The following is a 120000-nucleotide window of genomic DNA, read 5'->3' as shown; positions in this document are numbered from 1 at the left end:
CCTCACACGTCTAAAGAACCAATCTCATCAACGTGTGGGTGGGACTCTCCAGCTTCAGGTGAGTAGTGAAGGAGTGGGTGGAGTTAGGGGCGGAGACTAATATCTGTGTGATATTAGTCTGAAGGCTTATGAACGTGAAGAGTTACATCTAACACAGTTTAAAGGCATTAGGGGACATTCATCTGTAAACAACCTGCACCTCTGTGAGAACAGAGAGGGGTTTAAGGGCGAACTGATGACAGGAGGGGGACTTTAACAGCGCACAATACAAAAGAAAACATCGCGATACTCTCATGATACCGTTGCTATGACGTCCGCGCCTCCTCGTCTGATATGAATAATTTTAGTGTGTTTTTAAATGTAATGTGACCAAAGTCCGTATGAGGTGTGGTACAGAATAATGTAGCTTTAACCCTTTAAGATTTTAATATAACTTTACGAAGGGGGGAATATCACAAAACGACAAATGTAATCAAGGTCTGACAGGATTTTAACCGCCAAAACACAACGATTAAAGTGGTGCTCTGCTCAAATCTTCCGTTCCACCTTAAAAGCAGCAGCCAGCGAATTACAAGCAATGTCCCACTACCATAAAGATAAAGGTGGACTGGAAAATTGAAAAGCAGATATTTAGCAGCTAACGGAACCGACATTAGCAAGTTATTAAACCGCGCTGTGGCGCTGCTGTTAGACACTACCCTCAGTAAAAGTGTTGAGAGTTATATTTAGGAGGCATCTGACATTAGACCGTTACCGAGGCTCCGGCCCGTTACCTGCAGTGTTGACGTTGTCATTTCATCTCCCGTTCCCGTTGTTTCGCTCCAGTTTCGGGGTGGCCGGTGTCGTCCTCCGCTTTAACGCGTCTCTTCTGTGTCTGAGCTGAGAAACCGAGCCGTTTTTGTATGAAAAATAAACGTATAGAATTTAGAATTCGCAGACCCAAACAGATCAGCGTTGTGGTCCTGAAGAATCGATTCTTTGACTCAGAGTTGCTCGAGAGTCAGTGTCGACTCTCGGGCGTCAGCCATACCGTTAAAGACACCTCCAGCGCTGAGAATGATCCACCACCACATCTCACCCGCTCTGTGGGGGTCCTGAGAAATGAAGAACAGGGGCTAACAAAAATGTTGTGGCTGATTGGTCTACAGTGAAATAAAACTCAAGAACTAACCTTCAATGCATTAGTTATATATAAATTAGAGTCAAGGCGTCGACTCTTTTAAATTCAGCGGCAGGAATTATGACTCGGAGTCGACTCCAAAGAGCCCGGAGTCGTGCATCATAGATCAGCGAGCAGCGCCCACCATAGACTCCCTTAGGGATTACAAAGCGGTGCTGCCCCCAGCGGCCCGACTGTTAAAATACAACAGGTTAGTTTACATTACGGTGGCCGAGCGGGTCCAAACTAAACAGCAGTTGGGAAGCAGGCACATGACAAAATAAACAAAGAGTTTATAGAATATTCCAGTTTCTCCATTTTGAAGCACTCCGCTATAAACAGGATTCACCAAAGGGTAAGTCTCTGCAGAAGAGAGGGGGTGTGGTCTCCACTCAGAGGGGGCGTGGTCACAATTTTGGGTCAAATTTAGTGAGATATTTAGCTTGGCTTTATATGCCTTGACCTACCAGTTAAAGATGAGCCCATGGGTTGTTTTTAAACCAAAATGATCTATGTCTCTCCTTAATATTCACTGACCTCAGGAGGGAATGGTGTCTGTGGTCAGTGAACCATTCACCACACCAGTGTGGTGTGTTCTCTTTGTGTCTGCGTGGGTTTCCTCCGGGTGACTGTCTGTGAGGAGTGTGGTGTGTTCTCTCTGTGTCTGCGTGGGTTTCCTTCGGGTGACTGTCTGTGAGGAGTGTGGTGTGTTCTCTCTGTGTCTGCGTGGGTTTCCTCCGGGTGACTGTCTGTGAGGAGTGTGGTGTGTTCTCTCTGTGTCTGCGTGGGTTTCCTCCGGGTGACTGTCTGTGAGGAGTGTGGTGTGTTCTCTCTGTGTCTGCGTGGGTTTCCTCCGGGTGACTGTCTGTGAGGAGTGTGGTGTGTTCTCTCTGTGTCTGCGTGGGTTTCCTCCGGGTGACTGTCTGTGAGGAGTGTGGTGTGTTCTCCCTGTATCTGCGTGGGTTCCCTCCAGGTGCTCTGGTTTCTTCCCATGCTCTTAAAACACACGTTGGTAGGTGGATTGGAGACTTAAAAGCATCCGTAGGTGTGAGTGTGTGAGTGAGTTGCCCTGTGAAGGACTGGCGCCCCCTCCAGGGTGTGTTCCTGCCTTGATTAAAATGATTCCGGGTCGACTCCGGACTCACCACTGCACTGAACTGGATAAGGGTTACAGACAATGAATGAATGAATAATAATTGTAGTTTGTACCACTTCAAAACCGTTACCATAGAATAACAGAATGTTTGAAGTTTGAATTACAGTTATGTTACACAGAAACCTGACGTACGGATGGCCACCGAAAACACATCACAGAACAGAATCAGAGTCAGAGAATCCATAAATGTGATGATAAATGTTTTTATTGATAAGCTGAATATTCGTATATTACAGAGTTGTCTTAGCAGAGCCGAGTGTTGCATATTTTAAAGAGTGCAGGCTTCGAGGATTAGCATACTCCATAGAAACAGTCTTCAGCAGCACTTTATTATGATTATTATTAACAATAATAACAGTTATCATGCCTACGTCATTATTCTATGATTGTGTGAACGCGAGCTGCCACAGTTACAAAACTTTGGTGCAAGAAAAAACTTTTCCTAAAAAAAAACTAATTTAGCTAATAAACTAAAACGTATATAACATTAAACATAGTGAACCTCAGTCTCTTGGTCTCGAGGGGGTTGCGTTTACATTCATAGTTCCGGAGTGTGTGAGGGGTTCACACTCCACCTTTAAACACTAATGTGTGACTGATGTAGTGGGGCGGTGAGTTACAGAGTTTACAGAACCCAGAGAACGATAGATTTAATGAAGTAAAGGAAAAGAGAGCCGTCAGATTCATCTTTGACTTTTGATCTTAAAATAGCAATGATCTATAAAACACAGTGAGAATGTCTCAGTTTCAAGAATGCAGGCCATGATTTTACCATCGCTGATTACTTTAAGATCAAAAAGTCAAACAAGTCAGAGTTAAACATGGACTTACTGCGGCTAGAAAAGCAGAAGTGTGCAGATGAAAGTTTTGCGTTCCTAGAAACAAGAACAAAAATGTCATTTTTTGATGTGCATCAGTGAATAGCACCCCCTTGTGGCGCAGTTCCTAAATGTGCGTATGTTTGTGACTGAGTGAGTAAAAAGACTGAAGCATCTAAAAAGTTATTGCTGTGAGAAAATCCTGTTACTCACACCTGCCATTTCACAGCCCCACCACCAGAGGGCCCACCCATACACAACACATGCAGAAAGTTCTTAAAAGCACTTATTGGAGTTGATATGCTCTTAATTCTCCTTAGCGTACAGGAGAAATGTGTAAGGCCACAGAAACAGCAAAACAGGGACAGATGTTTTTCAGGAAATTGAGTTACTCTGGTCCTATGGCTCATGGGTAAAGGCTGCTAATCTAAAAATAGCATGCTAGCAAGAAGTTAGCAGCCAGCATCTGTGTTTGTGCGTGAAGGTTTCTTTAACTTATTGGAATGTTTCAGAGCCGTGATGAAAGCTTTGTGTGTTGTTATCAGAATCACAAACTCTCCAGGCCTCAGGGGGGCAGTGTTTAAACTGTAAAAACAATAACTTGCCTTTTCCTGTTATGCTCATCTACGGACAAGCTGTTTCCATAGATATTCCTATATATGAGTTCAGAGATCGAAATTACAACATGATTACATTCAACTTTTGGTCATAAGAACAACTGAGAAATATAATTAAAAAGAAATAGGTTGAGAACTGAAATCTGTAATGTGATTGGCTAGAGAGATTGACTGACAGGTTTACTTCCTATTAACCCTTTGGCAAATGCAGCTTGTTTACATTATGTAACAACTCTAGTTATGGCCCTGTGAAGGACTGGCGCCCCCTCCAGGGTGTATTCCCGCCTTGCGCCCAATGATTCCAGGTAGGCTCTGGACCCACTGCGACCCTGAACTGGATAAGAGTTACAGATAATGAATGAATGAACAATTCTAGTTACTGACACCCAGTGGCCTGAATGTGTCAGAGATTCTGCGGTAAACCTGTGGTAAACATAGCCGTCCACATTTTGGGGACCCACTCTATGGAGCATAAACTGCTACATTGAGGGACTCATGAGTTTAAGTTTTAAAATAATAAATAATCACTTTAATAAACATGGCTTGGGGTTATTTGGTGGTAAAAATAACTGCTAATTGAACCAAGGGGCTAGCACGTAGCTGTATAGCAGATAAGCTACCTAGCGCAATAGCTAACACAGCTGAAGGTTTATTAAGTTACAGGTCACGTTCCTTTAAAATGTATCAAAGTTTCAGCTAACAGACCTGCTCAGTAACTGATGATTTGAATGTTGTGTTGTCTGGAAAAGTCTATCATGATTACGTTGTGTCTTTCTCTGATGTTGTGAAATAAATATTTTGGACCGCAGCTACTAGCTATATTTCGTCTCCTAGCGCAGACCCTCCAGAAACCCTGTATCCGCTTGTTCAGTCGTGACGTATCGACCTTGAAGCGCCAAGTCCCGGTCCAAATCACTGCTCACTGTGGACAACTTAGTGATTTTGCTGCTAGATTTACTGCCTTTTCAGACCATCTACTAATTTAAAAAAAAAAACAGACAAACTCTGACCACGGTTTATAACACAACAGCTTTCATCACATCACGGCTCACAGGGGAATGTCTGAAAACTACTCCCTCAGCATCAGGAATGATATTAAATGGAATCACTTTGTGAATGTTATGTTATTTCTGGCTAAGGGGGGTCACTTGGCGTCAAAGGGTCAGGGCCAGGTGCAGCTGTGTGCAAAAGTTTGGACACACCCTGGTCCAATAACATGAAGAAAGATGTCAGTAATTCTCCAGAGAACACACTCCTGCACAAACACTATCGGGTTTAAACAAGGCCAGTGAGAACATTTGTTCCTTTCTAAACGTGTATAAGATGTTTTAAATGCACCTCAGACAGTTTAAATCATTCATTAAAACAAATTAAAATGAAATTAGTTTAGAAAATAATGTTTCAAACCGTGTAGCTGCTGCTCACACGTGTTAATGAAAAGTCATTTGCGGAGGCTAAAGCAGCTAGTAGTTTCCACGGCTTTTGCACGCTTGAGTAATGCTAACGTATTTATGCGATGTGTCGGGGTGCCCACAACGATGACCACAAACCCCCCACTAGGGCCATATCAACTGAGACACTGCCTGAGGTGCCTATAATTCACCATATACGAGTTTAAAAACACAGATGTGAACAAAGTAGTGAAAAGAATCTCCCTTTAAACCTTAAAAGTTTTTACACATTTACTGACTTTAAAATATTGAGAAAAATAAAGTAATATATAAAATGTTTTGTTTGCTTTTTGCAAAGATCATACACTACGTGTTATACTTTAATGGGTTAAATTCAGCAAATACACTGTTTGTTTGGAAAAGAACAGAAGTGTGTTCTGTGGAAGTGTGTTTTTTACAGAAATCAATAAACTGTGATTTACCCAGGAGCCCCTCCACATTTCCACACAGTCGCATCTGTCCAACAACACACACTCAGTCTTCATCATGCAGGACACACACATTTACACACAACACGAAAGCTGACTGCAGCCACACACACACACACACAGTTATGAATATTAAAGTAATACTACAGTTTCGCGTATTTACCAAAGCTTTCCTACAACGCCTTTCACAAAATACAAAAGAGAAACGTGTGGTCCGTATGAAAAAGGCACGTGCGGTGTATTAAAACAGTAACCTGGAGACGTGTGTGTGTGTGTGTGTTCATGTTTTGGAATCACACATATATTTGTGTGAAAAAGTTTGTGAACCCTTTATGGACCGTTTAATCCAAACACTGACCATCACCGTCCTCTTAATGACTGTTTACAGCAGTGGAGCAGGTTCTTGTGGCTTTTCTGAGCAGATGCTGTTGGTGCGAATGTTTTCAGAAATATCCAGATGTTCATGGATGCAGATACTTAACAGCGCCCCTCAGTGGCTTGTGGTTTTATTTCAGGTCTGAGATAAGTGTATCTCAGTCCTTCAGCGCCCCTCACACTTTATCATTTAATCCACTGCCGCTTCTCGTCCAGAAAAAAGGCGCCACTTTCACACCGGCCTCTGCTTTGTGTTTTTTAACTGCTGTTGGACACACTCTTAACAACTCGCCAGTTTAAATTTGTGTCAAATCTATGTCAACTTTTAGATCCAGAGCTGCTGCATACCTTACGCCACACCCTAGACTGTCACCTGACACACACCCTCAAAGAAATGTAACGACACGGTCCACAACTGTGATTAGTCCACTGTGCGACGAGGGACACAACAGCATCTTCACCGCCAGAGATTTCCGTTTGGACGTCATAGAACGAATAAATAGGTGGAAGAACATGGGGGAAAAACAGAGATGCCTCGCTGAAGAGCCAGAACCAGGCGAGGGAAAAATGCCTGCACTGTATTTTTTTCTTTCCTGGTGCTGCATGTAAACTACGCTCTGTTCCCTACACAGTGCACCTCACAGACTTCAAAGCTAATACTACTACATCACTACATTGCGCACTACATAGGGTGGAGGATATTTGTGATTCAGCTCTAGTGCATAAATTAGCCTTAACACTGCTCACGCCAACCTCTCTCTCTCTCTCTCTCTTTCGTGAGAGAGTGAGACTCTTGGAATGATCAAATCATCAAATGGCACACACTGGTCTTGGTCCAGATCTAAATGCAGATTACTACAGAGCGAGAAAAACCCCTCACAAGGCGTTAGTCAGTTAGTCTGCAAACCTGCAGTTTACCAGCTGTGGAATATGGTCTGATTACGCCCTGTGTTTAGTGACAGTGATGCTACAGTGTTGATCAACGCCTTCGTCGTTTCCCGTATCGACTATTGTAACTCCCTCTTTTATGGTCCACCAGTTAAACTGATCAGTAAATCCAGGATTCAGCGGCCAGGGCTCTTACTTTCCCCCAGAGCTCACCTCACTCCTGTGCTTCAGCAACTGCACTGGCTTCCTGCTGAGTCTAGGACTAAATACATTCATTATTAAATGATACACGGTCTGGCTCCTGCACATCTCTCTGATCTTATTTCTTCTCATCGTTCCTCTCAGTGTCTTAGATCTTCTAACTCTGGACTTCTCTGAGCGGTACGTCTTTCAGCAGCGCTGCCACAGACTCTGGACCTCTCCTCCTCCTGTCCATCTCCACTGTTCGACCCGCTCTCGAAACTTCCCCCTCGAAAATTCCCCCCTGTGATTGTGAAGTGTCCCTGGGTGTGTGACGGGCTCTGTATAAGACGATGTAATTATTATTATAATTTATTATTAAAGTGTGTATGTTTTCCACTATATCCCTTTTGTTTCTAGGGCTCTCGTCCAATCAGGGACCTTGTAAAACATCTTCCGAGGCAACAATGTCATCGCTCAGCAGTGGTTAGGATGTCGAACTGTGCTCGTCTAAAGCTGCTCAGCAAAAGGAAGGTAACATCAGGTCCTGGAACTAAAATAACCTCCTCAGAGCTGCTCTGTGGAAGGAAAAGGACAGTGGACAGTGGAAAGCACTATTTTCAAGAGGAATGGACTGAAGATTTGGATTCTGGGGAAATCTGTTAAAACACAGTGTGGTTCTGCTCAGTAAAGACCTCTGACCAGTAAAGACCCCTGCTCAGTAAAGACCCCTGCTCAGTAAAGACCCCTGCTCAGTAAAGACCTCTGACCAGTAAAGACCCCTGACCAGTAAAGACCCCTGCTCAGTAAAGACCTCTGACCAGTAAAGACCCCTGCTCAGTAAAGACCCCTGCTCAGTAAAGACCTCTGCTCAGTAAAGACCTCTGCGACCTCTGCTCAGTAAAGACCTCTGACCAGTAAAGACCTCTGCGACCTCTGCTCAGAAAAGACCCCTGCTCAGTAAAGACCTCTGACCAGTAAAGACACCTGCTCAGTAAAGACCCCTGCTCAGTAAAGACCCCTGCGATCTCTGCTCAGTAAAGACCTCTGCGACCTCTGGTCAGAAAAGACCGCTGCTCAGTAAAGACCCCTGCTCAGTAAACACCTCTGCTCAGTAAAGACCCCTGTGACCTCTGCTCAGTAAAGACCTCTGACCAGTAAAGACCCCTGCTCAGTAAAGACCTCTGACCAGTAAAGACCCCTGCTCAGTAAAAACCTCTGCGACCTCTGCTCAGAAAAGACCCCTGCTCAGTAAAGACCTCTGACCAGTAAAGACACCTGCTCAGTAAAGACCTCTGCGACCTCTGCTCAGTAAAGACCTCTGCTCAGAAAAGACCTCTGTGACCTCTGCTCAGTAAAGACCTCTGTGACCTCTGCTCAGAAAAGACCTCTGCTCAGTAAAGACCTCTGCTCAGTAAACACCCCTGCTCAGTAAACACCCCTGCTCAGTAAAGACCTCTGCGACCTCTGACCAGTAAAGACCCCTGCTCAGTAAAGACCTCTGCTCAGTAAAGACCCCTGCTCAGTAAAGACCTCTGACCAGTAAAGACCTCTGCGACCTCTGACCAGTAAAGACCCCTGCTCAGTAAAGACCTCTGCGACCTCTGCTCAGTAAAGACCTCTGCGACCTCTGACCAGTAAAGACCCCTGCTCAGTAAAGACCTCTGCGACCCCTGCTCAGTAAAGACCTCTGCTCAGTAAAGACCTCTGCGACCTCTGACCAGTAAAGACCTCTGCGACCACTGACCAGTAAAGACCTCTGCTCATTAAATACCCCTGCTCAGTAAACACCCCTGCTCAGTAAACACCCCTGCTCAGTAAAGACCTCTGCGACCCCTGCTCAGTAAAGACCTCTGCTCAGTAAAGACCTCTGCGACCTCTGACCAGTAAAGACCTCTGCTCAGTAAATACCCCTGCTCAGTAAAGACCTTTGCGACCTCTGCTCAGTAAAGACCTCTGCGACCTCTGCTCAGTAAAGACCTCTGCGACCTCTGCTCAGTAAAGACCTCTGCGACCTCTGACCAGTAAAGACCTCTGCGACCTCTGACCAGTACAGACCCCTGCTCAGTAAAGACTTCTGCGACCTCTGACCAGTAAAGACCCCTGCTCAGTAAAGACCTCTGCGACTTCTGACCAATAAAGACCCCTGCTCAGTAAAGACCTCACACTGTGATTGAATGTGAGTGTTTGGTCCGAGTGCATATTTCTCAAGGGTTCACAAAATTTCTCACAGCTACAAGAGCACACACTTGTGTTTACACACGTCCACAGAGACACAGTGGTAACAATGGTCTGTGTAAATAGAACAGAAGCGAATCCTTTAAAATATTCCAATAAAATATTCCATTATATGGAAGGCTGAGTTATACGAGTGTAAAGAGGGAATATTTCACTGAAACCGGACGCCTCTCCTCATCCCCACTGCTCTCTCACGTCAGCAGGCCCATCCGCGTGAGCTTCGCCGAGAGAAACGAGTGCAGAACAAACACCACGGGCTTGGGACTGGAGTGAAGATCAAATACCTGCAACACACACACACACACACAATTAAACATTAATTACTGATTAAATAAAGCATTGTCAGTAAATGTTCCCCAGATTTAATATCAAACTAAATGTTTAACCGGAGAACAACGTTCTACCACAAAACTCAGGTCTGGAAAGAGCTTTATTTGATGTGAAGCACTAAACAGCCCCCTCTAGTGGACCAGGACCTAAATGTGAGCGAGTTCGTGGTGAAATTCCTGTGTGTCTGTGAGTGAAAACGTCTAAGAGCTGCATGAAGAGGGCAAGTTTAAACACAAACAAGACGCACTTTTCAAAAGCACTGAATGTCTAGCGTCGTACGTGAAAGAAGACCACTGCTCTGCGTCTGTGAAACCAGCCACAGTTCTCCTCGCTGTCCGGACTCCCCTCTGAACAGAGCAGCTGCTCACAGACGAGAGGAACCAGGTTTACAGCAGTGGTCGGGAAGGAGAAGGGAAATGATGTGTGTTGTTTTTTGGGGAAAGTAAGATCAGATCTCGTCTGCCACTTGGGAGGAGTCTAAACAGAACCTGGCTCAAGTTTATCCAGATACAATCTGGATATCCCACACACACACACACACACATTAATGCGAGGTGTAGGACCAGGAACCTCGCCCTCGGTATCAGTGTTTAGTCGAGTACTGGACAACGATGGAGTCCAGAGAAAATGAGAAAGAAAGATGTGAAGAAGAATAAAGAAATTAAATAAAACAAAAAAAAGGAGGCGGCAAGAAGGAACGAGAGAAAGAAATGTTACAAGTTTGCCAGGTTTATAATCAACAATAAAGAAATATATAAACAAACTAATAAGATTAAAAACAGGATAATCGTAGAGTTACATTTAATGATACGATTTAATGAGTGAGTGAGTGAATGAATGTACGAATGACACACTGATGTCTACAAAGACAGGCTGAAGTACAGAAACACTCATTTAATCAGCAGCGTTGGTGTTAGTAAATCAGCGAATACATTATAAATCTGATGCTACCAGACAGTAATAGACAGTAAAGCTCTAATTGAACGAGGTTAGTCTTCCCTGTGGGACGTGGGTGTAAAGTAATTACCGGAGTGTCTCAGCAATTTTAATCCCGTCCGAATACTCCATCTCAGTCATTTTCCTGGAGTGCACGTTCCCGTTTCAGGAAAGACTCCTGAGCCCTTTACCTACTGTAAAACGAGCAGTAAAAACGACCCCTGTTTGAATTGAAATGTGGGGGAATAACACGTCATATTCCGGGTTAAAGTAGTTTTTCACCGCTTTTCTCGAGAGCGGAGGAGGAGCTGAAGGAGGTGTTTAGTGAAATATAGGTTTAAGTAAAAGTTTAGCGGCTGAAGGACACACTGCGATTAAATCCACAAACGACCTGTAGATGTTCTGTCCACACTAGAAACCTCCACACGTGTTTTGAGCGCGTGTCGTTACCATTAACCGGTTTATAATAGCGGTTGTAATAACTGTGTGAAGAATTAGTAAAGTTTTTACAAACTTCTCGCCCGTTATCTGTGGTGAAGGACTAGAAAATAAAGTCGAGGGCTGTATGTTTTTGGTGTGAGGGCTGATATCAGAACAGTTGGGACAGTCTAAAAACTCCAGTAGCTCTGCTGTGTCTGATCCACACCGTGTGACGGCAGTGCGTGAATCGCGTAGCCCCTCCCATCATCACCGTGATAACTTATCCACTGGGACTCCACCATAAACTCTACTGACCCCAGCTCCCCTCGGAATACTAATCCCGTCCGAACAAGGCTTAATAGAGTGATTGATTTTATCAGCAGTACCAGCTCTCCCTCCGGACCCCCGAAATCCAGGTACAGGTTCCGGACTCCATCGTCCGCAGACATCTTCAGCTTCTCAAAGGGGTAGTGGAAGAGCAGAGCGCCTCCCGCAGGCTCGCCGCTGTCTCGCAGCACTGTGAATCCCCGGTCGTAGTGCAGCACTAACCGCACGTCCTGCCTGTTCAACACACAGCCTACACACACACACACACACAGTTATATTAAAGCAGCCCACAACCATTAACTTACACCAATCAGCCATAACATTAAAACCAGCAGCCCTGAGTGACGTCCAAAGAGCTCGGACTTTGTGGCCTGGGTGTGTGTGTGTGTGTGACACACTGGTCAGAGGAACATTTCCAGTCGTTTTTGTGCCAGTATTGTCCGATGCGGTGGAGAGGAAAAACGAAACTGACCCTGTTCCTCTTCCAGCAGCTTCTGACTCAGTGTATTTCTCCTCTCGGCTCCGACAGAACTCCAAGCCAGATTCATAAAGATTTTATTACACACTTAGTACTCTTCTTATTACACTCCACACACCAAAGTGTGTCATATTATTAACCCTTTCCCCAAGAACTCAGTCAACACACTACAGTAAGCGCTACAACATATTTCACAGGGGACCTTTCTAAACTCGTATCGGGCGAATTATAAGCACCGCAGATTTAATATCAGTCACTTTAATATTCTGTTAAAACATATTCAAATAAACCACACACTCATTCCCAGTGGACGCTATTACATCGATATCATTGATATCACTCACACTGTCCTTGTCCCAACATCTTCTCTCTGACTGTTAATGAAAAGGCACTTGCGGAGGCTAAAGCACTGAGCTGGGACATGTTCCTTTAACTCACTCACACACCACGATAGACTTCAGTCACGAGTTCATTTGGTTACGCACTACACCTCCGTCCAATCACAGATCATTTCTTTTCTTTTGTTGTACACAGTTCTTCATCACGTTTTCATTTTTTTCGAGGGTCGACGGGAGTGGGACGTGTTCCTCTTTTGAGTTCCTCTCAGTGGTTCTCCATTATTCCACACAGCTCTCAGTTATCAATCAGTTAATAATCTCTTACACAGACTCTGGAGCACACATTTCAGACATGGCTTATGTTTTAGTGCCGTCATGGGACTTCAGAAGACTGAGGAATGATAGGAAAATGTATTTGCATTTAATCAAATATGAATCGTTTCATTTCATTTTCACGTGAATCAAATGTGAATTTATGAATCGTTTGTGTCTAACATTTCCAAATATCTAAATAAATCACTCATTTGTACAGATCCATATTTACACATGCAGCTGGTTCCAGTGTGTGGTTCTGGTTTTAAATCAGACGTAAATGTGTGTCAGAGACTAACAGCGGCAGCATTCCTCCTCAGAGCAGCACCCACCGGACCCACACTCACCTATGGAGACCTCTTTGATGATTTCGGCAGCGGCGTGACACCCCTGCACCAGCGCCCGGGTCCAGGACGACAGATCCCAGTGCGTCTCCACCCGGAAAACATGACTCTCCACTCCGCGACTGGTCCCTGAACGAGTACAAAACAGGAGATCTGCCCCCGAAGATGGAGCGGTGCCACTGCTGCCGGAGTGAACCAGCCTTCAGAGGAACAGAGAAACGTACGCCGTCATTCATTATTCTCCTCGTGATTAGGATTGTGTTTATGCTCAGGTTCACACTACGTTCTCCAGTCACAGAGAAGCCCTCGGCTCTGACTCAGTCGCTGGGTGTGAACCTCTGAAAGACACGGTTCTGATCCGAGAGCTCGCCGAGTGATCACCGATTCTGCAAGTGAAATATCGGACCCGTCTGTGACTCTAACTCCGGGAGTGTGAAAGGTGTTGAGCCCGACACTGAGACCAGTTACAGCCAATCAGAACGCGAGAAAGGACTTAGACCTAGACCTACACCCTCTGTGCTGTGTCTGCTCCTGTTCTGTGTTTATTTATTAAGTCCTTAGTGATTACTGCTGTATACTGTACTCTCAGAACCTGGGTTGAATGTTGCCCCCTGGCCCTGAACTGGTTTATAACTGAAGGGAACGGTAACGCAGTACACACTAAGGGAAGGCATTGACTGTAGTGTGGAAGACAGAAACACAGGACATGGGACTGGAGAGACTCGAAGCTTTTAGCTGGTTGTGTTTCTGCTCCAACAGCTCCCCCACCAAATGGAGCATGTGTCGTCTCAAAACTCTCCAACAGGAACGTTCGCTGGAACGTTACTAAAGCTGCTGCTGAGAGTCGGATAAAAACTAATGTGAACGGTGCTGTAACTTCAGAGATTTTACAAGCGGTGAGTTTGTGCTGGAGCTCAGTGTTTCCCGGTGATTGACAGGTCTCTGGCCAATCAGAGCTCTGCAGGGTTTACACCTCGACTCGAATAGAACCGTAAGAGAACAGTGACTGAACAAGGACCAGATTTGGGCGGTGGAAAAGCAAAAGAGTAAAAGTTGAGAAGTGCGAAAGGTGCAGAGAAGGTAGTGTGAACCTGGTAATAATACATCACAGTGTGTGTGTGTGTGTGTGTGTGTGTACCTGGTTGCTAACAGAGGGTGTGTGATCAGGGGTGTGCTCCAGGCCTCTCGTGTCCACGGCACTGAATCGAAGAGCAGGATGTCCTTCTCCGTTACGGCCACGACAATGGGTCTGAACTGGTGACGTCCTGCGTCCAGAGGAATCTAAACATACATTTACTTCATCATCATCATCATCATCAGCAGCAGCAGCAGTGCACACGTAAACACAGCAGGCTCTGTTTACAGATAAAAGCCCTTAATAATGTCCAAAACACGCGATCAGTGACGCCAAGAACCAGCAGAGCCCTAGAGCCCTGGGGACAGTAATAGAGTAACAGCAAGGGAGTAATACAAGGAGCTAGTGAGCATCACTTTAAATCTGAGAAACGGGACACTATACACCCTCTAGGACAATCAGTTGTGGACGGCAGCACAGGGTTTATAGTATGTGTGTGTGTGTGTGTGTGTGTGTGTACTGGGACCACAGGAAACAGTTAACACAAAGCCAGTTTCCTTTGTTCCCACTTTGTAAGTATTTCCTGCCTCCACCCCTTTATGCTGCCCACTTCAAAATATTTACACACTCTGCACCAACACACCACTATCACCACTGCTGCGCCGTCCTACGCTCCAGTCCATTTACTCCAGGCCTGGTTTTATGTGATATATACACACAGCAGTGTGAGTTACGTGAAAGACACGGTGCATGAAGGTGCTACTTGAGGTTAATTTAGTCATCACCAGTCCCTGAGAGTGTAGAAGCAATTATTCCACAACTTACAAAGTGAACTATGAAGGGAATAGGGACTTACACGACATTTATCAAAAAACTGCCTTCTTCAGTGCATGAATCTGGGGGCCACCAACCCACACACTGTGAAACAAGACCCCAGTCAGAAAACATGGTGCAAGTTCAGAGATTTTAGAACCCGGAGAAGAAAGAGAACAGAGTGAAAATGGCTAAAAACCAGAGCTTCTGCTCCTCGCTCCTCACTGCTGTGCGCTCGGGGTCGGGGTGAACAGAGAGCGGCTCATTATCATTTAAAGGAACAGGTGCTGAAAGCGGGCGTTCTGAACAGGGGCTGTTTACACAGGGGGAGAACACTGCTGTGGGGCTCGTGGGGTTGGGACCAAAGCAAGCTGTGTGTGTGTGTGTGTGTGTGTGTGTGTTTACCTGTTCTGCCAGCCAGCCAATGTGCTTGAGCTGAGTGTGTGTGCTGGAGCTGGCGGAGTTGAGAAAGCTGTTGATGTGTGTGAGTGTGTGTGGCAGAAGAGCGGCGATGTTGGTGTGAACGGCTGTGAACCAGGAGTGAGCGCTGGCTCCATCTTTACAGCGCAAGACCACAGCGTGCTGTCCGTCAGGAGAGTGTAGCTCCAACAACCTGCACACACACACACACACACCACATCAGGTAAAATTGGCCATGCAACGCAGACGACCAGCACCAACTCTCCATCTGTAAAATCTCCAGCTGCAGCAGAGATCACGTTTGTTTTTATCCGACTCACGACGGCAGCTCGTAAAATGACGCCGTGGTCTTTTGAAGAGGTTCAAACGCTAGTAGATCAAAGACCAATAGAGTCCAGTAGAGTCCAGTAGAACACAGTAGAGTCCAGTAGAGACCAGTAGAACAAACACAGTAGAGTCCAGTAGAACACAGTAGAGACCAGTAGAGTGCAGCAGAACACAGTAGAAACCAGTAGAACACAGTAGAGTCCAGTAGAACACAGTAAAGTCCAGTAGAACACAGTAGAACACAGTAGAGTCCAGTAGAACACAGTAGAGACCAGTAGAGTGCAGCAGAACACAGTAGAATCCAGTAGAGATCAGTAGAGTCCAGTAGAACACAGTAGAGTCCAATAGAGATCAGTAGAACACAGTAGAGGCCAGCAGAACACAGTAGAAACCAGTAGAACACAGTAGAGTCCAGTAGAACACAGTAAAGTCCAGTAGAACACAGTAGAACACAGTAGAGTCCAGTAGAACACAGTAGAGACCAGTAGAGTGCAGCAGAACACAGTAGAATCCAGTAGAGATCAGTAGAGTCCAGTAGAACACAGTAGAGTCCAATAGAGATCAGTAGAACACAGTAGAGGCCAGTAGAACACAGTAGAATCCAGCAGAGTCCGGTAAAACACAGTAGATCAAAGACCAGTAGAGACCAGTAGAACACAGTAGAGTACAGTAGAGATCAGTAGAACACAGTAGATCAGTAGAGTCCGGTAGAGTCTAGTAGAACACAGTAGAGTCCAGTAAAGTCCAGTAGAACACAGTAGAGTCCAGTGGAACACAATAGAGTCCAGTAGAACACATTAGAACACAGTAAAGTCCAGTAGAACACAGTAGAGTCCGGTAGAGTACAGTAGAACACAGTAGAGTCCAGTAGAACACAGTACAGTTCAGTAAAGTCCAGTAGAACACAGTAGAGTCCGGTAGAGTCTAGTAAAGTCCAGTAGAAGACAGTAGAGTCCGGTAGAGTCCAGTAGAACACAGTAGAGTCCAGTAGTGTAGGTGGCATGCAGTGGAAAAGTGCCATTAGTTTCTAAACGTGCTGCTTACCTGTTCTCCAGGTCGGGCATTGTGAGGTTTCTGCAAATGAAGCTCATTTTGAGGGGAATGACCTTCCTGTCCTTGCCCCCACTGTGCTTTGGGGACTCCTCAGTGCTGTAGGACGTAGACCACGGGCCGTCCCAGGGCAGCTCCGCCAGTATGGAGGGCTTTTTAAACAGGGGGGACACCTCCCGGATATACTTCACTGTGGAAACACACATTTACATTTGGTTACTACGTATATTCAGGTCCAATCCAACAGACTCATATTAGACCAGTCACTCAAATAAACCAAGGGTAAAGGTCCCAAAGAGTGGTACTAGACCCGTCAGAGACAGCTGGACACCGAGCTCTGGACATGATCACAACCACAACTGACCACACTCAGCGCTCGGAGTTATAGCTGGGTCTTACTGGTCTTGGTTAGAAACACAGACCTGGTTCTTTACTTATAAGAAATGATCATAATTTAAAATCACAACATTGATCAGAATCACTGCCATCACAGACTCTCCCTGCATCGGTCAGCATTAACCCATTCATCTCCAGCAGCTGGACAACTGCAGTCTCCTTACTGGACTCCCCCAGTCCACAGTTCAATTCAAAACACTGCGGCTTCAATTCAAAACACTGTTCCCCTGTGCCTTTGAAATCGAAGAGTTCTAATCGACATACCCTTGTCTATATCAATTGTATCAAGGTTCTTTTTAATTCTGTTATGCCCCTGCTGTGTGTTCAGGTACTCTCCCTTTAAAACCACACTACTGCGCTGTAGTCACGTGACTCTGCCTCGTCCAATCAGCCACACGGAGGAGAACCTAAACACGGCAGCGGACCGAGTGACTCCAGCAGCTCGTACCAAAGAAAAACACACGTTGGTAGGTGGATTGGAGACTCAAAAGTGTCCGTAGGTGTGAGTGTGTGTCACTCTGTGAAGGACTGGCGCCCCCTCCAGGGTGTGTTCCCGCCTTGCGCCCAGTGATTCCGGGTAGGCTCCGGACCCACCGCGACCCTGAACTGGATAAGGGTAACAGACAATGAATGAATGAATGAATTTAAAGCCACTGAGTACAAAAGTTGCTCTATAAATAAACTTTGCCTTGTCTTCAGTTAAAGTGTTTTGATTCTGAGATCATGATAGAGCTGCATTCTTTGTAGCATGAGCCTTTAAGACTTCAGCCTCAGGTTTCTGAAATCTTTAGGGCTTTAGCACTTTGGGGCGGTCTGTATCCAGTGAGATTAATTATTTACATAAGACCTGAGTTCAGTCGTAAGTCTGTATTCAGTGACTGTATTCAGCTCTGAACACTGCTCCTAATAACAGCTCCGGCTCTGTTTCTGTTTCTCTTTCCTCTGCTCGGTTTACTGCACAAACAGAAACCGCTGCTGGCCTTGGGGCGATGCTCTGCAGAATCAGCAGCTGGACTGACACCGGTTTGAGGAACCAATGTTCAGGACCAAGCCCAAAGCCCACTTACAGTCCAGCAGCGCCACAGAGGGAAGGGGCTGGAGTAGAGTTTACTGCTCACTGCGCTCTGCCAAACACTCACCGCAGGATAAAACAGCATCTGAATTCAAACGCTCAAGTGTTAGCAGGAAAACCAGGCGCATGTGAGTGTGTGTGTGTTTGTGTGTGTGTGTGAGTGTGTGAGAGAGTGAGAGAGAGAGAGAGATTTGAGCTATTTTTCCTTTAATGGAAAACGGATCAGTTTTTCTTTATCCAGTACTAGAGCCCCTCATCAGTGTTTAACCTCAGCACACACACACATACACACACACACACACACAACAATTTAACCTCAACACAGACTCCTCTTTGCACTCGACTTTTATTTTCAGGGCAGTTTAAGGAGAGAGAAATACAGCTCCCCAGCATCAGGCTGTGGAACTGTGGAACTGTTAGGGGGTGGTTTCCTAGCCTCATCTGAAAGGTACATAGGAGGCCATTGGCAGCAGAGTGCTGCTGGGAAACTAAAGCGTGGCCATGGATCTACAGGCTGGGCCATTTATATGGATACACCTTAATAAAATGGGAATGGTTGGTGATATTAACCAAAAACTACGGACACTGGAAGCCTGTGCTAGCATTTCTCCTGTGGATAACTCGTTTCTCCTGTAAATAACTCGTGAAAGAATAAAGTTTTTTTTTTAAAGTAAAATTACGTTAAAACCAAGCACACCATTGTTTTTCTTGTGAAATTCCCAATAAGTTTGATGTGTCACATGACCCTCTTCCCATTGAAAAAACAAAAGTTGGATCCAAAATGGGCGCCATGGTCACCACCCATCTTGAAAAGTTTTCCCCCTCCCATATGCTAATGTGCCACAAACAGGAAGTGAATATCACCAACCATTCCAATTTTATTAAGGTGAATCCATATAAATGGCCCCCCCGTACAGTCTGTCAGAGTTTAACGCTCTAACAGCGTGCGCCCCGAAAGCCTCATGAAAACCCAAAGTCATTCATTTTCAATGAGAGTCAGAGACACTTGGCTACGCTGAGAGACACGTTGAAGCTTAGCTCCGCCCACCTTTATGCAAATGAGCAGTGACATGTGGCGGCGACTACCAATAAGAAAGCAGTCTTCACGTTCCCTCAGAACCGCTCCACTCACTTTGGTTCCTACTGCAGATTTGTTCCTTTCTCAAAATGTCTGGACTTCTTTAAAGTTTCAACTGAAAGTGTAAATAAAATTTGCTGTGAATGTTTAAACAGTTACTTTTTTTTGATAAATTACATTATACCCAAATTACAGTTGACGTTTAAGTCAAAAATAAGGTTCAGTGATTGTTACATGAACAAAATAAACACGGTAGGTTTGTAATTTCAGGGTTTATTTTAATTATAAAAAGAGGCTCTGATAAATGATAAAAGTCAAGTTAAGGTTGTGATCATTTCATGAATAAATAAAGCCTGCTCTTACACTGGTCGCTCTACTTGGGGGCGCTGCTTGCTGTGTGTTGCTGGACACTGCCACCAGCGTCACATCGCCTGCTGCACGGCGACACTGAGCGATTTTATCTGTGCCCCACAGTTACACTGCGACTGGTGCCGAATGCTGTCTGAAAGAGCTCACTGTACAGGACTTTGTCACTAAATTCAAAGAACATTGTGAATAATGTCAGTGGAAGGAGGAAACCCACGCAGACACAGGGAGAACACACCACACTCCTCACAGACAGTCACCCGGAGGAAACCCACGCAGACACAGGGAGAACACACCCCACTCCTCACAGACAGTCACCCGGAGGAAACCCACGCAGACACAGGGAGAACACACCCCACTCCTCACAGAAAGTCACCCGGAGGAAACCCACACAGACACAGAGAGAACACACCACACTCCTCACAGTCACCCGGAGGAAACCCACGCAGACACAGGGAGAACACACCACACTCCTCACAGACAGTCACCCGGAGGAAACCCACGCAGACACAGGGAGAACACACCACACTCCTCACAGACAGTCACCCGGAGGAAACCCACGCAGACACAGAGAGAACACACCACACTCTTCACAGACAGTCACCCGGAGGAAACCCACGCAGACACAGAGAGAACACACTCCTCACAGACAGTCACCCGGAGCGGGACTCAAACCCACACCCTCCAGGACCCTGTGACAGAGACACTACCTGCTGCGCCACTGGGCCTCGCCCTAGAAATTAACAGTGATGAAACGAATCAGCATGATTTTAAGTAATGAATTGTTAACAGGGAAACATCAACACCACACACCGAATGTGTTCATACACAGTGCACACGAATCTCATCACGTCACATCACATCTTCACCAACAAACACAACTGTCGTACTGTTTGAAATCAGCAGCCGTCCTGTCTTTTGTGTGGAAACTACGGGACAAACGGATCATTTATTTACAATAACTTCATTATTGGGATGTTTTGTTACTTCCTTTACAGCTGAAGGAGAATTCTGCAGATCTAAACCTTCCTTCAGCCACAAAACCCCGGTCATTTGGGACTGACGAGGTACAAAACAAACCCATGTACCGACACCTGGCCTCTGTGAAAGAAATCAGACACTCAGAGAGATGAGGATGAAGTCATTGTTGGAGACAGATGAGGACTACGCTGGAAATCTACTGACTGAGGCACCCGTCAGGGTTTGTGTGTGTGTGTGTGTGTGTGTGTTGTAGGCCTGTGAATGGCTGGGGCAGGGAGTAGTGCAGTGTACGTTACAGAGGGTCTGTGTCAGTCTGTTTAGACGCGGGGAGAACACTCCTCACTGCTGTGCGCTCGGGGTCGGGGTGAACAGTGAGCGGCTCATTATCATTTAAAGGAACAGGTGCTGAAACAGGGGGAGAACACTGCTGTGGGGTTTAAAGGGGTAAAACTGTCCCTCTTTAAGGTTTTATACTCTGACTGAATTAACAAGCTCCTGAAACCTGTTGTTGTTTTTACTGTGCTTATGCCTTACGCTCTGCAGGCTGCTGCTGCTGCTGCTTTTGAGTCATTGCTGTAATTGTGGTAGCATGCAGAGGTTGAAAATCCCCCTGAAACCGCAAGCTGAAGACACATCCTGAAACTGCTAAAGCAAAGCCTGGTTTACCCTGGCAGCTTGTGTCCATTGTGGCCCTTGTTTGTGTCCAATTAAATATTGCACAATGAAACAAGAGGCTCTATTCATGCAGTGTCCTCCTGCGTGCCCCGTCCTGTCCAGCTCTGTCCTGACCTCCTCAAACTGCCGAGCACACACCGCCAGGCCGAGGAACTTTAGAGGGACACAGGGACACGACTCACGCTTATTTCATTCCGGAGTTTCAACTACACTAAGAATAAAATCCGAGTAGGTGTGACGAGGGCTGACCGATTGGAGGAGAATCTCTAATTGCGAGGTTTCTGACCCGTGTTGTGATTCTGTGCCATCTGTTCACTATTTTAATCTAAAACTCTGTGTATACATCTCTGAGTGTTTGTCCTTTCCGTGTGCTGCTCTGCAGTCGGTTTGCTCTGGAAACCGCTGTAATGCGTTTACGAAGCCCCAGTGTCTGTAAATGGGTAAAAAAACAAAGTGTCTGGGTCCGGTGCTAGGCTTTCTCTCTCTCTGCTCACGGCAGAGAAACGACATCTGGAGGTTTTTAGACAACGGAGAGACTCCAAACGCTGAAAAGCACCAACCGAGATTAGGATGTTGCTCTATTCCTGCTCCATAGGGGGGTAACACTGACTTATTTCTGCTGTTACAGTTACATTACTTAAGGTGGAACTGACTCTAAATTCAGGAGAGCGCTAACTGCATGAAAGTAAACACAGAGCGAAAGCGCTACAAAACTAAACAGCTCGAGTTACACATGAGTTTCTGTGGGAATTCAAACAGTGAATAAACACCTTACAGACAATTTACACTTCAGACACCAACAAGATACAGTCGCTTCTTACTCACACACACCGCTCCACCTTAAAAAATACAGTCGCTTTTTACTCACACACACCGCCCCACCTTAAAAGAAACAGTTGCTTCTTACTCACACACACCACTCCACATTAAAAGATACAGTGGCTTCTTACTAACACACACCGCTCCACCTTAAAAGATACAGTCGCTTCTTACTAACACACACCGCTCCACCTTAAAAGATACAGTCGCTTCTTACTAACACACACCGCTCCACCTTAAAAGATACAGTCGCTTCTTACTCACACACATCTCTCCACCTTAAAAGATACAGTCGCTTCTTACTCACACACACTGCTCCACCTTAAAAAATAGTCGCTTCTTACTCACACACACCACTCCACCTTAAAAGATACAGTCGCTTCTTACTCACACACACCGCTCCACCTTAAAATACATGGAGATTCTGAGCGTAAACCAATTGCATTAAAAACCAACCTTCCTTGTGATAAACTTGCTGTAACACACGGCCTCCTGTGGCTTATTGCTTCAGTATAAATTGGGCTTTAGTGATTTTGCCACTAGATATAGACCCTTCCAGTGAGTTATTTAAATAATAAAAAAAAAACACTGTACAACCCTTAGTTACTTCTCATAGAAGAGACCTAACACAACTCGTCAGAATTACTCCATTTCTTCTTCTTCTTCTTGTAGCGTGCTCCCATGCTTTCAGAGCGCTGAGGCGGCATCACGTCTGATTTCCACTACAGTAAAAATCACACCAGTTTTCTTCATGTGAAGAAGTCCTACTCTGTGTAAAAGGCCTCAACACGGAGGAAGCTGATGTTTCCGAGCTCCAGACCAAAGTTTCTGAGTCAGCGTCTGTTCCTTATTAGAGCCATAGACTTTAAACTCCAACCCACAGAACCCAGCCTCGCTCACTAACCCCGACTCAGCAGAACCTTCCCACAGGAACTTAGTGTGTTGTTCGTCCTATGCTCACTGTCCCCTCTCTCAGCTCCACTGTCCCTTCACTGTCCCCTCTCTCAGCTCCATTGTCCCTTCACTGTCCCCTCTCTCAGCTCCACTGTCCCCTCTCTCAGCTCCACTGTCCCTTCACTGTCCCCTCTCTCAGCTCCACTGTCCTCTCTTAGGTCCACTGTCCCCTCTCTCAGCTCCACTGTCCCTTCACTGTCCCCTCTCTCAGCTCCACTGTCCCCTCTCTCAGCTCCACTCTCCCCTCACTGTCCCCTCTCTCAGCTCCACACTCCCCTCACTGTCCCCTCTCTCAGCTCCACTGTCCCTTCACTGTCCCCTCTCTCAGCTCCACTGTCCCTTCACTGTCCCCTCTCTCAGCTCCACTGTCCCTCTCTCAGCTCCACTCTCCCCTCTCTGTCCCCTCTCTCAGTTGGGTTCGCTGTGCGGTCTCAATGCTCCTGTTCTGATTACAGAGTTTATTAAAACTGACACTCAGCTCAGCCCTCGTTTTAATTAGGCCAGCACACCAAGTCCCACATGAGTTATACACTCCAGCCTCTGTACACAGCACCGTGCAGGAGAAGGTTCACACCGTCTTTAAAAGTGATGTATTCACCCCTCTTCTCCACAGTGGAACACAGTGCTGTTTCTTAATGAAGCGTCTGTGACCCGCTTTGGTCCAAACCCCACGAGCCCCACAGCAGTGTTCTCCCCCTGTGTAAACAGCCCCTGTTCAGAACGCCCGCTTTCAGCACCTGTTCCTTTAAATGATAATGAGCCGCTCGCTGTTCACCCCGACCCCGACAGTGACAATATGAAATATACTAAACATGTAGCCTTAATGGGCGACACTGTGGCACAGTCACACAGCTCCAGGGTCCTGGAGGTTTTGGGTTCAAGTCCCAGTCTGCGTGGGTTTCCTCCGGGTGACCGTCTGTGAGGAGTGTGGTGTGTTCTCCCTGTGTCTGCGTGGGTTTCCTCTGGGTGACCGTCTGTGAGGAGTGTGGTGTGTTCTCCCTGTGTCTGCGTGGGTTTCCTCTGGGTGACCGTCTGTGAGGAGTGTGGTGTGTTCTCCCTGTGTCTGTGTGGGTTTCCTCCGGGTGACTGTCTGTGAGGAGTGTGGTGTGTTCTCCCTGTGTCTGTGTGGGTTTCCTCTGGGTGACTGTCTGTGAGGAGTGTGGTGTGTTCTCCCTGTGTCTGCATGAGTTTCCTCCGGGTGACTGTCTGTGAGGAGTGTGGTGTGTTCTCCCTGTGTCTGTGTGGGTTTCCTCCGGGTGACTGTCTGTGAGGAGTGTGGTGTGTTCTCCCTGTGTCTGCATGAGTTTCCTCCGGGTGACCGTCTGTGAGGAGTGTGGTGTGTTCTCCCTGTGTCTGCGTGGGTTTCCTCCGGGTGACTGTCTGTGAGGAGTGTGGCGTGTTCTCTCTGTGTCTGCGTGGGTTTCCTCTGGGTGAATGTCTGTGAGGAGTGTGGTGTGTTCTCCCTGTGTATGCGTGGGTTTCCTCCGGGTGACTGTCTGTGAGGAGTGTGGTGTGTTCTCTCTGTGTCTGTGTGGGTTTCCTCCGGGTGACTGTCTGTGAGGAGTGTGGTGTGTTCTCCCTGTGTCTGTGTGGGTTTCCTCCGGGTGACTGTCTGTGAGGAGTGTGGTGTGTTCTCCCTGTGTCTGTGTGGGTTTCCTCCGGGTGACCGTCTGTGAGGAGTGTAGTGTGTTCTCCCTGTGTCTGCGTGAGTTTCCTCCGGGTGACCGTCTGTGAGGAGTGTGGTGTGTTCTCTCTGTGTCTGCGTGGGTTTCCTCCGGGTGACTGTCTGTGAGGAGTGTGGCGTGTTCTCTCTGTGTCTGCGTGGGTTTCCTTTGGGTGACCGTCTGTGAGGAGTGTGGTGTGTTCTCCCTGTGTCTGCGTGGGTTTCCTCTGGGTGACCGTCTGTGAGGAGTGTGGTGTGTTCTCCCTGTGTCTGTGTGGGTTTCCTCCGGGTGACTGTCTGTGAGGAGTGTGGTGTGTTTTCCCTGTGTCTGTGTGGGTTTCCTCCGGGTGACTGTCTGTGAGGAGTGTGGTGTGTTCTCCCTGTGTCTGCATGAGTTTCCTCCGGGTGACCGTCTGTGAGGAGTGTGGTGTGTTCTCCCTGTGTCTGCGTGGGTTTCCTCCGGGTGACTGTCTGTGAGGAGTGTGGCGTGTTCTCTCTGTGTCTGCGTGGGTTTCCTCTGGGTGAATGTCTGTGAGGAGTGTGGTGTCTTCTCCCTGTGTCTGCGTGGGTTTCCTCTGGGTGAATGTCTGTGAGGAGTGTGGCGTGTTCTCTCTGTGTCTGTGTGGGTTTCCTCCGGGTGACTGTCTGTGAGGAGTGTGGTGTGTTCTCTCTGTGTCTGTGTGGGTTTCCTCCGGGTGACTGTCTGTGAGGAGTGTGGTGTGTTCTCTCTGTGTCTGTGTGGGTTTCCTCCGGGTGACTGTCTGTGAGGAGTGTGGCGTGTTCTCTCTGTGTCTGTGTGGGTTTCCTCCGGGTGACTGTCTGTGAGGAGTGTGGTGTGTTCTCTCTGTGTCTGTGTGGGTTTCCTCCGGGTGACTGTCTGTGAGGAGTGTGGTGTGTTCTCTCTGTGTCTGAATGCGATGCAAAGTGAACAGAGCTGAAACAGCGCATGCAGAAGAGAGGAGGAGGCTGTAAAAGGCTGTGAGGCTACAGCAAGATTCACTGATGTGGAACAAATATGTCACAACATTTATCTTCTTTCTCTGTAGACGAATTCACCAAGCCTGTTATTCACAGAGAAAAGTATCAGAACACCAATATCAGACGGGGAAGTCACCACAAGGATCAGAAATATAAACAACACGAGATCTAAAATGACCAGAGAGTGAATGCACCGAGCATCAAATTCCCAAACACATTGGAATTCTGGAGGAGAACTGAGAAGGTGCGGATGTGTAAACATCATTATGGCCACAGTGACTCTCTCCGTCCGCTGTGTGTGTGTTAAAGAGGCCGAGAGATAAATAAACAAACAAACACATAAACTACACGAAGGCAGAGGGACAAACGCTGAGACCCAGCTGCCACATTCCTGCACAACTTTTGAGTTCCCCTCAGCAGAAGAAGAACGTTGGAGAACCGTTCGGGGACGTGCCGCAGTGGTTCCGCGCTCCTGAAATCAGAGCAAGACGTCGGCCAAAAGTTAATGCCACACCGTGTGGAAACAAATGTTGTAGTGTTGTACACAGAACGCCACGATGAATTCATGCTGTAATCAAAGCTAACGTTGGTCCAAACAACACAGCCAAGGTGTAAATATAAAATAAAATCCATAAAATGCAATTTTGATTCGCGGGCAAACCACTTTGCTTTGACATATGTGCTGATGTATAAAACCTGACCTCTATTACGTTTCATGAGCCATTTCATGTGATCTTGACTAATGAAGTACACATGGCTTTTGCTCAGAGCCTGAAAATGACGTGAACAGGTTTAAATTACAGTAGCAAGGCTCCAATTATTCATAATATATTTACTGACAATTTAAATAACTTTTAAAATTCAGAAGATGCTGCTCTCCACTCTGTCTGTGCACTAGAAACTAGTCTGATGAGTTCACGAAGCAAAAAAAAAAACAAAGTGTCTGGGTCCGGTGCTAGGCTTTCTCTCTCTCTGCTCACGGCAGAGAAACGCCATCTGGAGACAACGGAGAGACTCCAAATCGAGATGACATCCTAACATCACTAACAGTGACTCACCTTTTACAGCCAAATACTTTAAGGACACAGTATTTCCGGAGCACTAATAATTATAATAATAATAATTATTATAGTACAGGTGTTACTGCCCTCACTTGTGTTGTTGTATGTTGGCGTCATTGAAGCAAATTAGTGTCCATTTCTCTGGGATTCGTTAGCCTTATTTTATTGCACTTACTTGTGTATTATGTCGGTCGTCCCCTGTAGGGACCAGTGTAACCCGGAGATTAATTCAGAACTCCTGGCCTTGATCCTGAATAACATGAAACTGGAGCAGAATAATTACGGCAGAGACCTTTGTGAAGAAACCGGCACAGAAATAGGATTCACCAGCTTCCACTCACCCTTCATCATCGCACTGAATAAACTAATCAATAAACTAATCTATAAACTAATCAATAAACTAATCTATAAACAGTGGAGCAGCAGGTGGTGTCTCTGTCACAGCTCCAGTGTCCTGGAGGTTGTGGGTTTGAGATGTTTCCTCCTTCTGTTGAGAGTGTGTTCCTGCCTTGCACCAATGACTCTGTGTAAACTTCTTTAACTAAATACAATACTGTTTCAGGCAAGAACACACACACACTGCTATTTTACACACACCTACTACCTGAATGGTGAGCAGCACACACTCCCTATGAGACCTGAAGCCAACTACCACTCCATTTCAACACGACAACGTGTATTGCTAACACGATACTGGACAGTTCAACACGCTTGCAGGAGAACATTAATGGTGTTTTCCACTGCATGGTTCCTACTCTACTGGTCTCTACTCTCTGATTGGTCCCTGGTTGGTTTTCCACTTCCACAGCTCCCCCCTGAAATGTATCAGTGTCGTCTCTAACCCCGTCTCTAAGGGGAACAGTGGTCTTTGGAGACCACAACAACGGCGGTGGTAACGTTAAGCGGTGTTTACTCATGGTGTATCGGCGTGTTGTTGTTGTTTGGGACTGAACACAGCTCCGTCATCAGTTCAGACAGATCAGTAGAGTTTGTTCCTTCCTTATTGCAGCGTCCAGCTCTCGCTGGATTCTTTCGTCGGCCACCGATCCAAGGAGCGTTTGAACCTCTTCAAAAGACCACGGCGTCATTTTACGAGCTGCCGTCGTGAGTCGGATAAAAACAAACGTGATCTCTGCTGCAGCTGGAGATTTTACAGATGGAGAGTTGGTGCTGGTCGTCTGCGTTGCGTGGCGTAGAGTGACGACTCTCTCTGGACGATCAGCGCTCTGCAAGGTTTACACGCCACGGTTTAGTCCCTACTCGACTCGCTCTGAACCACGAGAGAACAGCCACTAAACAAGAACCCGCTTCCAGGACCAGGACCTGATTCACCTGGTGGAGGAGTGGAAAATACAAGTAGAGTCCAGTAGGGACCCTGCAGTGGAAAATGCCACTAGTTCTAGTTCTGTAACACTAAAGCACACGAGATAAATGTTCTACTTCTATAACACAAATACACACTAGATATCTCAGTGAATCTCAGTGTTCACTACAACACAAGTAAACACTACCTGTGTACACTGTTACTTTACATCACATTATGAACTCTACATTCTGCAACACAACTAAGATGAAAGTTGCCTAAAGTGTTCTAAAACAATTATTTGCCCTCGTACTGGCACAGCTCCAGAGCTAGAACAATCTAGAACCCGCTTCTGTTGCTCAGAGTGCGGACTAAGCGCTGTGAAATCTGTTATTGGAACGCAGCCCCGCAGGCCGCGCTGAGTCCGCGGTGTAGCGTAGAGCACTCACCCTCGAGCGTCACTTCCTTTCCCGCCTTCTTCAGCGCCTGCACGGCCTGGTCGTGCGTGGCTTGGCGGAGGTCGCTGCCGTTGACGGAGAGAATTGCGTCCCCGACTCGCAGAGCCCGGCTTTGGTCCGCCGCCAGACCAGGGAAGATTTTAGAGATGAGGATGGGCATGCGGTTCTCCCTGCCGCCTTTAATACTTATCCCCAGCCCGCCGGATTCCTGCTTCACTACCCGCACTCTCCGCACGCTGTCCCCGGGGCTTGGATCTCCGTCCTTGGAGCTGAAGCTGGAGCCGGGGCTGCCGTATTCCGAGCTGCCGCCGTTATCTCGGCTCTGTCTCCCCGCACACGGGCTGCCTCCGCTGCTGTAACCGGGCTTCAGCTGTCCGTGGTTCGGCTGGAGCTCCGGGCTCTGGTTCCGAAGGCGGTTCTGTTCGATGCCGAGGTCGTCTCCGTTACTCAGCCCGTTTCTGAGCTCCAGCTCGGCACTCAGGGTGAGGGAGTCCCGGGTGAGTTCGGCCGAGACCCGCACCCAGCGCTCCCGGAGCAGCAGATCCAAATCTCCGCTCTTATCCGCGCGGGTCCAGATAGCCATTATTAATAATATTGTTATTACTAATAATATTCTCGGCCACTCTCAGGCTGCGGTCATAGTTAAACACTCCAGCTCTCAGTTTGAGTGGAATCTTCTTTACTTCCACAAACTCTTCAGCCTCGACACACCCACACACACTTTCTCTAACACACTTGGTCAATTAGAGAAACTGTTCGTGTGTGTGTTTACCCACCCGTTTTCCGGACAGGCCACGCCCTCCTGCGCCTTGATTGGCTACTAATCATTCTGCCTACCACTCTAGAGAGTTTAGTGGCCAAGAAAAGTCTTTGTTTTATTGGTTAAAATACCCAACAGTTATCAACAAATCAAATCCACTGGTAATTAAAACAATAATAATATTATCTCTGGCAGCCGCAGGACTGTAAACAGCTCCCTCCAATCATTTCAATCCCTTTAAATTTATGTGTGTGTGTGTGTTCTGCAGCCTGTATTTGTATTCATTTGCACATGTGCAGGGTCCTTCACACGGCTCACAAGGAAAAATGATGCCGCCTCTTTAGTGCAGCATTTCTGGGACTCCTCCAGCTGTAGCCCGGCAGTGTGCAGTCATGTGTCCTGTGGGAGTGTCTTTAGGAGGAGGTCTAGCATACACTCAATACGTTCTACAACAGAAGAGAAGAAAAGAAGCCCTGGTGTTACCAAGACTTTGTAAATTTAAAAAAACAAACAAACAAATAAACACACTTTTCTATGTGATGGTTAAAGTATTCCCACCATGATTCTGACTATGATTCTGACATGTCGTAACACAAGCAGAAACACACTGAAGTAGCCCCTCCCCTGAAACTGAAAATGATTATTAAGTGTTCAAAGGTAGAACACATAGAAGCTTTAGCCTCTACAAGTGCCTTTTCATGAACAATAAGGAGGGAGGGGCAGGTGTACCCGAGTTATACACCACACTCTTTTAAAACTCAGTATCAGAATAATATGTACTTCAAATAAGTACGTAACGCATGGTCCATGATTAACCAGAGGCAGAGTTTGTAGAAGATAGGGGACATGGTCACCCTTTAACACATGACATTAAACTGACTGAGGTGCCTATAAAGCACACTAAACGAGTTTGGAAAGACTCAGACCTGGACAAATGTCTTTATCTGGGTTTAAATGAATTTGCTTGAACTGTTTCTTTTGGATGAAACTGATGATGAAAGAGAAGAATGAAGCTGCACAAATCTCCTCTGATTCTTACTCAGCTGCCTCTTATCTTTAAGGTGGAATGGAAAATTCAGATAAGAAGCTGATTTCAGTTTCATAATTCCTAGGCTGCTTCTGAATCTGAATTCACAGCCAATCACTGCACAGGGGGCATGTCCAAGGATTTTTTTTAATATAAAACAAAAGGATGAGATTTACACAGTCATGAGAATGTGTGTGTTATTTTACCTCTGTTCTGTGATTTGGTATTTTTTTGCTCTGAATCTGTCCCAGGAAACATGTAATTACATAGATATCCCTTAATAATAATAATAATAATAATAATAATAATAATGTTGTCACTTAGCCAGTGTTAAAGTGCCAGTGTGTGGATGGGTGTGTGTTTGTATCAGCTGTATTTATTGAGCTATAAGAGCATTATAACTGACATCCGATTGGGTTTGGGCTGGATTACAGCCCTGAAATAGCCAATAGGACATCGGTTCTCAGGGTCTCAGGGCTGTACACAGACACTCTGGCCTCAATTTGCTGCTGTGGACCGGTCAGCGCTCATTGGACACTAACATTATAACAACAGTCTGCAGCACATTCAGTCCTCCCTCACACTACAGCTCCAGCTGAGAGGAGAGCACCTGTAAAACTCATGCAGACACATTACATTCTAAGACAGGGCCACTGTACGTTCACTAACAGTACAACAGACCCGATTATAAAAGGATGAAATGCAATATTTAAATTAAACTGCATTTTCTTTCACTAAAAGACTGTGAAAATATACTGCAAACATTTTAAATTTGTGCCAAAGTATGCCCCCATTAGTCATAACATTACAACTATGTCCAAGATTCTTTATCCCCTGTCCCTCAGCGCTCAGGACCCCCACAGAGCAGGTGTGATGTGGTGGTGGGTCATTCTCAGCGCTGCAGTGACACTGACGTGGTGGTGGTGTGTTAGTGTGTGTGGTGCTGGTGTAGAGTGGATCAGACACAGCAGTGCTGCTGGAGTTTACAAACCCTGTGTCCACTCTCTGTCCACTCTGTGAGACACTCCTCCCTCGTTGGTCCACCTTGTAGATGTAGAGTCAGAGACAGTAGCTCATCTGTCGCTGCACAGTGTGTGTCCCTCGTCCTCTAGTCCTTCATCCGCTGTGACACTGAAGGGTTTTCACACATGTGGCCGCTGTGGAGGATGTGTTCTCTCAGTTTGAAGAGTTCTGTGTGGTTCAGGGACAGAGACTGTGCAGCGTGTGCAGGGAATACTCCGGGACATTAGCTGATCTGTTCACTAGGGCACTTGTGGTATAAGTCAGTGTGAAATCCAGGACAAATATTATGGGCATTGTGTTCACACGCACATCTTCTTGTGCAACGTGTGAAAGGGGTTAGAGACCACCCCATGCCCTCTGACCCAAGACAAACTCAGACACCGGAGGACATTTGTTTACACTTTGATTTATTGCAGATCTACAGCATTTATAAAACATCACAGCAGAGCGTGGGAAGAGTGTTGAGCTGCAGCTGAGGGGTGTGTGTGTGTGTGTGTATGGTGATTCCTTACAGTGGCACAACAGCATCGAAACTACGGCACGCAAAAAACAAGGTGCAGAATAATGCCCCACTTACGAGTGCAGACAGAACTGTGGAGTGTTTATCACATTCTGGCACTCACCGTCTTTCATGCTCAAATATTTAAATATTTCCTGGTTTGATATCTGTCCTCATGTTCTCAGTATTTTCAACACAGCGTTTGGTGCTTTACTTTTGACATGAGGGTGTTTTGGACATTTTAGGGACGGGCTGAATGTAAAAACAACACACTCTGCTCACCCCCAAACAGTCAACACCACCTCCCACCTCAGCCCAAACTGTTATAACAACCCTGACCCCGCCCCCAAACTCTTAACCACACCCCTGACCCCGCCCCAAACTGTTTAAACCACTCCTAACCCTAGGAATAGTCTGGTGCCTTTCCCCACTCAACGTGTCCAAGAACCACCTACTACTGCAGGAACAGACATCTGACTGACACGAAAAGGGCCAATCACAGGCTGCTATTTTGGCATGCAGCTGCAGAATCCTGACAATGAGGCCAGATTAACGCACTGAACATGTCTCGCGGAGCATCCGTGGCTGAGACCCCTAACCCTTCCCCAAAACACTGACCTGCCTCTAAACAGTCAAAACGACCCCAGGCCAGACCTCACGTGAGCACACGTTTTGCAAACGCAGAAGGAATAAAAACACAGGCAACTGAAAACACAGTCCGAGCGTATGACGAACACGCGGTTCCTTCTGCTCTCGTGAGTGTGATATTGTCATTTGGCACATGTCCACATATGCAGCTTTATTCTCCGCCATGTGTTTGTGCGTGTTGTAGTTTGGACATTGCTGTGTCGCCATAACGTCAGTTCTCTCTGCCCCTAGAACTGGCACCATATCTTTAACCCTCTCACTCCCTGATTCATTCACGCAAACGACACAGTAATGTCATATATTGAAAATACAGTAGAATCTATTCATATTTATTTAGATTTTGGAACATATTACCAACATGCAATATATTCCCTGTCCATAAGCGCCATTCTGCGGTCAAAACCGACTGCACTTTCATCACAGTTTCTGGTTCCTCAGCAGTCAGCGGTGAGTCCTGACTCCATCCTCATCCTTCAGCAAAAGTTTTGTAATGTGAATAAAGTGTTGATCAAAGTAAAAATAAAAGTACATTTTTATCACGGTGAGGAAGCACTGGGCTGCTATCGCTACCACAGATCCAGCCCCCGCGGACCCTGAAGACCTCAGACACCCGAAGGAACAGGGTGGCCTTGCTCTCAACACTGCACAACCCGAGCACACAATCGAGAGACAATTTCAAATACAAACCGAGTTGGCTCAGCAAACCCAGTTCATATTCTACCTCGGATAAGTCTCTTGAGATTTATGAGCGTTTAGATTCTGCTGTGTTCAAGGTGTCCCCACCTTAAAAGATACAGTCGCTTCTTACTCACACACACTGCTCCACCTTAAAAGATATAGTCGCTTCTTACTCACACACACCGCTCCACCTTAAAAGATACAGTCGCTTCTTACTCACACACACACCGCTCCACCTTAAAAGATACAGTCGCTTCTTACTCACACACACACTGCTCCACATTAAAAGATACAGTCGCTTCTTACTCACACACACCGCTCCACATTAAAAGATACAGTCGCTTCTTACTCACACACACCGCTCCACCTTAAAAGATACAGTCGCTTCTTACTCACACACACCGCTCCACCTTAAAAGATACAGTCGCTTCTTACTCACACACACCGCTCCACATTAAAAGATAGTGTCGCTTCTTACTCACACACACCGCTCCACCTTAAAAGATACAGTCGCTTCTTACTCACACACACCGCTCCACCTTAAAAGATACAGTTGCTTCTTACACACACACACCGCTCCACCTTAAAAGATACAGTCGCTTCTTACTCACACACACAACGCTCCACCTTAAAAGATACAGTCGCTTCTTACTCACACACACCGCGCCACATTAAAAGATACAGTCGCTTCTTACTCACACACACTGCTCCACCTTAAAAGATATAGTCGCTTCTTACTCACACACACCTCTCCACATTAAAAGATACAGTCGCTTCTTACTCACACACACCGCTCCACATTAAAAGATACAGTCGCTTCTTACTCACACACACACCGCTCCACCTTAAAAGATACAGTGGCTTCTTACTCACACACACCGCTCCACATTAAAAGATACAGTCGCTTCTTACTCACACACACCGCTCCACCTTAAAAGATACAGTTGCTTCTTACACACACCGCTCCACATTAAAAGATACAGTCGCTTCTTACTCACACACACCGCTCCACCTTAAAAAATACAGTGGCCTCTTACTCACACACACCGCTCCACCTTAAAAGATACAGTCGCTTCTTACTCACACACACCGCTCCACCTTAAAAGATACAGTCGCTTCTTACTCACACACACCGCTCCACCTTAAAAGATACAGTCGCTTCTTACTCACACACACCGCTCCACATTAAAAGATAGTGTCGCTTCTTACTCACACACACCGCTCCACCTTAAAAGATACAGTCGCTTCTTACTCACACACACCGCTCCACCTTAAAAGATACAGTTGCTTCTTACACACACACACCGCTCCACCTTAAAAGATACAGTCGCTTCTTACTCACACACACCGCTCCACCTTAAAAGATACAGTCGCTTCTTACTCACACACACCGCTCCACCTTAAAAGATACAGTGGCTTCTTACTCACACACACCGCTCCACCTTAAAAGATACAGTCGCTTCTTACTCACACACACCGCTCCACCTTAAAAGATACAGTTGCTTCTTACACACACCGCTCCACATTAAAAGATACAGTCGCTTCTTACTCACACACACCTCTCCACCTTAAAAAATACAGTGGCCTCTTACTCACACACACCGCTCCACATTAAAAGATACAGTCGCTTCTTACTCACACACACACCGCTCCACCTTAAAAGATACAGTCGCTTCTTACTCACACACACCGCGCCACATTAAAAGATACAGTCGCTTCTTACTCACACACACACTGCTCCACATTAAAAGATACAGTCGCTTCTTACTCACACACACCGCTCCACATTAAAAGATACAGTCGCTTCTTACTCACACACACAACGCTCCACCTTAAAAGATACAGTCGCTTCTTACTCACACACACCGCGCCACATTAAAAGATACAGTCGCTTCTTACTCACACACACTGCTCCACCTTAAAAGATATAGTCGCTTCTTACTCACACACACCTCTCCACATTAAAAGATACAGTCACTTCTTACTCACACACACTGCTCCACCTTAAAAGATACAGTCGCTTCTTACTCACACACACCGCTCCACATTAAAAGATACAGTCGCTTCTTACTCACACACACCGCTCCACCTTAAAAGATACAGTTGCTTCTTACACACACACACCGCTCCACCTTAAAAGATACAGTCGCTTCTTACTCACACACACCGCACCACCTTAAAAGATACAGTCGCTTCTTACTCACACACACCGCTCCACCTTAAAAGATAGTGTCGCTTCTTACTCACACACACCGCTCCACATTAAAAGATACAGTCGCTTCTTACTCACACACACACCGCTCCACCTTAAAAGATACAGTGGCTTCTTACTCACACACACCGCTCCACATTAAAAGATACAGTCGCTTCTTACTCACACACACCGCTCCACCTTAAAAGATACAGTTGCTTCTTACACACACCGCTCCACATTAAAAGATACAGTCGCTTCTTACTCACACACACCGCTCCACATTAAAAGATACAGTCGCTTCTTACTCACACACACCGCTCCACCTTAAAAGATACAGTTGCTTCTTACACACACCGCTCCACCTTAAAAGATACAGTCGCTTCTTACTCACACACACCGCTCCACATTAAAAGATACAGTCGCTTCTTACTCACACACACCGCTCCACCTTAAAAGATACAGTCGCTTCTTACTCACACACACCGCTCCACCTTAAAAAATACAGTGGCCTCTTACTCACACACACTGCTCCACCTTAAAAGATACAGTCGCTTCTTACTCACACACACCGCTCCACCTTAAAAGATACAGTCGCTTCTTACTCACACACACCGCTCCACCTTAAAAGATACAGTCGCTTCTTACTCACACACACCGCTCCACATTAAAAGATAGTGTCGCTTCTTACTCACACACACCGCTCCACCTTAAAAGATACAGTCGCTTCTTACTCACACACACCGCTCCACCTTAAAAGATACAGTTGCTTCTTACACACACACACCGCTCCACCTTAAAAGATACAGTCGCTTCTTACTCACACACACCGCACCACCTTAAAAGATACAGTCGCTTCTTACTCACACACACCGCTCCACCTTAAAAGATAGTGTCGCTTCTTACTCACACACACCGCTCCACCTTAAAAGATACAGTCGCTTCTTACTCACACACACCGCTCCACCTTAAAAGATAGTGTCGCTTCTTACTCACACGCACCGCTCCACATTAAAAGATGCAGAGCATCTGAAAGAACACAAACAGAAGCTAACTGGGAGTTTGTTTTACTGTGAGAATTGTCAGAATTGTCTACGTTCCCTTTAAGGGCATGGAATGTCCCCTCACTAGCTCCTAGTTTCAGAATTTCTGAGATCCTCAGAGACTGGGGGCTGGTTCTGTCGTAGTGAAAGCAGTTCCGTTGTTCCCTCACGACACATTTCCCTTCAACTGGACTGGAAGGACGAAAGTAGCAGCCTGAAAAAAAACAGCTTGAATACAAAATGTCTTCTAGAACTTCCAGCAGCGTCTCAGCACAGGAGCTGAAGTGTGGACCATCTTCTCTGGATCAATCTGCTCTGAAATAAAAAGCTGAAGCTCCAGAGTTAGTGATGTGACCCCATCAAAAATCAGCACCGTAACAGAACACAAGTGAAAAGAGAAAAGGAACGACGAAATCAGAACGAAGCCAAACGCAGGCTTTGAGCAGAAATAAAAGCAATAAAACCCTCAGGAAATTACAAATCCTGTCAGTATTTTACTGAAGGACATGCTGGAGTAAATCTTTGCTCTGAGCAGGAATCCTATAAATGGTTATTACCTTTGGTTTATGCCCTTCTGCTCAGGGGGAGGTGCTTGTGTAGATTGATTGACAGATTAAATATGTTACATTCAAGCCGAATAAAGGCAACAGCATCTAAACCTGAATCTCCTCAAGTCCATCATGCCTTGGTCTAGCTACAGCCCCACAGCCCACAGAAAAACGCTAAACACCATCACAATTAAATAATAAACTTTACACATCGTGCAATAGCCTGGAGCCCACCAACCCACACACTGTGAAACATGTCCCCAGTCAGTGTTCTGTGCGCTGCCTGAGTCTGAAACATGGAACAAAGCGAGCCGTTCTGATTCTGTGCCGCTTCTGACGTCAAGTGCAGAGACTTTAGAATGGCCCCGCCCCCTCATCTGAGTCTGTCCAATCACAGCGCTGGACCCATATTTATGTGAGAGCGCAAAGATGAGGTTAAACTCAACAAAACAGACACAACGAGCGCGGAGAAATAAGAGCACTGAGTAAAAACGGAGAAGAAAGAGAACAGAGTGAAAACGGCTAAAAACCAGAGCTTCTGCTCCTCGCTCCTCACTGCTGTGCGCTCGGGGTCGGGGTGAACAGCAAGCGGCTCATTATCATTTAAAGGAACACTTTAAGCATTGTGAAGATTGTTTCTGTGTTGGTTTACAGTTATAAACTGATTGGTGTGGTATTGTTTTCACTGCTGCGGTGCCAACTGCCTCATGTCACAGTGCATTCTGGGCAAGTTCTGCTTCTGAAATGGTCATCAGTGTGGTCTCATTCACTTTGAGGGCTCATTTAATGCACTTCACTTCAGTTCACACAGAAACGGAACGATCCTGTAGGCGACAAAAGGGGTTCCCCCGAGGGGAAGTGCTGAGGAGAAGTGGACGAGGGAAAGTTAAAATCAGAACTGAAACACAGGGTATTTCTTTATTTCTCCAGTGTTTCTCCTGACACTGCAGACACAGGGAGAACACACCACACTCCTCACAGACAGTCACCCAGAGGAAACCCACACAGACACAGGGAGAACACACCACACTCCTCACAGACAGTCACCCAGAGGAAACCCACACAGACACAGGGAGAACACACCACACTCCTCACAGACAGTCACCCAGAGGAAACCCACACAGACACAGGGAGAACACACCACACTCCTCACAGACAGTCACCCAGAGGAAACCCACACAGACACAGGGAGAACACACCACACTCCTCACAGACAGTCACCCAGAGGAAACCCACACAGACACAGGGAGAACACACCTCACTCCTCACAGACAGTCACCCAGAGGAAACCCACACAGACACAGGGAGAACACACCTCAGTCCTCACAGGCAGTCACCCAGAGGAAACCCACACAGACACAGGGAGAACACACCTCACTCCTCACAGACAGTTACCTGGAGGAAACCCACGCAGACACAGGGAGAACACACCACACTCCTCACAGACAGTTACCCGGAGGAAACCCACGCAGACACAGGGAGAACACACCACACTCCTCACAGACAGTCACCCGGAGGAAACCCACGCAGACACAGAGAGAACACACCTCACTCCTCACAGACAGTCACCCGGAGGAAACCCACGCAGACACAGAGAGAACACACCACACTCCTCACAGTGACTTGAGCCCCTGAGGTGCCACCGTGCTACTGGTTTCAATGTATTTTTAATCCACTGCAGCTGCATAAACGTTAGTGAGGTAGCTTAATTAACATTTTAAAAATTAAATAATGTTTTAAAACGGCTGCAATTAAACATTGTGTTTAAAGTAACACTGCTGGGGAGGTTGGTGTTGTTTAATAACATTAAAGCCATCTTCTGTTCCCTCTCTCAGCTCCACTGTCCCTTCACACAGAGCAGGTGTGATGAGGTGGTGGATCATCCTCAGTGCTGCAGTGACACTGACGTGGTGGTGGTGTGTTAGTGTGTGTTGTGCTGGTGTCACTGCAGAAACAAGGAGGTGGCTTTAATGTTATGGCTGATAGGTGTAAGACCACAGTGTTTACTAAACCTCTTTTCTTTCATTTTAAAGCAGCGATGTGTTTTAACGTGAGTGAGAGAGCACCCTCCCTGTGTCAGTCTGCAGAGCTGTAGCTAGACACTACCGACCATCCCAGCCCTGAGGGGCGGAGCTTACTGCCCAGGAGCATCCCAGGGGGCGTGGCTTAGGGGAAGCCCAGTAGATCCCCAGTCATTCTGTCCTTTACTCTGCCTCATGGTTAGTGGTGGTGGGCGTGGCGGGGGTGTGGCTTCTGTCGTGTGGGTGTGTTATTGATGATGTCAAGGCTCCGACGGCTGGAGGAAACGACATCAGCTACAAACTTGGTGCATTCAGCGCAAACGTCTCTCAGACTGCAGCCAGCCGCGTAGAGATAAGGAAACTCCTCCTCCACAGCTCTGCGAGAGAGAGAGCGCAGAGATCTGGGGAGAGAGAGAGAGAGAGAGAGGGGGAGAGAGAAAAGAGAGGGGGGGGGAGAGAAAGAGAGAGAGAGGGGGAGAGAGAGAGAGAGGGGGGGAGAGAGGGGGGGGGAGAGAAAGAGAGATAGAGGGAGAGAGAGGGGGAGAGAGAAAAGAGAGAGAGAGGGAGAAAGAGGGGGAGAGAGAAAAGAGAGAGAGAGGGAGAAAGAGGGGGAGAGAGAAAAGAGAGAGAGAGGGAGAGAGAGGGGGAGAGAGAAAGAGAGAGATAGAGGGAGAGGGAGAGAGAAAGAGAGAGAGAGGGGGAGAGAGAGAGACAGAGAGAGAGAGAGAAAGAGAGAGAGAGAGAGAGGGAGGGGGAGAGTGAGGGAGGGGGAAAGAGAGAGGGGAGGGAGAGTGAGAGAGAAAGGGAGAGAGAGAGAGAGAGAGAGGGAGGGGGAGAGAGAGAGAAAGGGAGAGAGAAGGGGAGAGAGAGAGAAAGGGAGAGAGAAGGGGAGAGAGAGAGAAAGAGGGGAGAGAGAGGGAGGGAGGGGGAGAGGGAGACAGAGAAAGGGAGAGAGATGGAGAGGGAAAGAGAGAAAGAAAGAGGGGGAGAGAGAGGGAGAGAGAGCGAGAGAGGGGTAGAGAGAGAGAGAGAGGGAGAGATAGAGAGAGAGAGGGAGAGGGAGGGAGGAAACTGTAATAAATAATATCTGTGTCCGTGAGATGGACAATGAACTGAGGACCCTGCAGCTCTGTGGAAGTGGCACCAGCTGCAGCACCACCTAGCTGCCATTATCTACATTACACACGCACATCTGACCTTTTCACAGTGGCATCGTGCACGTCTGTGTCCTGGCTCCTGGATGTTACAGTAACAACATAGACAAGCTTCAGCTGGTGAAGAACGCTGCAGTGAGACCACCTCAGTCTGAACTCATTCCTTGTAGTGAACCATCGCGCCGACTGAGATCACTTCGGCTTTGTTCACATTACACGCCTCATTCCTCAGTCCTGAGGTTTGGCTCAGAACAGATTTGGCTGATCTTCGGTTCACATTCATTACTGTAAGTGTCCTGTATCTCTCTGTAACGTGAACAATGCTGTCCCTGAAATGGCAGCATGCTCACACTGATACGTTTATAAACGTCACCTTCATCACAGACAAATACAACATCACAGAGTACCTTACTCTGTATTAACTGTGGATGTTAAAGTTGTGTTGATGTCATTCGCTCCATTTCATCTCCAGGACTTTTATTGTGTTCTTTTATTCTCCACAGTTGTATAATGAAAGATTACAGAGATCCCCCTCTCCTTCTGGAGAAGAGAATGTAATGAACCTTTAGGAACACAACTGGACTCTAACACCACTGCTGTACCTTTAAAGATACACTACACTGTCTGTGCCTTTAAAGATACACTACACTGTCTGTACCTTTAAAGATACACTACACTGTCTGTACCTTTAAAAATACACTACACTGTCTGTACCTTTAAAAATACACTACACTGTCTGTACCTTTAAAGATACATTACACTGTCTGTACCTTTAAAGATACACTACACTGTCTGTACCTTTAAAGATACACTACACTGCTGTACCTTTAAATATACACTACACTGTCTGTACCTTTAAATATACACTACACTGTCTGTACCTTTAAAAATACACTACACTGTCTGTACCTTTAAAGATACACTACACTGTCTGTACCTTTAAAGACACACTACACTGTCTGTACCTTTAAAGATACACTACACTGTCTGTACCTTTAAATATACACTACACTGTCTGTACCTTTAAATATACACTACACTGTCTGTACCTTTAAAGATACACTACACTGTCTGTGCCTTTAAAGATACACTACACTGTCTGTACCTTTAAATATACACTACACTGTCTGTACCTTTAAAAATACACTACACTGTCTGTACCTTTAAATATACACTACACTGTCTGTACCTTTAAAAATACACTACACTGTCTGTACCTTTAAATATACACTACACTGTCTGTACCTTTAAAGATACACTACACTGTCTGTACCTTTAAAGACACACTCCACTGCTTGTACCTTTAAAGATACACTACACTGTCTGTACCTTTAAAGACACACTACACTGTCTGTACCTTTAAAGACACACTCCACTGCTTGTACCTTTAAAGACACACTCCACTGCTTGTACCTTTAAAGACACACTACACTGTTTGTACCTTTAAAGATACACTACACTGTCTGTACCTTTAAAGATACACTACACTGTCTGTGCCTTTAAAGATACACTACACTGCTGTACCTTTAAATATACACTACACTGTCTGTACCTTTAAAAATACACTACACTGTCTGTACCTTTTAAGATACACTACACTGTCTGTACCTTTAAAGACACACTCCACTGCTTGTACCTTTAAAGACACACTCCACTGCTTGTACCTTTAAAGACACACTACACTGTCTGTACCTTTAAAGACACACTACACTGTTTGTACCTTTAAGGACACACTACACTGTTTGTACCTTTAAAGACACACTACACTGTTTGTACCTTTAAAGACACACTACACTGTCTGTACCTTTAAAGATACACTACACTGTCTGTGCCTTTAAAGATACACTACACTGTCTGTGCCTTTAAAGATACACTACACTGTCTGTGCCTTTAAAGATACACTACACTGTCTGTGCCTTTAAAGATACACTACACTGTCTGTACCTTTAAAGACACACTACACTGTCTGTACCTTTAAAGATACACTACACTGTTTGTACCTTTAAAGACACACTACACTGTTTGTACCTTTAAAGACACACTACACTGTTTGTACCTTTAAAGACACACTACACTGTTTGTACCTTTAAAGACACACTACACTGTTTGTACCTTTAAAGATACACTACACTGTCTGTACCTTTAAAGATACACTACACTGTCTGTACCTTTAACGATACACTACACTGTCTGTGCCTTTAAAAGATACACTACACTGTCTGTACCTTTAAAGACACACTACACTGTCTGTACCTTTAAAGATACACTACACTGTCTGTACCTTTAAAGATACACTACACTGTCTGTACCTTTAACGATACACTACACTGTCTGTGCCTTTAAAAGATACACTACACTGTCTGTGCCTTTAAAGATACACTACACTCTCTGTGCCTTTAAAGATACACTACACTCTCTGTGCCTTTAAAGATACACTACACTGTTTGTACCTTTAAAGATACACTACACTGTCTGTAGATTTAGTGACAGTAATGTTCCTGTACTGTATCTTTAATTTTGAGAGTGTATGAAAGTGAGTCAAATGTGATTTTTGTACATAATTAGAATTGGCAAGTTCACACCGCCTTGAAAAACGTCTTCCACCTGGTGATGTGAACAAAGCCTGTGTGCTGACTGATGTCTGAGCCTAGAATGATCAGATAGAATTATTACAACGTACATCTGTCTCTCTGTATCTGTTCATCTCTCTGTTTCTCTTCATCTCTCTGTTTCTGTCGATCTGATGAAACATCCTGCAGTGTTTGTGACAAAGGAGTGTTGTGTTTGTGTACATCCTCCACATGTCCTTGGTCCACTTACACCATCCATCTGTAGAACAAACCAGAGCAGTCTGGACATGCGCAGACGCAGACGCAGTCGGATCACACATTTGTGGTAATGGAGGGGTGATATTCGCACTGTCCCCTGACAGTTGTTTTTAGGAGAGGGACAGCTGTGGCCTAATGGTTAGGAGTGGGCTGGGGGCTGGAGGGTCACTGGTTCAAACATCACAAGGCTGAACTGCCCTTGAGCAAGACACCTACCCCCAGACACCAGGGTGGCGGCCTGCTGCTCCACTCTGCTATTTCTGCATCACTAGTGTGTGTGTGTGTTGCCTTTAACAGAAATGGGTTAAATATCCAAGCAACGTCTCCAGAGACAGAACTTACTGAACAGAGGGCGCACTGTCACTCCAACTGTTCTTCAGGACCCTGCAGAACCGAGTAGTCGGACACAGGCGCGTCCAGAGAACCGCAGCTCTGCGTAAGCCCTGAGTGATTCAGATGGAGGGGCATTTACATAAGAACGCTTAAGAATGGATCTGTGTGACGGAGGTTATTAGGCTCATTAAAGCTGGCCTGTCCTTCCTGCTGGGTTGCCAGGTTGTCCGTTTCTCTGCCAAACCGGGTTAGTGTGAAAATGCAGACACAGATGAAATAAGTGAAGTTTCACTGTGTAAAGATGTAAATGTGTTTTAACTGCATCATTTCTGTGTCCTATTTTTTTTATCCCCTTAAATCTAAAGGACATTAGAATACACTTATTTCTGCACTCACTGTTCACACTCTTAGCTCCACTGACCACTCAGGTCACTCTGTATTTCTACAATTATGAGTGGATCAGACACAGCAGTGCTGCTGGAGTTTTTAAACCCCTCAGTGTCTGGACTGAGAACAGTCCACCGACCAAAAACATCCAGCCGACAGCGTCCTGTGTCACTGATGAAGGACTAGAGGACGAGCGACACACACTGTGCAGCGACAGATGAGCTACTGTCTCTGACTCTACATCTACAAGGTGGACCAACGAGGGAGGAGTGTCTCACAGAGTGGACAGAGAGTGGACACAGGGTTTAAAAACTCCAGCAGCACTGCTGTGTCTGATCCACTCTACACCAGCACAACACACACTAACACACCACCACCACGTCAGTGTCACTGCAGCGCTGTAGGACGTTCAGCTCGTGTTAAACACACATAACTCACTTGTAAACTTCGCTGCGGTGGCCGTGGCTCCGGGGGCTGCTGTGGAAGCCCACTGTGTACACGGGAATATGGGCAAACTTTTTAGAGGGCATCTTCATCTGAGACAGAAGGGAGACAAACACAACCAGTAAAGCAGAGCTCCACCTCCACATGGCGACACGAGAAATACACAGTGAAATAAAAACAAACACTTAAAAAGTAAAAGTAGCAATAGTATGTTGTAAGACAGTGGCAGTATGTGTGTGTGTGTGTGTGTGTGTGTGTGTGTGTGTGTGCGCGGACAGGAGAGAGTAAAATATCTCTGAAATCATGCAATATACTAATGAACTTTAATACACAAAACTGTACTCCTTTACCAAAAGAGCCTTAGTAGATAAACTAATGAAAAAATGTTAACCTTTAGTAAATTTGGCATAAAATGTTTTTTTTTATCTTCATTCATTGTCTGTAACCCTTATCCAGTTCAGGGCGGCAGTGGGTCCAGAGTCCACCCAGAATCACTGGGCACAAGGCAGGAACACACCCTGGAGGGGGTGCCAGTCCCTCACAGGGCGACACACACTCACACATTCACTCACACCTACGGACACTTTTGAGTCTCCAATCCACCTACCAACGTGGAAACCCACGCAGACACAGGGAGAACACACCACGCTCCTCACAGACAGTCACCCGGAGGAAAGCCACGCAGACACAGGGAGAACACACCACACTCCTCACAGACGGTCACCCGGAGGAAACCCACGCAGACACCGGGAGAACACACCACACTCCTCACAGACAGTCACCCGGAGGAAACCCACGCAGACAAGGGGAGAACACACCACGCTCCTCACAGACGGTCACCCGGAGGAAACCCACGCAGACAAGGGGAGAACACACCACGCTCCTCACAGACGGTCACCCGGAGGAAACCCACGCAGACACCGGGAGAACACACCACACTCCTCACAGACAGTCACCCGGAGGAAACCCGCGCAAACACAGAGAGAACACACCACGCTCCTCACAGACGGTCACCCGGAGGAAACCCACGCAGACAAGGGGAGAACACACCACACTCCTCACAGACAGTCACCCGGAGGAAACCCGCGCAAACACAGAGAGAACACACCACGCTCCTCACAGACGGTCACCCGGAGGAAACCCACGCAGACACAGAGAGAACACACCACACTCCTCACAGACAGTCACCCGGAGCGGGACTCGAAACCACAACCTTCAGGACCCTGGAGCTGTGACAGAGACACTACCTGCTGCTCCACTGTGGTCCCCTCTAATCCATTAGTCAGATTTGATTTATATAGTGCTTTTGAGAACAACTGTGCCATCCTCTAATATAAAAGTAGTTCACAGTAGTTCTTTTAAATGAAATATTATTCTAATGTGTACGTGTACATCTTATTTACACTGTGACTACATCAGTGTCGTCAGAAAGAGGAAACAATGGCGTCAGGGAAGAAGCACATGTTAAAATCAGTTTTGGAACGAGCAGCATGTCTCATATATGGGGCCAGAGAGATCACACGGGTCAAATTATTATTATATTATTATTATATTGTGAACTTTTCTCATTAAGGAGAATGAAGGGGGAGACCATTGGCTGTTTATCAACAGCACAACAGAGATATGACTTAGAGAAGATGCAGCAAGATAAACTGAGTACCTTTGCACTGCAGGAGTCACACACAGCCCTGAGAGAGAGAGAGAGAGAGAGAGAGAGAGAGAGAGAGAGAGAGAGAGAGAGAGATGAACACAGTCAAACTGTCTTTTAAAAAGTATAAATATTATTTTTAAATAAGCATTTTTAGAGTCTCTGGTATTTTTCTGAGATTTAATACATTTTTATCCTTTTCTGTAACAATATTATAATATATTATTTTGTTAGTTTTACAAATAAGTTTTAAAGCACTCTCTGCTCTTTTGTCATTTTCCGGTGACTGTGTGTCGTATAAAAAACAATTAAAATTCTCATTTTTATTCAACAAAAAAGAACCTAAAAAAGCAGGGACAGAGAAACTCTGCTCACCTTTTACACAGCAGACAGGTGGAGGGCCATGAGAACAGAGGGAACTTTACCCGACAGCAGCAGCACATCTACAGAACACACACACACACACACACACACACACTGTACAGCAATTTGTAAGGGTTCGTAAATGTTAGCTGAGGCTCATGAGTGTGTGTGTGTGTGTGTGTAAGAGAGAGAGAGAGAGACTGACCTTGCCCTTCCTCAGGTTGTTGTACAGTTCTTTGTTCTGCAGAAATTTCTCCATCTCTGCTTTCACCAGCACACGACGAACACTGATCACCTCCTCCACCGTCAGAGCCAGACTCTCCACAGGGTGACTGAACTCCTCCTGAGAGAGAGAGAGAGAGAGAGAGAGAGAGAGAGAGAGAGAGACAGAGACAAACAGAGAGAAGAGATTAGAGGTTCAGATCAGAATCAGTGTGTGTGTGTATGTGTGTGTAGGTTTGTGCGCAGGTGTGTGATTGTGTAGGTGTGTTGAAGTGTGTGTGTGTGTGTGTGTGTGTGTGTGTGTGTCTGACCATCCACTGTCGGCTGCTGGGAGCTGGTGTGGGATCCGATGTGTCTCTGTTCTCCTCCAGAGCGCTGAGGGAAAGACGGGCTGGAGCCGGAGGAACCCCGGGGTACGAGACTGTGCAGGAAACAGAGAAAAGGCAGCGCTAGGGTTCAGACTCACAATGCGTCCCAAACCGTGCTCTACTCACTACACAGTGCCTTATTCACTACTATTTTGGGGTTCTGCCATTTTGTAGCAGTGTTCAAAAACAAAGTGAACAATTTTCTGTGCTCTCAAACAATCCCACAATGCACCACAAATAGTAGTGTACAACCCATATGCACTACCTAACACTAATGGATAGCAGATACCCATAATGCATTGCATTGTTTGGTAGGAATCCTCATGAAGTTCACTACCCTCGAGTAGGGAGCCATTTCAGTGACGTCACTGACCTCTGACCTGAGAGTGCAATGTTTACTGTTTACTCTCACTGTGTCTGAAATGGCTCCCTATTCACTATTCCCTACTTTACTCACTCGATAGTGCACTATAAATAGGGAACTGGGTTCAGGAGGGTAGTGAATGTTTTCAGACGCAACCTCATGAGGGTTTTTAGCAAACGGAGCTGTGCATTATGGGAATGCGCTATCCACTAGTGTCAGCTAGTGTACATGGGTTTAACACTATGTTCTGCAGTGCATTGTGGGACTGCTCAGAGCCAATGTTAAAGCATGAAAGGGGCATTAGGGGCAGAGAAGGAGTAAAGAAGGGAAGGAGGGAGAGAGAGAGAGAGAGAGAAATTAAAGAGAAGGAAGAAAATGTAAGAGAAGGAGAAATAAAACAGACAGAGGGGAGAGAAAGAAAGATAAAGGAAGAGAAGGAGAGAATGAGAGTGTAAGGAAGAGCAGAAAGAGAGAGATGAGAACAGACATGAATGAGAGAATGAGAAGTGAAAGAAAGACAGAAAGGACATGATGGAGGAGAGAGAGAGAGAGAGAGTGAGAGGTGGGGGGGGGGGTGAGAACAGACGAGAAGAGATGGAGAAAGCAGTTTATTTCTCAGTGACGCGATGCTGTGTTAAAACAGCAGGTCAGTTCAGTGCTGCCCCCTAGTGCTGATTCAGAGAAGCTGATGCAGGCTTTGATCGTGTGTGTGTGTGTGTGTGTGTGTGTGTGTGAGTGTGAGTGTTGGTCCTGAGTGTGTGTGTGTGTGTTGGTCCTGAGTGTGTGTGTGTGTGTGTGTGTGTTGTTCCTGAGTGTGTGTGTGTGTGTAGTGCACTAACCTCTGCATGTGTGTGTTGCTCCTGAGAGTGTGTGTGTGTGTGTGTGTGTGTGTGTGTGTAGTGCACTAACCTCTGTGTGTGTGTTGCTCCTGAGAGTGTGTGTGTGTGTGTGTAGTGCACTAACCTCTGTGTGTGTGTGTTGCTCCTGAGAGTGTGTGTGTGTAGTGCTCTAACATCTGTGTGTGTGTTGCTCCTGAGAGTGTGTGTGTGTGTAGTGCTCTAACATCTGTGTGTGTGTGTTGCTCCTGAGAGTGTGTGTGTGTGTGTGTAGTGCACTAACCTCTGTGTGTGTGTTGCTCCTGAGAGTGTGTGTGTGTGTAGTGCTCTAACATCTGTGTGTGTGTGTTGCTCCTGAGAGTGAGTGTGTGTGTGTGTGTGTGTGTGTAGTGCACTAACCTCTGTGTGTGTGTGTGTGTGTGTAGTGCACTAACCTCTATGTGTGTGTGTTGCTCCTAAGAGTGTGTGTGTGTGTAGTGCTCTAACATTTGTGTCTTTGTGTTGGTCCTAAGAGTGTGTGTAGTGCTCTAACATCTGTGTGTGTGTGTTGCTCCTGAGTGTGTGTGTGTGTGTGTGTGTGTGTAGTGCTCTAACCTCTGTGTGTGTGTGTTGCTCCTGAGAGTGTGTGTGTGTGTAGTGCTCTAAAATCTGTGTGTGTGTGTTGCTCCTGAGAGTGAGTGTGTGTGTGTGTGTGTGTAGTGCACTAACCTCTGTGTGTGTCTGTGTGTGTGTGTGTAGTGCACTAACCTCTATGTGTGTGTGTTGCTCCTAAGAGTGTGTGTGTGTGTAGTGCTCTAACATTTGTGTGTGTGTGTTGGTCCTAAGAGTGTGTGTAGTGCTCTAACATCTGTGTGTGTGTGTTGCTCCTGAGTGTGTGTGTGTGTGTGTGTGTGTGTGTGTGTGTGTGTGTGGTGCTCTAACCTCTGTGTGTGTGTGTTGCTCCTGAGAGTGTGTATGATCGTGGTCTCTCTGTCCTCAAACACACTCTCTGTTCTGGAGTCTCTCCCCTCAGCTCCGCGAGGTCGTGCTCAGAGAAGGAGCGATCACGCTTCAGAGAACTTTCCACACTCGCAAACTCCGCACCATCCGGAGAGTCTTCATCCTACACACACACACACACACACACACACACACACACACACACACACACACACAAAGAGAGAGTGAGAGAGAGAGAAAGAGAAGTCAGAGTTGGAGTTGAAGGAAGAAATGCTTAAATAAATAAAAGGTAATATATAAAAGTGTAAACAAGTGAAGTTGTGCAAAAACAGAAAACACGTGATTAAATATGATTCAAATTTGTCATGAAATGAATAGAAACAAATATTAAACCCACGCAGCAGGGGGCAAATACACAGCAGCCCTCTGCCCCAGAACTGACCCCTCTCACCTCAAACAGGTTCATCTCCTCCATCTCCGCCAGCGTGGGGGCCTTCAGCAGGACCCGAGGGCGGGACGATGGGCGGTGCCCCACCTCTGTGATTGACAGGTCGATGCAGGAGGTGGATTTGAGGTCACAGTGGCAGGCGTGAGCCAGGCAGGGCAGCGAGCCGAACGCTGAGCACACAGAGCAAGAACACAGCCGTGAACCAATAAACACACACACACACACACACACACACTCCTACAGCGTACCACAGGCCATGCCCACACAGAACATGTGATGGTTCATGCTACAGTCACTGAATCTGAAACAGAACAGGGGCGGAGACTGACAGCTGATTGGGTAAAATGGGTGATTGACTCACATCTCTTGGCGCTTTGAGGCTCCACCGGCCGCAGTTTGTGTTCCTGACGAATTTCTGCCAGAACTCGGTCGTGTAGAGACGGCTGCTGCTGCGGCGGCGGGGGGAGACTGCGCTTCGACACCTAAACACACACACACTGGTTCCACTCTACATGTTAAGAATTTCTATAGACATAATGATTACTGTAGCTAATGGTGCGTGGGCTCCACACGGTTCAACTTGATTTTTAGCTGGTCACCTTTCCACTCCCACAGCTCCCCCGTGAAATGGAGCCTCGCCTCAAAACCCTGTCTCTAAGGGGAACCGTGGGCTTTGAAAGCCACAACAGCGCGGCGGTAAAATCAGGGGCTGTTTACTCGTTGTGTGGCGTGTTGTTGTTGTTTGGACTGAACACGGCTTCCACACACACACACACACACACACACAAAAACAGAGCACTGTTTCATAAAACAGTCACACTGCTAAACTGTCTAAAGCTGAATGATCATATGGACATATGTCTGGGTTATGACATCACAAATGTGGTCCACTTCCAGATTCACTTTTGCAGCTTATTTCCTTATTCAGGCTCTGTATTAATTAAAATATTGTGTCCAGATGTCTGCTGACCATTAGTCCAGATGTTTAAAGTGTTACAGATGTTCAGTGAGGTTCATGGAGGCTGCAGTGAAGTGAAGGTGCAAAGCCGAGTGAACTCACGGGTTTCAGCGGCGGTCGCGACCTGATGAAGTCCAGAATCACTTCATGTGCATTTTGTTTGATTCGGGTCGGAATGTCACCGTCCACCTGGGGGCGCCACAGAGACAGATTTTATTGCTTTCAATACAGAGGAAATACATCAAGTGACAACAAAGAAAAGTGCCACTCATTCACACAGTCACACATTCACACAGTCACACATTCACAGATCCACTCAGTCACACATTCACACAGTCACAGATCCACTCAGTCACACGGTCACACATTCACACGGTCACACATTCACACGGTCACACATTCACAGATCCACTCAGTCACACATTCACACAGTCACACATTCACTCAGTCAAACATTCACTCAGTCAAACATTCACTCAGTCACACATTCACTCAGTCAAACATTCACACAGTCACAGATCCACTCAGTCACACATTCACTCACACAGTCACACATTCACTCACACAGTCACACATTTACAGTCACATTCACACAGTCACACATTCACTCACACAGTCACACATTTCACACAGTCGCACATTCCCTCAGTCACACATTCCCTCAGTCACACATTCCCTCAGTCACACATTCCCTCAGTCACACATTCCCCCAGTCACACATTCCCCCAGTCACACATTCCCCCAGTCACACATTCCCTCAATCACACATTCCCCCAGTCACACATTCCCCCAGTCACACATTCCCCCAGTCACACATTCCCCCAGTCACACATTCCCCCAGTCACACATTCCCCCAGTCACACATTCCCTCAGTCACACATTCCCTCAGTCACACATTCCCTCAGTCACACATTCCCTCAGTCACACATTCCCTCAGTCACACATTCCCCCAGTCACACATTCCCTCAGTCACACATTCACAGTCACAGATTCACTCAGTCACACATTCACTCAGTCATAAATCTCTGTGTTATTTATTAATGCTGATTTGCTGGTTATATATTCTCTGGATTCTCCGACAGAGCAGTGACTCCAAACTCCACCTCACTTCAGCCACACAAAACTCCAGCTCTCAGCCCCCAACAGACCACACCTGTCTACATTCATTCATTCATTCATTCATTGTCTGTAACCCTTATCCAGTTCAGGGCGGCGGTGGGTCCAGAGCCTACCCGGAATCACTGGGCACAAGGCAGGAACACACCACCTTAAAATTCCAGCTTCTAAATCACTGTGATGCTCCACTGCACTGTAACAGAGAACAGAGCCTCTGTCGCCACCCGCTCCCACCCCCTGATTTCAGGACAGTGCTGTAAAAGTGAACTACACTCTGCATCAGTAGGGGGAGTCCTTGAGCAAAAATACCAAATCTTACATAGCATTGCTTTAACTGAACTTTAACTGTTCAGAAATAGATCGATCCCTGTCTGAAAGTAAAATGCAGTTAACGCTCCTCCATTATATTACTTAAGCACAAAAGTGTATAAACTCGGTACTAATATTATGTAGTGGAGGGCACATTGGAGCAGCAGGTAATGTATCTGTCACAGCTGCAGGGTCCTGGAGGTTGTGGGTTTGAGTCCCGCTCCGAGTGACTGTCTGTGAGGAGTGTGGTGTGTTCTCCCTGTGTTTGCGTGGGTTTCCTCCGGGTGACTGTCTGTGAGGATTGTGGTTTGTTGTCCCTGTGTCTGCGTGGGTTTCCTCTGGGTGACTGTCTGTGAGGAGTGTGGTGTGTTCTCCCTGTGTCTGCGTGGGTTTCCTCCGGGTGACTGTCTGTGAGGAGTGTGGTGTGTTCTCTCTGTGTCTGTCTGTGAGGAGTGTGGTGTGTTCTCCCTGTGTCTGTGTGGGTTTCCTCCGGGTGACTGTCTGTGAGGAGTGTGGTGTGTTCTCCCTGTGTCTGCGTGGGTTTCCTCCGGGTGACTGTCTGTGAGGAGTGTGGTGTGTTCTCCCTGTGTCTGCGTGGGTTTCCTCCGGGTGACTGTCTGTGAGGAGTGTGGTGTGTTCTCTCTGTATCTGCGTGGGTTTCCTCCGGGTGACTGTCTGTGAGGAGTGTGGTGTGTTCTCCCTGTGTCTGCGTGGGTTTCCTCCGGGTGACTGTCTGTGAGGAGTGTGGTGTGTTCTCCCTGTGTCTGCGTGGGTTTCCTCCGGGTGACTGTCTGTGAGGAGTGTGGTGTGTTCTCCCTGTGTCTGCGTGGGTTTCCTCCGGGTGACTGTCTGTGAGGAGTGTGGTGTGTTCTCCCTGTGTCTGCGTGGGTTTCCTCCGGGTGACTGTCTGTGAGGAGTGTGGTGTGTTCTCCCTGTGTGGGTTTCCTCCGGGTGACTGTCTGTGAGAAGTGTGGTGTGTTCTCCCTGTGTCTGCGTGGGTTTCCAGTGGGTTGACAGGTTGCCACACGCTGGTGGGGGGACCCCAGTAAACAAGGAACGTCCCTGGACGTTCATAATAGGTCTAAACGTAGTCTGTCCATCAAGGACATATTTTAAATGTCAATGGACATCCAAGATCCATCTTAATAAGTTAGTTAAGTGGTGACCAATCGATAACGTCAGTGGACGTCCAAAATGTGTTTTATACAAGTAATTTATTTCGGGACCAATTAATAACGTAAATGGACGTCCAAAATACATCTAATAGTCGTTTTTTCAATGTCTGTGTTTGGACGTCTTTTCAACTTTATTTTCAACCTTAAGAGAACGTTGATCAGACGACAGTCATTACATTATTTCAACGTTGAATCAACGGCTAAATGTTTACTGGGAGAGGTGTGTGTGTGTGTGTGTTGTGGGGGGGCAGGGGTGGAGACTTTCCTCACCATGACTTTGCGTAGTTTGTATTTTCGGGAGCGAATGTCCTGCATCAGCATTTCAAATGGAGTCAGACTGAACTCAGTCGGCAGAGGATCGAATGGCTGCTCCTCCACCTTCTTCAACTTCACACCCTGCCTCAGCTCCTTCATCAGCTGCACCCACAGACGAGCCTGTAAAACACACACAAGTATTTCACATTATGGGTTTATTGCCAGGAAAACATTCCAAAAGGTTGTGAAGGGATCAAAGGCCTGGTAAAGTTCTGAATTGCTACAAAATATAAATCTTTATTCGGCGGCAGGTGAGTGACGTTACTGTGTTTTAAAAGAGTGTCTCAGTGAGGAAGAGTCTTCAGAGGTAAAGTTGGGGAGGGGTCACTGCTCTGTGAAAGACAGCGTACGCAAACAGTGAAAAAGTTCAAGAATAAAGATTCTCAACTGAAAACAGTAAAGAACCGGGGGACTTTTCAAATTCTAATGGAGAGCTCAGAAGCAGCTGAAATCCTGCAACAAACAAGAATCAGAGAACAGTTCACTTTTAAAACTACAGCGACTGGTCTCCTCAGTTCCCAAATGCTCACAGCGTGCTACTCAAAGAAGAGCCGATGAAACACCACACCGTCAATACTTTCAGGAGCGTGGCGAATATTTCTCAAAGAAACAATAACATTTTCAACAGTTTTCAACTCTCACTAGGCCCCGATGTCATGCTAATGATTTTAATATTGCGATGCAGGTAGAATAGAGACAGTGCACCATTTCATAATGTGTGTGTGTGTGTGTGTGTGTGTGTGTGTGTGTGTGTGTGTGTATACCCAGTCTGTGTGTTTGAGATTGTCCAGTTCAGCTGCGTATTTCTCATCCTGCGACTCCTCAGTCCCAATCTTCTTCAGCATCTGCAGGGAAATCACCATCATCATCATCATCATCATCATCACCTGACCCTGAGAACACGCCACAGCTCAGATATGAAGGAGGGGGGTGGGGTCCTGCAGATCAATAATCACTGATCAGTTCACAGTGCTGTCACCTACACTAGATCTTATCTTTAACATTATCCTGCACAAGTTCTCAGCCTCGTCTCTTCTACAGCGTCCTGAACAGACTGATTAGTTCCAAATGGACCTTAGCACCTCCTGCTCCCTCTCACACCCTCCTCTCTGATATTTCACCTTCACATCATTGTAACTCCTCATCTCTAGCAGTTCATTTCACTGCTGTGTTGTTTGATGTGTCTCCTGTGTCGACTCTGAGGTTTCTTCCTCCTGCGCTGAGGGAGATTTCCCTGCTGCTGTCGCCCCTGACTCAGAGGAGGACTGGACTCAGGTCTCTGTAAAGCTACTTTAAACAGTCATTGTGTAAAAGGTGCTTTGACTACTGTGTTTACCAAATGTATACAGTATATAATTGCTGCGTGTCAAAGACTGAGAGGAAACCCACGCAGACACAGGGAGAACACACCACACTCCTCACAGACAGTCACCTGGAGGAAACCCACGCAGACACAGAGAGAACACACCACACTCCTCACAGACAGTCACCCGGAGGAAACCCACGCAGACACAGGGAGAACACACCACACTCCTCACAGACAGTCACCCAGAGGAAACCCACGCAGACACAGAGAGAACACACCACACTCCTCACAGACAGTCACCTGGAGGAAACCCACGCAGACACAGAGAGAACACACCACACTTCTTACAGTCACCCGGAGGAAACCTACGCGGACACAGGGAGAACACACCACACTCCTCACAGACAGTCAATCGTACTCAGGCACGGTACGAGGCACCTGGGCCCAGTGTGAGTACACCCTTCCACACACTGCAGCACCTACATGACACACTGCTTCCAGACCTGAAAACGTTAACCCAAACACACCTCCATCACTTTTATATTGAATGAATAACTTAAAAAGAGCTGCTACCTCCACCCCCCTTAACTGACCCCCGCCACCTCAAGTCTCACCCACTGACCTCCTTGGCGTCTCTGATCCTGCAGAGGAAGGTCTGGAGCTCCATGGTCTCCAGGAACAATGCTCTGCACACGGCCTGGTAATGTTCTGGAGCCAGGGCCGGGTTTGGCAGCCTGCAGGCACAGAGCGCCATCACCTGGCGGAACGTACGAACAGGACGCAGACTCCCATCTTCCTCCTCCTCCTCTTCCTCTTCTTCTTCCTCCTCTGGGCCGCTGTAGCCTTCATCTCTCATGGAGTTTCTGTTGCAGCTGCCGGAGTCTCCGTCCTCCACACTGCCCACCATGCGCTCGATCAGACGCTCCAGCTGGGGACTCAGCTCCCGCTCCTCACTTTCCGACAGACCCCAGTCCAGGGCCTGATAGATGGCCACGCCCAGGGACTGGACCAGCTGAGACACACAAACACATACACACAGACCAGGACTGCTCCAGTGTAAACGCCTGGGATCTAAAGGCTTGAACATCTGAACATCTGCTTACGACTGTGTGGAGGAGGAGGAGGAGGAGGAGGAGGAGGAGGACTCACCTGACTCTCCAGGACCGGAGCAGGAGCAGGAACAGTTTCTCCATCAGCTACAGCACAGGAGAACAAAAGGAGAGTTACACAGAGTCCAGAAACACAACACACGCATACACACCACATACACACTAACACAACATACACACTAATACAATAACACATACACACACAAAACATATACACAAACACAAGACATTCACACACACACTTTACTGTCTGGCTATTGTCTCAGTACAATCTCATTACTGTCTCATTAGTCTCATTACCATCTCAGTACTCTCTTATTACAGTCCCAGTACTGTCTCATTACTGTCTCAGTAGTCTCATTACAGTCTCAGTAATGTCTCATTACAATCTCATTACTGTCTCATTACTCTCTCATTACTGTCTTATTACAGTCTCAGTACTGTCTCATTACTGTCTCAGTAGTCTCATTACAGTCTCAGTAATGTCTTGTTACAATCTCAGTACTCTCTCATTACTCTCTCATTACTGTCTTATTACAGTCTCAGTAATGTCTTGTTACAGTCTCAGTACTGACTCAGTACTGTCTCATTACTCTTTCATTACTGTCTTATTACAGTCTCAGTACTGTCTCATTACAGTCTCAGCAATGTCTTGTTACAGTCTCATTTCTGACTCAGTACTGTCTCATTAGTCTCATTACTGTCTCATTACCGTCTCAGTACTCTCTTATTACAGTCCCAGTACTGTCTCATTACTGTCTCAGTAGTCTAATTACAGTCTCAGTAATGTCTCATTACAATCTCATTACTGTCTCATTACTCTCTCATTACTGTCTTATTACACTCTCAGTACTGTCTCAGTAGTCTCATTACAGTCTCAGTAATGACTTGTTACAATCTCAGTACTGTCTCATTACTCTCTCATTACTGTCTTATTACAGACTCAGTAATGTCTTGTTACAGTCTCATTACTGACTCAGTACTGTCTCATTACTCTCTCAGTACAGTCTGATTGGGCTCATGAACGAGGGTGTAGTGAAGTATGGACAGAATAAATAAATGGAAAGTTCTGAATAAAGACTCTCCACTCTGAATAAGGATTTCTTGGGAGGGGACCCCACATTTCACAGACTGCGTGTGTGCAAAGACCCTGCAAGGACGCCTGGCCACGGCCCCTTCCTCTCTTCAGAAACGGAAAGCCAGTTTATGATGCTTTTAGTCCAAAAGGACATCAAACAAAGTGGGGAATAACTCTGATTAACAATCCAGTTTATGGCTTTGGCGCCTAAATGGCAAAACGTTATCTCTTGTGAAAATCAGCAGGGGGCAACACTGACTGAACTCGGTTTGAACTCCTGGTGAACCATCCGCACAGGACGAACAGCATGGACCAACAGCGACCCCAAGTGGACGTTTGCGAAATTGTGTTTCGCCCTACTGACTCCTAAATGCATACCGAGCGTAACGAGCGTTTATGAACATGTTTTATGCAAATCTGTATTAATGTCAACCCCTTTTATTGTCCTCAGATGAACGTCTACCAACCAATGAAGTGATGTGTATTACTGTCTCAATCATGAAAGAAAGTTTCTGTCTCTGACTAAGAAAACGAATTAGTATCTTCTAGCATAATATTGTAGTGGGATGTAATCATAAAATACCCAAGATATATATATGTAGATGTTTGATATTAATAATCCAGGACACTCATTGTGCTATGTCACAAACATGTGTAAGAATCTTATGTATAGATGAATCTTTCCTCTCTCTCTCTCTCTGAAACGTGAAACAAGTCACGTGAGCCTCAGACCCAGGATCCAATCAAAGGAAGGACACCTCCCAATTGGGCGTGACCACATTTGAAAAGAGGGTGCCGACTCATTTTCGCTCCGCTCGACTCTCTCCGATACTGCTCTGATTCTCTGACTCTGGTCTTACTCTCTGATTTCCGACCTTGGTCGCTCTGACCTACTCTCTCTAACTTCCGAACTTTCTCTAGTTTCTAACGGCTCGTACGCTCTCAACTCTCTCTCGGCCGTTTTCAAAGACCCTTTCACGTTGCGCTCACTTTCTTCAAGCGACGCTCTTCCTCTTCCTTACGTCGACGAAACAAAGACTCTAAAGGACCTCACTCAGCTCTCAAGAGACGTCTTGCGCCAGCTAGAGTGTGAAAGAAAACTACCAGTATCAGAATCAGAATCAGAAATACTTTATTGATCCCAGGGGGAAATTGCAATTATTACAGTAGCAGCCAGTTGTAAAAGAATAAACACTCTAATAAAAATTTAACACAAAAGGAATTTTTTTTACAATATGTACACATCTATAATAATAAATACGGATATACTGTATACAGCAGTATGAGTATTGCACATTTGAGTTGTTACACTCATAATTAAAAAAATTGTTCTATTGTTATTACTGTTCGTGCGAAAGGTGTCGTGCTTTAAGTGTGGAGTTATAAAGTCTGGTAGCCACTGGTAGGAATGACCACCTGTGGCGCTCTGTAGTGCATTTTTTCTGAATGAGTCTTGCACTGAACGTGCTCCTGTGTCTCATTACCATGTGATAAAGAGGGTGGGAGCCATTATCCATGATAGCCTGCAGTTTAGACAGCACCCTCCTCTCAGACACTGCCGTCAGCGAGTCCAGCTCTACACCCACAACCTCACTGGCTCTACGGATCAATTTATTAAGTCTGTTGGCATCTGCCACCCTCAACCCGCTGCCCCAACATGCAACAGCATAAAGGATGGCACTGGCCACAACTGACTCATAAAAAATCCTCAGCATAGTTCTGCAGATGTTGAAGGACCTCAGACGCCTCAGAAAATAGAGACGACTTTGGCCCTTCTTGTAAAGTGCGTCAGTGTTCTTAGCCCAGTCCAGTTTATTGTCAATGTGTACGCCCAGATATTTATAGTCCTCCACAATGTCCACATTGACCCCCCTGATGGACACAGGGGTCACCGGCGTTTTGTCCCTCCTCAGGTCCACCACCAGCTCCTTTGTCTTTGTCACGTTGAGCTGCAGATGGTTCAGCTCACACCACGCAACAAAGTCGTTCACCGTCTCCCTGTACTCATCCTCATCACCCCTGCTGATACATCCAACAAGTGCAGAGTCATCAGAAAACTTCTGGAGGTGGCAAGTCTCTGTGCAGTAGTTAAAATCAGTGGTGTAGAGGGTGAAGAGGAAGGGAGAGAGGACAGTTCCCTGTGGGGCTCCAGTATTGCTGACCACTCTGTCTGACACACAGTGCTGCAGACGTACATACTGTGGTCTGCCAGTCAGGTAGTCAACAATCCAGGACACGAGGGGGGCGTCTACCTGCATCTCGTTCACCCAGAAGAGCAGGCTGAATGGTGTTAAACGCACTGGAGAAGTCAAAAAACATGACCCTCACAGTGCCGCCTGGCTTATCCAGGTGAGCATACGCTCGGTTCAGCAGGTAGATGATGGCATCCTCAACCCCCAGACGAGGCTGGTAGGCGAACTGGAGGGGGTCTAGAAGTGGCTGGACCATGGGCCGGAGGTGATCCAGGACAAGTCTCTCCATGGTCTTCATGATGTGGGACGTCAGTGCCACCGGCCTGTAGTCCTTGATGTCACTGGGCCGCGGAGTCTTTGGCACAGGAACAATGCAGGACGTCTTCCACATCACCGGGACCCTCTGGAGACTCAGGCTCATGTTGAAGACATGTTGCAGGACTCCACAAAGTTGGGTGGCACAGGCTTTAAGCACCCTGGGGGGAACACCATCAGGGCCTGCAGCCTTGTTCGTGTGGAGTCTCTGTAGCTGTCTTCTCACCTGGTCAGCTGTGAGATTCACTGTAGAGGTCCCTGGTGGGGGAGGAGAGGAGGTGTGACGTGGACTATCACAGGAGGTGTGACGTGGACTATCACAGGAGGGGGGGAGGGGGAGTGGAGTGGGCTGTTGAGGCCCGACCTCAGAGGAGTCAGGGCTCACAGTGTGAAATCTGTTAAAAAACAAATTTAACTCGTTGGCCCTGTCCACACTGCCCTCTACTCCCCTGTTGTTGCTGGACCTTAAGCCAGAGATGGTCCTCATACCACTCCAGACCTCCCTCATGTTGTTCTGCTGGAGTTTCCACTCCAGCTTCCTCCTGTATCTTTCCTTAGCCTCCCTGATGGTGCTCTTCAGTTCCCTCTGAATCGTTCTCACCTCCTCCCGGTCTCCAGCTCTGAAAGCCCTCTTCTTCTTATTGAGGAGTGCTTTAATGTCTTTTGTTACCCACGGCTTGTTGTTTGGGTAACATTTAACAGTCCTGGTTGGGACAGTGGATTCTACACAGAAGTTGATGTAATCTGTGATGCACTCTGTGAGCCCATCAATGTCCTCTCCATGAGGCTCATAGAGTGCTGTCCAGTCTGTGGTCTCAAAGCAGTCCTGCAGTACTTCAGAAGTCTCCTCTGACCATCTCCTCACTGTCCTCATGGTCACGGGCTGACTCTTCACCTGAGGCACATACTTTGAACTAAGGTTGACCAAGTTATGGTCAGATCCACTCAGAGGGGGGAGGGGGGAGCAGCTGTATGCCTCCTTAACATTAGCATACATCAGGTCCAATGTTCTCTCCTCTCTGGTAGGACAGTCCACATACTGAGTGAAGTTTGGTAATGTCCTGGCCATAGTGACATGGTTAAAGTCACCTGATATGGCAATGAAGGCAGTCGGGTGTTGAGTTTGGAGACACGCTATGGTGGAGTGAATGACGTCACACGCCGACGTCGGGTTGGCAGAGGGGTGGGATGTACACAGCGACCACAACAACATGGGAAAATTCCCTCTGCAAATAATATTGCCTGAGTCCAACAGCCAACAGCTCAATGTCCGGACAACAGATACGCTCCTTGATGGTAATGTGACCAGGAGAGTACCAGCGGTTGTTAACCAACACAGCCAGCCCTCCCCCTTTACGCTTACCGCTCTCGGTGCGGTTCCGGTCGGCCCGAACAGTCTGAAAGCCAGCGATTGAAACATTATCATCTGGAATGTCCTGGTGTAGCCATGTCTCCGAGAAGCACATTAAACTACACTGCCGATACTCCTTCTGACTCATGGCTAACGCTGTTAGCTCGTCCATCTTATTAGCCAGCGATCTAACGTTGCCCATGACGACGGTGGGAAGACGCGGCTTATATCCCTTTTTCTCCATAAGCCTCCGTCTTTTTGCCCTCGATTTCCCCGAGCGCTGGTTCGTTCCTCCTCTACATCCCCTGTGCGTCCGTCTCCAGAGCTCGTCTGGGATGTTCGCGGCCCTGATCTCCATGCCGGCCGGCTTCAGCGCGATCAGCTGATCCCGGGTGTAAACATAGGGACCATGCTCCTGCGCCGCGGTGCACCATGAAATTAGAACTTTCACAGCGAAAAAACTGACCAAAACTCTCTCTACTAGCATGATTCGAGAGGGCAAAACTTCGCTAAGTTACCTTGTAAAAATAAATAGATATTGTTAAGATAAAACTATAATTAAAAAGAAAAAACGAATACACAAATGGGAGCTACCGTAAAGGCTGCACGCACTTTTCGCGCATGCGCACAGATGACGTCGAGGAGCTCCAAATAATCCTTTGTTCTTTTTATTGTGTTTATGTTTTATCGCCCAATCTAAGTTTAATCTCACGACTGATTAAAGTAGGTGAACTTATTCGTGGCCAGAGTAAGAAACATCGCTGAGATAGAAGAAAGTCGTAGAATAAGTATAAGCCTATTGAATCGATTTTCAGTTCTGGATCTGCATGAATTAGCGAAACTTTTCGTCCAAAACTTCCATATGTTTGGACCCTCCTGCTCAGGACAGTGAGCCAAAGAGAGAAACCTGTCGTCTGCATCACCATGCTCCGAGTACACCCGAGGCGACTCGACCGACGAGGAAATAACTCCACGCTGACCTAGCCTGAAAACTTCTGCGGAAGAACTGCGGAACTAAGCGAGACGCCATCACTTCCAGGAGTTCAAAGAGCCTCTGTACCCATCGAGTGGTGGAGAATCGACGAAAAAGTAAGCTAAACCTACGCTTTTCCAGAGCTGAAAATTGAAGTCTCTTGATAAGTTTATACGTTAATTAAATCTCAATTAGCAACACATTAGTCACAAGTCATATCGCCTAGCTTATCTTTAAATTCGAATCGGCTTCACCTGCGTTGATGCCGTGAGGTTTTAAGATCATGCTATGTTAAGTAAATATTCTTTTTCTTTTTAATAAATATTTCCATTATTTAAAATCACAGTGTGTGGAGTCTGTTCCTTAAAAGTCTAAAGATCCTGAAGAACTCACGTAGCTAGGCCAATGTTCATTCTCAAACTACTTGTTAATGTTTTAATTACTTAAGTCAATTATAAAATTTTAATTATTATCATTAGTCAAATATCAGTAATCATAAGTTTGAATAAGGTCAAACACTACAAACCAAATATATAAATATATATAATATCACGATTGTATACACAACATACACTACATACACCTTTATTATTTTTGGCGCCCAACGTGGGGCCAGGAAAATGTATTTTAATGAACAAACTGTAAACACTGATAAATAATCTCAGCTTGGGTTTATGAAATGCTTTCCGCTGTTTATGTTGCTGAATAACGATTGAGATTCTAAGCTTGATGTGGGCAATTTCGTGTTGTGTATGTTACTGTTGAAAATCTGTTCTGTGGTATATACCGTTGAAAAAATAAGCTTGGTTGTTTTTGAAGTGCATGGCTCTGCGCCATTTTGCATGCATTAAATTTAGGCCTCGGCACCCCCCCATTGCGCGTATTCCGCTTTGGGACGCTGGGGATTCCGGCAGTGAAGGACCACCGAACCGACTTCCTCCGTTCGTTTTAAAACTGCATCGCTACCAGCGTTAATAACGAGATCATGCGCTAGGCGATTGGGAGGTTATTAAAAGAAACAGCCGAAAATACGGCGTGTATAAAGAGCGGTCTGCTCTCATCAGCTCTTCCTGTTAGACTGAACGCGAATTCAGGAAAGGAACGACCCCTTTGAAGGGGCGGAGCTAAAACTAAGGAGGGAAATTCAAAATGCCCCCAACACAGAGGAAGACTAATTCCCTCTTGTGGTTAAAGTGGGTAATTGCAGGGAAATCACTTCATAACTAGCGTCTATTGAAGCGTGTCCTCCCGTGCTCCTCCTTGTGGTCAAGTGTGGTGCTACCCTTGACGTTTGATTCCCGTGCACCCTCTAGTGGTTGGGAGGTTGTCCGCCGAGGCAACCTTAAGTGTTTAGCAGCCCTCTGGTGCTTAAAAGCTGTCATTACAGATGAAATTCTTTTAAAGTACCTTAGTGTAAAATCTCTGTTCCCTTTTAAATTTTAATTTTGATAAAGTACCTGAGCGTTTAAAATCTTTATCCCATTTTAGATTTTAATTTGACAACGCCCTCTAGTGTTAAAACTTCCCGCTACAGTGGAAATTCCCATTTGTGTTACATTGTGTCTGCTCGTGCCGTGCTTATTAGAAGTTCCACCAGCACCGACTGGTGTTCATTGCTGCTATTGCATTATAAACTTGCTTGTCGCCCTCTGGTGCCCCAGTCTGGTATTACAATTTAAGTTCAACTTTAATACTGAAGCTTGCTGTCGCCATTCAGATTTACCTTCAGTACCCTCTAGTGGAGAAACTTGCTATCGCAATTGAAATTGTTGACTAGTTCGCACTAACAAGATCTGGAATTACAGATCTGGTGGCTGTCTCTAAACTCTGCATATCTGAATAATTACGATTAAAGACTTGGAAACATAGTAGGCTGATACAGCTATAGCAAACAGGGCGCAGTAATTAGAGATTGACACTTTAACTTGATACCAGATCATCAACGCAGTTAAAAGGGAAAGTCGTTTAATTTCGCTATTCTTAATAACTCTTTAATTTGGAAAATTCTTTTACTTTCATGATTCCTTAATTGGAAATTATATTTAGTTTAATAAATTTTACTTAATTTTTTTTTAATTCTTTAATTCAAATTTTTTGACAATTCTTTAATTCAAAATTTTTATAATTTTAATTATTAAAAAAAATTTTTTTTCTTTCTTTCGCTCACTTGTGGCTAGCAAGTTTCACTCTACCCTCTACTACTAACAGACTTCCTTTAGAGATTCACAAGTGAACTCCAACACCATACAGACTAGCAGTTACTCTTAGAGCACTCGGTACAGGTGAATTTAGTTTGGTTTAGTTAAAAAGGATTAACGGAATTAATCCTAACTAAATAGAAGTAAGTTACACCTCGCAGCTAGACACAGCTAAAATGGCAGAAGGGACTTCTCCCTCGGGAGTATATGTAGAAGGCTTGTGGGATGAGGCATTCTCTGTTCTGACCAGCATCACCAGTGATGTGATGCCTGGACTCGCAGAAACTGTGCAGAAAGCCTCACAGGTCAGTCGTGACCACATGGTGGCCAAGTGGATACAGAACCACTTAACTGACACCCTCAAGGGCAAGGCCCAAACTGAGGCATTAGGTCAAATAGCCATCCTCGCTGTAGTACAGCTCAGGGCCAGTGAACGTGAACTTGACGTATCACGGCGACAGCGGGCAAAGGTGGAGGCAGAGTTAAGTCAACTTTAAAGTGAAATGGCTGAAGAGAACACACTGCCCCAGGTCACTCCTGATGTGCCACCTAGTGCCGCTACAGAAAGACAAGACCAGCAGGAAGATAGTGAGGATCAGGAACCAGACTCAGGGACCGTAACCTTTAGAGCTGCTGCAGCACCTCCTCTGGTATCGACAGGTATTTCACCTTCCCCTGTGTCACCTGTCAGCCGTCCCTTACAACGCCCTGCTAGACCCAGAGCACTGCAACCCAGTGCCTGGCCCCCTCAACCTTTACCCTCTCCCGGTCCCTCATACAAGGACCTAGACAAAATCGTGTGCAATATAACACGCTTTGATCCCAAACCTGACGGTTCTAATGATATCTTTTCTTACCTGAAAGATATTGATTTCTACCTCCAACGGTTCCCCAGAAACACAATAGATGACAGACTATATGTGATTAAACTGACCTCCAACCAAGACGTCAGTAACTTCATTGAACGTCAGCCAGACTATGTAAATCCAGCCAGACTGGATTGGGAACAGATTGGACTGGCAACAGTCACAGACTGGATTGGGAACAGACTAGACTGGCAACAGTTACAGACTGGATTGGGAACAGACTGAACTGGTGACAAACTGATGACCAAGCTGTGCCCGTGCTTTTCTGCATGCATGTGAAGGAAACCTCCACCTCTGAACCTCCAGTTTCTAAACTTCAGATCATCCTGAGATAGACTGAGATCATCCAGCTGTACTCATACATGGTCCCGTGTATGTGTAAATAAACTCCAGTCAACGCCGAACTCCAGTCTCCTGACTCTTCAATGCTGAATTTCTAACAGAACGTAAAACAGCAACGCCAGGAATCCCCTCAGCAATATTATAACCGACTCAGACAGGCGTATTTCGGACCTAGAAATGACTCCGGAATGGAGGAAGAGTTGAATTTTAATCACTATTTATCCAAAACCTCCATCCCCACACCAGTCATCAGCTGGGAGTCTCAGCTTGCCCTCGCACCCTGTCTAGCAGACAGCTGCGTGATTTAGCATTCAGAGGTTTCCTAAAATCCCAACAAATTCCCAACAGACGGTCCGAAACACCCCAAGACTTTAATGTCGACTCCAACTCCCCACATTTAGAGCTGGAGGGTGCCACCCAGGCCGATCCACCAAGATCTGCCCGGGACCCTTCCCCCACTCCGTGGGCCAGTGAGGGCCCGAAACCTCCTCCGCCCTCACACCAATACAAGTGCTACCCTCCTCGCATGCCAGACAGAAATCGCGACAAAGATTTCTGGAACCCTCTGGACAGGGCTGGGTATGGTCGTGACTATTACCCTGCAGAAAACCCAGCCCATCTCCATAAGGGATATGAGCGAACAGCTCAGAACCAGCTTTCTGATTCTAGTAGAGAAAAGAAAGAAATACTGGTATCAAAATAAAGAAAATCACGCCAAAGACAAGCTTAAAGGCAAGGAATTCAGCTCTAAGGAGTTAGAGGACATCCGCCGAATGCTTACAATGATTTGTAAAGAGAAAAAGAAAAAACCTGACGTTCTTTCTATCACCTCTGTGCGATCTAACCCAGAGCCATCCTCTAACACCCCAGAAATGTTAGAGAGTTATGTAGGAGAAGTGACAAGCGAAGCTCCGTCTTCTAGCGTACCGTGCAATCTCCTCGTGACCCAAGCAAGCGCTGAGGACCAAATGATACAGGGGGGTGACTCACAAACACCCTCCAGTGCTGTCTTGGTTGTTCAGTTAGACGGTAAGGAAGGTTTAACGATAAACGACCCTTCAGTCATTGAAGGCAACACACCCGTCCAACAATTCATGGGACACTTAACTGAGAAAGGAGTTGCACGCAAATTCTATTTGTCCACCATTGTGGAGAGAAGACTAGTACATGAGGCCCTGCTGGACACTGCATCAGATGTCACCCTCATGTCCTCCGCCTTGTTCCACCAGGTTCGAGCCATTGCGCGGCGTGAAAATCGTGAGATACAGCTCCAAAACTGTTCTCTTAAAATTCAGCCGTATTCACATGCAGGCCTCACGATCCAATCTATGGCACTAATACACTTAGCCATTGGACCAATGACTTTAGTGCATCCAGTTCATGTGTCTCCTCTTGAAACAATTCCCTTCCTCATCGGCAAAGATCTCCTTAATCGCTTCGAACCACTGATCGACTTCAAAAGGTCAAAGATCTGGGCACAAGTGCGTGAGCCTTTGCCCATCTGCACCCCACACCACCGGGAAGCTCAGTGTTGCCGTCTCGAAATCCAGCCTGAATCAATAGGAGATCCACCAAGTCAGATCCCTCACTTTGAGGAAGAGGAAACTGAGCCCATGGCGGCCACACCAGAGACAGCTATCTCTTCCTGGCCCCCTAATGCCATGTTAGAACAGCGGAACACATTACTGTGCACTTTCACTAAGCCGTCCACAACAGACACTCCCGGCCTTCCCATCGTGAATGGTCTCATAATGCAGGACTATCATGTGGACAATGTAGTTCTGGCTCTGTGGACCGACAAGTCCGCCATAAGCCAAACCCTCTTTGACACCCTGCGCCTCACTCAACCAAATATTTGGTGAGCAGCCCTTGTCGCTTTCCTCTCGACCCGACATCAAAAGTAATGTCACCCACTGATGGAATCTGTGCTCTAACCATCCAGTGGAACAAAAGGGTACTCACCCATTATTTCTTGGTCGTCCCTAACTTGCCGCATGACGCTTACATTGGAAGTGACTTCTTGGTGCGCCTTGATGTCCACGTAGACACCCTCAATAGTGTGCTGTGGTCCTTGACTGATGTTTCAACGGAAACCTGGTTCTCAGATCCCAGCAACCTAGGCTCAGGACAAACTATTCCCGAGGTATGTCAGGTCACTAACCAAGGTTCACTTGTGGTACCTGCGAACACCGCAAATGTACCTATCCGCTTGGTCATGCGACCTGGCCAACACTTAGGCCACGCGCATGCACTCTTCCAACCATCACCTCAGTTCTTTGAACTAGGCCTCACCCTTGAAGCCACACCTTTGGTGGAAACACGAGCAAGATCCACCTATCTGTTCATATGAAATGAAACCACTCAACCCTTGACAATTCCTCATTCATCTCCTTTGGGTTGGTTGGTCAGTACGAAATTCCATGACTTCAAGTTGCGAATCCCGATTATAGGACCAATGCCTGAATCCCTGCTTCTTGAACATCCAGAATCAAAGATGTTCTATACTCATCCGACCCGAGCTGTTGCTCTCTTCTTGGCTCTGGACATGGGTAAAAACGCCATCTGCAGAATAGATCTCGCTGACGATGATCAAATGACGGTCATGGTTCTTTCCTTAGATTCGTCCCCGGAATCCTCCTGGAAACCATCTCTTCTTCCCGAAGCGGGAGAAGACACTTCAAATTCACGCAATTCGAAAGAACTATCTGACTCCGAATTTCGTATCCAAGTCGAACAAGTTCTAAAGGAGGCCGATTTCCTCCAAAGTGAAATAGAACGTGAGAAACTCTGTGAAGTGCTACTTAAATACCAAAAATCTTTTGCTAAAGATTCAATGGACTGTGGTCTCACTGACATTCATTCAGTGCACATTCCCACTCACATTTGTCCGCCAATACAAAATTCCATTGGCATCCTATGAACCGGTACAAGAAATCATTGATGACTTGCTGGAAAAGGGCATAATTCGACCCTGCAACAGCCCGTACTCGGCACCATTATGGCCCGTCATAAAACCCAATGGTAAATGGCTCCTGACCATCGACTATCGGAAACTAAATCAACAGGTTCCCTTGTCTCAGTGGCCGATGACACAATTAGAGCAAGAACTCCCCTCGGTCCGAAACGCTAAATACTTCTCCACTATCGATGTAGCCTCTGGCTTCTGGACCATCCCGGTGCAAGCAGAAGACCAACACAAGCTAGATTTCACCTTTGCAAACCGATAGTACACATTCACTCGGTAACCCTTTGGATATGCCAACTCGCCCGCGGAGTTCAACATATTCTTGAACAAAGCATGCCCTGATGCCTGCAAGGGGTAACAAACCTCGCAGCACCCACCAATCTTAAGGAACTCCGCAGTTTCTTAGGAGTATGCAACTACTCACGCCAGTTCATAGAAAACTATGCGGACCTAGCTCGTCCACTTTACGACCTACTAAAAAAGGATACTCCATTCACCTGGGGCGAAGTCCAGGAACAAGCCATGCAAGCACTAAAATCGAAACTGTGCATGGCCACATGCCTCGCCTACCCTGACAGTAGCAAAGAATTCTACCTAGAAGTAGGGTTCTCGGACCACTGTCTCAGCTCCGGCCTGTATCAAATACATGACAGAGACAAACGTGTCATAGCCTACGCTAGTAAAACTATGCTGGCTGCGGAAAACAAATACAGTGACTGCGAAAAAGCACTACTAGCAACAGTGTGGGCAGTCAAACATTTCTCCAACTACCTAGGTGGTCAGAAGGTGATTGTTGAAACTCATCACCAGCCAGTCACTTTCCTGAACAGCCAACGAATTCGAGAGGGTGTAGTAACTAACGCGCGAGTAGCCTCCTGGCTAATGGCTCTCGAAAGCTTTGATTTGGAGGTACGTTACGCACAAACCTACAAGAGCCACCTAGGCACAGGCCTTGCTTCCTGCAGGCGATGTGAAGGAGACATTCCTTCCCAAGAGCCACAAGCTCCAGAAACCCTCTTACCCACCGTGGCTAACCACCACTATTTCGATCCTAACACATGCAAAGACCTTGTCACTGCATATGTAGATGGCTGTTCGTTCCGCCGAGAACACACCCTGATGGCAGGGGTGGGTATTATCGGAATAAACAGGTGGCCTCATGAACCCCTAAGGTTCAAATTGGGTGCTCAGTCCTCCCAATATGCTGAAATAGCAGGAATTCTAATCACAATTCAGTCTGCGGTCCAGAAAAGCTTAAAAACGTTGGTGATCTGCACAGACTCCAACTATGCGCGCCTAAGCTTCACATGCCACTTGAAACTGTAGAAAACCAACAACTACACCACGTCAAACAAAAAGCCAGTCAAACACAAAGAGCTTTTCGCGGCATGTGAACACTTAAAAGACCTATACAGCACCAGAGCGTCCCTCCAAGTCGCCAAAGGCTTGCTTGTTCATGCCGCTGACTCCCACACTTCACCTACGTTCGTGGTTCCTCAGTGCCACAGGGGGGTGATGCTGATGCATGCCCATAACTCCCCATCTGCGGGACACAAAGGGGTCAAAGCAACACACCATGCGCTCCGGCAGGTGGCATATTGGCCCCACATGGTAAAAGATGTGGCTGATTACATTAAAGACTGTCTGGTATGTTGCCAATTTCAACCCTCAAATCCTCTTCATAGAGCCCCCTTGCAAAAGAAAGGATTATCCTTCCCTTGGTCGAACCTCCAGATAGACTGGGTTGGACCACTCACTCGAACAGTAAGAGGTAGCAAGTACTTCCTCACAGTCACATGTGCATTCACTAAATGTGTAGAATGCCTCCCCACACTGAATGACACAGTGCTAACCACTGCATACTTACTGATGAACCATGTCTTCTCACGGTTTGGCCTACCCAGCCCTGTCAACTCCGACAGAGGGACACATTTCACAGCTGAGGTCATGCAGCAGCTCTGGCAACTCTTAGGAGTAAAAGCCAGCCTTCACATTAGCTACCATCCTCAAAGCTCAGGTCAGGTAGAGCGAGCCAACCGAACTGTTGTTAGCATACTGAAAAAGTATGTAGCAGCAAACCAGCGAGACTGGGATGTCAAGCTACCCCTTGTACTGATGGCCATACGGGCGACCCCACACGATGCGGTCGGGGTCTCACCCTTTGAGTTGATGACAGGGAGACAGATGACTCTGCCTCTACATCTGTTTTATCAGCCAGGTGAAGCTAGCATAGCAGTAGCCTACACCACTCATCAGTATATGGAGGATCTGTAGAAACACCTCAAAGCCACTTTCGCCTTTGCCCAGCAGAAACTGGAAAAAAGTGCAGAAGGTCGCAAAGCGTACTATGATCACAAGGCATCCCACGACGAACTCCAAATAGGGGACAAGGTATGGTACTACATCTTTGTCCAACCTGTTTGAAGGTCGCGAAAAACAGGGGGGAATCTGGCCTGCAAATTCCTACCCCGATGGTCCGGTCCCTATAAGATCACAGACAAACTGTCCCCCATTGTTTACAGGATCAAGATAAACAAAGTTCGGGGCAGTACTGAGCTCAAGTGGGTCCACCACTACCAAATCAGACCACACACAACCCCCATGGGACTTGTAGGGGATACTAACGCTTGTGTTAGGTCATAAACAAAAGAACCAAAGGCAAGAAGGGTGTTGGTTAACAGACAACTATAACCTTCTTCTCACAACTTAGTTCTTCTATCCCTTTTTCCCATTTTCCTCTCACTCTTCAGCAGGCAACAAGCGTCTAACCAGACTGAGGACACTCGGGGTGCAAAACCCTAGTCCCTCATCGTCAATTATTGTAGTGCGCTTACCCTAGGAAACTTTTATCAAAAGGGGGGTATAGTGAAAATCTTTATAACTTGTCTAAAACGACTCGCCGTAAATACCCTAAATCTAACCATGAGCATCTCACCCGGTAGGATGGCCCCGCTGCTCATTCTCCTGATCGTCGGCTCCTTAGGAACCGCTGTGCTCCCTGAAGTGATTGAACCGGGTCCTGACTCTGGAATAATACTGAAAGACCAGCCGGGACTGCTAATCACTAACTCCATACCCAGAGAGTATTCGTACGGTTGAATCCCACCGAAGCGTGTACTGGCCGGAATGGAGTTAGATGGACTGAGGAAGCTATCAGCCATGCTGAAGCTGATGTAACTCATATGCTCCACCAGCTACAAAAGTTTACCGTAACGCAATCAGAACTAAATGGTTTTAACAAACGACCTAAACGCTTCATAGGCGGATTGCTAATGGCAGCTGCAACTGTGGGATCACTACTGAGTCTCGGAACATCCGCCGTCAATGTAGCCACTGCCCAACGTCAAGTAGGAGAATTGCAAGCTGAAATTCCAAACATTAAAACCCAATTAGACAAACAGCAGCAACACCTGCAAACAATTGGGCAAACCCTACATGGCACCGTCGTAGTGCTCAAAGCTCACAGTGTCGCTTTGAACAAAACGCTCCAGACGGTTAACTCTATGCTTTCAGCAGTGCAACTTGACCTTGCCCACATCCAGCTTGTGAATATGCTATTGTCTGATATGCTACAAAAAATCAGCTCCTCTGTGGATAGCCTAGCCATGGGAAGAATTTCTCCCTATCTGGTGCCTCTATCCTTAGTACAGGAGATTTTGTCTACAGCAACTCGAGAAGTAGTTACTGATCTCCAGGCCCACCTAACCTATACCTTAGGTAGCGCCATCCCAATTTATGTCAATCCTCAAGACAGAGAATTAGCATTCATCATTAACCTTCCCATAATGGCGCCTGAAAACATCTACCGTTTGGAATATGTTGTCAACGTTGGCTTCTGGCAAGATTCTGCCTATGTTCGTGTAAAGACAACATCTCTTGTAGCATACCAAGACGATAACCCTGACCTATATCTGGTACCCAACTTGCTTATGTGCACACTCACTAAAGACATCCACTACTTGTGCCCTAGCAAACCTTTTATTCGTGACAGCGCAAATGGGATCTATGGCCTTAAGCCTATGATGAGTAATACTCAATGTCTGGTGGTTGTCACACCCCGACGTTTGGTAACTAGTACCCAAGCTGAGATTGTTGGAAACCGTTGGTTAACACCCCCTTTAGAGAGGCCCTACTAACCTATGATCAACATGACACCTCAGAAAGGGTACTCCTTCCTAGCCAAACTTTCTGGGTAGACGTCCCTGTAAACGCAATCCTACATGTAGGTGACCTAGCCCTGTATCACCTGAACCCTGACCAATATGAGAGCGACATAGAAATCTCAGAGTTCTTCTCCAAACACACCATCGAGCTAGATACTAAAACACTAACTCGCCTAGAATATGAGGGAACCCAAGTCATTGATCTAACCCGTATTGATAACACTCTTAGAGAGTGTTCGTCTCAACCCCTATGGCCAGTTCAGTCTGTCACCTATGCATGGTCCACTCCGGACACCTTACTAGTTACACTGGTAGGATTAGGATATCTTTTGACCTTTGGTATAGCTTGGTTCTATTTCAAACGCACTCGAGCCCTCCAGAGCAGGTTAGAAACTTGGTCTAATAAAATGGTCAAATTCTTTTAGACATAAGAGAGCCCAGAGAGGTGAACCCCCAAGTTTTAGATATGAAGCCGAAGGCCATGTCGAAGAACCAGCTCTCGAGGTTGCGTTTGAACAAGACCTACCCCTAAATAATTAGAATCCCTTCAGCATGCAAACATCAACACTCCATATGCACCCATACCCTGATAGGAAGACATCAGCTCTGGAAATGTGTTTGAATATGCTTGCTGATCTCACCTTCCTCCACAGCAAAAGTTCTTTTCAGCTCCATCCTCCCTGCCGGACCATAAAACTGAAAAAGGGGGGAATGTAGTGGAGTATGGACCGAATAAAGAAATGGAAAATTCTGAATAAAGACTCTCCACTCTGAATAAGGATTTCTTGGGAGAGGACCCCACATTCCACAGACTGCGTGTGTGCAAAGACCCTGCAGTCCCCCCCCCCCCCCCCCACCAACACACACACCCTCACGCACACACATAAGGTCTGCATCAAAGGACTGACCAGGACGCCTGGCCACGGCCCCTTCCTCTCTTCAGAAACGGAAAGATAACAAGACAGTTTATGATGCTTTTAGACCAAAAGGACATCAAACAAAGTGGGGAATAACTCTGATTAACAATCCAGTTTATGGCTTTGGCACCTAAATGGCGAAATGTTATCTCTTGTGAAAATCAGCAGGGGGCAACACTGACTGAACTCGGTTTGAACTCCTGGTGAACCATCCGTACAGGACGAACAGCATGGACCAACAGCGACCCCAAGTGGACGTTTGCGAAATCGTGTTTCGCCCTACTGACTCCTAAATGCATACCGAGCGTAACTAGCGTTTATGAACATGTTTTATGCAAATCTGTATTAATGTCAACCCCTTTTATTGTCCTCAGATGAACGTCTACCAACCAATGAAGTGATGTGTTTCAATCATGAAAGAAAGTTTCTGTCTCTGATTAAGAAAACGAATTAGTATCTTCTAGCGTAATATTGTAGTGGGATGTAATCATAAAATACCCAAGATATATATATGTAAATGTTTGATATTAATAATCCAGGACACTCATTGTGCTATGTCACAAACATGTGTAAGAATCTTATGTATAGATGAATCTTTCATCTCTCTCTCTGAAACGTGAAACAAGTCATGTGAGCCTCAGACCCAGGATCCAATCAAAGGAAGGACAGCTCCCAATTGGGCATGACCACGCCACCTTTGAAAAGAGGGTACCGACTCATTTTCGCTCAGCTCGACTCTCTCCGATACTGCTCTGATTCTCTGACTCTTGCCTTACTCTCTGATTTCCGACCTTGGTCGCTCTGACCTACTCTCTCTAACTTCCGAACTTTCTCTAGTTTCTAATGGCTCGTACGCTCTCAACTCTCTCTCGGCCGTTTTCGAAGACCCTTTCACGTCGCGCTCACTTTCTTCAAGCGACGCTCTTCCTCTTCCTTACGTCGACGAAACAAAGACTCTAAAGGACCTCACTCAGCTCCCAAGAGACGTCTTGCGCCAGCTAGAGTGTGAAAGGAAACTACCAGTAACGTCGAGTAACTCCAAATAATCCTTTGTTCTTTTTATTGTGTTTATGTTTTATCGCCCAATTTAAGTTTAATCTCACGACTGATCAAAGTAGGTGAACTTATTCGTGGCCAGAGTAAGAAACACCGCCGAGATAGAAGAAAGTCGTAGAATAAGTATAAGCCTATTGAATCGATTTTCAGTTCTGGATCTGCAGGAACTAGCGAAACTTTTCGTCCAAAACTTCCATATGTTTGGACCCTCCTGCTCAGGACAGTGAGCCAAAGAGAGAAACCTGTCTTCTGCATCACCATGCTCCGAGTACACCCGAGGCGACTCGACCGACGAGGAAATAACTCCACGCTGACCTAGCCTGAAAACTTCCGCGGAAGAACTGCGGAACTAAGCGAGACGCCATCACTTCCAGGACTTCAAAGAGCCTCTGTACCCGTCGAGTGGTGGAGAATCGACGAAAAAGTAAGCTAAACCTACGCATTTCCAGAGCTGAAAATTGAATTAAGTCTCTTGATAAGTTTATACGTTAATTAAATCTCAATTAGCAACACATTAGTCACAAGTCATATCGCCTAGCTTATCTTTAAATTCAAATCGGCTTCACCTGCGTTGATGCCGTGAGGTTTTAAGATCATGCTATGTTAAGTAAATATTCTTTTACTTTTTAATAAATATTTCCATTATTTGAAATCACAGTGTGTGCAGTCTGTTCCTTAAAAGTCTGAAGATCCTGAAGAACTCATGTAGCTAGGCCATTATTCATTCTCAAACTACTTGTTAATGTTTTAATTACTTAAGTCAATTATAAAATTTTAATTATTATCATTAGTCAAATATCAGTAATCATAAGAGTTTGAATAAGGTCAAACGCTACAAACCAAATATATAAATAAATATAATATATATATATTTATATATATATCACGGTGTATACACAACATACACTACAAGGGTCTAGGTGTTATCCAGGTCATCAGTAACGCATCAGGGAATGGATTAGCCACAAAAAACAATCCTCATAAACAACACAACAACAACCAAAAACATAAACAAAGGAGGGGCCCGCAGTGCATGCTGGGAGTCCCAGTGCCTGGCCCCGCCCTGTAGACTGCGGTGTGGGTGGGGCCAAGGTGTGGTACAGTGTTCCTCTGCAATGTGCTCAAATGAGCTCAGAGGACGACGCTGGAGAGAGCTCAGGTTACTGAGTGATCCCATAACACCCCCCCGAGACCACACACACACACACAACATCAGCAAAACCAATACTCACTCTCTCACCCACAACGTCTCTCTCTCTCTCTCTGTTTCCCTCTCCCTCCTCCACCTCTCTCTGTCAGCACAAAATGAGCTCTGATACTGCTTCTCTCTCACTCCCTCCTCCTTCTCTCTCTCCCTGTATCTGTTATAGTCTCTCTCTCATTCTGTCCCTCAATCTTTCCTTCTGTCTTTGTTTCCCTCTGTCTCTCACTGTCTCGCTGTGTCTCCACATTTCACTGAACACAGTCAGCCTTCCTGACATTCCATACTCTACTCCTACTACTTGAGAGAGAGAGAGAGAGAGAGAGAGAGAGAGAGAGAGGAAGAGAGAGAGAGAGAGAGAGAGGAATAGAGAGGAAGAGAGAGAGAGAGAGAGAGAGAGAGAGAGAGAGAGAGAGAGAGAGAGAGAGGAATAGAGAGGAAGAGAGAGAGAGAGAGAGAAAATGAGAGAGAGACAAAAAGTGAAAGGATTCCTCTGCAGAACACTAACATCCAGCATGAATCCATCAGCAACACTGCAACCACAGCAAAACCCTCCAACCTAAGACACACACACACACACACACGTTCCTGAGTGTTTATTACATTATTAAGCTCCATGAAAGATGTCTTCAGCAATCTGTCAACAATAAAACTGTCAAAAGACTGATAATCAAACAAAGGTGTTGACAAAACAACTCTCTCTCTCTTTCTCTCTCTCTCTCACACACACACACACTTTTATACACACATACATCACTTGCACATGTCCATATTTCTACATGCCAGAGATTAAGTGTGTGTTTATGTGTGTATATATATATATATATATATATATATATATATATATATATATATATGTGTGTGTGTGTGTGTGTGTGTGTGTGTGTGTGTGTGTTTGACCTAAATTTCCCCACACACTGCAGCTTTGATCATCCCCATCTCCACTTCACACACGTAAGGAAATAATTCAATAAAAAAAACAATTGCATTAATTCATTCTTTCACTGGAACAGACTCAGAGCACATCAGCTTTGCCCCAAACACATCGCACCTCATTTATCTCTCCACCCTGCTCTTATTTTACAGCCTTCTTTTCCACTTGTTTTATCTCACTGTGAACTGTGGTGGTGTGTGAGAGGGGAGGAGAGTGAGTGTGTGAGTGAGTGTGTGAGTGTGTGAGTGAGTGAGTGAGTGTGAGAGGAGCTGAGTGAGTGAGTGAAGGTCTGAATGACACAGTCTCTTGCTGCAGTCAATTAAACTGATGGGAAACTTAAAGGTGCAGTACATGATTATAATCCAGGACACTTTCTAATATTCAGAGAAAGTTTCTTCACAGAGTTCTGCAGTTTGTTTGAGCTCTGGATAAAAGTGTGGTGTTTGTACACAACTCTGGTTTCGTAAATAAACAAAATGATTTGGCCCAAACACCAAAACATAATACAGTCAATCTTCCGGTTCTGATTGGGGCTCTGATCTAGAGCTGGATCTGGTTGGGGCTCTGATCTAGAGCTGGATCTGGTTGGGGCTCTGATTTGAGGCTGGTTCTGGTTGGGGCTCTGGTCTAGAGCTGGTTCTAGTTGCGGTTCTGATCTAGTGCTGGTTCTAGTTGCGCTTCTGATCTAGAGCTGGTTCTAGTTGGGGCTCCGATCTAGAGCTGGTTCTAGTTGGGGCTCTGATCTAGAGCTGGTTCTGGTTGGGGCTCTGATCTAGAGCTGGTTCTAGTTGGGGCTCTGATCTAGAGCTGGTTCTAGTTGGGGCTCTGATCTAGAGCTGGTTCTGGTTGGGGCTCTGATCTAGAGCTGGTTCTGGTTGCGCTTCCCATCTAGAGCTGGTTCTAGTTGTGGTTCCGATCTAGTGCTGGTTCTTGTTGGGGCTCTGATCTGGAGCTTGTTCTGGTTGGGGCTCTGATCTGGAGCTGGTTCTGGTTGGGGCTCTGATCTAGAGCTGGTTGTAGTTGGGTCTCTGATCTAGAGCTGGTTGTAGTTGGGGCTCTGATCTAGAGCTGGTTGTAGTTGGGGCTTTGATCTAGAGCTGGTTCTAGTTGGGGCTCTGATTTGGAGCTGGTTCTAGTTGGGGCTCTGATCTAGAGCTGGTTCTAGTTGGGGCTCTGATCTAGAGCTGGTTCTGGTTGGGGCTCTGATCTAGAGCTGGTTCTAGTTGTGCTTCCCATCTAGAGCTGGTTCTAGTTGTGGTTCCGATCTAGTGCTGGTTCTTGTTGGGGCTCTGATCTGGAGCTGGTTCTGGTTGGGTCTCTGATCTAGAGCTGATTCTAGTTGGGTCTCTGATCTAGAGCTGGTTGTAGTTGGGGCTCTGATCTAGAGCTGGTTGTAGTTGGGGCTCTGATCTAGAGCTGGTTGTAGCTGGGGCTCTGATCTAGAGCTGGTTGTAGTTGGGGCTCTGATCTAGAGCTGGTTCTAGCTGGGGCTCTGGTCTAGAGCTGGTTCTAGTTGCGGTTCTGATCTAGTGCTGGTTCTAGTTGCGGTTCTGATCTAGTGCTGGTTCTAGTTGCGGTTCTGATCTAGTGCTGGTTCTTGTTGGGGCTCTGATCTAGAGCTGGTTCTAGTTGGGGCTCTGATTTGGAGCTGGTTCTAGTTGGGGCTCTGATCTAGAGCTGGTTCTAGTTGCGCTTCCCATCTAGAGCTGGTTCTAGTTGTGGTTCCGATCTAGTGCTGGTTCTTGTTGGGGCTCTGATCTGGAGCTTGTTCTGGTTGGGGCTCTGATCTGGAGCTGGTTCTGGTTGGGTCTCTGATCTAGAGCTGGTTGTAGTTGGGGCTCTGATCTAGAGCTGGTTGTAGTTGGGGCTCTGATCTAGAGCTGGTTATAGTTGGGGCTCTGATCTAGAGCTGGTTCTAGTTGGGGCTCTGATCTAGAGCTGGATCTGGTTGGGGCTCTGATTTGGAGCTGGTTCTGGTTTCTTGCTGAGCCGAGAGTGTCCTGCTGCAGGGTTTCGGTGTCCAGCTGCACTGTATGAATTATTGATGGGTTTGAGGATCACTGAGGACTGGACACAACCCAACACACACACACACACACACACACACACACACACACACACACACACACACACATACACATACACACCTGGACCAAAAATGAATAAACACACGTGAATCGACACCTGTTTATCAGTTAAATATAATAATGTTCTACTTATTAGTAGGTGTGTGACAGATGTTGGAGACAGGTGTGTGACAGGTGACAGATGTTAGACAGGTGTGTGACAGGTGAAAGATGTTAGACAGGTGACAGACATTAGACAGATGTGTGACAGGTGACAGATATTAAACAGGTGTGTGAGAGGTGAATGATGTTAGACAGGTGTGTGACAGATGACAGATGTTAGACGGGTGTGTGACAGATGTTAGACAGGTGTCTGAGAGATGTTAGACAGGTGTCTGACAGGTGAAAGATGTTAGACAGGGGTGTGAAAGGTAACAGACGTTAGACAGGTGTGTGACAGGTGACAGACGTTAGAGAGGTGTGTGACAGGTGACAGACGTTAGACGGGAGTGTGACAGATGTTAGACAGGTGAAAGATGTTAGACAGGTGTGTGACAGGTGACAGACGTTAGACAGGTGTGTGACAGGTGACAGATGTTAGACAGGTGTGTGACAGGTGACAGACGTTAGACAGGTGTGTGACAGGTGACAGACGTTAGACAGGTGTGTGACAGGTGACAGATGTTAGACAGGTGTGTGACAAGTGACAGATGTTAGACAGGTGTGTGACAGGTGACAGATGTTAGACAGGTGTGTGACAAGTGACAGATGTTAGACAGGTGTGCGACAGATGTTAGACAGGTGTGCGACAGATGTTAGACAGGTGAGTGGCAGGTGAAAGATGTTAGACAGAGTCGTGTCTGTATTTAAAGCTTGTTTAAACGCTACCTGTTTTTGCTCCAAAGTTGTAGTCATTGTGGTGAGGGGGCGCTAGTGAACAGGGCCCGGGCAATGTGCTGAAATACTGAATACTCTGTGACTCGGCTACAAACACCTTAATTTCAGAACGCTGCTGTGAGGCAACAAGAGCGCAGGGAGCCAGCCGCTGTCTGTTTCTGAGTGTGAGAGACTTCCGCCTGCTCTCGGGATGTAGCATTGGAATTCCCGCAAGATTTTGAGGAGCGGAGCTGTCTGTCGGTGTGTGTGTGTGATCAGAAAGTAGCTGCCTTCCAAAGCCTGGGCTGAGGCCGAGCTCGGCTGCATTTCTCGGCCGCTACGTCACTGAAGGCTGTTCCAATGTGAAGGACGCTTCGTGTACAGTCGAGAAACGCAGCCTACATTCTGAGCCGTTTGAAGGACACGACAGACGTCTCCTTCATGGCCCTCAGTTACCCACAATTCTCTGCGCAGGCACGGCACGTTGGAGAAAAGAAACAAACAAAAAACTGAAAGTGAAAAATAAAAATCAATTATTTATTTTTAAAAAATTCTATAATTGAATCAAAATTCTATTTACACTGAAAATCATCCTACACTTATTTTAATTTTGATGCTCATTCATTCATTGTCTGTAGCCCTTATCCAGTTCAGGGTGGCTGTGGGTCTGGAGTCTACCCGGAATCACTGGGCACAAGGCAGGAACACACCCTGGAGAGGGTGCCACACTCCTCACAGACAGTCATCCGGAGGAAACCCACACAGACACAGGGAGAACATGCCACACTCCTCACAGACAGTCACCCGGAGGAAACCCACGTAGACACAGGGAGAACACACCACACTCCTCACAGACAGTCACCTGGAGGAAACCCACACAGACACAGAGAGAACACACCACACTCCTCACAGACAGTCACCTGGAGGAAACCCACACAGACACAGGGAGAACACACCACACTCCTCACAGACAGTCACCCGGAGCGGGACTCTAACCCACAACCCCCAGGCCCATGGATCTCCACTGTGCCTTAATTTTTAAAAATGTTTTATTTTTCAAAGTTTAATCTCAAGGTTTGATATTTCAGCAGCAACTTTGTGAACTAACAACAGTCAAACTCTGACAAATCTGTTAAAAATGTCTTTATGTGTGAGGTGTCTCATGTCTCTAGCACTGGTTCAGATTTCTAATCCTGTAGAGTGAGACAGGCTCGAGGTGCGCTGGACAGAAGTGACGGAGCTGTCCCGCCGGTCAGCAGTGGGGTTTGTGTGTGAAGGCAGTTTAGGGGCGTGATCTTTTCAGACTGATGCTGGATACGGTTCACTTTATAAACACAGTGTGAACAGCCGAACAGAATCGAACACATCTGGAGAAACACAAACAAACAGCTGGAAATTTCACAAAGCAGGACTTCTCAGTTCAGAAGGACAACTTAAAGCCCTGGGTCAAAGTAATCATTTTAGACAGATAACTTAAACCGGAATGAGGGGGTGGGGGGGGGTGGGGGGGGCTAATGCAGCAGTTTTGCGTGTGTGTGTGTGTGTGTGTGTGTGTGTTTTAGTGGTGAGCACAGTGTGTGTGTTGTATGTTAGTGGTTGTGTTGTCTGGAAGTGTGTGAGAGAGTGTGTGTGTGTGTATTTGAGGTGTGTTGTGTGTGTTAGCATTTTATTGTGTTGATATGTGTGTGTGTGTTTCTCGGGGTTTGTGTGTGTGTTAGTGTACTGTTTATGTGTTGCTCTCTCTCTCTTCCTCTGTATCTCTCTCTCTTCCTCTGTATCTCTCTCTCTCCCTCTGTATCTCTCTCTCACTCTCACTCTCTCTCTCTCTCCCTCTGTATCTCTCTCTCTCTCTCTCTCTCTCTCTCTCTCACTCACCGGTGTTGTCCGTGTCCTCTGTCCGCAGTGAGACGGTTCCGTCACGGTGCAGTGTGATGGACGCGGGGCCGCGGATGTTTCCCTGGACGTGTTCCGTCTGTCCGCGGCGGGTCCGCAGTCCGCTGCAGGTCTGGAAGCTCAGAGCCCACGCCTGCTCCTCGTTCACCGGCTGCGCGTAGATCTGCAGCACCTGCAGCACGCTCACCGGCTCCGCGCGCTCGTCCCCGCCGTGCGCTGCTGCCGCTGACACCGACATCGGGCTCCGGGGCCGCACGCGCAGCCTCCCATCTCAAACACACCGCGGGCACGCGCACGCTCACAGCACAACACGGCCCCGGCGCCCCCCATTACGTCATGAGGGAACTGCGGAGAGGGGCGTGGCCTCTGTAACGGTACTGCCAGCCAATCAGCGCTCAGCATCAGTGCTGCCAGCCAATCTGCTCAGTATTAGTAATGTCAGCCAATCAGATCTCAGCGAGTGTGTGCTCTCAACGAGTGTGTGAGTGACTGGGTGAGTGTGTGAGTGACTGGGTGAGTGTGTGAGTGAGTGAGAGGGTCAGTGTGTGAGAGTGAGAGGGTCAGTGTGTGAGAGTGAGAAGGTCAGTGTGTGAGAGTGAGAGGGTCAGTGTGTGAGTGAGTGAGAGGGTCAGTGTGTGAGAGTGAGAGGGTCAGTGTGTGAGTGAGTGAGAGGGTCAGTGTGTGAGTGAGTGAGAGGGTCAGTGTGTGAGTGAGTGACAGGATCAGTGTTTGAATGAGGGTGAGTGTGTGCGTGACAGGGTGAATGAATGTATGAGTGACAGGGTGAGTTTTTAAATGACCTGGTGAGTGTGTGAGTGACAGGGTGAGTCTGTGAGTGTATGTGATTGAGAGAGTCAAAACGTGAGTGACAGGGTGATTGGACAGTGGACTTAATTAGAGGGAGGGTGAATTTGTGAATGACAGGGTGAGTGTGTGAGTGATTGCGAGTGAAAGGGTGAATGAATGACAGGGTCAGTGTGTGAGTGATTGTGAGTTAGCGGGTGAGTGTGTAAGTGACCGGGTGAGTGACAGGGTGAGTGGGCGAATGACTGTGAGTTAGAAGGTGAGTGTATGTGAGAGTGACAAGGTGAGTGTGTGAGTGACTGTGTGATTATGTGAATGACCGTGTGAGTGACAGGGTGAGTGTGTGAGTGAGAGTGTGATAATGTGAATGACATTCACATTGTTTATATTGTTTACATTGTTTGTATTATAATAGTGAGTGAGTGGGCGAGTGACTGGGAGTGAGTGTGTGAGTGTAGGGATGAGTGTGTGAGTGAGAGAGTGATTATGTGAATGATTGTGTGAGTGACAGGGTGAGTGGGTGAGTGACTGTGAGTTAGAATGTGAGTGTATGTGTGAGTGACATGGTGAGTGTGTGTGACAGAGTGACTGTGAGTGTGTAATGCTGTGCAGGGTGTGGTCCAGTCTGAAGATGAATGAATGAATGAGTAGTAGTTCTGAGTTGCGTTGCTCAGTCGAAGTGTGTTGCTCTGCACATGCTCAGATCCAAAAGCTTTAATGTTTTCCGGTGTTTTTTGTGATAAATCTGTTGTTCTGTGGTGCATTTCACAACCTTAGTTTACTGTTATTATTTTAAATAACTGTTCCCCCAACTGTACACGGCGAATTAAATGTAAATAAACTATTAAACCATTTCTTACTAAAGTATAAAAGTACCCTGTGGCAGCAGCACACTTCGACGCGGCAGCGCCCCCCCTCGGTCGCTACTCGCTGCCTGAACTGAGCAGAGGTAATGACTAAACTATCGATACAGATGGACAGTAGGGGGCGGTAGAGCCTGATTTAACCCTCTCACAGCACCAGCGTGGGCCTCACACTCCACAGAGGGCCGACCGGGTCAGACACACTCAGGTGATGGTGTGGGTGGTCCGCGCCCCAGGGACTGGATTAATAATCAGTTCAGCAGAGAGTCTGTGTGTGTGTGTGTGTGTGTGTGTATTGTGTCACTGGTCACTCACACCTGCTCTTAAAGGTAGTGTAGATGATTCTGGAGAACTGCTGGTGAATATCACCTTTAAATCCCTATGCCCCAGACTCTCTGGGAGGTGTTGAAGCTGTGAGCTCAGGTGGAGCTCAGGTGAGGCTCAGGTGGAGCTCAGGTGAAGCTCAGGTGGAGCTCAGCTGAAGCTCAGGTGAAGCTCAGGTGAAGTTCAGGTGGAGCTCAGGTGAAGTTCAGGTGAAGCTCAGGTGAACATTCTGTGTCTCGTTTGTTTTCCTTGCATTTATAAACAGATCAAAGTGGACTTTTTAACATTTACATTTCTCTGAGGTGTTTTTTTTTAAAGTCACCATGAATGAAGAGCTTAGACATCTGAGGTCCTATTTAAGACACCGAATTCATATGGCCAACAGAGGTCGCTCTAATTATGTCAAATCTATCTAGTCAAATTATGGGTGTGTTTATAAGAGTCATGTGATATCAAAGTATAAATAAATGATAGAGAACCGGGGCGGCACGGTGGCGCAGCAGGTAGTATCGCAGTCACACAGCTCCAGGGGCCTGGAGGTTGTAGGTTCGATTCCCGCTCCGGGTGACTGTCTGTGAGGAGTTGGTGTGTTCTCCCCGTGTCTGCGTGGGTTTCCTCCCACAGTCCAAAAACACACGTTGCAGGTGGATTGGTGACTCGAAAGTGTGTGTGTGTCTGTGTTGCCCTGTGAAGGACTGGCGTCCCCTCCAGGGTGTATTCCCGATGATTCCAGGTAGGCTCTGGACCCCCCGCGACCCTAAATTGGATAAGCGGTTAAAGATAATGGATGGATGGATGGATAGAGAACCGCATAACCTTAAACTAACAGCAGAGGGCAGCACGACACTGCCTCACAGATGTTCACAGTTAGAGAGAGAGTGTGTGTGTGTATGTGTTTTGATAAATTAAGGCGATGAAGTGATTTAAGCTCATAATGCATGCCTTGTGTGTATAATGTATAATTGCATGCATTATGCATAATTTGTGAAAAATACGAGGCGCTGCGGCTCATACAGAGTCCCCACACACGTCCAGATGTTCTTCCGGGGAATGCTCTCGGGATCGTTCAGTCCCAAGCCTCCTACTCTATAGGACCATTTATTTATGCTCCCGAAACTGCTGAAAATGTTCGTTTAAAAAAGATACAGTCTCTACACACTGCGTCCTTTACATTGGAATGATTGTTAGCAGTACGTCCACTAGAGGGCGCAGCTCAGAGTCAAATGTTCAGACAACAGCAAACATGGTGAGAGCGAAGAAGGCCGTGTTCTCTGGCTGTGGATGTTTCTACCATGTTTTATTTATTTATTTATTTTTTAAAAAAGGAAACAAATATGTAGCAAGTACATCACCATTGTTTAAAATAAAGATTTTATTTTATTTAATTTTTCATATTAAATGTAAAGTAGCCACTTTAAGTAGAAAATATCATCTTCCTTAACTTTCATCCCAAGTCAGATACTTTATTTATTAAATTTCCAGTTAAAAGTCACATTAAAGTACAAAGCTATTCATTTTATTAATCAGTGTCTGAAAATTAGGAAACACATTTATTACAGGAAATAAAACAGAAGCCACAGCAACTAAATATATCATGTTTTTTTTCAATATTCAGATGCTTGCCTTAGTTACAGGTTACATTTGTTTTGGTTGGTTAAAGATGTTAAAGATTGTTGCACTGTTGACTCACAATCCAAGTCCTCCCTCACCTTCAGTGACCTTGAGCCTTGCGCTGGGGCGGTCACTCTGTTGTTCTGAGGATACCCGCAGCGTCTTTGTTTGATTGGCAAACGTTCTTGTGTCTATTGCCTTTTCTCTGTAACCTCTTCTGAGACCACCCCGGTCTCATATTCGTGACATAGTCGCATATTTATGACATTTCATGTGACTATATCACAGTAAGTGTGAGGCCGGGTTGTCTGAGAAGTGTCACCCTTTTTCAGATCCATAGTTCAGAGTTGTGGCCACACAGTTAAAGGCTGGATACCTGTAGATATTATTCAGATCTGAAGCAGTACTGGAGCTTGATCTTCTCCTGTCTTGACTGTACTTTTATCTAACAGAGACGGTGGTGGGGTTCATGCCATGAGCTCTGTTTTCCAAACAACTTGTACTTGTGCTTTTGACTGGGACTTAAGTAAACCAAAGGTAGCTTCTCACATTTGCACAGTATTATGCTTTTAATGGCCATTTACATTGCAGAAATGGACCTCTCTTCAGAAGTAAGCCTGGTAAGAGAGCAAGTAGCCATCATTGAACATGTAGAGCTTCGAGTCGGTGGGGTTGTAGTGGAGGTTGGCGATACCGGCCGAGACCTTCTCCAGAGGCAGGGAGAGCGTGTTGTCCTCCAGTCCTGTGGTGGTGTCAAAGGCATAGAACACCTCCTCTTTGTACTGATCCACGTAACGTGTAGCATACAGCACCCCGCACACCATGAAGGCATTGGTAACCGAGCGTTTGAATATCTTGGTCTTCCAGGTGTGTGTGATGTTGAAGTGTTCTCTGTCCACTCGGCTCAGGACCATGTTACCGTAGTTGCTTTCCGTGGCGTACATCGCCCAAATGCTTTGGCTGTCAGCTGCAAGGTCAATGTCGGTCCAGTCGCGACAGCTGTAATAGCAGTACGGGAAGACGTTGTTGACCCCAGCGTCTGGCAGTTTGACCCTGCGGTGCTCTTTTGTCTGAAGATTGAAGCTACACACCTCAGCCTTGTTGTAGCATTGGTAATACACAACACCGTTGTACATTATGGTGCCTGGACCCTGAACTGCATCAGCGTGAGTGTACGAGGACGCAATGTACTCTTCTTTGTAATTTTTGTCAGCCATAAAGTCCTCAAAGGTCTGATGGAAGCGAACCACGATGCCAAACTTGTGGCTGCTGGCCAGAATCTGGATCCAGTACCTTTCATCGCTGCCGAAGCTGGTGTCACGACCCCACGCCCCGGAGATGTAGGACTTGCCATATGGACTGAGCTTGCTGATTATTGGGGAGCTGATGTTTGTCATGATGTTTTTAGAGCATGTACCTGCGAGACAAAGAATACATCACACACCAAAAGCCTTTACTGTGATAGTCTCTTCAGAGAGCTCAAATGGTGCTGCACAGAAGAAGGACTCTTAAAAACTGATGGGCACAGTAGGGCTCCTCTGATATCGCAGACTGGCAGAGTTTCTGATGATGTATTAAGCTCTTGAAGGGACGTCCCATTTGGACAGGGACGATTTTAACCACTACACCCTGCAACTCAGTTCCAAGGAGAAATATGACACTCAAAAACAAGCGGTAGGTGTAAAAATAAGAAATGGGATTGGGCCTAAGTTGAAGAGTCAAACATAAAGACACTTACTCCTGAAGTCGTCGGGAATGCTCCTGCAGGTCTGAGCACGGTTATTGAGGGAGCGCAGCCTCTCCCTCACAGACTCCAGGTTAAAGAAGTTGTCTTTGTACATCTTGTCCACGTCTACCTTAACCTTCTGCAACTAAGGCACACATTTACAGAATTATTCATCTCCCACCGTTAACACCAGCAAATGAACTAAAAATGAATCATTTTTATAAAATAATATAAATGATCATTTGTATTTATAATAAAAGTCACCTGTGACAGGGGATACCTATTGGTTTGCTGAGTTTTCCATGGGCAGTTGGGGAGAAGTAATTGTTACTTTATTACAAGGCGGGAACACACCCTGGAGGGGGCGCTAGTCCTTCACAGGGCGACACACACACTCACACATTCACTCACACACTCACACCTATGGACACCCTTCAGTAGCCAATCCACCTACCAATGTGTGTTTTTGGTTTTTGGGAAGAAACCGGAGCAGGGCTTAGAAAACGGCAGGTTCCTGGAGCTGTGTGACAGAGACACTACCTGCTGTGCCACCGTGCCACCCTCATTTACCATTAAATTGTTAAATTTCATCCCTTGCCAATAGAGAAGGAGTCACTGTGACTCCTGTGTTTCCACACCTCCACCCTGCTTGTGGGTGCAGTAAAGTATATGAGCTGTACCTCTGAGCGCAGTTGGCGTGTCTGCGCACTGGGCTGGTCACTGATGCTCTGGTGAAGCTGCTGCAGCTCGTCACTGAGTCTGCGCAGGTCCAGAGCATTGTAAAGGCCCTGTGAGTTCAGGTACTGGAATCGCTGTAGACGTGAGGTCACGTTCTTCAGTTTGTTCTGCAGCACGGGCAGCTCCTTATCGGTCATCACCACCTGCCGATGACAGAACGCCTGAGTGTAATTGTGGCCTAAAGATATAAAATTGAATTTCTGACATTTATTTCAAAACATGTGCTATTTGTGATTGGAATTTATGAGTTGTGGATGACCTGTGTTTGGAGATTTGCAGTGTGTGTTAAATGTGTTTGCAGTTCATACTGTGTGACTTATGTTTTTAGGACATGCAGTGTGTATTACCTGTGTTTGTAGATTATATAGTGTGTAATATCTGTGTTTGTAGAATATATAGTGTGTAATATCTGTGTTTGGAGTTTAAACTGTGTGTTTTACCTGTGTTTGGAGTTTAAACTGTGTGCATTGCCTGTGTTTGGAGTTGAAACTGTGTGCATGTCCTGTGTTTGGAGTTGAAACTGTGTGTATTACCTGGGTTTTGTAGTTGAAACTGTTTGTTTTACCTGTGTTTGGAGTTTTAACTGTGTTTATTTCCTGTGCTTGAAGTTTAAACTGTGTGTTTTACCTGTGTTTGGAGTTTAAACTGTGTGCATTGCCTGTGTTTGGAGTTTAAACTCTGTGTTTTACCTGTGCTTGAAGTTTAATTGAAGTTATACTATAACAGAATTTTGGGAGTTGGGCCACGCCCACGCTCCTCCCCCCAGGCCTATTTATACTCTTCAATCTCACGTAATCTCCGTGAAAATCAAGTCGCTAGTCCTGCGCTTCCTGCTTGTGTCACTGAGTTGCCAACTGCTACCATGGATCTCGACCTGCTCGCTTCTGACCACGAGCTCTTCTCTCCTTCCTCTACTCGATCGCCCAAACGCCACCCCTGTCATTAGCACTAAGAGACTGCGTTCGGCAGTCGTCGTGCCTGCCTCACCTGCCACTTCAGCTGCTCCTCTGCACGCTCTCGTCATTCCCGCACCACACTCGCGGGTTCTGCGTGCGGACGCCGCTCCTCTCCGATTTCTCCTCCTCCCCAGCGACCTCATCGCCGTGACCATTGCGCTCGGCAGCCCTTCTTCACCGTCGGACGAGTACGGCCCGATCCGGCTTCTCCCGCTTCTCCGTCCATCTCCGACTGGACCGTGGCGGGCCTCCAGAGAGTGCTCCGGAGAATGGGGTCTTTCCCGCTCAACCTACGCCATCGCGCCATGACGCCCCGCAAAGGCCCCGCTCACCAGCTCAGTGTCTTCCTGCTCTCTCTCCCTGCTACTTCTTCTTCCACCTACCCTGTTTTTCCCTTATCATCCCAACCCCTTTCCCTTATCATCCCAACCCCCTACCTTTATCATCTCAACCCCCTACCCTTATCATCCCAACCCCCTACCCTTATCATCTCAACCCCCTACCCTTATCATCCCAACCCCCTACCCTTATCATCCCAACCCCTTCCTCTCACGGGCACGCAGTATCCCGTTGTTTATCATAATGATTCTCTCTCCGCAGGTTTTGCAAGTCAACCTCTCGCTCCGGCGCCCCGAGCTCCTGACACCACATTCTCTCTCTTCACCACCGCTCCAGCTTCTCCTCCCCCCAATGCTCGTATCTTCAATCCACCCCTGGTGCAGCCTACCCTTCGTCAGCGGATTCTCCAAAGTGCGGACGTTGAGCACAGAGCTTCCAAGCCCCTCACAACTTCTAAATTCGCATTCGCATTTTCCCTCTATTGCGACGTGGTGTGCTCCTCCTTCCCTGCCGGCAGTCAGGAATTGAACGATTACCTCTCCAACATCCTCGACCTCGCAGTCCGCTTCGGAGGCTCTGGTTTTTACGACTACCATTGGCTCTTCTCCGCACAGGCCGCCGCCTGCTTGCAACAGTGGAATATTCCATCCTACTGGGGTGCACTCGACTTGGAGCTCTACTGCCGCATTTTCGCTGGCCGAACTGCACTTTCCTGCGGGTTGTACGGCAATCCTTCTCATCCCACTTCTGTGGGCTCCCAGGTCACCCCGGCGCCCACTCCAGGCCCTAATTTTTCTTTCATCCCTGACCAGGCCCCCAATCAGCGTATGACCTGTTCTAGCTCCCGTGATGCCCGCGGTAGACGCTTGTTCTTTCTTAATGGCTCTATGATCTGCAATAATTTCAATTCCACTGGCTGCTTTGTATCTTCCTGCAGCTTCCTTCATGTATGCACCTACTGTGCTCAAGCGCACGCTCGGCCAAGCTGCACCAAGCGGCCGCCTAAGTTCGGTAACAGCTGACTGATCCTTTTTCTTTCCACCCCTGTCAACGTTCCTGAGCTCGCAAGCTGCCTCTCGCGCCACCTGACCCCGCATTCGTATGTTATCTCCTTGATGGTCTATTGTTTTTCTCCCCAGGTTTGGTGGTTCTGCCCGTCTCCTCGTTCCATGCCTCCAACCTTCTCTCTGCTGAATCAGAGCCTGATGTGGTTACACTTTCCATCGCCTGGGCATTCCCTTGTCTTCTGAGAAAACTATTGGCCCCACTACCTCACTTGAGTTCTTGGGCATCTTTCTGGATTCAGTTTCTTTTCGTGCTTCACTCCCACACGACAAGCTGGCCCGCATTACTGAATTCCTCCCTGAATTTCTTACTTTTCAACGTGTCACCAAACGACAACTCCTCTCCCTTTTGGGGCATCTTAATTTCGACATGAGTGTTGTCCCACAAGGTCGTTCCTTCATCTCTTATTTGCTGCACCTAGCCTCTTCGGCCTCTTCTCTCTCTCAGTTAATCTCCCTGGACCAAGCCTGCGCTTCAGAGCTACAATTCTGGTTGCTCCTCCTCCACAGATGGAATGGCATCTTTTTTTTTTTTTTTATAATGACGCACTAGCTAACCCAGAGGATGTTTATTTGTTTGTCGACGCAGCCCCGTCCGTGGGGTGTGGAGGTTTTCACAAGGGACACTGGTTCGCATCTTCCTGGCCTGATCAATTCACTCGTCTAGCGCTAGAATGTGGTGACTCCATTGCGCTCCGCGAACTCTTTCCTGCCGTCAATGCTGCAGTTCTTTGGGGACATGAATGGACTGGCCGAGTCATCCTTCTCCATCCAGATAATGAATCAGTCGTTCATATTATTAATAAAGGACGCTCCAGTTCACTCAGTCTCATGCCATTTGTCCGCCACCTCACTTGGCACTCAGTCGTCCATCAATTTCTATTAAAAGCAGTTTACATTCCTGGTCACATTAACCCTGTTGCTGACTCTCTGTTTCATTTCCAATTTCACAATTCTTCTCAAATATTTCTCTTTAAACTCCCTTCCCCTATAAGCTCCTATGAACCTCTTACACGCTACCTCCAGCTTAGATTATCTCAAGGTACCACCCAATCCGATCCATTGTTTACAACTGAATCAGGTTCGGTCGCCACTCTCCACTGGTTTCAGTCCCACTTACGACGAATCCTTTCACGTAGTAATCTTAACCCATCACATTTTCCGCTCACTCTTCCAGGATCGGTGCTGCCTCTACAGCTTACCATCAAGGCCTTTCAGATCGTACCATTCAGACACTCGGCTGATGTACCTCCCAAGCACATCATTTATACATCCGCACCCATATCTGTGATCTCTTCGAAGCTCACCAACGTATCGCTTTCCTGTAACTTTTGGGGGCCTGGTTCTACACACGCTCAAAACCGCTCCGAACTCCATCCCAAATTCCTCTGAGTTAGCCCCCCCCCGTTCCAAACTATAGGGCGTGGCCCATACTAGCAAATTGAAGTTATACTATAACAGAATTTTGGGAGTTGGGCCACGCCCACGCTCCTCCCCCCAGGCCTATTTATACCCTTCAACCTCACGTAATATCCATTTTTACCTGTGTTTGGAGTTAAACTGTGTGTTTTACCTGTGTTTGGAGTTTAAACTGTGTGTTTTACCTGTGTTTGAAGTTTAAACTGTATGTATTACCTGTGTTTGAAGTTTAAACTGTGTGTTTTACCTGTGTTTGAAGTTTAAACTGTGTGTTTTACCTGTGTTTGAAGTTTAAACTGTGTGTTTTACCTGTGTTTGAAGTTTAAACTGTATGTATTACCTGTGTTTGAAGTTTAAACTGTGTGTATTACCTGTGTTTGGAGTTTAAACTTTGTGTATTACCTGTGTTTGAAGTTTAAACTGTGTGTTTTACCTGTGTTTGGAGTTTAAACTGTGTGTATTACCTGTGTTTGAAGTTTAAATTGTGTGTATTACATGTGTTTGAAGTTTAAACTGTGTGTATTACCTGTGTTTGAAGTTTAAACTGTGTGTATTACCTGTGTTTGAAGTTTAAACTGTGTTTTACCTGTGTTTGAAGTTTAAACTGTGTTTTACCTGTGTTTGAAGTTTAAACTGTGTGTATTACCTGTGTTTGAAGTTTAAACTGTGTTTTACCTGTGTTTGAAGTTTAAACTGTGTGTATTACCTGTGTTTGAAGTTTAAACTGTGTGTATTACATGTGTTTGAAGTTTAAACTGTGTGTATTACCTGTGTTTGAAGTTTAAACTGTGTGTATTTCCTGTGTTTGAAGTTTAAACTGTGTGTATTACCTGTGTTTGAAGTTTAAACTGTGTGTATTACCTGTGTTTGAAGTTTAAACTGTGTGTTTTACCTGTGCTTGAAGTTCAAACTGTCTGTTTTACCTGTGTTTGGGGTTTATACTGTGTGTATTTCCTGTGTTTGGAGTTGAAACTGTGTCTATTTCCTGTGTTTGGAGTTGAAACTGTGTGTTTTACCTGTGCTTGAAGTTTAAACTGTGTGTTTTACCTGTGTTTGGAGTTTAAACTGTGTGTTTTACCTGTGTTTGGAGTTTAAACTGTGTGTATTACCTGTGTTTGAAGTTTAAACTGTGTGTATTACCTGGGTTTGAAGTTTAAACTGTGTGTTTTACCTGTGTTTGGAGTTTAAACTGTATGTATTACCTGTGTTTGAAGTTTAAACTGTGTGTTTTACCTGTGTTTGGAGTTAAACTGTGTGTATTACCTGTGTTTGGAGTTTAAACTGTGTGTTTTACCTGTGTTTGAAGTTTAAACTGTATGTATTACCTGTGTTTGAAGTTTAAACTGTGTGTTTTACCTGTGTTTGAAGTTTAAACTGTGTGTTTTACCTGTGTTTGAAGTTTAAACTGTATGTATTACCTGTGTTTGAAGTTTAAACTGTGTGTATTACCTGTGTTTGAAGTTTAAACTGTGTGTTTTACCTGTGTTTGGAGTTTAAACTGTATGTATTACCTGTGTTTGAAGTTTAAACTGTGTGTATTACCTGTGTTTGAAGTTTAAACTGTGTGTATTACCTGTGTTTGGAGTTTAAACTGTGTGTTTTACCTGTGTTTGGAGTTTAAACTGTGTGTATTACCTGTGTTTGACGTTTAAACTGTGTGTATTTCCTGTGTTTGAAGTTTAAACTGTGTGTTTTACCTGTGTTGGAAGTTTAAACTGTGTGTTTTACCCGTGTTTGGAGTTTAAACTGTATGTATTACCTGTGTTTGAAGTTTAAACTGTATGTATTACCTGTGTTTGCAGATTAAAATATGTACATTACCTGTGTTTGTAATTTAAATTGTGTGTATTACCTGTGTTTTGATGTATATTTTACAAATAATATAATTTAATGTCCACTCATGTATAAGTTATTAAGTATAATTTATTGTACATAGAAAATTTGCCACGTGAAAATGTGTCTAAAATACCACCTGGTTTCTTTAATGGATTGTTATAATTAGATCAGGGGTCCCTAGTCTAAAGGTCCAGGACTTACTAGAGATAGGTCTCTCAGTCCAAGACAGATACGATTAAGTGAATAACATGCTTACCTTAGTAAATATATTTACCTTAGTTTCACAAAAACAACCGACCTATATAAACAGAGGAGCTTTGGACTGAAGACAGAAGACATTGGCTAACTTCTCAACAAGCGGTCCATTGGGGCTTGTTAAGATGCTGTTCTTTTCATTGTAATAAACCTGATTATTTGCAACGAAAGAATGGTGTCGGCCACTTTCTTCACAATACTGAAAATAAACTGTTTAAACTGTGTGCATTACCTGTGTTTGGAGTTTCTGGAGGGAGATTTCACACGTCTGCACTAGCTGTGATACGGCTTCATACTGAACAGTAGGAAAAGCCCAGATGGTGCTGTTCACCTCACACACACACGAGTCGCCACGCTCTTGACCCTGAATCCTGTTGGCTTGGCCAGCCCCCTGAACACACCCAAAACAACAGCAGTGAACTACAAAGTGTGCACTTGTCTAATTTCATTATGGTTGCTTTGATTTTGTAAAAGATATATTTATGCAACTGTTAATTTTTACAATTCTTTTTAGATCTTACTGTTCAGATCTTTAGAGGAAGAGGATAAACACTTCTTTAAAATGTAAAGGTGAGTTTATATTTCCTGATTTCCATTTAAGTACATTTCCACTTTCCTTATTGGTCCATTTAAAATGTAAAATATTATTTGATACATCTGTATATAATGTTATAATGCAGCAAGTGAACACATTCCCAAGAGAGAACACACCTCTGAAGCTTGTGATGTCATCATCAATGATTTTACACATAAACAAGCAAAGTTTAGGTACAATTTATATTTCATATATTTCATTAAGTACATTTATTTAATTAAATAGAAACTAGAGTAAAATGAAGAGATAAAATCCTGAGTGTTTACGTTTGCATTCCTGTTTATTAAATCCACATCTAATGAGGAGAGTAAGTAAAAGAAACACATTTGTACTTACAAAGGCAGTGATGATCAGCACCAGCAACATCATGGTCAAACACTGAGTGACCACCTGCTTCAGCAAGACAACTTATAAACACTTTCTCTCTCTCTCTCTCTCTCTCTCTCTCTCTCTCTCTCTCTCTCTCTCTCTCTCTCTCTCTCTCTCACACACACACACACACACACACACACAGAAATGTTGCAATTATCAAGAACTTCATGACTATGTAAATTGTGCGGTTATTTGAATGCTGTTTGCTGATGTTGAAGCTTCTGAAAATGCGCACGTTTTCTACCGAGGAAATTCTGTGTTGGGAAATCAACTTGAAAATTCATTGTTCCTCACATTTCTCAAGAGGTCCATGAAATAAAGCAGTTTGATCAAAATAATTAATGTAAACAAAGCAACTCTCACGCATGAGATGCAACTCGAGGTTCAGTTCCAGCTAAGAGCAGGGTGGTATTACATGAGAGAGTGAGTGAGTTTGCAGGTGTAAGACCAAACAAAAGTGAATCCCTTGATGTCCAGTATCTAGAATTACAAAGAAATACCAGGTCTAAAGTGATGGCATGTTGTGTAAGTTTACTTTGGTTAAATGGCAGTATGTAATACTTGGACTTACATTGATAAACAGAAACATTAAACTGGTTACAGGAAAACAGCTAATAATGAGCATCTCAGAACCATCATTCATACGTCATAGCTACTTAAAGGGCTCTTAAGTAAAGAAAATGGTGCGGTATAGAACCTTAAACATCTGAGGAACGTTTTGAATGAGTAAACGGTTCTTGAAATGTTTTTCCAGATTAATGGGGAATGTGCTTGTAACAACTGAAGAACCATTTTTAATGCTGTATAGAACCCTTTTCTAAAATGTGATATACACTACCATCTAAAGCACATTCTCCTTCTATCAGAAGAAACCCTTCATGATGCAAAGAACTCTACTCATGCAAAAGATTCATCAGATGTTCAGAGTTCTATAGAGAACCATTCTCTTTACTAAAGAGCCCTTGTAGAAACACCATTTTTAATCGTGTCAGTCATCTTCAACCACTTTCCAACCTGGAATCATTGGGCACGAGGCAGTGGACCCACTGTGGACCGGGCACCAGTCCATCGCAGGGCATCACACACTTCTGCCCACTTCTGTTACAGTATCCTTTTATTGGCAAAGGCAAGTTTATTAATAGAGCACCTTTCATACAAAAGCAATTCAAAGTGATTTACAGAAGAAGCAGTTGAATTAAAAGCCAGAATAACGATCATGAAAGTCCAATAAAACAATTAAAATATTGCAGTAAAAGGAAATACATAAAAATAGTAAAATGATTAAAAGATTAAAACAATTTAAAATGATACCAAAAAAGAAAAGAACTAAATTGCTGTTATTTTACTGAAGAGTTTCTGCTGTTTATTTAAGTTTATAAACGTGTGTTTTCTGAGAACTGACTGCCATTAGTCAGTAAACTGGAACTTTTTCAAATTTAAATGAAATGATATTTACATTTACAGCTGAGGTAGAGGTTTGAGACTAAACACTTTCCACGTTCCACATCACTTTTACTGAGGCAGCGAGTCTAGTTTGTATTTTTTAAACTGATTACAGATTTATTTCAGCTTTAATTCACTATATCAACATTTCAGAGGCTAAAACATGATATCCACCATTTCATTTCATTTCAATTCATACAGTCAAGGGTTTTTCCAGTGAGATCTAGTTCCTCAGTAGAAGCAATTTCCAAACTAAAGGTACCACAATCAAGTCTACAGTCAGTTATGTGCAAATCTAAAAAAATCTGGGGCGACAAAAACATTGCTTTGTTCCAGAAGGAGGTGCAAATAATGTCTCACAGCTGAGAAAAGTCTCGTCTGAAAAGTTCTTATGAAACCCAAGGCAAAGTTTTGAAGGCATCGAGTACCAGTGTCTACATCCACCATAAAGGGAGTGCTACACTGCCATAACCTGAAAGAAAATTTGAAGGCTGATATAAAAATCCAGACTAAAATTTGCAGAGGACCACCAGGAGAAAGACCTCACCTTTTGAAGGAGTTGACTTTTGGTCACATGAAATAAACATTTTTCTTCTTGCCTGTAATGCGCATTACATTGAGTAAAAATAGTGAGGTCTTTAATCCAAAGAACACAAACTCTTATGTGAAGCATTGGGGTGGCAGTATCATGTTCATACATTCATTCATAATCTGTAATCCTTATCCAGTTCAGGGTTGCGGTGGGTCCAGAGCCTACCTAGAATCATTGGGCACATGGCGGGAACACACCCTGGAGGGCATTCCAGACCTTCACTGGGTGACACACACTCACACATTCACACCTAAGTACACTTTTGAGTTTCCAGTCCACCCACCAACGTCTGTTTTTGGACCATGGACCGTGGGAGGAAACCGGAGCACCCGGAGGAAACCCACACAGACACAGGGAGAATACACCAACTCCTCACAGACAGTCACCCGGAGGAAACCCACGCAGACACAGGGAGAACACACCACACTCCTCACAGACAATCACCCGGAGGAAACCCACGCAGACACAGGGAGAACACACCACACTCCTCACAGACAGTCACCCGGAGGAAACCCACGCAGACACAGGGAGAACACACTGCACTCCTCACAGACAGTCAGCCGGAGGAAACCCACACAGACACAGAGAGAACACACCACACTCCTCACAGACAGTCACCCGAAGGAAACCCACGCAGACACAGGGAGAACACACCACACTCCTCACAGACAGCCACCCGGAGGAAACCCACGCAAACACAGGGAGAACACACCACACTCCTCATAGACAGTCACCCGGAGGAAACCCACGCAGACACAGAGAGAACACACCACACTCCTCACAGACAGTCACCCGGAGGAAACCCACGCAGACACAGGGAGAACACACCACACTCCTCACAGACAGTCACCTGGAGGAAACCCACGCAGACACAGAGAGAACACACCACACTCCTCACAGACAGTCATCCAGAGGAAACCCACTCAGACACAGAGAGAACACACCACACTCCTCACAGACAGTCACCCGGAGGAATCCCACGCAGACACAGAGAGAACACAGCACACTCCTCACAGACAGTCACCCGGAGCGGGACTTGAACCCACAACCTCGAGGTCCCTGGAGCTGTGTGACTGCGACTCCTACCTGCTGCAGCACCGTGCCACCCCAGTATCATGTTGTGGAGCTGTATTTCTGGGAAATGGAAGGTTGCATGTCAGAAAGTAGAGGGTGTCATGTAGAAACCTTACTGTGTAGGGCCAAATCCTTGTGACCTTACAATCTAGGCCTTGTCACAGTCACTCAGGTCTTCACCTGTGCATCCAGTGATCAGTGCGACTACCTTTATCCATGAGAGGTCCTCAGTCTTCTCATGTATGGATGAACATGTTCATAATCCGACTTTTGGTGTAAGTAACCCTTGATGAACTTCTGGAAGATAACAATACTGATAAAGAACAACGGCAACTGCAAAGCACAGCAAAAATACAATCTCACGGTCAACGAAAGGAAGAAGTCGACCGAATTCTGCAGAAAGAGGAAGAGTGAGTATCACAAAACGGTTCAAAATTCCAGTGAAGTTGAGTAACTGCAGTGAGTCTACACCACATTGAATATCAACACGTGCAGCCGTATCTCGCACTTCCCTCATTCACACAGCTTTCTCCCCCCCTCGCCCTTCTCAGTTTCTGACCAACCTCTGCTTTTTGGAGGAGGTGGGAGGAGGCTTTGAAGGAGCTTCTTGAATTTAAATCCTCTCCTCATCTCCTCTGTTTGCCTGAACTTCTGTGAAGTCGAGGAGCTTCAGCATCCCTCCGTTCAGCTTCCAGAATCAACCATGATGTCTCTGCTCTTTTCTGTTTGTGTGACCACTGTGTTTCTGACCTCTGTCTTTCAGGTAAGAGATGACTGCGCTGTTCACTGTACACACAATGTCATTAACTGCTGATAAACACATACAGTGTGTGTTGTAAGGTAACATTATACATCATACACTAATGAACAGTCTGAATTCTCACTATAAGTACATTTAACGTTATCTGCTCTTATGAAATATGAGGTAAACCTGTTATTAATAATAATATTAATCCCATTATGAATCATCTCTGAATGTTAGTTTTGTTAGAACTTCATTCTGGAGATGGCTTAGTGCATCGTTGATCATTGATATTAATTTTATTAGAAATTCATCCCTGAATTTTCTATCACAATATTGAAAACAGAAAAGGACCACACTTTGTTATGTTATATTCCCCACTACATTAGAAACTGTGCAGTGATCAGATGTGTGCATTCTGTAGAGTCTCTTAGAGATGCTTTTTTACTACTGCATCGTTTAAGACCGTGAGGTCAACCCTTTACCTCTGACTGAGTGCTGTGACGTTCTGAATGTGTGCAGAGTGTGAGCGGGACTCCGTGTGTGTGTGAGCTGAAGAATTTGGTGCGTCCGTTCCCCTTCTCTAAACTGGACAACATCAACAGAGCGGCCTCCCAGTGCAACGGGAACATCACCCCCAAAGAGGTGCTTTATTTATACCTTTATATGAACAGATGGTCGGATTGCGTTTTTATATTTAACAGCTCATCAATAGAAACCTTTATGATATTGTTATTGATCTTGACAGTTAACCCTTTCTTTAAGGTACACACTGTTTTATGATTAGATTAGACTTATGATGATGTTTTAAAGTGGATGTGTTTCTCTCAGATGAAGGAGGCGAGCGGGCTGATGTTGGGTCTGCAGAGCAGGCTGAAGCAGCTGGAGGAGAGTGTGTCTGTGTTGGAGAGAGAGGATGATGGAAAACTGTATGGAGCCGTTTCTCTGAGAATCATCGAGCTGGAGCTAGCTGAGGTTCTGCAGCTCATGCTCAAACTCAACGAAACTCTGCGCTCAAACCAGAGGCTCAGTGAAAAGACCATCGCCGAGGTACAACACACACTAACACAGCTGAACAAAGGCCAAAGTTGGTATTCTGCCCTGACACACACTTCCCAAACCCTGCCTCTCACCCAGTCATACAAAAGTGCACTATGGCCAACATTTCTGTGAATATTTGATGCCAACAGAAAAGATACTGGTGATGGATGATTAGTTTTGGGTCACTAAAGCTGCTCTAACTCATCCCTGAACTCTCAGAGGCCACATTTGGCACTGAGCTTAGTAATCATAGGTTCATGTGCAGCTGCTCTGGAGCATCCCATTTTATTTAATACTTGTCTATGGTGATTCTAACAGAGCATGTCCACAATGCTTACATTTCATTCACAAATTATGAGAGGTCTCTACACATTTCAGAACACATTGGGTAAATACACATCCATTAAATCCATTGGTCCGTCAGCTTTTTAGCCCCTTTAACACCGTGGGGGTCCTTACCACTGAAGAACAGAGTAAAAGTGGGTTAACAAAGTTGGCAGAGCCACAGATAGACTTCAGTCTGTAACTTCAGAACTACACAGTGCTCCTGTAGGGTCAGTGGAGCTGAGAGAACAGACAGTGAGGGTGATTTGAACTTTTTGGGGTGATGTGTTTGAATAACAGCTGATCGTAATGTGTTAATGTGGACTACAGTTACAGGGCATGCTGGAGGACATGCAGAACCTGGAGGACTTTGACTACATGCAGGTGGTGAAGAAGCAGCGAGAGAATCAGCGAATGAAGAGAGACTTGGATCGGTGCCAGAATGAACTGCAGGCCACCGCGTGGCCACCCACAGCTTCACCAGGTACACGCTGCTTTCACATCTGCAGCAACACCACAGTAACATCGCAGCCTCAACAGACCTGTGATGTGTAATTTGGAAAAACTAGTTTGGTTTAGAAAAGGGAACGTGTGTCATAAGTCATAAGAACTGTAATCTACAAGAGACTTCAATTAGTTATAGATATAGGTGTGAAGTAAAATACATAAGGAGTTATTTATTGTTTTAATTTTCTATGTAATCTCAGTTAATGTCTATACATTTGTTAGAACTAGCCAGTAACTTTTCAATTTCCGGATGAATACAAAAATAAATCTTGTCTTTACTTGAAAAATAATCATGTATCACTATCAGAAAATTGCTTTCCATTGAGATCAGGTAGAAATCCATCTGGGCTGAGTTCAGGCTCAAATCCACAGTCCCACACAGTCTCTCTCTCTCTCTTAAAAAAGTTACAATTTTGCAGATATACGTTTTTCTTTGGATAGTGATGATATTTAAACACAAGAGTTATAAACACTCAAGCAAAGAGTAAAACTAGATAAACACAAAACATTGGATAAAAAAACCCACTAAAGGCAATGATAAGCCAATAAGATTCCAGAAAAATAAAGACCTAAGATTATAACCTAGAACAGAAAGAGTGTAAACAAAGAGTTAAACATCAAACAGAGACAAAGACAAACTCATAAGGACCACACCTGAGACTAAAGAGTCTATACACAACAGGCACAAATATCTGAACACAACCAGAGACCGAAGATAAAGAACAACCGAAAATACTGACGATTCAGAGCTAAGACAAAGACTCATCACCAGGGAAACTACAGATAAACACAAAAGGAATGAAGACAAAAGTGTACACAAGGTTTAAAGAGACTCAGGAAACAAAAATATAACTCAGAAAACTGAATTCAACGCTCAGGACAAACACAAATGAAGCATGGGATATGAAAAGACACAGTAGACAAGACAGGACCTCTGAGGCAGGATGATCACATGATGAGGGGAACATGTGGAAACACAACCAGGAACCAAAACAAAACAACACACAGTACCGAGCATGTGATACACTGGCTGCAAGCCATCAAATTCTCACAGCTGTGTTCAAAAGTATTTACGGGATCTGCATGGTTCATTTAAAGGAACACTAGGTAAGATTTGGTACGTTTCCTCCTGGGCTCCCCCTACAGTTGCAGAGTGTAATTCACACTGAAATAAAGAGGAAAAAGGAGGGGGAGGTGATTTCCTACCTTCCTCCACAAGTTACACAATGCAGTTTCTGCAGTGCTGAGCCCAGAGTAGCGACCACAGAGGCTCTATTCTCCCAATTTCAGGTCAATGGTGTATCACAATGATTTTGAAGATGTAATTTTAGGGTAAGAAATGCTACTCAGTGTTTCTTTAACTGTTTTGGTAAATATATAGTGCAAGGTGCTGGGTGGCATTAGTAGATATATATTTATAAAAATCTGTGCATCCAACTTATTTATCTCACTTAAAGACTTATCTTTTCTGTTTCTGTAGGACACTGTCCACAAGGGCAGCTAGTCAACGTGTCTGGGCCAAGAACCTACTCCCTCACACAGTACGGCACCTCCTACCCTTACGGGGCCTGGGGCAAAGACCCCAAACCTGCTCCTGGGAAGGAGGGCATGTACTGGCTGGTGGCCCTCACCAGCAGCAGTGTTTATGCCAATTATGTTCGCCAGTACAACAGCTGGAGCACCATGATGGTGGGAGTAGGGCCCACAGACGCATCCATTTCTTCATCCAATCCCACCACCAACACCATCCAAGGGCCCAATGTGGTCATGTACGGTGGTGCGCTCTACTACGGCTGCTACAATACTCCGTATGTCTGCCGCTTCAACATGAGCGATCGCACTGTCTCTAACGTGGCTCTTCCTCCGAACACAGGAATCAACAACAAGTTCCCCTTTGCTTACCTGGATTTAGCCTACACTTACACTGACCTTGACTTCGCCACAGACGAGTCGGGGGTTTGGGTCATCTACACCTCCCCCGAAAACTTCGGTAACATCATTATCAGTGAGGTGCTCGCCAAGACCCCTCCGGTTCTGGGCAGAAACTGGAAGACGTCCCTCCACAAGCGAACAGTCACCAACACCTTCATGGTGTGTGGCGTTCTCTATGCTACCCGCTTCCTCAACAAAGAGACAGAGGAGATCTTCTACTCGTTCGACACTCGCACAGGCATAGAGCGCTACGACCTCAGGATCCACCTTAAGAAGATGCAGCCCAATGTCCAATCACTGAATTACAACCCTCAAGACCGAATGCTGTATATGTACAGTGACGCCTACATCCTCTCGTACAATGTCATCTTTAGTGACACCCTTTATGCTTGAATGAGCTTTTGAGTGAACATGTTTAAAGGAACAGTCTGTCATTTTTACCAACAAAAAGTAAAGTAACACTGGGTAAGATTTGCTCCTGGGCTCCTCCCCCTACAGATACAGGGTATAATTCACTTTTAGAGGACTGTCCTGAAATCGAGAGGGAGGGAGCAAGCAGTGGTGGTTTCCTACCCTCCTCCAAAAGTTACACAGTGCAGTGTTGAGTCACGGAGTAGCATCAACAAAGACTCCCTGAAGTTTCTCAATATTTAAAATATATTGAAGAAGATGACGGATTGCTCCTTTAAACTTTTGCTTCTCTGTATGTTTGGAATCTTGAGTCGTTGTGTTTTTTAAAGTCATGTCTGTGTCATTCACAGTTTCCCTGGTAGAGTTGTAAGGTGTTTGTCTCTGGAAGCTGAATATTCATGTGTTCAACACTTGATTACTAAAATAAATCTAATGTTGATGCGAATGGTTTTGCTGTGATTATGGAGCTGGTGTATTAGTCATTTATGATTCATCAGCAGGTTTCCTGTGTCTCATAAACCACATAAAGGTTTTCTATGAAGTAGCAAACATAGTAGATTTCTAAACCAAAGGTAATTTATTAAATATAACAGGAAATTTGATACAATGTAAATAACAAAATGGATTTTTAGCTTCTTAAAATTCAAGTTTTCAGTCATTAATTGATTGAGTTCTGTAAATGATTTAGTAGTTACTATGAATTATTTAATATCTACCATGGATTTTTCTGCAACCCTAGCATTTTACTGTGACTACTATAAATTATTTAGTATCTTATACAAATTATTCACATTATGTCACTAGTTTTAGCCACTTTTCAAACCTTCTGAAGAGTTATTAAAAAAAAAAAAGGCTAGCAGCAGAGACATTCTGTACAAACATTTTTATAGAGGAGAAATGCCGGTAGCATGACTCGTTAGAACACCAGGACTGACCATGAGCGGGGAGACCCATGGTATCGTTTCAGTATTGGTATCGAGATATTTAAGCAGGTATCGTATCGAAGGTCATAATTTTGGTATCCTGCCAACACTAGGGTTAGTGTCAGTGTCTGTACGGGTTTCCTCTGGGTGCTCCAGCTTCCTCACACAGTGTTGCATTGTCCACAGGCGTGAGAGTATGGAATGTCTATAGCTATGAATGTCCAATTTGGAAGTAAATAAAGTGTAACTACACCACTTAAACAAGCAGAACGACAGGAATCTTTCTTTTCACATCCTTTTTATTGTAGTTACATGATCAGTACACAGACAGTGATGGCTTCTATATAGATTTACATTTTACATGAATCCTTTTTTTGTTTGTTTTTCATGACAAAGCAGAAAAAAAATCAGTCCTATCTTTGCAGACATGTTTAAGTCTGCAGCGGAAGAGCCCCGCCCACACAGTTTAGCTTTTTCTCAAAACATAGTAACTTATTGCTCATTACAAAAACGATGGCTAATCATAGTAGTATTAATATTCATAATATTAACAATAATAGTATCAATGGTATCCATGAAATTCTCGCAGGAATTAATACCATGGTGGTAAATTAAGAGCTCTATCATAATATAAAAAGAGGACGTCAATGAAGGTGCTGTGGAAGGGAGTGTGAACTGATACTGTATACTTCCACAACACAAGGCTAGTAGTGGTAGAGACCTTTTTTTTTATTGTTAGTATCTAAAAACAGCGAGTATCTACAGCAGGAGTGAAGAGGTGTGAAGGTGGAGAAGAGAAAGGCAGGTGGGAGGGGCCCGAGCCCGAAGAGAGTCGAAGTGATTGGATGGAGTCACACTGACAATAAACTCTACAGCACTTTCAAATGACAAGATACATTCAGGACCTCCAGGCAGGAGTGGCGATTAGGGTTCGTAAGCAACGCTTATCCAACAGCAGTCCCACTATAATCACTTTAAATTCAGACGTATCTACCTTAAATATTCATCCTTCTGCAGATATAGTCCTGCCAGACTTTGTGGGTATGATGTGGCTTTAGATCTGCGGCCAATAACATTTTGCAATAACACACATTTTGGAGAGAAACAATGAGGGACACTATGGCCTGTGTAATAACTATCACACAATTAATAGTGAATAACAATGAGCTATTATACTACGAACTGATTTTTATCATAGTAATTAGTTTTTTTATTATTATTATAAAAATAATTAACATGTAATTCAATTTTTAAAGCTAGATAACAATGTAGACAAATTTGTTCATAAAGTCTACTAAGCTACAGGCAAGTGATACTGCTTCTAACACTGACCACAACAGGGCGCAAACCTAAAGCTACATCAAGCTTTGAACCTGCAGGTCTAAACTGCCCCTGGATCAGCCGCCTGATAATCACGGCCAGGATTTGATGTGTTAAACGGGAGGGTCATGAGAGCATGCTTTTGATCTCTCGACACGAGCGGACGACTGGGAATGTCAGAAACAGTCGGGGGAATAAAATGAAACACAACCACAGGTTTGTACTGTCTTATCCCAGAGCATGCAAACAAATGCAGGGAAAGAAACTGTGTGTCCCAAATCACTTTGGAAAAGAGGGAGAACGCTCTCTTCTCCTGCCAGCTATTTGTGGCTTTTGCATTTACCCTCGTTACCTTGTTCTCAAGGGGAGTTTTCATCCCTCCGTATTATCTTCGCTCACACTTTTTCCTCACTTTATTTCTTTGTACTTTCACATTCCTCACCCACAAAGACAAACATTCCTTCTGTTTGGGCTGCAACGATTACTCTGTTAAGGTTATTTAAAGTTGACTGACAATGACTGAAGAAACATTTGGGGCATGGTTAACTTAGAAACAAACTCTAGACAGATGCCATCATTCTGACAAACTGCAATACACTACAGGAAGTGTAGAGGGAGATATGGCGTCTGTTGATTCATTGCACCATAAAATAAGAAGCTGCTTGTCGCACAGACGGAATGGGGCAAAGTGAAAGGAGACCAAATAATGATTCCTCAAAAAATAGATTGTAGAATAATCTATTATAGAATCACTGTTGTGCTCTTGGGGAAAAGATTCTTTCTCTCCTTTTTTTTTATTCAGTGAGAATATGTCACCACAAACAGACCACCACAAATACGAGATCTTCTCGTGCCAGCGACAGATCATTAGTTGCAGCCCATCTACCCCATCCGTCTTCTATTTGGACAGCATATACCGCAGCAGACGGTAGCAGTCCGCACCCTTTGGTGCCACAGTTTGAGGCGGTTCCTCCATGGCTCGGAGGAAGGGAGGGGTCATTTAGCCCTTTAGGGGGCTAGTGCCAGTGTCAGTGTCTGTGAGGGCCGGGGCACCTTGAAATTTTATGGGACAGGATTTTTAAACTTTTTTTTGGGGTGGGTTTGGGGTTTGCCCTACATTCCGAGCTTGGAGCAGCACGCTCCAGAAAGCCCCGCCCCTTACAGACACATACACACAGGACACGCCCCCTACATCACGGCGTGAATATGACGCTGTGAGAAAGTGAGATTCAGCGAGACGGAAGAGAGATGTTTGAGAATGAGAAGGGGATTCAAACACACCGTTCACACACTCTTCTCTCGTCCTCAATACAATCTGACAACAGGTCTGGCCAATCAGCTCGCAGCCTTTGTGCACATGGATGCAGAACATAGGCATTAAAGGCTGTATAACCATACGTTTGTTGATGTAAATGGTATTCGTATTGTATTCTAGGAATGTGTGTGATTTCATAAACAACAGAAGGAGAACTAAAGCCAAGCAAATGCTACATGAACTCTAAAATCCAACAGATTTTGGAAACATTCGCCTCTCCTTTAATTTGTTTTTGTTGTTTTTACATATAAGGTGATAAATCTGGTACCTGCCCTGCGTTTTAATTCCAGTTTGAACTTGCCCTCGCCATTTCCCCTCGGTGGAATCCCTGACGCCATTTTAAGAGTCAACACTGATGTCCACTTCAGGAGCAGAACTTCCCTAGAATGCCTTACGATGTGACGCAATTTTCACTGAAACCTCAGACAAATAAGTTTATAAATACAAGCTGAATACAAAAAAACTAAAATGTTCACAATGCTTAAAAGTCAAAAACATGTAATACATTATCACTGAGTATATATTTTACACAATGGCTAGGTTACAAACCTAATATTTACCTAAAAAACCTAAAAAAATATTTAAAGTTCAGCTCTTGTGATCATTAACTGAATTCTTTTCCTTTTCTAAATACGACAGTGTGGACAGTCTGTAGCAAAAAACGTACAAATCAACACAAGAAATCAGTCGGGTTCATGTTTCTGTTTGTTGCCACTGTCGAGTGGGTTCTGACATAAAAACCTGCTTCTTGTACTGTAAGTGGACACTTGTGTGACGTAGATGCTACACGCTTCCAAGTGCTCGATGGAAGTGGGCGACTGCAGGTACAAATCAGAACTAAAATGCAGGTTTCAGTAACAATGGAACACTGCTACCTTTACGAAGAAGACTAGGGTTCGACTCCCTAGTAAATGACATAGTGCTACACTGGTAATAATAACAATAATAATTAGTTCAACTTAACACAAGGATGTTTACAACCAATTAAGGGTCGTTGGGATATTCGAATACTTGTGTGTGAGTGTGTGTGTGTGTGTGGGTGAATTAGGCTAGTTTTGGTATACCCATCCTGCAGGGCTAGGTGCTGTATGGAAAGCTTGGAACCGGCCTTGAACCAGCTCCAGTAGCTAATGTCCTAAAGACCTCTCTGGTTCAGCCTCAGCTCGCGGTTCCAGTTTGGTTTGGCTCAGAGTGTGATTGTCTACAGAAAGGAGACCGTATTGAACCGATCCCAGGCGAAAACCACTCCAGCGAGAGGGGGGAGAGTTGAGTGAGGTAGTTAATGCAAGAGTAGTGCGCACTACAACTAGAGTACTTGAGCTTAGTAGTTGGTAGAAAAGTAGGGAACACTGTTTGTAAGTGTAATTAGTTTGTTTTTGGTTTTGTAGAACATATTAGCTATAATATGAGAGTTTTCAATGTTTTCAATGTTTGTCGTCACATCCAGAGTAGTGCGCACTACTGTTAGTGTACTAGAGTTAGATGTAATGGTTTGTGGTAGAGTAGTGCAAATTCCGTTTTGTGTACTAGAGGTAACATGGAAAGTAGTGCACACTACATTAATAAGTGTACCAGAGTGTGATGAAGTCAACAGTGGTAGAGTAGTGCACAGTACAGTTGGTGGACTAAACTGTAGTGGTTATTGTTAGAAAAAAAAGACAAAAAAGGCAAAAAAGCTTTGCTGATTGGCTGAGAGCTGCTGTGTTAGCACCTGATTGGTTCAGAGTGTCTCTCTCGTACATTTCCAGTCATACAATCCTTTCAGTCATACAGTCCTTTTGCTCATGGCTTCAGAATGCAGTACACTGCTGCACAATGTTCCTCAAACTGCTGCGCTCCCTTCCTTTCTTATCTCTATAACTACTATTGTCAATTTCATTCCTCCCTTTGTCTTTTTCCCTCCATCACTTTTTCCAAACCCTTTCCCCACTATCCCCACTTGCTAGACCACCATTCACTCCGTTGAGACTGTCATAGGACAGGGGCTACGAGAGCAGGGGCTGATGGGAGTTGTAGTCCTGGGGGTGGGTTTTGAGGGCGTAGGACAGAGGCAGCAGGCGAGGTGAGGAAGGGGATTGGGAGGGGACAGAAATACTGACACTCTGATCAAAAGAGAAACAATTAGTAACAAAGTCAGGGAAACCCATAAACAAGCATGAAGAGGATGGGGGTAATCAAGCAGTGATTCATAGTACAGTATAGAGAAGAGGAAATAAACACCAACACACACCCAGAGAACGAGAGAGAGAGAGAGAGAGGGCAGTGGACAGAATAAAGAAAGAGTCTCAGAGGAATCAAACCCTCTTTGCTCCCAAAACTTAAGCTGCGTTCACATTATAGAGCAGAGGTGAATTTAAAACACTGATTCAAATGTGTTCATTTCCAAACGATTAAACAAACATCGCACCAGTACAGTGTTGTCCTTCATTACATTCCCTACATTTCTGCTACAAAACTGTGTTAATGTAATGTATTTAATTCGTGTGGAAATGAGGCACAGGTGGGATTTTTCTGCCAAAATGTGAACCCAACATGATCTTTAACACTTTGAATGCTGATTTTCTTAAAGTCTGTTTCATACCTGCTCCTACCAGAATCACCAGACTTCACTAATAATCATTTTCAGAGGTCAGCAACAACTTTAACTTAGTGAGGAATAGTGCGTTTGCAGGTCCTTTCAAGGCCAAGTTGAGTTGACATGTATGACACTGTAGGTAGAGTAGTGCACACTACAGTTAGACCTAGTTTTCCAGACTCAGCTCAAGGTTAATTTAATCTTTAAACAATGCTCTAAAGACAAACCTTAAGAATTAATGATCAGATCTGAGCAAAGGAAAAATAAATCAGAATTGAGTGCTTGTAATGTGAACACAGACTTAGTCCTGTCTTTTGTCCGATGCCCTCCATCTCAGCATGTGTGTGTGTGTGTGTGTGTGTGTGTAGGCTCAGCAGGACACCTCCATGGTGTGGCTGACTTGGCCCACGGCCTCGTTGCTGTCGGAGTGTGTGCACGCTCGGTTGCGAGAGCCGTCCAGGGAGCTGCCGCTGGTCAGAGACACCGTATGAGAGCGAGCGAGGCGAGTCATACTGGCTGAGGGCACTGAGAAAGAGAGAGAGAGAGAGAGAGAGAGAGAGAAAATGGGAGAAAGAATAGGAGGAGGGATAAGAATGAAGTAAAGACAGAAAGAAGGAAAGATAAAAGAAGGCACACAGAGGAGCAGAGATAAAGGACAAAGAGGAGTGTAGAGAAGAAAAGACAGAAAAGGAGGAGAGAGAGTGTAAGGGAAGAAGAGATAGAAGAAGGAAATGAGAGAAGGGAGAAAAAAGAGGAGAGCAGGAAGGAAAGTAGAAACCAAAGAGAAAAAGAATGGGGAAAGTGAAAGAGGGAAGGGACAGAGTAAGGGAAGAATAGTGAGAAAACAGAAGGTGAAAGAGAAAAAATATAGCAAGAAAGAAAAGAGAGAGAGAGAGAGAGAGAGAGAGAGAGAGACAGAGAGACAGAGAGAGAAGGAGGGAGAGAGAGAGAGACAGAGATATAAGTAACAGTAACAGGCCGGTGTTCATGTGATTGTTATGAAGGGTGGTTGGGATGACATGCTAGATTTTTCATGACAGCAGCGCAACCTGAATCTCAGTCTGTTTCAGGGTTTGAATCAGGCCAGGGTTCATCATCCAAATAATGGTATGGAACTGCAAACTGCAAGACTCAACTCAAATCTCCCAGCACACAGCAAACCTCCTCATGCAAGGGTTAATGCACATCCGGGATTAACTCTGGGATTCATTCTCCACAAACACTTCTCTTTCCCTAATCTGAGTTTTATATCACTATTTAAACACTTGTATAGTTTCATCCCGATATGTAACACCACTGTCCAAGCAGCATTTGTGAAAAAGGATTCACTTAAAAAAGGGTTAAAAACTAATGTGTATTTTAATAATTAGAAAAAACAAGAAACATTCTGGTCACACTCTCCTTTTGAACGAGACGACTGACTACTTTACTCTTCATAAGTTTATCACTGAAAGTATGTTGCTCGCTGGTGTGTGCTGTTGTAAGTGAATGGCTAGACTTCTCAATTCCTGTCTAGTGAGATAACAGTTGAATGAGGTTCTGTAAACTGTTTTCAGCCTCATATCATTTGCTATGAAAAAATGTCTGCATTGTTCTATAAATCTGCTTACACAATGTCACAGTCAAAAACAAGTGTGAGCAGCCTCACGCTTCTGTATTCTGGTCTAGGACGCACATGCACTTCAGCCTGCCAAGCCTCACCCATAAGCACCTCTGTCTCTGATTGGCCGGAGCTGCTATGGCCTGCCATGCACAGAGAATGATGGGAAATTTTCAATGGCTGAAGTGAAGGAAGGAGCGGCCTGTTTTTCCTCGAGTGGAAAAACCGTTGGCCGAAACCAAACGCATGATGAACCCACAGAAATCATACAGAAGAACAGGAGGAAGAAACAAAGAAAATAAAACAGAAAGAAAGAAAAAGAGAAAGGAGGGATGAAGACCCAAGAGAGAAAAAGGGAAAGAGAAGTTGACTGGCTTCAGATGGATGAGGCAGAGGAGGGCGGAGGCAGACAGGAAACAGGAAGTACCTGGCCCCCCACTCATCCTCCGATCCTTTATATACGCAACTGAGAGAGGACAGGAAACACACACACACAAACACAAAGGGCAAGATTACAACAAACTCCAACACACACACACGGACATTCAGCAACACCCTGTTATTTATTTATTTAATTTTTTTTTTTGCAATGAATAAAAGCTGAAATCCCTTGTTACCGACAACAAATAACAGTCTCCTGTCCTTTGCAAAGAAGACACTGCAGCTGGTAATTGCTTGGACTGCTTCACTGTGTTCTTCTACCAGCGAATACTAGCTTGGACCCCGGGAATTGCCGCTTGTGGCTATATTCTTTATGATTACAATTACATTATTAAACAGGACACAGAAGCCAAGAGGGCGCTGTTTAGGATCTACATCTCCCACATCTACATCATCATATATTTGCATTGAGATAAACTGGTGTAATGATGTAAATATGTAAATATAATAATAATAGCATGTCTCAGATTACACACTGTATAAGACATTTGGTTTTCTCTAGTTTTATACACACACACATCCACAATCATCCACACAATCTCACAAAGGCCCCCCTATTAACACATAGACACACACTCACATTACCATGTGTTCAGACAAACAGCAGTACGAGACCCTGTATCAGTCTGATTACACTGAATATGTTAAAGAGCAGACACAGATTTAATCCACTCTAAATAACATTGCTGTCCAAACGTAAACACGTAAGTCTTCTCTGACACTTGCTCTAAGTTATATGAACACAGCTGCTGTCCTTTAAATGGTATGAACATTTACTGATGAATTAGGAATATCCTGGTGCCTGTAAAACGAATAAGTTGGAAATGCATGTTTGTATTTGGACAGCGACGACAAGCTGTAATTAAGCTCTACAGATTCAGTGACAGCGCTGTAATTATAGTGACAATGAGTAATGACACAGATAGTGATTCTGTGTCAGCATGTCCTTTACTTAGGTTTGATTGATGCATTAACAAACACACTCATTATTAATACGAATTATTAATACTTACTGTAGCCCATTCCCTGGAGGAAGTACTTAAAAGCCTCTGTCAGTTTTCCAGGCTGTAAAACACACAAACAAATTCAAATCTAGCCACTGTACCTTCTTTCGTTCAACTAACGAATGTACATCATATTTGAGTATAATTCAAGCATAGAATATTAAGTAAAACGACCTTGTGAGGTCTCCCCTTTATCCCAAGATAAGTTTTGTGTCAGGAGGTTTTCAGTTTAGCGCAGGAGCTACGAAGCTAATGGATCTAAGGAATAAGTTACTCATACAGAATTAGCATTGTGCTAATAATGTATTTAAATCCCCTCAGTCTTGGATCAAGTTGTTCAGTAATCACTAATACACATAGCTCTGTGCTTTCTGTATGATTTTTAACACTGGACAAAACAATGCACAATGCTAAAGTGAGCTATAGGCTTCCATACTTTGAAGCAGATGTGGGTAAAATAACGACTGAATTCAGTTACATTTAAAAAGTACCTTCCTAAAAAGTCATCTTGAGTATACAAATACCAACAAAATATATATAAAAAAAGAAAAATGACTTTAAAAACAAACAACCAAATAAAATCACAGGAGCTAAAATGTTTATGGCACTATTACTGTCTTTTTGGAGTATTTTGCTCAAAAATGAAGCTCAGAACTCAGCAACAAAACAGAAAAATAAACACAAATGTATCCTAACCCTAACCCAAGCAAAATGTATTAAACTTATTGTTGATTTAAATTATTAAATTTACTTAATGATTACCAGAGTGGTTGCCCCAAATAGAGGCAGCCATTTTGTTTAATACTGGTTTAATATGGGTTTCCTCCGGGTGACTGTCTGTGAGGAGTGTGGTGTGTTCTCTCTGTGTCTGTGTGGGTTTCCTCCGGGTGACTGTCTGTGAGGAGTGTGGTGTGTTCTCCCTGTGTCTGCATGTGTTTCCTCCGGGTGCTCCGGCTTCCTCCTACGGTCCAAAAACACACCTTGGTAGACTCAATGTTCTGAGTGTGTGAGTGAATTGTGTGTGTGTCGCCCTGTGAAGAACTGGCGCCCCCTCCAGGGTGTGTTCCCACCTTGCGCCCAGGGATTTCCGTTGTGATCTGGATGGGGAACATGAATTCCCTGAACTGTATAAGCGCTTACAGACCACGAATGAATGAATGTAAATAAGTGTAAAATAATGCGCAAATATTCTAGTGTAAATGCGAATAGTTACCCACTTCCCCACCTCTGCCTTCTACATTATCCTCACAGAAGAATGAACGTAGAGATTCACTACATTTACTGTAAGGGGGAATTACAGTCTAAATCTGATAGTTTGAAGATGATGATACTTTTACGAGAAAGGCATCCCACTGGGACGGTCAGATCCGGGTCAGTAATTTGTTTTAGCCCACAGTGAGTCAGACCAGAAGTGACAGGCAGCGTAACCCGATCTGGGATCAATAACGAGCAGGATGCTGACCTGTGTGATCTGAGGCAGTCCACCGGAGTCGGCCATCTGAAACAGAACACACACAGTGAATCAAGGCCATTTGCAACAGACCTAATGGCTTTGTAAATATCGAACGGATGAGGACTGTGTGTGAATTCCCATGAGGAAAATAAATGACTACAGCATTGGCACAAGATTCCTACAAGAGTCCTATAGCAAACTGCAACAATTACTTTAGTTAATACACAGTATATTAATAAAATTCTACATTTATCGGAGCCTACATTACAGAGAAGTTAAACTAGAACTGTGTAAAAATCTCCATTTCTGGATCATCTCAAGTGCTAGTTCCACACGTCCATTCAGTATGGATCACGTCCCCTGACGGTGCTCGGAACGTAGGTTGACTTTCGAAATATTATTGAAATGATTTATTTCAGATGATTGCTGTTGACCGACTGATTCATGCAAAACAGCAACCCCTTGAGGTTCAGATCCTAAATGTGAGTGAGTATGTGGGAATCAGCAGAAACTGGGTGCAATTCCTAACCATGAGTGAAGGAGTGAGTTGCAAACTGAAATTATTAGAAAATTGACAGAAGTGGCTCATTTTTCTTAGTTTTTTCTCCCTGAGTGTGTAATGATGCTATCTCACCTTGAGGAAAGTGGTGTTGGTGGGGTCCAGTTTGGAGTTGCACTCGACCTAAAATAAACAGAGAGAGAGAGAGAGAGAGAGTTACATAAAGTGATTATAACTTCAAAGTAAAGATCACGTAAGGAAACTGGGTTGCATTATTTATTTAGCCCAGAAAAAAAGGCGCATGTAGTTACTGCCGGGGAAGTGATGATTTATAAATAGAAGTGTTTTGTTTGGTGAGAGAGGGAGAGACAGCACTGCTGAGAAAGGAAGAGAGAGAGAGAGATTTTTTTTTATTTTTAAAAACATAACATTTATTCAATCATCCATAAACACATATAACAGTAAACAAACACAGTACGACATCACAGACATAAACACAGTATCAATTAAAGCATTCAGTTCATAGGGCTTGTGAAGATCAGCTCTCCCTCCTCAACCCTGCACAGGATATCATTGCAACACCATTCCAGCTCAAAACCTTCAATGTTATTCAAAGTTTTGTAAAAACCAAACTCAAAGAAAATTCTGGATTTTACAAGGGACAAGAACAGAGGTAAAACCTCCTGACCAGATCTGTCCTCCATTTTGTTCCTCCTGGAGTTATAGATCCGCAGTTTTGCCTGACCCACTATGAAATTAAGCAGCTGCCACTTAACACGGTCTTTTTGTCGATACCCAGCCCCAAAAATAAAAACTCAAGTGTGAGAAAAAGGGACTTAAGCCTTGAACAGTCTAAAAAACAGTGAAAAAACAGTCTCTCTGAGACCACAAAAAGCACACCCATCACTGACTTCTGGATTTATCACAGACACAAAAGAGTTCACTGCTATGACCCCATGTAGGATCCTCCACTGGAGATCTCCAGACCTCTTAGTTAGGGGTTGTTTATATAAAACCCTCCAGACAGGCTGCCTTTCCGTCCCTACCCCCAGCTTGTCCCTCCACACAGTGTCAGGCCGTCCATTCAGTACTGCTTTATTCAACACTTTAACACAGCATTCATATAAAACACGGCCTGACACAGTGTGAGGTCCACGTCCTGTAGGCCCGAGAGGTCCAACAAAGGGCCCGATACTCCATCTAAATCAGGAGTAAGAGCAGTACGTGGGAAAAGGTCCCCCTTGTTTGGCATTATACTCCCATTACTGTAATTTTCCAGCAAGGACAGTTCCTCCAAAGACAGCCTGTCCTTCCACAAGTCAGCGATGGTTTCAGCTTGACGGAGTGACCTCAGCCCCAGTACAGAGGCAACATTCTGGATGTCGTTTAAGTCTGGCCCTAACACACCCACCAGGTCCCGCAATGTCACTGTTCCAGAGTTACTGAGCATTAAAGCAAGGCCCGGTACACCATCCCCAGACACGTCCAACCGAGCCCCTTTTACTATTGGCTCTTCCAACAGCCAAAAAAGTGAGGCAGTAGTCTCCGGTCTGTGCTTCTTAAAAAGTCCCCACATTTTAAAAAGCCCCCGATAAAAAAGAGGTAATCCAGCAAGGTGCAGTCTTTTATAGTCTGTCAAAAACAGTGCAGTGTCCAAACCAAGTCCATCGACCTTGCGCAGGATGGTGCAGGCCACTTCTCTCCACACTAGATCAGCTGGGCCAGCCAGAAGTCTCTGCAGGAACTGCAGTCGGAAAGTCGCCATCCTACTCGCAAGGTGCACCAGGCCTTGCCCTCCTTCCTGTCTGGGAAGGTAAAGGACACCTTGTGGAATCCAATGGAGTCTGTCCCAGAAAAAGTCCACAAGGAGCGCTTGTATCCGCGACAATAAGCCCACAGGAGGATCCACACAGGACAAACGGTGCCACAGCACTGATGCCACCAGGTTGTTGATTACCAACACCCTCCCCCTGAAAGATAGTTGCCCATGAATCCATTTCCACCTCGACAGCCGACCCATCAGTTTCTCTATCACACCATCCCAGTTTTTCTGCTGCAGTGTCATCCCCAATAAAAACCCCAAGATATTTTATCCCCCCTCTTTTCCAGACTAAATTACCCGGTAAAGAAGGCAGCCCCCCGATCCGCTGTCCTACTGCAAGAGCTTCGCTTTTGTTCCAATTCACCCTCACAGCTGAAATTTCTCCAAAATCTTGAACAATAGAAACAAGTTTTCCGATGTCTTTCTGCCCCCTTACCATTACAATCACATCGTCTGCGTATGCCGACAACTGATATCTAAACTGTCCCAGCGCTATACCTTCAATTTCAGATCGAAGCTTGTGTAGCAGAGGCTCAATGGCCATTCCCGATATAACATTCCCGATAAGGCACAACCCTGACGTATGCCCCGACAGACCCCAAAAGGAGCACTCAATCCACCGTTAATTTTTAGCATACTCTCAATGTTTCTATATAGTACTTGTATCATATTGATAAAAGACGGCCCAAAACCCAATAATTCAAGTGTGCGCCACAGATGGTGATGTTCCACTCTGTCGAAAGCTTTTTCCTGGTCTATGGATACGAGACCGACATCAAGCCCTTGAGTTCTGAAAACAGCTAAAATATCTCTAATTATATCTCTAAGTATACTGCTGGCAGAGCTGCTTAATTTCAACTTTTCCATAATCCCACCACCCTCGCAGATTATGAAAGAACTGTTTTTGGGTTCTAAAACTAGTCCAAAAAACAGTAAAAGCTTTTTTAAAATTCATGTCTGACAACAGGGAGGTGTTAAAATGCCAGTAAGCACTTTTAGGCTTAAGGTTTGCAATAAAAAACGAACATAAAACCAAACTGTGGTCTGAAAAATGGACCGGCGTAATCCCACACCCTTTAAATATATTAAGATGATGGTTATAGCAGTAAAACCGATCTAGTCTGGCCAACGCCACATAACCGTCCCTCACATGGGCCCATGTATACTGTCGAACTTTATCATTAAAAGCTCTCCACACATCAAGCAAATCATGAGCAGACAATAGCTCTCTAAGAGCACGCTGAGATGCAGCGTGAGGTTCGGTGTGATTCCTGTCCGTATTATCATCCTCAGTGCAGTTAAAATCGCCCCCCATGATCAGATAGTCATCACAATTGAGTGATTTTAAAGCTGTTTTAACAGTGTTAAGAAAAACCACCCTCTCAGCTCCAGAAGTGGGAGCATAAATATTAAAAATGGCAAACTTAAACCGCTCAAACTGAGCACGTGCAACCATACACCTCCCTGCCATCACCTGCTCAACCTCACACGAGACCGGCAAGAAATGCTTGGCAAGAAGAACAGCCACTCCACCTCTAGTCGAGCTCATGTGGCTAAAATAAACATCCCCTTCCCATTCCTTCTTCCAGTCGACTTCATTAGCCCCGTCACTGTGCCTCCTGGACAAGCACAATATCCATGCCCTTCTGTTTAATCAGTTCAAATAACAGTGCTCTTTTCTGTACGTCCTGCGCCCCATTCAGGTTCAGAGAGCCGATCTTAACTCTACTCATAAAAAGAGGAAGGTGGTCAAGGACAAGCAGCAACAAAATAAAAAGCAGAAAATAACTATGAAGTTTCAAAACCATCATCTTTTTGAAGTTCCGTTCTCAATTTTTTAACCAGTTTCTTAAGTCTGTAGATTTCTTGTGCCGTAAATTTATCTTCGCTATCCCCTCTCATAAAAGTCTGCACTGAGTCAATGAACAGTTTACGATCGGGAAAGTATTCTTCCACAACAACCCCTTTCATATTTTTGGTCTTATGCAAAAACGACCGTATCTTGTTAAACGCATAGACACTTCTCCTACTCCTTTGACTCGAAGCGTCTGGCAGATCACCATCAGAGTCATCCAGAGCAGAAACAGCCTCAGACCCAGAGTCCTCCACATTTTGTACTTTCCCCTTTTTAACACCTGCCTTAGCCCTCCTCATTTTCCTTTTTCCTGACTGCACTCTGAACACAGCCTCTTCCGATACTGAGTCTGTTTCCATGGCCTCCCCTTCCACAACTAAACTAGCAGCAGCTTTAGGTTCCTCACGACCCTGCTCTTTAGCCGCAACGTCATCAGGCAACGCAGCACAACCGGAGACCACCAAACCACTGCCAGAACTAACGTCAGCATTTGCAACTGTGGTAGGGTTCTCCCCTGCACTAACAGTTCTGTGACTTGTCTTTTTTTTTCTGGACTGCTTGGCCCAGCCTCAGCCCTACCCTCTGCAGTAGGCTCAGGCCCAGCCCCAGCCCCACCCTCTACGGTAGGTTCTGACCCAGTCCCAGCCCCACCCTCTACGGTAGGTTCTGACCCAGTCCCAGACCCACCCTCTACGGTAGGTTCTGACCCAGTCCCAGACCCACCCTCTACGGTAGGTTCTGACCCAGTCCCAGACCCACCCTCTACGGTAGGCTCTGACCCAGTCCCAGACCCACCCTCTACGGTAGGCTCTGACCCAGTCCCAGACCCACCCTCTACGGTAGGTTCTGACCCAGTCCCAGACCCACCCTCTACGGTAGGCTCTGACCCAGTCCCAGACCCACCCTCTACGGTAGGCTCTGACCCAGTCCCAGACCCACCCTCTACGGTAGGCTCTGACCCAGTCCCAGATCCATCTCCAGCCTCTACGGTAGGTTCAGGCCCATTCCCAGACCCAGCCTCACCCTCTATGACAGGCTCAGGCCTAGGCCTAGGCCCAGGCCCAGACCCAGCCACACCCCCCGCAGTAGGCTCTTCTCTTGAGGGCTCAGACCCAGTCCCAGCCCCTGTACCGGCCCCATCAGGAATAGGGCCAAATACCCTAGAGGAGCTTTCACCTGCCCCAGAGGGACATGAACGTCTTAAGTGCCCTTCCTGTCCACACCCAAAACATTTCATCGTGGCAGATGTTGCAAAAATAGTGTAATCAAAACCATCTATTCTAAATATAAAAGTCACATTCAGTTCTTCAACACCATCCTTTAAGATCATGAACAGCTGGCGTCTGAAGCTGACAATGTGTCTCAGTAGAGGGCACTTAGAACCTAGTGGAATCATTCTAATCTCGGACACAATCTGTCCGAACCGGGCCAACTCTGCAGCCAGCGCCTCGTCTGTGATAAACGGTGGAACGTTTGACAGAGTGATCTTTGTAGCAGGTCGTGAGAGGGGCAGCACAGGTGTAAATGTGCCCTGAATAACCACACCATTCTGGACCATAGTGTTAACCTTCTCAGGACTATCCAAAAAGATCACAACTGCACTGTTCATTTTAGCAGCAGGCATCACACTTTCATGACCTATAACCTCCCCCACAGCCATGCTGCACTCATCCACTGAACACCTCACCCCGGGGGCTATTTTTATACTGTATTTGCGAGAAAGTCGTTGAAGACGAGCTTTCTCCGTCGCCGTCATGGCGCTAAACCCAAAAAACACACTTTAACAAACACGAACAATAACTAAACTAACAAACAACCAACAAAGATGGAAAAAGATAGAAATTTCACACACCTCCACTCACACTCGCGCATGCGCACAGAGAGAGAGAGCGAGAGGGAGACAGAGAGAGACAGAGAGGGAGAGAAAGAAAGAGAGAAACAGACAGAGAGAGAGAGAGAGAGAGAGAGAGAGAGAAAGAGAGAGAGAGACAGAGAGAGAGAGACAGAGAGAGAGAGACAGAGTGTCGGGGCATTGGGGGAAGTTGGAGGAGTTGCATGTCTGTGATAGAGTGCATATTCGTGTTAGAGTATGGGAGGCCGTCTAGGGCAAATACACTGAAACACTTGCACACACTACATTGAAACACTTGCACACACTACATTGAAACACTTGCGCACACTACATTGAAACACTTGCGCACACTACATTGAAACACTTGCGCACACTACACTGAAACACTTGCGCACACTACACTGAAACACTTGCGCACACTACACTGAAACACTTGCGCACACTACACTGAAACACTTGCGCATGACACATTGAAACACTTGCGCATACTACACTGAGACACTTGCACACTTGTCGATCAATTCCAAAAATTGAAGCGATTCTTTGCCAATTAAATCCCAAATTTAGGCAGTGGATAATCTGGTCTGCTGTTAAATCATACCGTGGGCGACCGGACGTGCCACTGGAAGTTGTTGGAGGAATTATGAGAATATTGTTGCCTTGATGTCTTTGGCCCGGATATTGTTGTAAAATGAGAATAAGACACTGATATAAAGACTCCAAAAGAGTCGTGCATTCTCTCACCACAGGCCCTTCTCTGCACCCAACTACACGTATGATGGACTGAATGGTTCTTGTGTGGTGCTCCAGTTCAGTGTAGTGTCTGTGTAGCGGGTCATCTTGTATGGATTCCACACAACACAGGACATCACGCAAAAAATTACGGATATCCTCACTGTTACCAGAAATACGCAATGGCTGATCAAATATGAAAAGATTAATAAAAAATAATAAGAACAAATGTTTGTTCATCTCTGAAAAGACACAGAGCACAGGAATTAGTCATAAAAGATTGTACCCTGTGCTACACAGCTGAGTGCATCTTCTCTCTCTCACACACACACACACACGTCATGTTTAATATATATACGAGTGTATGTGACGTGTAGTGCAAATGTTTCAGTGTGTACTGTGCACGTGTTTCAGTGTAATGTGCGCAAGTGTTTCAGTGTAGTGCGCACAAGTGTTTCAATGTAGTGTGCGCAAGTGTTTCAATGTAGTGAGCAAGTGTTTCAGTGTAGTGTGCGCAATTGTTTCAATGTAGTGTGCGCAAGTGTTTCAATGTAGTGAGCAAGTGTTTCAGTGTAGTGCGCACAAGTGTTTCAATGTAGTGCGTGCAAGTGTTTCAGTGTAGTGTGCGCAAGTGTTTCAATGTAGTGCGCAAGTGTTTCAGTGTAGTGTGCGCAAGTGTTTCAATGTAGTGTGCGCAAGTGTTTCAATGTAGTGAGCAAGTGTTTCAGTGTAGTGTGCGCAATTGTTTCAATGTAGTGTGCGCAAGTGTTTCAATGTAGTGAGCAAGTGTTTCAGTGTAGTGCGCACAAGTGTTTCAATGTAGTGCGTGCAAGTGTTTCAGTGTAGTGTGCGCAAGTGTTTCAATGTAGTGCGCAAGTGTTTCAGTGTAGTGTGCGCAAGTGTTTCAATGT

At 45.5% G+C, this 120000-nt stretch overlaps 6 protein-coding genes across 7 annotated transcripts in view; 1 reads left to right on the top strand and 5 right to left on the bottom strand.

Annotated features, from left to right (window-relative positions):
* The window catches only part of vps4a (vacuolar protein sorting 4 homolog A), a 12625-nt gene extending 11481 nt beyond the window's left edge, over positions 1-1144 (bottom strand). Inside the window, exon 1 of the mRNA XM_066649863.1 lies at positions 774-1144. Coding sequence (XP_066505960.1) covers positions 774-794 — 21 coding nt within the window. The 5' untranslated portion in view covers positions 795-1144. The remainder of the gene's footprint in view (positions 1-773) is intronic.
* A 7933-nt stretch (positions 1145-9077) lies between these two features.
* sntb2 (syntrophin, beta 2) lies at positions 9078-29346 on the bottom strand. The gene is made up of 7 exons (XM_066649606.1): positions 28276-29346; positions 16475-16670; positions 15089-15296; positions 13934-14076; positions 12799-12995; positions 11383-11573; positions 9078-9594 (listed from the first exon to the last, which is right to left on the bottom strand). Exons 1-7 carry the CDS (start codon positions 28865-28867, stop codon positions 9502-9504), a joined length of 1620 nt encoding a protein of 539 aa, XP_066505703.1. The 5' UTR covers positions 28868-29346; the 3' UTR covers positions 9078-9501.
* Positions 29347-38228: 8882 nt separating this feature from the next.
* On the bottom strand, positions 38229-81001 carry spire2 (spire-type actin nucleation factor 2). The gene is made up of 15 exons (XM_066649225.1): positions 80713-81001; positions 55385-55431; positions 54858-55247; positions 53694-53774; positions 52885-53049; positions 50117-50203; positions 49418-49538; positions 49060-49226; positions 48591-48771; positions 46413-46522; positions 46085-46222; positions 45892-45959; positions 45529-45556; positions 43863-43960; positions 38229-39123 (listed from the first exon to the last, which is right to left on the bottom strand). The coding sequence occupies exons 1-15, from the start codon at positions 80966-80968 to the stop codon at positions 38922-38924; spliced, it is 2139 nt and encodes a 712-aa protein (XP_066505322.1). The 5' UTR covers positions 80969-81001; the 3' UTR covers positions 38229-38921.
* A 3134-nt stretch (positions 81002-84135) lies between these two features.
* Positions 84136-93638, bottom strand: LOC136673763 (olfactomedin-4-like). Its single transcript, XM_066649463.1, has 5 exons — positions 93597-93638; positions 92898-93056; positions 86739-86939; positions 86071-86203; positions 84136-85749 (listed from the first exon to the last, which is right to left on the bottom strand). Exons 1-5 carry the CDS (start codon positions 93627-93629, stop codon positions 84938-84940), a joined length of 1338 nt encoding a protein of 445 aa, XP_066505560.1. The 5' UTR covers positions 93630-93638; the 3' UTR covers positions 84136-84937.
* Positions 93639-97400: 3762 nt separating this feature from the next.
* LOC136674103 (olfactomedin-4-like) lies at positions 97401-102084 on the top strand. Its single transcript, XM_066649967.1, has 5 exons — positions 97401-97504; positions 98006-98128; positions 98315-98533; positions 99179-99332; positions 100836-102084. The coding sequence occupies exons 1-5, from the start codon at positions 97445-97447 to the stop codon at positions 101678-101680; spliced, it is 1401 nt and encodes a 466-aa protein (XP_066506064.1). The 5' UTR covers positions 97401-97444; the 3' UTR covers positions 101681-102084.
* Positions 102085-105798: 3714 nt separating this feature from the next.
* The window catches only part of LOC136673272 (protein NDRG4), a 20204-nt gene continuing 6002 nt past the window's right edge, over positions 105799-120000 (bottom strand). The window contains exons 8-12 of one of the 2 annotated variants that reach the window (XM_066648633.1): positions 112964-113011; positions 112339-112374; positions 110886-110937; positions 109859-109897; positions 105800-108356 (exon numbers count right to left, since the gene is read on the bottom strand). In XM_066648633.1, the coding sequence (XP_066504730.1) occupies positions 108202-108356; positions 109859-109897; positions 110886-110937; positions 112339-112374; positions 112964-113011 (330 nt within the window). In that variant the 3' untranslated portion in view covers positions 105800-108201. Of the gene's footprint in view, positions 108357-109858; positions 109898-110885; positions 110938-112338; positions 112375-112963; positions 113012-120000 lie in introns of both variants that reach the window. The other variant, XM_066648634.1, reaches the window with a different exon arrangement.

Source organism: Hoplias malabaricus, chromosome 17 (assembly GCF_029633855.1).
Source record: "Hoplias malabaricus isolate fHopMal1 chromosome 17, fHopMal1.hap1, whole genome shotgun sequence".
Classification (NCBI taxonomy): domain Eukaryota; kingdom Metazoa; phylum Chordata; class Actinopteri; order Characiformes; family Erythrinidae; genus Hoplias; species Hoplias malabaricus.
The sequence above is the reverse complement of the archived record's forward strand: the minus strand, read 5'-3'. Positions and strand labels throughout refer to the sequence as shown.

What these genes read in the sequence shown, in the direction of transcription:
- LOC136673763 (XM_066649463.1), bottom strand. Translation starts at nt 93,629, where the DNA reads ATGATGTTGCTGGTGCTGATCATCACTGCCTTT. An exon ending in TGCTGATCATCACTGCCTTT is followed by an intron (nt 93,057 to 93,596) that starts GTAAGTACAAAT and finishes GGGTGTGTTCAG; the next exon opens with GGGGCTGGCCAAGCCAACAG. An exon ending in TCCAGAAACTCCAAACACAG is followed by an intron (nt 86,940 to 92,897) that starts GTAATGCACACA and finishes TGTCATCGGCAG; the next exon opens with GTGGTGATGACCGATAAGGA.
- spire2 (XM_066649225.1), bottom strand. Translation starts at nt 80,968, where the DNA reads ATGTCGGTGTCAGCGGCAGCAGCGCACGGCGGGGACGAGCGCGCGGAG. An exon ending in CGCGACCGCCGCTGAAACCC is followed by an intron (nt 49,539 to 50,116) that starts GTGAGTTCACTC and finishes GTGTGTGTTTAG; the next exon opens with GTGTCGAAGCGCAGTCTCCC. An exon ending in GTGACTCCTGCAGTGCAAAG is followed by an intron (nt 43,961 to 45,528) that starts GTACTCAGTTTA and finishes CTTCTGTCTCAG; the next exon opens with ATGAAGATGCCCTCTAAAAA.
- LOC136674103 (XM_066649967.1), top strand. Translation starts at nt 97,445, where the DNA reads ATGATGTCTCTGCTCTTTTCTGTTTGTGTGACCACTGTGTTTCTGACC. An exon ending in TTCTGACCTCTGTCTTTCAG is followed by an intron (nt 97,505 to 98,005) that starts GTAAGAGATGAC and finishes GAATGTGTGCAG; the next exon opens with AGTGTGAGCGGGACTCCGTG. An exon ending in GGAACATCACCCCCAAAGAG is followed by an intron (nt 98,129 to 98,314) that starts GTGCTTTATTTA and finishes TGTTTCTCTCAG; the next exon opens with ATGAAGGAGGCGAGCGGGCT.
- sntb2 (XM_066649606.1), bottom strand. Translation starts at nt 28,867, where the DNA reads ATGGCTATCTGGACCCGCGCGGATAAGAGCGGAGATTTGGATCTGCTG. An exon ending in CATCAAAGAGGTCTCCATAG is followed by an intron (nt 11,574 to 12,798) that starts GTGAGTGTGGGT and finishes GTGTGTGTGTAG; the next exon opens with GCTGTGTGTTGAACAGGCAG. An exon ending in GGGGTCCGGAGGGAGAGCTG is followed by an intron (nt 9,595 to 11,382) that starts GTACTGCTGATA and finishes TGTGTGTTGCAG; the next exon opens with GTATTTGATCTTCACTCCAG.